A 144,179-nucleotide genomic window follows, 5' to 3' on the forward strand; every position below is an offset into this window, starting at 1 on the left:
TAATGTTGTTCATAAATTAAGGGCAGAACTCTTTTGTGCAAGAGAGAACAATTTCATAAGTGGTGCTGGAGAAAGCAGATTGCAGGGAGTGGGAGGCGAGGAAACGCAGAGTCAGCATAACTGCCTGGAACTGAAGAAATGAAAGGAAACTCCATAGCATCTAGAGGAAGTCGTGGTTAAGGGAGGATTTTGAGAAGGTGAGGCAGAGCCCTGACCTGCGTACATTTATTCCCAGAACCCACTCGCTTCTCTCATACATTTATTTATTATTCCCAGAACCCACTCGCTTTCCTTCCTTCCTTCCTTCCTTCCTTCCTTCCTTCCTTCCTTCCTTCCTTCCTTTTTCTTTCTTTCTTTCTTTCTTTCTTTCTTTCTTTCTTTCTTTCTTTCTTTCTTTCTTTCTCTTTCCTTCTTTCTTTCTAGTTTATGTTGAGAGAGAGAGTGAGAACACGAGCAGGGGAGGGGTAGAGAAAGAGGGAGAGAGGGAGAGAATCCCAAGCAGTCTCTGAGCTGTCAGCATGGAGCCCCACATGGGGCTTGAACCCACAAACCGCGAGATCATGACATGAGCTGAAATCAAGTTGGATGCCCAACCGACTGAGCCACCCAGGTGCCCCATCGCCGTTTCCCTTTCTTGACAAATCTCCTTATCGAGACAGCACTCCTCAGGTGGTCTGCCACAGATTTTGCACTTTCTGGGAGACTGTCAAATTTTGGTCAAAGTGTCAATCCGTATTTTTGCTATAACTGCATATATCATGGGAAGGTCTATCAGGTAGGAGTGGCGGTGACATTTCCCCCCTAAACAAATCCCAGTCGTGTTACCTCTGAATTTTTTATATTGACTGCAACAGCATTGCAAATACTAGCCTTGAATCAAGAGAATGGTTTCTGTTTGTGTCACTTATGAGCTTTATTTTAACATTGGGCAAATCCTGAAACTAAAAGAAACTATGGTTTCAGTTACAGGGAAACGAGTGAGTACAAGTGAAAATGTCTATCGTGAAAGGTAGTATGAGGTTTAAAAGCCACCATGTACATGAAGGTGCTTAGGAAACACCAAATCTAATAACGTTTACAGAACACTGATACATATTAAGTGATGTTAGTACATGTGCTCCATGGTAAAATTCAAGTGACCTCCAGGGGCAGTGATTGTATGTGGTCCACTGGGCATTACTGTTGCTAACCAGTATCTCCCCCTACCACACTATACAATAAGATTGCATGCATATGGCTTGTGTCTATTCATGTGTTTTGAAGTTTAAGTCATTGACTTGTCGATACGGGTCACAATTTATAGATCGATTAGACATTGAGTTCCAGGAACTGATTCAATGAGAGCTCGGGAGTGAATTTTACAGTGATTTTTCAGAAACAGTGAGGATTTTTTGTATCGCTGGCATGTGGTTTTTTATGAGCTAGACTTTTTTTATGTTTACCCTTAAGAAGGGGGTGTTAGTGAATGATGATGTGTAGATTGGTTGTGACCATTGAAGGGTTAATGCTCATGCGGTGCTTCATTTTCCAGGGAAAATGCTGTTTATTCCATTACAACACATGGTTCCAGTCACCACTATCCCCAGGAGTGGTAAAGTGGTAGCCCTTTCTGATGCTTTGGGGTGACAGAAAGCAGGGAACGCTGTTATGACTTAGTGATTTCGGCAAGGGATTTTTTGAAGTGCTCTGAAAGCAAATTTCCAGGCTCTTGTTAGAAAATTAAGAGAAAGCTATGGAAAAGGCTCATTCCACAGTGCACCAGGGTCTTTGGATAACAGCCTTGACTTTTCCAGTGCTTTCATGTAATAAAACTACCACTTACATAAGCACTAACTATATGGCAAACACCATTTGAAATGCTTCACGTATGTTAACCAACTTAATCTTTACAACAACCTTCTGACTTAGGACCTTTGCTTTGCCCTGTTTCAAATAATGTCACATACCAAATAGGGGACAGAGATGGGGCTTGAACCCAGTCAGTCTGGCTCTTGAGCCTGGACTTTTTATCATGATGCTGAGTTGTCTTTTAAATTTCATCTTCACAATGGCCCTTGAAATAGTCAAGATAGATTTTATTATTGTCATGTTTTTGGGTAAGAAACTCAAGTTTTGGTGATCGTAAGGGACTCAACTCAATTAAAATCAGTATTCCAGGGTCTGCACTGGACCCTGATTAATTCTTTTGGTTGTCAGGAGACAGAAGCAAGTCAAAGAGCTTTATGCACACAATTCTAGGCTATACTATTCAGTTATTACCTCTTGTTGTAATCTTCCTGTGTCAAACGTTTCTGAGTCCCAGTGCTGCTCAGTGCAAGGGTGGGGGGCTGGTGACTGGGGAGAGGAACATCAGTGGGATCTTGCTGAAGCCTATAGCTAAGGCCTTAGAGAGACTGGCCCTACAAGAGTAGGGAATATATAGCTGCTTTTAAAGGTTTTCTCTAGGGGCACCTGTGCAGCTCAGTTGGTTGAGTGTCTGCCTCTTGATTTCAGCCCACTTCATGATCCAGGATTGTGGGACTGAGCCCTGCATCAGGCTCTGCATTGACAGCACGGATCCTGATCGAGATTCTCTCTGTCTCTCTCTCTCTCTCTCTCTGTTCCCTCTCCCCCGCTTTCACACACACTCTCTCTCTAAAATGAAAAAAATAAAAATAAAGTTTTTTCTTGGGATCATAAATTGTGAGTCCATGTTGGTGTCTGACTGGAACCTACATTTTGTCTTTCTGAGGATATATGCATGCAAGCCAGATTTCTAAACAAAGAGGAAATTTTCAGATTTCCTCAGGAAATTTGCAGATGTCATTTGCTTTCCTCTCTCACTGCAGATGTGAGGTCTATCTTTTAGGAGGGGACACAGGGCCCTTAGCATTCCCTGATGTCAAGGTCAATGGCACCTTTCTAGCAAGTCCCTTTGTGCCTAGGAGAAGAGAAATCACGTGGTCTTATACCCCATTGTGGGTCTTTGGAGGATTTTCCATAACAGTCACAAGACTAGTAATTCATGGAGTCAGAACTGGTGCCCAGGGCTTTGGACCTCTCATCTGTTGTTGCTTCCAGGACCCCATAGTACCTCTGTTAAACCTTTTGAAATTTATTTATTTAAAAACTTGACTGTTTCACCTTTCACATTGACTTTTTAAAAAATTTTTAAAAATATTTATTTATTTTTGAGAGAGAGAGAAAGACAGAGCATGAGCAGGGGAGGGGCAGAGAGAGAGGGAGACACAGAATCCGAAGCAGGCTCCAAGGCTCTCAGCTGTCAGCACAGAGCCCGACGCGGGGCTCCAACTCACAAACCATGAGATCATGACCTGAGCCGAAGTCGGACGCTTAACTGACTGAGCCACACAGGTGCCTGGAGTTTTTTTTTTTTTTTTTTTTTTTTTAAGATTTATTTATTTTTGAGAGAGAGAGCGCAAGTGGGGAAAGGGCAGAGAGAGAGGGGGATAGAAAATCCTAAGCAGGCTCCAGGCTCTGCACTGACAGCAGCAAACCTGATGCGGGGCTTGAACTCATAAGCCATGAGATCATGACCTGAGCCGAAGCTGGCTGCTCAACTGACTGAGCCAGCCAGGTGCCCCTTACTTTTTTTTTGTTTTTTTTTTTTGTTTAAGTGGAATGACATTTTTTAAACTGACGTGCAGTACAATATTATATTAGTTTCAGGTGCACAACATAGTGATACGACATTCTATATACATTGCAAAGTGATCACCACAATAAATCTAATGATGAGAGAGAAAACTCTCTCAAAGCCTGAGATACAGGGGAAGGCATTTTAGATTTCTTTCTAAGTCAGCATGACTATACATTAACTTTGTTCAAACCAAAAGCCTCATTCCTAGCCCACCGAGCATACATTGTGCACTTGCTTTGTGAATTAGTAGCCTGAAGGAAAACCATCTTGTCCTTAAGACATCCATCATGCTCCTACTTTCTTGCGTTCTTTGACATTAAAACTTGTGCTTCCTGCTTATGTGCTAATCTATAATCTTTTGAGCTTTTACAAGGTTTAAGAAAGTATATAACCCTGTAAAAGCTGTTCATTCTCCGGAGCACATTTTACCCTGTGAAGTGTGTTTCCCGGGGCAGTGGTCCTAACTTGGGTTTGAATAAAACTCTCCTTCTTACTTTTAGAGATTCTAAAAGGACACAAGCCATCATCTGTCACCATATAAAGTTGTTAAATGCAATTAACCATGCTGTACATTGTATCCATGTGTTTTGTTTATTTTATAGCTGGAAGTTTATACCTTTTCATCCCCTTCCCCTAAGTCGCCCATCTTCCTACGTCTGTTTCCTCTGGCAAGCATCAGATCGTTCTTTGTATTTATTTGTTTTGTTTTGTTTGTTCATTTGTTTTGTTTTTGAGATACTATATGTAAAGTGAAATCATACAGTATTTGTCTTTCCCCACCTGACCTATTTCACCTAACATAATACCCTCTAGGTCCATCCATGTGGTTGCAAATGGCAAGATTTCATTTTTCTTTATGGCCGAGGAATATTCCATCGTATATATACCACCTTGAGAGAAATTGAAGCATAGCTGACACACAATATTATATTAGTTTCAGGTGCAGAACGTGGTGATTCAGGCATACAACATAGGGATCCAAACAACTCTATACATGATGCTGTGCTCACCTCAAGTGTAGCTACCCTCTGTCCCCATACAATGCTATTACAGTGCCATTGACTGTATTCCCTATGCTTTACCTTTTATCCCTATGACTTGTTCATTCCATAATCTCCCTACTCCCCCTCACTCATTTTGTCCATCTCCCCATCCCCTGAGAATAATTTTAGTTTAATTGCCGACAGTTCCTCTGTGCAATAGAGTCACCTCAGCTGTTTTGTCACCCTATAGCTTCTTGGTGTGTGGATTTGCTACTCTCAATAATTCCTCCCTCCCTCCCCCCACCAAGTTTCCTTGTAAAATAAAACCTATCTCATGAGGTTACTGTGAAGACTAATGAGTTATTACCTACAAAGCATAGTAAATGCTCAGTAAATACGAGCTCTTATTGTTGTTGGGATGGGGAAGAGAACGGGTATCTTTTGAGTATCTGCTGGTATGGACTGGGCTGGGGGGCAATCAGCATTTGTTACACCACTGACTAGTCAGGACAGTCTTTTGAATTTGATACAACTGATGTCTTTTAATTGGAACTGAGGAATCTGAAGCTTTGTCAGGTGATAGATATTTACAGACGTCATGAAGGAAATCAAAATTTGTTACCCCAAAATATCCTTTTGGGCATAAGGATTATTTTAGGATGATTATTTTTGAGAAACAGAAGACACAAGAGAAGCTCTGAAAGCTAAGTAGCTTAGCTCTGAAAGCTAAGTAGAAAGGAGGGGCAGAGAGAGATAGAGAGAGGGAAACCTAGAATCTGAGAAGCAGGCTCCAGGCTCTGAGCTGTCAGCACAGAGCCTGATGTGGGGCTCAGACCCACAAACCGTGAGATCATGATGTGAGCCGAAGTCAGACACTTAACCAAATGAGTCACCCAGGCGCCCAGAAGGTAAGGATTTAAATCTGCCCAACAACAACCTTACCCTTGTTTGCTGTGTTTTTCTTGGTAACTTCTCATAAGTGTCTTCCCAGTTTGTGTTTAGCTACAAATGGTATTTAAGGTGGTGGCTTGGGCCATTTCAGTTACTCAGTTTTCCTGTGTCTCTCTCATGCAGACAGGAGGTATATATGTTATTATATTTCTGTTTGTATTTCTCCTGTTAATCTGGCTTTAATTACAGAGGGGTCTCAGCCAAGAACCTAGAAGGGTAGAAGGGAAATTATTTTCCCCACCGACACAGTGTGCCTTGCCTGCTAGGGTTGTGATTTCCACTGCTCCCTGCCTTCCCTAGACGTACAAAGTTGGAAGGTGGGAACGAGAAGGGTTTTAGTAGGTATCCAGATTATGATCCAGTTTTCCAAGACTTAACTTAAAAAAACTAGTTCAAGAGTTTGAAGGCAGATATTAATTCTGAAGGCATGGAAGGCAGTATACACATTGATAGGCTATGCAATAAGAAAGACATTGTGGGATTTGGAAATGGTTTTTAAAGGCCCATTTCAGATGGAAAGTGTTTTGAATTATGACGTGTTGAGGTTTGACAACTGAGAAAAGCTGCTATTTGGGGGTGTGACGGAGGTAAAGATGGTGTGAAACAAAGCAGGAGAGCGGATGGTCTGAGGGGAGGTGGCTATAAAATCCCCTCACTTGGACTTCACTCTAGATTTTCATTTCCACACCTTCTCTCATTTCAGGGCTGCCATCATTCTTGGCTGTGAGAGCCCTGTTCTTTGTTGTGGGTCTGCAGTAACACGTGCATGTGAACTTGGTTTGCGGGAGCAGCTCTGAGCAGTGTCCTGAGAAAGTGCTGGATCCACAGAGAAGAACAGACTAGGTTCCACCTCGTCTGGCTTCTGCCAAAGCCAGCTTCTGCAGGGTCCATTTGTCCAGTGACCAGTGTCCTTCAACCCTCTTGCCTACTCTCTCCAAATTAAAAAAAAATTTGTTAAATGTTTATTAACTTTTGAGAGAGAGAGAGAGAGAGAGAGAGGCAGAGCATGAACAGAGAGAGAGGGAGACACAGAATCCAAAGCAAGCTGCAGGCTCTAAGCTGTCAGCACAGAGCCTGATGCGGGGCTCGAACTCACAAACTTCGAGATCGTGACCTGAGTCTTAAGTGACTGAGTCACCCAAGTGCCCCTCTCCAACTTTTATTTAAAAAAATGTCATCCCCTTCCATTCACATTTTTGTCCTTCACTGTGTCATTTGGGGAAAAGTTGCAGATACTGTGACAGCTTAGACTAATATTTGGGCAGGGGTGTCCTGAGAACAGGGACATCCTACGACTCAAACAAAATATTGTCAGCATACCGGGTTTTGTTGTTGTAGTTATTAACATTTTTGCCTCCTTTTGAGAACTTATTATTTTTTGGTCCTTTCAGGATTTAAAAATCAGTAAAAATAAAACAAATGACGGTAACTAAATAGTTTAAATTATAACCAAATCTGAAGTGTTCCAAAGTAAACAAAAGAGAGCACAACATGCCTAATAAACAACAAAACAATCCCTTCATTTATGAAATGCTGTGACTTGGTGCTGAGAGAGATGATCTGGAAATTCAGATGGCTTTGGTGTGGTTAGAGCTCAGGTGCATTTGCTGTCAGAGGAAGGGTGAGCCCAGGGGGCTGTGGGTGGGGGGGTCAAGGGGACCCTTGGATGTCCTGCCAGGCAGTTCAGATTTTATCCCCAAGGCAATGGTGAAAGGAACGTTTTAAACAGGTCATGACATGTTTAGATACAAACTTTGGGAAGACGGTTTCCTATCTCGGACGGACGGGTTGACAGGCTGTGGGAAGGGGCAGGAGGGATGGGCAGGCAAGAGGTTTCAGAAATAGCAGCAGGGAAGAGAACAGGGCCCTGGACCAGGCGCAGGGACTGGCTAGGAAGGACGTTACTGTTGTGAATCAGAGGAAACCAACCATCTGCTTCATGCCCTCTGACCTTCTGGAAAATTACTGAATTGTGTCAAAATTGCAAAAATAAACCCTGGAGTTCTTAACAGTGCCTTTCCTGCATCATGGGGAGAACTGTTAATGTTGCTTCTTGGAGTGTACTTTATTTTCACATAGACACATTCCTAAGGATAAAAAGCTCCTGCCGTGATCCAGGAATGTGGAATTCTTCATTTGGTTTGACTTCACTGTATTATTTAAATCTAATTTTTAGGGGGAAGGGGGTTTGGGGACTGGCTGAGTTCAGAAGTAGGAATATTACCTATCTGTGTACAATTAGCAAATAAATTATGGTGAGATTAGATACTGACTTTTGCAAACCACATATGACAAAAGGTACCTTTGTGGAGGTCAGCACACCTTCAGATTTGTTCCAAAAACTCTTGAGTTTTGATTGAATTAGCAAATATGAAAATGCTTCAAAGACCAACGGCATCCTTAAAGATAACATGTATGATTTTGAACCTGAAAATGTGTTATAGGTAGACAGGCAAAGATCCTCCTTCTTTAATTAATGCCGCTGTAAATTAGCAATTACCTCCATTATTATTGTATTGGTTGTGCATAGAAAATGTGGGGGGGCGCCTGGGTGGCGCAGTCGGTTAAGCGTCCGACTTCAGCCAGGTCACGATCTCGCGGTCCGTGAGTTCGAGCCCCGTGTCAGGCTCTGGGCTGATGGCTCGGAGCCTGGAGCCTGTTTCCGATTCTGTGTCTCCCTCTCTCTCTGCCCCTCCCCCGTTCATGCTCTGTCTCTCTCTGTCCCAAAAATAAATAAAAAACGTTGAAAAAAAAATTTAAAAAAAAAAAAAAAAAGAAAATGTGGGAAATATGTTTGCTCATTACACGTGCACAGATTCTGTGTTCTGGAGTCTGTACTGTGTGAGGCCCATACTGTAGACAGTGGCAAAGTCAGGGTCCTGACGGGGTGACCTTGACACTTGGGAGAGGCGTGTAGCTGAGAGAAGAAAGCTGGAATGGAAGACTGGGGTAAGAGCTGTCACCGGTGCAGGGATTCCTGAGGTCACAGAGTCCACTGCTCTCCACGGCGGGGAGTGGGATGTAACACAGTAGAAGGGAAGTGGGAGAAACAGGGCAGTCAAGAAAACAAATGTGCTTATTTCTACCATCATGGATGGTAGACCCAGCTGGGGAAGGGGGTGCCGAGAAATTAAAGCAGATTAGACATTTATGGAAATTTCCAAAATCAAAGCAGGCACTTTTTTTTTTTTGCTCAAGCATATAGGCATCATACATTTGTTCATATTCCATTTCACAGTAATCCCTTGTATTAGTTTCCTAGAACTGCTGTAACTAATTACCACAGATGCGGCAGCTTAACACAACAGAAGTTAATTCTCTCGCAATTCTGGAAGCTGTTAAGTCCAAAATCAATGCATTGGCTCTGCTCCCTCTGAAGGGTCTGAGGAAGAATCCCTCCTTGTCTCTTCCTACCTTTTGGGAGTTCCCAGCCGTCTTTGGTATTCCTTGGCTTTTAGACACATCGCTTTAATCTCTGCTCTGGCATCATATGGCCTCTCCTGCCTGCCTATCTCTGTATGTCCTCTCCTCTTCTTATAAAGACACCACTGGATTTAGGATTTTTACCCAAATCCAGGATGATCTCATCCAGAGATCCTTTCATTACATCTGCAAAGATCCCGTTTCCAAATAAAGTCACATTCATGGAGATAAGGGTGAGCACTTGGACATATCTTTTTGGGTCCCCTATTTAACCCACTAAGGTGCGAAGAGTGAGAATAACTGGCCTTTCTAGAACATGAATCTAATCCTATCTCTTGTGTTTGTGCTCCACCCCATGGCCTCTGCCCTCTCTCTACTCCCACTTCCCAGCGTTTCTGCTGATACAGCTTGTGATCCAGCCACCCCTGACCTCACCCTGTCCTGGGAGAGAGGCCTGTCCCTTTGCATATATGTGCCTGTTGCCCATTCCACTGCTGCTGCCAAGGCTCTCCATTCATCTCTAGGACCAGTTCAACTGTCCCCTCCTGCAGGAAGCTGTGCTCTGTCGATGCCATTGTCATCATCTGTGTGCTAGTCACCCCGTAGGATGTGTCATCATCACATCTACAGCGTGCTATTGCAACGGTCTATTAATGGTCCATCTCACCCACTGGACACTGGGCCACCAGAGGGCCTGACTCCCTTTCCCTCACCTCATCATCCCGGGCCAAACGCCTGACTGAGGATGATGGCTCAGTGAGCAATAAATGAATAAAGAGTGAATACTCACTGTCTAAACAGCGGCCTTTACAATCCCAACTTTACAATATACTACATGAGAATGTCCCAGTCTAAACCACTCTGGGAGAGACCTCTACTCTCCTGGCATTGTGTTTTTGATGTTAATTTTTCTGTAGCTAGCATCTAGAGCTCTGTTGTCCCTTTCAGGAGCCATGAGTCATGTGCGGCTATTGAGTCCTTGAAATGTGGTCTGAAATAAAGCTAGTGCTCTCAGTGTAAAATACACTGTGTTTGTTTGAAGACTAGTACTACAGAGAGAATATATAACATCTTACAAATACTGTTTATATTGGGTTCACATTCAGATGATAATATTTTGGTACATTGGGTTAAATAAAATGTATTATTAAAATTAATTTCATCTGTTTTTTTGCATTTTTAAAATATGGCTGCTAGAAAATTTATTATTTTTTAATGTTTTTATTTATTTTTGATAGAGAGAGAGACAGTGTGAGTGGGGGAGGGGCGGAGAGAGAGACACAGAATCTGAAGCAAGCTGCAGGCTCTGAGCTGTCAGCACAGAGCCCAACGGAGGGCTCAAACTTGTGAACTTTGAGATCATGATCTGAGCCGAAGTCAGACGCTCAATGGACTGAGCCACCCAGGGGTCCCAAGAAAATTTAAAATTACATATGTATCTTGGTTTCTATTCTGTTGAACATCACCGGTATTCAGCCTGCTCTGGTAAGAGCAAAGATTTAAATTGTTACAGTAACATTTTTTTTAACTTGATATAAATGTTTTTGTACATTATAAAGCAGTTTGAAAGTATAACGATTGAAAATAGGAATCTTCAGAGGTGCCTGGGTGGCTCAGTTGATTGAATGTCTGACTCTTGATTTTAGCTCAGGTCATAATCCCAGGGTTGTGAGATCAAGCAGGGATGGAGCCTGTTTGGGATTCTCTCTCTCTCTCTCTCTCTCTCTCTCTCTCTCTCTCTCTCCCCCCCCCCCCCTCTGTCCTTTCCCCCTGCTTGTGCTCTCTCTTTTTCTCTCTAAAATAAAAAAAAAAAAAGAAACCTTTAGTGGTGTCATCTCTGTGATAAGTAGATAACACATTTTGGGGATGTTTTCTTCTGTTTTCCTTCTGTATATAAAATAAAACTGAAACCCTACTATATACCTTCTTGAGCACCAAGCTTTGTTCACTTATAATTATGTGTAAGTATTTTACCATGTTGTTAAATATTGTTAGAAAAAAATGATTTTGATGGGCGCAGAGTATTCTGGTATGGGTTCAGGATGCCACACATCTCCCCTCTTCTCTGAGTTTCTGACTGGTGAAATATACACATAGGGATCAATAGCCAATCATGAATGAAGAACCGTTTTATTAAAGGATTCCCATGGAAGCTCCCAAGCACCCATCTGAGTGTGAATCTTGAGACCTGTATGGTGTGTGTGTGTGTGTGTGTGTGTGTGTGTGTGTGTGTGTGTGTGAGAGAGAGAGAGAGAGAGAGAGAGAGAGAGAGAGAAAGAAAGCCAAATGACCTTCCCCAAACTTCCACATATGAGAGGATGAAGTACCTTTCCCTGTGGTCTACAATGCAGTAGAGAAGCATAATATTCTACTCCCAACAATCCCACATAATATTAGTTCAAGCTGAACTGTGCAAATTGTCTGAAGTCAATTTGAAATTTTTTTAATGTTTGTTATATTTGAGAGAGAGATAGAGAGGGTGACAGAGTGCGATCAGGGGAGGGACAGAGAGAGAGGGAGACACAGAATGTGAAGCAGGTTCCAGGCTCTGAGCTGTCAGCACAGAGCCTGACATGAGACTCGAACTCATGAGCCGGGAGATCATGACCTGAGCCTAAGTCAGACGTTTAACCAACTGAGCCACCCAGGCGCCCCATGTCCAAAGTCGGTTTGGCTGATCAGAGTTATGTTGTTTTGGTGGATATTGGTTGCCTCTAAGGATCATAGGTAAGTAAGGGTCATGGTCCCCTCCCCCATGACCTTGCTACCTACCAGGGGATAGGTTACCATGAAGTTTCTATGAATTCTGCCTGTGCAAACATTTATCAGAAGCAGTCAGAGGTCTGATCTTGTACTCTTGGTGAAGCTCTGGCTCTCTACTCTTTGATACTCTTTTTTTTTTTTTTAATTTTTTTTTTAAACGTTTATTTATTTTTGAGACAGAGAGAGACAGAGCATGAACGGGGGAGGGTCAGAGAGAGAGGGAGACACAGAATCGGAAACAGGCTCCAGGCTCTGAGCTGTCAGCACAGAGCCCGACGCGGGGCTCGAACTCACGGACCGCGAGATCATGACCTGAGCCGAAGTCGGACGCTTAACCGACTGAGCCACCTAGGCGCCCCTCTTTGATACTCTTAAAAGCACCTTGCAAGAAGGGTTTACAACAGGCAGTATTGGGTTTACTGCAGGCAGATGGAGCAGGATTCTAACTAAAGGTAGAATTAGCCAGCTTTCCGATTGGTTCAGGGAACAGAACTCTCTGTCAAGTCGTGCAAAATAGTATTGCCAAGAGACCAAGCCACAATATCCCGCTGAAGTAGACTGTTGGGCTCCTCACAGTTTTATTCTCCATTAATGCCGTAGTAGAGATACCTATGTGGTATTTTAGCCAATCTGCATGTTTGAACACTGTTTATTTCAACAGTGAGAAATTATTTCTGAGATATTCCTTATGTTAAATGGATGACCTCGGTATTTTAGATGAAGAATTTGGTATTCGAAGTGATTGTCATGGAGTTTCTGGAGTTGGGACTTCTAATTAGGATCTTTCAAATGTTAATTAACACTCCTGGGGTGCGTATTTCTGATAAGGGTTCTTCAGATGTTAACTAACCTACCCTGTGGGGTAGATTGAAACTAATTTAGACACATACACACACACACACACACACACACTCACATGCCCCCATTACACTTCCTATACTGTTGCACTTTAAAGTAAATTATAGACATTATAACATGAAAAGTCTGAAAATTTTGGAGGATTGTACAATCCTGAACACACTTTTTAAAGGCTTTAAAATTGAAAAATTGGTCTAGAAACATCATAAGGACAGGTTTATTAACGAGTTTCTTGGTTCCAAACTGGATTTGTTGTCAAAATAAAATAAGTTGAGCTGGAATAGGTTGATGTATGAACTATTTTTTCTAGTATTTCTTTCCCTAGCTCATTTTAGTTTTAGTTTTGTTTTGTTTTAAGTGTCAGATATTTGTGTGTGTGTGTGCGCGTGGGGAGGGGGGCTAAGTTACTCAAAAAATTACACTAAAAGCACAAAACACAACAGAAACATCCCACAAAGAAAAGATGAATTAATAGTGGTAGGAATATGAAAAATAAAGCCTGTAGGTTCTCTTTCCAGATGAATTCACTTTGCTGTTTATAGCTGCCATTGTTCAGACTCTATGTGTCTTTTTGAAGACACACAAGGAGAGCTCACTGCTGTGTGTTTCTGCTAACACAGCTCGATCCAGGATTCCCGGGGTTAGAGTGGGCATATTCTTTTATGAACTGAGTAATTAGCCCATCTGGTTATATCCTCAGAAAGGTGCTGGGACTGGAGAATTAACCTCAATACTTACTTCACACGGCTGTTACAGGAGGTAAGAGATAATGTTATGAGAGTGCTTTGTAAACTCTAAAGGGGTATTTATTTACCATTATTATGATGGCAATAACTTCACAAACCCTTTCTCTACACAATCTGGCGTCTGGTGAGCATTTTATTAACAGGTGATATGTATCTGTAGATCATATATTTAAGATTTGTGTTTCAATCAATAAATAAGGTTTATGTTTCAATCGGTCAATCAAGCAATCACTTAATCAATAAGTATTGAACACCCATTAGCAGCTGTGGACTCGGTACAAGCACCAGCTATGGCTTTTGCCCTCTTGCCCTCCAAACCATTCGTATGATTGGGAACAAGGCACGTGCTGACACATTTAGAGAACAAGGCAGCATATGCTTAGGCGTCAATTTGCTACTTGGTTTAAGAAAGGAGAGAAAGTAAATTCTGGAGGCCAGACTAGTGGGCGACATATTGCAAGGGGTTCATTTTCATTTTAAATATTTTTAGGAAAGCTGGAAGATGCTCTATTCTATTTTGCCTTCCTGTTCCTTGGGAGTTGGAAGTGGACATCTGGGATATATTTGGGGCTAGTTCCATTTTCATTTTCTTGGATTTTCTCTGAAACTTTTCCATGGGCCTGAGAGCCATGGGGGGGGGGGGGGAGGTGTGTGTTGTGTCCTTGATTTATGTCTGCTCTCTTGCTTCCTCCAGCAAGCCCCTCGGCTCATCTGACTCCCTGCTCAAACAGCGATTCCTCAGAACTGAACGTCCTGCCTTAATCTGTTACAATCAGCTTCAAACCATTTTCCTCTCTTGTTTGGTGCTTGATGAGTTTTGTGGAGACGGAGTGACAGCTTTTGTTGAAATCCTGTTGAAATCCCTATTTATGTCCAGAAAAAAGTGCTCTGTGACTTGCAGAAAGGTTGGAAAATGTTCTGAATGGATGTTCACAGGGCATCATGGATGATCTGGGAAGGGGGATGGGTGTGAGTATGAGTGTGTGTGTGTGTGTGTGTGTGAGTGTGTGTGTTACAATGTGGTGTTGGGAAAGCAGAAGTGAGTGTGAAGTTCTGTCTACTCTTCGGGTTCTCATTGTATCCTGTCTCAGCTTTCTTAAATCTGGTGTACATATGATGTGCTCCCAGGACCTCAGACTCTGAGGTATTTACTGATGAAACTCAATAAAGATAAACCATTATGGCCACTAGTGATTTTAAAGCTTTTGCTATTCTTTTTTAAACATTTTTAAAAATGTTTATTTATTTTTGAGAGAGAGAAAGAGAGAGAGAACGGGGGAGGGACAGAGAGAGAGGGAGACACCGAATCCCTAGCACGCTCCAAGCTCTGGGCTGTCAGCACAGAGCCCAATGCAGCACTCAAACCATGAGATCATGACCTGAGCCAAAGTCAGATGCTTAACTGACTGAGCCACCCAGGTGCCCCATAAAGCTTTTGTTATTCTTTTGTTATTCAACAACGACACACATGAGAAGTTAGCAGCACGCTACCTACAGCCTATCGGTAGGAGTCTCCTTTTTGGCAGGGACATTGAAATAGAAAAAGTCCCTTCACATCCCTCTTCTGGTCTCTCTCCTCTAACCCACACTGCTTGCCAGGGGAGGGAGGGAATATTACTGGGAAGTGGGAGGCAGCTGGCATTGCCTAGTGTGCACGCGTCTGCCTTTCGAAGTATCCTGTAGCTAGCTCTCTTTCTGGGAGTTCTTGGCCAATGCTAACATTCACTGGTAATACACGAGCCCTGGAGATGCTGGGCTTTTCCAGACGTCTTGACATGAACGTGCATCCTTGATATTGCCCCAGGCCTTTGCCATTGCCATCACAGTTCTGAAGAATAACCATCTCAGGTAGCTGCCCACACACTCCTAGCATGGCTTTATCAGACCTGATAATCTTCTCGTTCATATGCTTATTTATTATCTGTCCATCTCCTGGAGTGTAGGGACCTTGTTTCTTGTATTCTGCTCTAATAGGGCCTGGCACAGAGCGGACACTCAATAAATACCAGTGGAATCAATTCCAAATTTACATGGATCCTGCCTTTCAACCAGGAGGAAGGAATAAAGCATTCCAAGAGGAACAGGGAATGTGGGTTTCACTGGGTTGCTCTAGTTAATGGTAAGGAATTGAGAACATGCACTAGCATGTTGACAAATGTGACTCTGAGGGGCCCCTTGAAGGGTTAACCGTTGGCTGGGTCATGAATGTGGATCCCAGATGGACAAGCAGAAGACAGGGCAGAGGTGAGGCGGGTGGAGAGGAAGACACCAAAATAGAGGAGCAAGGTGGGGACAGAGCGGAAGTAAGGAGGGTGAGCCTCAGAAAATGCAGCAGCGTTTTAGGCTACAGGCTCAATATCTTGAAAGAATATATTTTATTTTCAGATTAAACATTAATGCAACATCACTGTAAAACTAAAGCAAAATGTAAGTAGAAAAGAAATCAACATTAATCTTACCACTTAGTCATCGTCATAACCACTGTGAACATTCTGGTGGGTGAACATTTCTTTCTATCTTTTTTCTTCATATACTCACACTTCTCTTATTTTGATTTTAAATATTTGGTCACATAATGTGCACCTGTTTTGCACTCTGCTTTTTTTTCACTTAATGCCATTTAAAATGCTTTTTTTTTCCTCATTTGGTGTCATTAAAAATGCTTTGAAAACATCAGTTTTCTATGGTTACATGGTCATCCAATCTTCTGGTTACATCATAAACCCTACTGTTGCATAAGTTGCTTCTGTTTTGTTTTTTGTTTTTTGTAGTTGAACATAAGCTAGTGACAATTATCTTTACGTACACATTGCTGCCTGAACTGTTTCATGATTTCCTTCAGGTGGACTGCTAGAAGGAGAATTCCTGGACCGAAGAGTAGAAATCTTTCCCAGACCTTGAAGCATGTGGCCACATGGCTTCCGTGAAGAGCTGGAACAGTGTACATAGAGCATTTTAAAGCCGAGACCCTTCCTGGAGCAGAGCAGGATTTACCAGCTCTAGAGAGAATCACTTCTGATAAGATTTGGATCAGACTTTCATGTTCTGTAAATCAGACTGATTTTAGGCTTCTCCCACACTCTGTGTGACTTCACCTCTATTCTTCTGCAGTAATTTTAGGAGCAGCACTGGGGGAGATTCCAGACCGTCTCCATGGTGCTCAGAGCAGATAGAAAAGGGGATTCTGTCTACACGTGGGACAGAGACGCCAAGAGGTGGGCAGTGTCCTTCTGGGGGGTCCAGCTTCCTGATGGCAGGAGGAGGCCAAGTGAGACACCTCAAGGGAAAGGTGTCATGGTGGAAGAGTAGAAATTTGCCCTGGAGCGAACCCTTAGAAATTCTAGTTTTTGTTTTAAGGAGAATGGGATTTCCTGGTGTTCGTTACAACAGTACCCATGTTCTCTTTGATTTACTTTCTCATAGACATTTTTGTCTGTTTTATGTATCGGGGGTTCATTTTGTTTGAAAGTGGGCTCTTCTAAGAGCTCTTTCCAATATCAACATTTTCTGATTCTACAGGCAGACATTATTACCCCATTTAATGGACGGGTGAATTGAAACATGTATAAAGTGATGCAGGGAGTTGCTTTTGCGATGTGGTGGCTAACTGATCTTGGGCAAGTCAGTTAGTCTCCCTGAGCTTTGGTTTTCTCGTTTCTAAAATGGGAATGATAATGCCCACTCGACAGTGTTTATGCAAGTGAGAGCCAAACTCAAGGCCCAGCCTTTGGGAATAAGCATCTAACCTGCATCTGCCAAATGCTGACATCCTTCTTTTCTCCCATGCTGGCCCCACCACGATTCACTTTAACGCATCCTCTTCGGTGGAGGCATAGAAGAGGAAAGAAGAAGTGTGTACTTTAAGGGAACCTTCGGATCTGTTAGAACATGCAGCCTCATTATAGTGATTCTTCTGTAAGAACAATGTTTCTTTTATGGTTTGGGGAAAGATTTTCTTCTTCCATCATGGAACTAAAATCTGGTTGTGTAGAATCTCTTGGAGCCATTGCTTGTACTGCTGCTTTGCTTGACCCTAACATGCTGTGTGATTTTGGGGTTCCATCTTCACCTCTCTGGATCTGGGATTTCTGTAAAATGAGATGGTCAGGCGAGGTGACATTAATGGTCCTTCCAGCTCTGCAGTTTAAAAAATTTTTTAAATGTTTACTTACTTTTGAGAGAGAGACAGACAGAGCATGAACAGGGTGGCGGGGAGGGCAGAAAGAGAGAGAGAGGGAGACGCAGAATTCGAAGCAGGCTCCAGGCTCCGAGCTGTCAGCACAGAGCCCAAGGCTCGAACCCACGAACTGTGAGATCGTGATCTGAGCTAAAGTCAGACGTTTAACCGACTGAACCACCCAGGCGCCCCATTTAAACAAATTTTTTTTTTCAATCCAGCTCTGCAGTTTTTAAACGCTACAAAGATTTGGGAATAAAAAAACCTTGAAGTATGTTTCTTTTCTGTAGGGAAAAGGATCCAACAAAACCCCCCAAAACTGCCATTTTAAATTGGCCACTTGGGGTCGCCAGCGATCCAAAAGACTGGCTAGGGAAGGAAGGCCCAAACTGTGTGGAGCTTCAGCTAACGGATTCTGGGGGTGGTTTACAAAATTTTCTTTTTGTCTCTCCCTTTAGCTCCAAAATTCACCTGAAGACTTGATTGCATCATTAATATTGAGTGGACCGCAAGCGCGTGCCAGAGACAGTGTTCCCAGCTGGGCCACAGCATCCCGCCCCAAAGGAAAAGACAAAGAAAAAGAAGAAACAGTAATTCTGGAGCTCTGCTGCCTCTGCATTTGGACTCTAATTCAAGCTGCTACATATCGTGGCTTTGCAATTCCCGGACTTGAAAAGTTAGTTCCACAAAGTGAAACTGCATGGCATAAAACATGCCTTAGGTGATGGAATAAACCTTTGGCTCAAAAATTCTGGGGCACAGAAATATTCTCACTGAAGAGCTTATGAGTGTCTCTGTTGGCAGTTCTCTTGGTGGGCTTTGCTGATGGTCGAGGTGGGGGAAGAGCAGGCTTGGAGGTCCCTGTAGAAATCAGGGAGGGACCACTGAGCAAGAAATAAATGAAATAAAACAAGAATCTAAACAGCTCAGTGTTTGCCCACACCCGGAACAGGGTCCTGGCAGCAGGCTCAGCACAGGCCAGACCCCTCTGTGGAAAGTTGGCTGAACCTTGCCCTCTGGGAGCAAGGAAAAGCGTCTCTCCTGCCAGGAATGCTGTATAAACATCCTTTTCCTACAGGATCCTGTGGCTTGGGGGTCCAGCGGAACGCCGGGAAAGTATCCTAATGGAGACAGATTTCGAACTCCTGCTGTCTTTTTTCAGATCATAAATTACTGTTAATTCTGTTTATACTCTCCCCCTCTCTTCTCTTAATAGTTTTAGAAAAGTAATTGACGACAAAGTGGAGCCCGCAAAGGGTTTAAGGGAGCCTTGCTCCCCTGGCTGAGAAGCCGCCAAGTATTTCCTCATCCTGCACTTTGCTGCAACAAAAGTTAAATATTTATGGACCACAGGTGCCCTTCCTTGCCTCCTGCATACCCTCTAGTGGCTTAGCTGTTCAGGAGCAGGGCGAGGGCTTTCGGTGCTACTTCACAGGGAAGGGTAAGGTTTGCTTGCTTGCTTTCCTCTTCCAAATCCAGGAGGGGTGTGTAAGCCCTGTGTGGGCTTTGGGGGTTGGGGAGGAAGTCGCTCAGAAGAAGACCCCGGGATCTGGTAGTTTCTCCTTGCTCAGGCATCATCTTGCTTCATAGTGCACAGTCCCTGGGGGCATTTGCTGCAGTCAGTTCCAGCGTAGGTGCCCCAGCTCAGAATTGGTGGGGTTTGGGTTTAAATCCTACTGAGCTGTTGACTTAATCTCTTAGAGTCTCAGTGTCCCCATTTGTATTTCCCAAGAGGGTGGTGAGGAAAGTTAGATAATGTGTGAAAAGTGACTGCGACCTGGTAAGACCCAGTCCGTGCCGGTTCTTTCTTCCCTCTTGACTCTGCTGTCCAAGATGGTAGCCATCAGCTGCGTGTGGCTCTCGAGTGTTTGAAATATGGTTACTTGCAAATGGTAAGTGCTGTAAACGTAAAATACACATCAGATTTCCAAGACTTTTTCTAAGAAAAAATAATTAAAAATATCTTGTTAATAATTTCTTATACGGATTACATGTTGAAATAATACATTAAATAAATGCTAACTAAATACTCTGTAAAGTTAATTTCACCTGCTTCTTTTTATTTTTAAAAGATGTGGCTGTTAGAAAATTAAAAGTTACACATGTGGCTTGTATTCGTGGCTCATATTATATTTCCATCAGACTGCCCTGACCTCGTTCCTAATCCCCCCATCTCTCTGTTCATATTCTTTCCTTTGTTCAAGGCCTTGCTCAAGCTTTATTGTTCTCATGAGGTTCGTTGTCTTTTTGGTTCGTCTCTTCCTTCTCTGAAATCTCCTGGAGGTTTTGTCATTGGAGAAAGTCATGTAACCTAGATTTGTAGGGTGACTTGAGCAGGAAAAGCATGTGAAGTGTTTAGCCCAGTGCCTGGCACATTGTAAACACGTGGATACTATGATTGATATTTTTCTTGTTAGTATCACTGGTGTCTGGCCCCCTAGTTCAGCACTGGTTATATGTTATCTTGGATGCTTCTTAATTATTTTCTTATGTGTTTAGTCTTGTGTGTTTATATCCTCTAAGATATAGTGTCTTAGAGGATAGAGACCACATCTTCTATTTCTCCTGGGTCTGTCCGTAACCTATAGGACAGTGCTGGACACAATGTCCTCCTCATGACCATTCAGGGACAGAGGCAGAGCCTGCTGACCGACTGACCTGGCATCTTCTTTCTTTTATTCTTTCTGGAATGTCTTCTCTACCTCTCCTTCAATGAGCTCTTTTTTTTTTTTTAATTTAATGTTTATTTGTTTTTGAGTGAGAGAGAGAGAGCAGGGGAGGGGCGAAGAGAGGGAGACAGAGGATCTGAAGTGGGCTCTGCATTGACAGCAGGGAGCCTGATGCCAGGCTTGAACACATGAACAATGAGGTCATGACCTGAACTGAACTTGGACACTTAACTGACTGAGCTACCCAGGTGCCCCTTCATTGAGCTAACTTACATCCTGAAAAGTGATAATAATGGTCAACACATGTGCTCATCCTGTTCTAAATAGTTGACATATACTAACTGATTTAACTCTCACAACTATCTTGTAAGGTATTGTCATTACTCTCATTTTACAGATGAGGAAACTGAGGGCACAGAGAGATTAAGTAACTCATCCAAGTCACATAGTTAATAAGTGGTGGGGGTGGGATTCAAACCCAGGCAGTTTGGTCCCAGAAATCTTGATGCTCTGAATCATCAGGGTCAATGTCACCTTCATCAGAAGCCCTTCCAAAGCCCTTTTCTGCAGTCTTCTATGTATTATCCCTTTACCTCCTCCATTATACAGTGGCCCCAGGTAAATATCTTTGTCATTGCCCTTGTAACCATGATTGGAATCCCTGGCTTACTTGTTGGTTCTCCTCACTGGCCTGAAATCTCCCTGAGGGTCTCGGTGTCTGATGCCTAGCAAGCCCTCCATGAGTGTCCCAAGGAAGAATGAATGGGGCTTCAGGTTGCAGGTGACAGATTTCTCCAAGGATCCAAAGAGGTGGGACTAAAAGAAGATTTTCCTTTTCTATGCTATCATCCTGTTAATTATGTCATACCATTTATAACAATCTATAACCGTCTTGTTGGCTTTTCTTTACCTGATTAAAAAAACCCTTTCCTCTTCCCAAGAATGAAGGTGAGGAGCTTTTGTGTCTTATTCTCTGTTCTACTCCACTGCCTGCCATTGAATGTATATTCACTAAATATTTGTTGAGTGAATGAATGAATGAATGTATGTATTGAGTGCCTACTAAGTGTTCCAGGCACTGTATATATGTCATGGTTCTTACCTTCACAGGGTTTCTAAGTTTATGGTGTGATGGTGGTGATAGGGAACACAGGGCAAGGACAATGGCAATATAGAGGTAGGGAAAGGATAGGATGTTTGGAGAAGAAAAGGAAAGAGACTCAGTGTGTGGGATGGGGGGGGAGTCCAGAACGGGTTTTTGCAGGAAGAAACTCAAAGCACAAAGCTGAAGGAGAGTCAAGAGAGGAGTGATGGGGGAGATGGAGGGGACTCTAGGCAGAGGGAAAGAGGTGTGGAACAGGCAAGGTGATCTGGTGATTTGTGAGCCCACTGGGTGCAGAGTGGAAGGAAGATCTCTGAGAAATGTGCCAGGACACTTGTTGTCTGAGCTCTGCCATTGCTGTACCTTCTCTTCACAAATTCCCGTCTCCGGCCTCCAGCTACTCTTGTCCTCCTTTTCTTCCTTGTTTCTTTCTGGCTCAAATAGTACATAAAGTCCTTTCATCTACCAGCATTTTGTCCCTTGGTAGGGAGACTGCCACACTCCCAGCGAATTATGTGATCATAGCTCTTTATGTTTATCTCATGATCTGTGCCTTTGTATCTATTTCTGGAGGAGTCGTCATCTTGGACCCTCATGGTAACTGTCTGAGTTCTCTCGGTTCTCAGTCTAGACCAAAACCTATCAATTATCAGTCCCTTACCTTCATCTTACCATGTGTATTTCCTCTTCTTTGCTCATCCCTACACAGGTGCTTGATCTGCCAATGAATTTCCATCTCTCTCTCTATGTCATTCATTTAAGAACCCCCCCCCCCCCAGGCCAAAAGTATCCCATCTGATGAATACTTAAAGGGCAGTAGGATGTAATATTTATACTCAGATCTGTACTGAGAGGCCAAGGGTATTTGGTCTTAGATTTTATACTTTGTGTTTCCTTTGTTGTTGGGACCATCTATTCTGTCTTTGGACAGCTTGAATTATTTGGAAATTTCTTCTCAGGGAGTTTTGATGTGCCTACGCACGGAGTCCATCCATTGGTTCTGGCTCTACAGTTAGGTTCCATGGGGGCCGAATAGCAGAGTAGCTAAGGGCGTCTGAACCTTGGCTGTGCTGCGCACATTGCTGGCTTCGGGACCCTGTGCAGGTTACCTCACTGTCTGGGCCTGTGTTTCTCCTCTGCAAAATGGGGCTAATGATAGTGTGAGAACTTCCTAAATGTTAGCTGTTATTATATTTTTACTCTTTGTGGTTAGAGTGAGCAAGAGAAGAGTGGGCTTCCAGTGGCCCCATGAAGTGTAATTTGAACTCACACTTTATGAAATGCCACTTTTGACTCATCTCTCAGAAAAAGGAAAGATACGCTTTTAAGTCAAATGCACACTCCTCCAACTTATTTCTCTAAAGAGATTTGATAGTGTCATTCTGACAGTAAAACTTTAATTTATGTGGCATAGTTTCTTTAAGAAGTTACAACTTTCCTCACACTGTTGAAAGTTCTAAGAAATAAGTGGTAATAGTTGTATTTTTTGCAGAGAGGAAGGGATACCAGCCTAGAGCATTATGCCCTGGGCATATCCAGATATAGTCCAGGCTTCCATCTGGATAATGGCCCTGACTGGGAACTGGCCCCTCACCTGTGAGCCATCACTGACACCCAACTGTGAGACCAATGCCACATCCACCCGTATCAAAGTGGTATTCTTTGGGAAGAACAAAGTGGAGAGGCAGAGGGAGTGGGATCTTTGCCACCAGGAGAATTTGGGGGGGTTGTAATACCCAAGTCACACAACTCTTCCCCTCCCCCAAGTACCGTCATTGGGATCCCTTGGAAAGACAGTGGTCAAGCTGGGCTGGGGCACTCAGAAATAGGGAGGTTCTCCTGGAGGGGAAGCCTAGGGGCACCCTGGAGCCTAAGAGACAGGGTCCCACAGCTCCCTAGACTCCTCAACATATGAACTGGGGCGCAGCATAAACATTTTATTGAGATCTGAACCCAGTGCTTTTGTGCCTAACCATTTTGGAACTCAAAGGGGAAACAAATAAAAAGAAGGAAATGAGCGAGAAAAAGGATGGAATTTGCCTCTGTTCCCCAGCAGGACAGACATCTCAAAGCACCCAAATTGAAACAAATGAGTTAATTACATGTCCTTTAAACTATGTTTATTTACACTTGCTGCCTTCCGAATTTGGGCATTGCAGTCTCCTAAGACTCCTTTGTTCTGGAAGGAATCTGAATTCAAGAGGACAGCTGATTTGTGGGGTTTTAGCCAGAGGAAGTTAGGCTGGGCAAGCAAACCTGGGTGCTGCTGCACTATTTGTTAAAAAATTATATTCTGATTCCTGTTTCTATTTGGCTGTTGGGCAAAACAAATGCATAATTAAGAACTTCACCTTTGACTGTTTAGCTCTCCTTAATTTTTTCTTTTAACACCAATAGGAAATTTCCATTTTCATATAGTAGCATCAAGATACCCTGCTCTATTGAATCAACCAGTAGGTTTTGAAAATAAGCATAACAAGCCATATAAAAAATAAGAAAATCCACTTTTAGGGTTTTAGATTCATGCCGTTTAATTGTTCGTCTATTTCCATGATAAGGTGAGACTGGTCCTGTGTCACCGGAGGGACTGTATCCTGCTGTTTTTTCCCATCCTCATTTACAATGATTATGTTATCAGGCTAGCCAGGCAAAAGGGTGGAGCGACTATAATTTCAAAGCAGGATTAGGTTGAAATAACGAGGTCACCAAGTTGTGGTTACCAAGGCAACGTCACATCTAAGAATATGGGATGCTTCTAGGAGATGAGGCAAAGCCTGGAGCCTTTTTTCCCCCCTCTGCACAAAAATCGCTCACTTCCTAGATAAAAAATCCTTATTAATTGCTTTTAAACACATTTATTCTTTATTTTTAGGAATCAGTTTTTAAAAAAATAAGCTTGATTTCAAAGTTTGTATTTTTTATTTTTACTTAAGTGATAATGAATCTCACAATAGTCGATTGGACCATTGTTTTCCCCTCCCTTTGGGAACTCGTATTTACTTTCTTCTTTCAGTTTTTTTCCTTTCTCTGCATGACCCCTGCCCCCCCCCCACCCCCGCCTCCCTCTTTCCCTTTCTCTTTTAATATTGCAGGGAAAAGACATGGAACAAAATGAAAAAATTGAAAGTTACGTGTTCTGGTCAGATTTTGAGATTACAAAATTGTAATAGGTGCTGAAAACTGTAACCTACAGCCAGAATATTCATGCCTCCCTCCCTCAGAAAAATGCTGAGCTCAAGTGAGAAAACCTTGGTCTTCATTGTCTCCTAAAATTTCAATCCACCTTTAAAATTGTGGACTATGGAGGTAAAGCAACTAAGAGGGAGAAGATCCAGCAGTCAGTGCTTCTGATCAATATCAGCTATCAGTCCGAACAATTCCCACCAATTAACCTCTTTTTCCTCCGAATTCATTTCTGTCCTCTGAGTTTTTAGATAATGGCTTCAAGTTTCTTCATCTTATAAAAAGTAGGCTTATTTTAATATGGGTTCGTGTTTGTGAAGCATGGATTTTACTTAGGTCTTTTCTTAAAAGAACATTTCTGACCCAGCGTGAATCACGGGACACCGTGCCGTGTGATTGGAACCATCAGATTCCTTCGCGTTACAACACGACTGCTCTTCAGGACATGTTGGCTGTTCACCTTTTGCCCTGGCTTTGCATAAGGAATATGAAGTGTGCTTGCAAACAGAACCTTGTTAGTGGGCAATAGTTTCTTCCTCCTGGAAACCCACGTCAAAGGATTCTCATTCTCATCATTTTGTTTTCAGTTTTGAGCCTGGGGTGATGGAAAGCTTCTGGATTCCAGAGTCTGCAGGATATGGGTTTGAAGATCTGCTGCGTGATCGTGGACAGGTAAAGTCGCCGCTCTGAATTTCTTCACATGGCTCTATGAGGACTGAATGAGATATCATGGAAACAGCACTTAGCTCAATGTCTGACATTCAAAATAAACCTCACATTTCCAAAATAATAAAGCTGCATATGAAATTAATCTGTCTTCCCAGTCTTGCCCCCTCCCTGTCCCCTAATACCTTCAGGATAGTTTTCCTAAAATTCAAATCAGATTATATCATTTCCTTGCTGCACTGGGTTGGATAGTGTCCTCCCCAAATTCATGTCCACATGGAGTCTGTGAACGTGGCCTTATTTGGAAATAGAGTCTTGGCAGTTGTGATCAAGTTAAGATAAAGTCAATCTGGATCAAGGTGGACCCTAAATTTAATATGAACAGTGTCCTTATCAGAAGAGTGACATTGGGACACAGGGACACAGGGATACAGACACACAGAGACACAAAGAGGAGAATGCCATGGGACGACAGAAGCAGAGATTGGAGTGATGCGTCTATAAGCTGATAAACACCAAAGGCTGCTAGCAACCACCTGACATTAGGAAGAGGTCTGGAAGGGTCCTTCTTTGGAGCATGCAGAGGGAGCATGGCCCTGTGGACACCCGGGGTTCAGACTTTTGGCCTCCAGTACTATGAGAGAGTACATTTCCAGAACTATGAGAGAATTGTTTTCTTAAGCCACTTGACTTGTGGTAATTGGTTACAGCAGCCCTGGGAAACTAACACACCCGCTTCAAACCTTGTGGTGGTTCTCATCATCTGAGTGAGGTCCGAGGTCCCACGACCTGCTCCCTGATGGTCTCTGCAGCCTTACTGCTCCTGTCCTTTCTTCTGATGTCTCATCTGCTCTAGATGTCTTTCAGTCTCTCAATGCAGCGCTCTCCTGTGCCCCAGAGCCATGTCCTCCTAGAGACCATCCGCCCATCTCTTTTTAGAACAGCCTTTCTCTCCCCGGTCACCTAGTTAACTCCCACATATCTTAAAGGTATCGCCGTAAACATCCTTCCTTAGGGGTCTTTCCAGATGCCTAGACTGGTGCAAGCCCTTTCAAGTGCTCCCCCAGCACTCATCCTCATTTCTCCAGTTATTTTGATGGCAGACCATAAGCTCAGTGAGGTCAGGACCTGTCTCTGTTCTTGCTCACCGCTGGGTTTCTGCATCCTGGGATGGGGCCTGGGAGAGCACAGGCCCAATCAGCACAGATGGAATGATTCAGTGAATGAATGACTGAGTACATGATTGTTTGGCATGCGGTTAAAATCTTGGTAAGATCTGGTGAGAGGTAGGAATGCTGCTGATCAGAGATAAATTAGCAGCTAATCTACAATTTGGATTGATTACCATTGATCCAAATTTATAGGATTTTGATTGTTTTCATGAAATATAGGCCCAAAGTTCCTCCTCCCCTCCATCTGATTGTCTACTTTTAACTAAAAACTAATACATGTTCATGGTAAAAAATGGTAAAACATTTCAATGAGACATAAGCTTTTCTTCCATCTCAAAACCACATCCTACCTGCTTTCCCTAGAAACAGCAATTATTAAGAGTTTCTTATTATTATGAATAATCCAGTAGAAATAATCCAAACATATAAAACACACAGTATGCACAATGTTCTGCTGTTTATTCACTTAAAATATGTCTTAAAATGAATTTTGTACTGGCACATATAGTTATATCTCATTCTTTTTTTTATTGGTTGCAATTTATTTAACTGTCCTCCTAATGTTGAAGATTTACATGGTTTCCTGATTTTTGATATTACAGATTATACAATAAACCTTCTTGTACATGAATCTTGGTGAGGTTATAACGGTAGGATATATTTCTAAAGGTGGCATTGTTGTGCCCTAAGCCAACCACAAATACATTAGGCCAAGGAATCAATTGGAGAAAGAGAATAATTTTGATTTAAAAAACCCTTTAAAGTTTTGATAAGATATAGATAGAAGACGAAATGGCTATTGAGAAGGTTATTCCAGGTTAATTTTTTTTTTCTTAAAGATGCATTTTCTTTTTCTAATTTAGGTCAACAGAGTCCAAAAAAAAATGACTCCTTGAACAATTCTGAAATTATTGTTCTGATTTTTTTTTTTTTGTGTTGTCAGCCATATGGCTAATTACCATATAGGCTATATTTTTAATAACATATAGTAAAAAGGAAAATCAAAGTAGGTTGAAAAAAGGAGTATGGGCTAAAAATAATTGTACATTTTAAAAAACTAAACACAAACAAAATCTTACTTGAATGTCAGAAAGATTTAGGTAATCATTGTGAATTTATTATGCTAGTTACGAGTAGGTATGTTAAGATCCTTTAAAAAACAAGTTTTTAACAGAATTGGAAATTTCACACAACCAAGATTCTTGTAAAATACACAACATGATTTTGAAGACTTGAGATATTTATAAGTCAGGGAATGGGGGGACTTATGATCTAAAAAATCAAGACATATTGCAGTCTTCTTAGAAATACAGGGGGAAAAAGTCCATATAAAAATAGCTAGTTTTAAGCACCAGAAGTGCTAGGAATTTAATTCCACAGTCATTTATTAAGGACTTATGGTGTGTGTAGTTTCAAAGAATAGAAGGGAGATGACTTTTACCCAGAAGGAACTGGAATTTGTAATCCAAGACAACCATTTCTAAGAATGCTGCTGCTTCATTCTTTAGAATTTTCTACTGAAAAAAAGTGGGAACATAAATTGCTAGAAATAATTTCACCTTAAATGTGTGTTTAACCTTTTATCCAGTCATTCCGGTTTTGGAAATGTATTCTAAAAGAGACAATCATCTCTATCTCTATCTATCTATCAACTATCTATCTATCTATCTATCTATCTATCTATCTATCTATCTATCTATCAATCATCTATCGAGAGAATGCCAAAGGTTTGTTTTCAGAGGTTTTTTTTTTTTTTTTCAACCCAGATGTGAGCAGCCTTCTTGACCTTGCCCTTTGGAGAGCAGGGTGAAATTGGGAGATGTTCCGACTGTCTGCCTCCTGCTTCCTGCTTCTTTCACACAGCTTCTTTTATTACATGTCAATCCAGACATGAAATCCAAGCCCTTTGTTAGTTCTGGGGAAAAATCCTCAACAAAAACATTGTTTAAAAGTTAAGATTCATGGGGACAGGTAGACTGCAAACTATGTTCTGTTCTCTAGGGTTTGTTTGGCCACCTTATGATCAGGGACCCTCTCATGGCCTGTCCCCAGTCAGTACCCACCATTAAATCATGGCTCTCCTCTTTTCTCACTTTTACTTTTTCCCTCTAGAACAACAAGAAAATTCATCTCCCTGTTTTAGAAGAGCAGTTAATTCCCCTTCTTTGAAGTTTTGGGGACCAGTTGCCATATACTTCCTAAAATATCAATCTACCCCAAACTTTAAAAAAATTATTTATTTTTTGGGGGATATAATTGGCACCCAATATTATGTTACTTTTAGGCATACAACATAATGATTCAATATTTTGTGAAATGATCACCATAGTAAGTCTAGTTAACATCCATCACCATACACAGTTACATACCCCCAAACTCTTAATCAAGGATTTTCCCTGAAGAAAGCTTCCCCCTAAGAGAAATTTCAGATGTTTGAATAATATTTTATTTCATTTTTACACCTTCCTCTCTATCTTTACTGTAATAGTAAACATTTGAAAACAATCTGAATGAAAAAAATAAGAGAATGGCTGGATGAATTATAATCATGACCTATACTGACTTTTATACTGTCCTAAAATTATGTTTACAAAGGTATTGCTGATTCATTCATTTATTCATTCATTCATTCACTAAGTATTTACTGAGGACCTGTTATGACTTGGGAGCTGTACTAGGCATTGGGGATATAGTGAGGTAAACAGAGGACACAAAATCTCTGTTACAATCTAACAGGAGGGACAGATATGAAACAAATATTTTCACATTCACTAATGAAGTACATTTGTGGCAAGTGCTATAAAACAGCGGCACTGGGTCCTGGGAAATTGCAAAAGGGGAACCAGAACTGATTTGGAAGAGGTAAATTTTGGAGGTCATATGTGAAGACCTGTTAACTAGGCAGGTGGAGAGGGAGTGATGGTGGGAGAGTTCCAAGCAGAGGGAACAACATGTGTAAAGGTCCTGGAGTGGAAGGAAACAGGCTGAGTTTGAAGAACAGGAAGGGTTAATGAGGCTGAAGTATAGAGAACAAAGCCAGGATGATGTGAAATGCACCTGGAATGAATGCTGGGGTCAGAACATGTAGAACCTTAGGGGCTGTGTTAACAAATTTGGAATTTCGCCTTAAAAATAAGGGGAAGCCATTGAACACTTCAAGCAGCAGGATGACATGAGATTTGGGTTTTTAAAGATACTGACTGCAGTGTAGAATGGATTGTTAGAGGCCAGGAGTAAATAAAAAGGGACCCATTAAGGAGTTATTGAAGGTGTTCTGCTAGGAGATGATGGTGGTTTAAGCCAAAGGGGATTTTCCCTCTTAGGATACTTTTGGCAATGCATGGGGACATTTTCGTCTGAAATTAACTATGGTGGTTTTCTTTCGATTAACGTTAGCATGGTATATCTTTCTGTACCCCTTTGCTTTTAACCTGTCTATGTCTTTATACTTAAAGTGGATTTCTTATAAACAACAGGTAGCTGGGTTTTTTAATCCACTCGTGTAATCTCTGCCGTTCAATCGGTGTATTTAGACCATTCATATTTAAAGTGAATATCGATATAGATGGGTTGATATCCACCATGTTTGACACTGGTTTTTCTTTGTTACACTTGTTCTAGAAATAGAAGTTCCAAGAGCACATAGTTTATGTTTTTCACTCTCTCTGCAGACTTGTCAAACTTCCTAAACATTTCAGGAATTAAGTAAGTTGTAAGGACCCACTACTGACAATGTTTACTAACCAGACTGATATTTCCCACTCTCTATTGGGCATCGGTGTTTGACTTACCTTTGGCATCTCAAACTCAGTCTGTGCAAACCTGATTCCTCTTGATTAATGATGTCAATTTCCATCCAACCATTCAAGATTAAAATCTTGACATCATCCATTTCTCCTCTCCTTCTTTATTTCTCCTATTTAATTGGACAATGTGTCCTACAATTCTAAATCAGAAATGTCTTTCTGATTTGCTTCTGTTTCTTCCTGCTGTTAATACTTCAAACAGTATTGCTTCAAGTAGGAGCATCATCTCCTACTTAGAAAATTACAAAAGCTTCAATAAGTGTTTTCCCTTTCTTGCATCCTCTACATAGCCCCCAGCAATGCAATCTCATTTTATTACTCCCCTTATTTAAAATTTCCATTGGCTTTCCACTTCATCCCCAGGATAGCTCCGTACTCTTTACCATGGTAAATAAGATTTTGGGAACCTGTCTTCTACTTTTCTGGTTTCATCTTCTATTTGTGCTCCCATACTGCTTGCTGTTCAGAGATACGGAGTGCACATTCTGCACTTGAATGTCTCAGTGCCTTTGTGATGCTGTTTCTTTATGCTAGAATGCTCTTTCCTTGCTTCTCCAATGACCAGTTCCTGCTTGTCATTTACAACCCAAGTTGAATGACACCTTTTCATGAAGACTTCCATGACTTCTGTATAGAGGTTTGGATCCCTTTTTCATGTCACATAGCACTTTCCATTTATCTGAGAGGAACACTCAGTATACCTAATTACTTGCTTCCAGATCTTCCTTCCCCATTAAGCTGTGTGCTGTCTTCTTATTCTTTTAGGGAGGCACTTATTCTAGTGCCTTTATATAGATCTTACATACAATTCTTTATTGTCCTTATTGGTGAGGGGTGAATACATTCTTTTGGTTTGATATTATTGGTGAGAAGAAAGAAAGATGCTCACTCTTGTGGATTTCTCTTAAGGCTTTCTAGTTGCTGGGCATATTTCAGAGCCATGGACAAAGACAGTTCAGTTCTTCAATGCTTTCCTCTGCTCTCAGAAGCAGAATCAGACTTGTGTCCCCTACCAACAAGCACAAGACTGAGAAAGGCTTGACTAGAGTGTTCCAGATAGCTACACCCCCAGAATGACAGAAGCTTCAGGCGGCAGTCAGAAATCTTTGATGTGCAGTTTCCATGCACCTGTTGTAACTTTCTTTGGTACAAGAAGTAAGGTGGTCACAAAGGAAATTATATATTCTGGGCTTCTTCCTTCCTCCATAGTTTTTTAATTCCTTCTAAAATTAGGGTTTCCTGCAGTTATTTGATCATCCACCCCTTAGTAAAAAAGTCTATTTTACATATTAATATATCTCAACGTTTGACAAGTGTTGACTATGCATGGCTTGGATAATTCAGACGTGGAATGATATCTCAATTGAAAAATAAACACACACACACACACACACACACAGGCTAGAAGATTATTTCACTTAGATGAGCCTAGTTTAGAATTTCTTGGGCTATTAAGTGAGAACAGTTCATCACCTAGACTAATGGCTGAACTTCTGTGTTGGTTCATGATGATTTTCCTTTCAAATCAGTTTACACATGAATATAACACAGACAATCCAATTTGATCTTGTATCCAAATTCCATTGCTCAAATCAGAAGTGTAGTCATGGCCCAAGACTCCAGCCTACCTCCCCAGTTGGGGATTTACTAGGAAATGTTGGTGTTGCCTCTTCTGTATACATTACTGTCTGTTGCTTCTCTAATCAAATTGATTTTTCCTCAGGATGAATCTTTCCCTGGTACTTACTCAGGATCTTGTTGATGGAACATGGAGGAAAAATACATTATGCATTTCACGTGGAAAAAAGCTCTAACCAGGTGAAGTTTCATTAAAAAATATACAACTGTTTTTGATAGAATTTTAAGATAGAAAAGGTGTTGTCCTTTGCGATTGAGCCTCCAAAAGCATTCAGTCGGCTCTGGTGGTTATCTCTCCTAAAGGCAGCCGAGTCCTCTGTCCTTCTTCCCCTCTTCCATTTCCTCCTCGCTTGTCCAGATTTTCCAGGGTCTGTGTCTCAGCTCAGCTCCAGAAGCAAGGTGGATCGAGTGGAGGATATAAACCTAGGGACAAACACACTCAGCAAAGTGTCAGCAAGAAATACAGTATCAATAGCTGTTAAAAATATACCAGTAATATGCTATATAAATATATATTCTTTATAGTTATGTCTATAGTAGGAAAACAAAGTCTTATTTAGTAAGAAGATATTTTATCAGTTTCTCTAGACCTAATTTAAAAAAAAAACAACCAGCAGTGTAGCTGAGGGAAATGTAAAATTTTTACATTAATGGCTAGTCTCTGGGTACTTTAAATAATTCCAAAGATAAGTGTAGACCCTTTCTTTATGAACTTTTGTGACATGACATTATTATGTTACTGCAGAATAGATTAAAAACAGCACCTAATTTCTGTTCAGCCACAATTAGAGGTGAGGTTCCAACCTGGTTCATTAATCTTTCAGATAAGAAATAAACTTGTTTTTCCTAAACTGTTAGGAGATTGATACTCTCGCTTCGGTGGCGTTTTGTTTACTTGGCATGTAAACTGTCTGGGCTTGTGGGCACTGTACTTGATTTGTCACCTCAGGATAAGATAATTTGGGATCTTTCACATTTCCAAATCATGTCGTGCCTAAGCAGTTGAACCAGCTGACAAATGAGATGTGCCTGCAGTGCGGCTCCGGGGGTCGGGGGTGGGGGCGCTGGGCGGGGGGCTGACGAGTGTGAGCGGCATGTTGGTTTATTAACAGACACATTTGATTCCAGAGGTTAATGTTTTTGTGCACAAGACAGATTACACAGTGCACGATCTGCATCCCAAAGAGAGATACAGAGCTGCAGCCCATGGGTTGGGCCACCATCCCTTTGGTCCCTGAGCTGTTGTAGCTGCAAGGTTCCTTCGTGAGAAGTGGCCTGGTCATGGTTCTCAGAAGGCCAGGCTCCCGGTTTCCTGCAGTTGATTCTTTCTAACTGTTGTGATTTTTTCCCATTTCTCTGTTGTTTATGCAAGTTCAACTTTTTTTTTTTTTTTCTCTGCTAGGAATTTGGGAGCACTGGTGGCCTGTGCTACCTGTTGCGTGTTCACTAACCCAGCACTAAGTCATGTCATTGTGTCAGTTAATGAGCAATTGTACGTCAGACAATAATAGTAAGAATAACTGCCATTCATTGAGTGATCGTCTTGTGCCAGGCACTGTTCCAAAGCTTCTCATGAATTAACTTATATCATCCTCACCTCAGGGTGAGGAGAGGACTGGTACTCTTGCCATTTTATAGAGGAGGAAATGGAAGCCCAGAGTCACTTGCCCAAGGTCATTACTAGAGAGGGAACCTCAACAGGTGTCCTTTCAACTCAAACAAAGGCAGCTGCAGAGCGGCATGGGGTGTTGGCATCACTTTGAGTTGTGGTGATGTGGCGCTCACCCAGGTAGGGATAACCTCATTCAGGGATCACTTGGATTTCTTTGTTTGTCTTACTGGCCCCTAGAGTCTGGCATTCAACATGATCACCTGTTGAGAGAGCCTCATTTGACCGTACAAGAAATGGTTCCCCGACCCAGAGCAGAAAGGAGTGTGCTCTGAATCGAGGTTTTCACACCAGTGGTTGAGTTCTTCATCTCTTTCTCTGCAATGGCTCCAAACATCCTTACTTGCTGAATTCTATAGCTCTGGGTTCCTCTGATAGCTACTACGTAGGTCCGTGTGGTGAGACAGCAATGAGATCCCTTCCCTGCCCCTTCCCCTCCTGCCCTTCTCCTCTTCCCCTTTCTTCTCCTTCAGGATGCTTTCTGTTAAAGGACAAGTCACTTCTGAATTAGGTTCTTGGACCGAATTTCCACATGTGTACATGTGTAGGGGGTCTTTCCATACAACACCAGCACTTCTTGGATGCCAGCTGGTGTCCTACAATGCAACTCAATTATCTACCCAGAGACAGCATCAGATTCCACAGGTTAAGGGTTCAGTCCTACAAGACTGCCCCCAGCCCCCTGCCAACTTCAGATGCCAATTGCAAGCCCAGGTTCTTACCTGTGCTTCTGACCGACTGCTACAATTTGGAGTTTCCTATGACCTCCTTTTTTGGACTTCAGACACTAGTTGCAAGCCCAAGTTGTTACCTGTACTTCTGCCGACTGGCTATAAATCAGGTTCCTATGACCCACTCCTCAGGTTCAGTTAATTTGCCAGAGTGGCTCACAGAACTCAAAGAAACATTTTACTTACTAAATCACTGGTTTATTATAGAAGGATGTAATGCAGGAATAGCTAGATGGAAAGGATGCATAAGGCAGGGTACGGGGCAAGGAGTTCCCATGACCTCTCTGAGTATGCCACTCTTTGCACATCTCCATGTGTTCACCAACCTGGAAGTTCTCTGAATCTGTCCTCTTGGGTTTTTATGGAGGCTCTACTACATACTCATGGGTGATTAAATCAATGGCCATTGGCGATTGATTCAAAGTCTGGGTCTTCTCCAACAGAGGTGAGGTGTGAGGGATGGGGAGGTGGGACTGAAAGTTAACCCTCTAGTCACATGGTTGGCTCCCTTGGCAACCAGGGTGGGGTCCAAAAGTCATCTTATTAACACAACAAGAGACACCTTTATCACTCTCCACACTGAGGAAATTCCAAGGGTTTTGGAACTGTGAGTCTATGAAACTGTAGACAAAGACTAAATATATATGACAAATGTGTTTTGGTCATCTGAATGACCACATGTATATTTTTCTTTTAAATCACAATGTCGCAACCTCTGAGCAGTGTCTTATGGATTTTGCCCTTCACTTGGTCCATGCTTTTTGCTGTGAAGCCAGGAGTCCACCAATGCTTTTTCTGAGGGAAGATGGCTGCCAACTTGATTACAATCTGAGAAAGATTGCCACCTGCCCCCAAGTTGCTGAATCTATGATATTCTCTGTTATAAAGAAACATCTCCCTGTCCTTATTTGTTTCTTTTCCTCCCTCAAGTTATCTTCAGCAACCCTAAAGTTTTGCTATTAACCATTTTCTGTCTGCACTGTGTGGGTGACTCCATAGGAGAGCAAAGCTACTACAATTTCTCGATTCTGAAGTGCATGTCCCCCCCCCCCCCATTTTAATATCTCTGAAATTGAGTGGTATCTTCCAATCAATGGCACACAAGCTTTAAATGGTAGCATTTTCCCCCTTAGAGATACATAAACTAGTATTGTATAATTGATGGACACTTAGATTCAATGAAATGCAATATTATGTATTAGGAGACCAGGGGAAAAATCTCTTTTCTAATAAGTATTTGTCAAATACCTGCTAGATGCCAGGCTTTTGCCAAATGTTGGGGATACATACATGAAGAAGGCATAGCTCCTATGCCAAAGGAGAGCATAACCTCCAATTTGATGAAAGTTTAAGAAGTGAGGGCTGGGATGCATTCATACAACCAAAAGGGTTTGTGAAGTCTAAAACAATTGATCGGTATAAGGTATTATTATGATTTCCTGAGTTTTATAATATTAAAAATGTCTTCAGAATTACAGTCAGGACTATCACTCTTGAAGGCTGTCAGTGCGCTTCCTTGAAGGAACATTTTTCTGACAGGAATCTGACAGAAGTCAATGTGTCCTCAGAGCTTTTAGTCTTAGAGTTTCTCTCAGCCTAACGAGGAATCCTTTATCTTAATTAGGTTTAAATATATCTTCTTTTGACCCTAATCAACCTCTAGTGGAGAGCTGTGAATTTCTTAGACTATTTTTTGGTCCTCTTTTGATTGGTTTTTCTTAGCAACTTCTTTCAAAAATGCATAAGTGGTAGGGTAGAGGAGAGAGAGAAAAACAAACTTGCATGGAATGTGCTTTGCATTAGCCATTCTCCTCAGTGTCCTAAATTCTTGCTACTCTCAAGTGTGGTCCAGGGACCAGCGGCTTCAGCATTGCCTGGGAGCTTTGTCGAAATGCTGCATCTCAGGCCCTGCCCTGGACTTACCGAGTCAGAAGCTGCATTGGAACAAGAATCCCAAGGAAATTCACATACACATTTAAGTTTGAAAATCACAACCCTACATCATTATTATGTTTAATTTGAAGAGCTACCTGATGATGGAGATTTTGCTATTCCAGTTTTGGGCTGAGGAAACAGATGCTTGGAAAGGTTAAGTGACTTATTTAACATACAAGGTTGAAAAGTAGAGGAGGCAGGATTCATATTCTAGTTTTTTTCGGACCCACATTATGTCTTTCTACACTGATTCTTCTGTGTCCCCTAGTGTCGATGAACAGCAAATGATATATTATTATCTTTACCTTTTTATAAGTTTTGTACACCCCCAGACATAACAAAGAACTTATTAAACTCAAATGGTAAAGATAAGCATTTATATCCTGATGATTGCCTTCAAGCACCATATCTCATGTGCTCAAAGGTCCAGAGGGCTCAGGATTATTCCAGAAACTGGACCGGGATGAAGCATGTCAGTTAGGTGGACAAGACCTAATTATGACCGTGATTGTCAAAACAGCTCTGTTTAGAGCTTTGAACTTCATGTTCTGTCCTTCCAATTGTGGGAGGTGATAAGGAGGATGGAAAGGCCTGAATGGGAAGGGGGAGGAGGCCAGGAAGAGAGACATTCCCATGCTGGCTGGCCAGCTGGTGAGTGCACTGGAGAGAATTGTGATGGAGAGAAGGGAAAATTTAGTATTATGACAATATTATTTATTATTAATCTAAAGTCTTAATTCTAATTTCACCTATTGTCCCCCAAATTATTCATGTGGAATTTTTAAAGATTCCAATCAAGATCTATACAATTCATGCATTACATTAGGTTTCTGTGACTCTTTATCTGCATTCATGTGCAACATTTCCTCAGCCTTTTTCTGCTTCTCTGGGCATTGATATGTTTGAAGAGCACAGGTTCCTTATTTGGTGGAACACACATCAATTTTGGTTTGTCTGATGTTACCTCATGATTTGATTTAGGATATGCATTTTTGGCAGGAACGCCATAGCAGTGATTCTGGGTCCTTCTCAATGCAGCAGTTTCTTTTCAAATACTGACCTTCATGAAGAGGAGTGAGGCCTCCTTAGAGAAAGTCTGATTCTAAGGAAGACTCAGATGATCCTGGAGCATGTTGTTGCCCAGAAAACAAGGAAATGCTTACAAGGTTTCAGGATCCAGCTCTGAAAGCTACCTCTGGTCAAACATGGGACAAGGTGATCATTAAAAGTCAAGGATAGTGATCAACTGGTCATCTGTTGAATGACATCAATATCAATTATCAATGGGAGAACACTTACAGTAAAATCCCCATAAATATATAGAGAAAGGAACAAGGAAGAAATTACATATCCCAACTTTTAGATATAGAAGAAGGAAATAAATGCCAACTAATAAAAATGTAGAAGTTAGAAAACCACCATTTTGCAACCATGAGTATGATCACTGTTTCAGACAAGGCTCATCCACATGGATGCGAAATCATCCACATGGATGATAAAAAGTTTAATGAGGAACAGGTATTTACATAATCTCAAAGTATCTCCCCACATTGTTTATTGTAACCAAATATGTTTTTTATTAAAAATGACTTTAAGACTAAAATGTGCTAGCTAAAAATGAATATTTCAAGACTGCCATGCCAGACTCAGACTCATCAAATCAGAATGTCTGCTGGGATTAGATCCTGAGAATCAGTTTTTTTTTTTTTTTTTTTTTTTTTTTTTTTTAAGTGGGCTTCACACACAACACAGAGCCCAGCCTGGGGCCTGAACTCAGGACCCTGAGATCAGGACCTGCGCTGAGATCAAGAGTTGGACATGTAACTAACTGAACCACCCAGGCACCCTAGAGAACCAGCTTTTTAATAAGCCCATTTAAATGTTGTCACCACTGACTAAGGACTTCCAATCTCTGCGTTGATGGAAATTCTACTCTTTTCCTCTTACTCCATCCTGGTGGCTTGAAGGGTGATGACAGGTAGCAGAATCACCCATTTCATTTCCTTTTGATTCTGATTTTGATCTGATCATTTCAGACCAGAGTGAAACGTTCTTTATTGACTCGGAGCCCTTGTGTCCACCGCAAAGCATCGTCTTCCTTTTTTTGCCAATCCAGCAACAAAGAATTCACATTACTAAACATACAGTGCTCTTTTTTGTTATCCATGTGGTTTTAATTAAGTTTTAACTAATTTCCTTTATCTTGTCATAATTATTATGATCTTCCAAGTCATGTCACATTAATATGTGAAAACGGCTCCCTGGCATGTCTGGCCAAGGAACAAAGCCATTATGACCTGTCTTACTAAATTAAAGTGGGGAGACCAATCAACTTGCATTTTGTTGCTTTGCTTTCTTTGATAATTTATGTTAAAGGTAAGCGAAGGTTCAAAGGAGACAACACATTGCAGCCTATCGTCCCCATCACATATACAGCAAATAAAAGTATTGCAGACTTTAAAAATGTACATACATCACCAGAGAAATGAAAAACAAGACAGCATATATCAAGGAAGCTACTGGTAGTGATCAAATTGATCTGTTGCAACCCAAACTTTCAGGTTTATAGAAGTCTCTGTAATGACCATATTTTCGCTAATATAAAGTTGGCAACATATCATTAGACAATGGATTTTATTTTTCTGATTCATGAATTTGTTTAAAAGGAAGGTTTGCAAAGGTAAATGCATGCAATCCCATTTATCCGAATGCTATTTATTGAAAAGAATGAAATGGAAACTCATCTGGGAAAATCTGGGAATAGAGTCACTGCAGGTGGAAACTACATTTTGGGTAAAACAAGACAAGGTAGGTTGGAGAGGATAGTACCTGTTCCCGCTGCTGGTGCAAACAGATGCTGACTACTCTGGGTGTGTTTAATGCAAGCACTTTTGAAGGCTCTTGCTGTGCAAACTCTCAAGTTACTGCACAGGACAGGACTGCTAAGCCTCATTAAATCTTTTTGCTGATAGATATTTTGGCACTTACTCACCAAGTGGCCTGTGTGTGTGCAGTTTAAGAGATCCTTATTTTTTTAAATACAATTCTCATTGATTAATCTTTATATAGCTATCATTTCTTGAGCACCTGCCATAGGCCATGTACCATGCTGAGTCCTATTCCCCACACTAATTTAATTCAAATAGCAGGCCTGGAAGGTAAGCATTACTGTCCCTATACACGTCTAAGGCGCTGAGCTCCCCAAGGTTAAGTAACTTGCTCAGCTTGTCAGTTAATAGAACCAGATTTGAACCCAGGAATCTGACTTCCAAACCCATAGTGTCTGGCTGGCCCTCTCTAGTGCACTTATGAGATGCTTGCAGGAATGATGAGTTCTGGTCATGCTCTCAACCTATCTGTTCTGGGTTCCTGCTAGTTTGCCTTTTTGCTCTGTGAGCAGGACTTTATTTTCTGGTCCCTGGACTAGGTCAGCCATGGTTCTTCCCTGTTATGTTCCCATGGCCCATTTATTTTCTTTATCATAACAAAGAAACATCACAGCTTTTTCTACTACACATTTAATGTTTCTATTCGCCACTAGATTGTAAGCTCCACGAGGGCAGGAACCGAGTCTCTGTTGGTCACAACTATATCTAGCATATCTCATGGCACATGATGGGTGCCCAGAGAATATTGAAAATACAAGTGAGTGAGTGTTGTACTAAAATCATCACAGCAGAGTCTTTTCTCCTTCAGACCTGAGATTGCTCCCTTATATTCGTTACACCTTTTCCTTCTCTTTTACCTTTTTGTCTCATCAGAATATGTAGCAAGTGGAGCAGCCAAGGCCCAGATGTGGGTCTTTCTTATTTCCTTCACCTTATACCACATTTAAAAGTGGAAAGGAGGCTTCTGGCTGCGGGTCCTATCAAACCACCAGCCGATTCTTCTTTTGTTTCTTATTTGCTATCCCTAACACTAATTTTTAACTGGCTGAAGCATCAGAGCCAGAAAGCGCCACCCTTGAATGTCTTGCTTGCTCAGCTGAAAGCAGCAGCTGTTCCAATAAGCAATTTGAGGTTCGGCACCTGAGATTGGCTCCCTCTTTTAAGCAAGACTGCAAGCTCAACAGAATGTAGGAAAGCATGAAAAAGTTTCCTAGCCTGTTTCTCTTAATGTAGCAAGGAAAGCAGCACAGGTTGAGGAAGGATATTTGCATTCTGGACAAGGAGAACTGGCTCCAACATGTACAATTTCAGCTGAACTTCTTTTGATGGGGTCCTGGGAATCACGAATGATTTGTTCATCAAGGGTTATGAAGAAATGACTGTCTGAAAGATGGTTTTGTTATTATCCCTATTGTGTGTCCTAAGTGGTGTACTGGTAAACGTGGCTTTCCCTTCAGCAAAGCCCTGACGTGTGGTGTTTGCAATTTCTATAGTGTAAATAGTCCCTTTGTGGCTATTTCTTTTTTTTTTTTTTAAGTGAAATATGGTTATTTATTTATTTATTTATTTATTTATTTCAATATATGAAATTTATTGTCAAATTGGTTTCCATACAACACCCAGTGCTCATCCCAAAAGGTTCCCTCCTCAATACCCATCACCCACCCTCCCCTCCCTCCCACCCCCCATCAACCCTCAGTTTGTTCTCAGTTTTTAACAGTCTCCTATGCTTTGGCTCTCTCCTTTGTGGCTATTTCAAACTAGTAACATGATGTCATTAAATGTATAATAGAGAGGTACTGTACATGACCTGTTCGCATATAGTGCTCTAAGTAGATCTAGCACACCCCTGTCTGTCTTAATCCCATTAGCTCCTACTTGGAAACAGAATGGTGGTTTAGGGCCTGAGCCCACCATGGGAGACAATGATGGGTGGTGAGGCAAAGGGCCAAGCTGGTGCTTGAAGCTGACAGACAAGGCCCATGAGCTAGAGAGGACACAGGCAAACATCCCATCTGGTGGGCAGGGGTGAAGGTGTAGAGAGAGTCAAGGTGAGGGTATCGAACCCAAAAGTTTAGCACCAGAGGCTGATAGATTGAGAGTGGAAGCATCGATGACATCAATGACATCTGGTTGACCTTGATTATGTTGCTGAAAGTCTCCACGCTTCAGTTTCTTTAGCTATAAAATAGGGATATATAATAATAGTTCTCATCTTAAAGAGTTTTTGCTGGATGACGGATTATTATAATAGATGTAAAGTGCTTAGCATGGTGCCTGGTGCAGAACAAGGGCTCAATTCATAGTCGCTACTACAGGTAGGTGGGCATGCATATGAGCAGGTGGGGCTTCCAGAGAAATGGAACATGAGGAGGAACCTTTAAGGAACCTTAAACACGAGGAGGTGTTTGCTGCTTATCTTCATGGGCTGGCGGTAGGTCTGCGTGGGTTAGCTGTCCTATAGGGTCAGGCCGGAGGTGGGTTGCTCAGCCTAACTGTTGGTGAGACAAAGAATCAAAACCCTCTTGAAAATTTTTTTTTACTGTTTATTTTTGAGAGCGAGAGAGACAGAACACAAGTGGGGGAAGGGCAGAGAGAAAGGGAGACACAGAATTTGAAGAAAGCTCGAGGCTCTGAGCTGTCAGCACAAAGCCCAATGCAGAGACTGAGCTCACAAACTGTGAGATCATGACCTGAGCTGAAGTTGGATAGAGTTGGAGCCAAAGTCTGACTGAGCCATCCACACTCCCCAAAAGCCTCTTTGATAATTGGTGGTGTGTGTGTGTGTGTGTGTGTGTGTGTGTGTGTTTTAATTAATTTATTTTTTTGTGCCTGTTTTCTAAACCGTTGAAAGAAAAATCTCATTCTTCTCTTTGTGGCAGGTTGTACAAAAAATCCTTACATTGAATTTTGGCTCACAAAGAACCCAAGAGTGCATTCTCACATTGGAATCCTGTCAAAGAAGAGATCGGGAGCTCTATGTATAGAGAGGCAGAAGAGGTGAGAGAATTATTGTTCCTGGAACACATGCTTCCCAGTGGGTAAGAAGGAAATATGTGGACATAAATGGATGGAACGTGTTACATAGCCCTCACCGCACATGCCAGTTCCTTATGAGAATGCTGTCCTCTCTGTTCTGCTGTTGTTGCTGTTTTTGTTGCTAAATTCCAGTAGATTGCCACATGAAGTACCCATGGCCGTCAGTCTTTCTGATTTTCCAAAGTCTGTAAACTTGAGAAAGTCAACCACTGGGAATGTATTGTGCCTTTTCTAAGAAGTGCATCATGCCCTTCTAACAGGACTGGACTTTGACTTCTGCTCTCATTCTTTCTCCAAACAGCAGCACAAGTGATCTTAACATGTACATTGGAACGCTTTGGGAGTTGAACCAAACTCTATGGTGGACTACCTCGAACAGTCTGATTCCAACATCAACTTCAGGCTCCGCCCTGCTTCTGCTGTCTTAGTTCAGCTGCTTCCTCTTTTCTGCCTTTTGCACATGACCTTCCCTTGGCCTGGGTTGATCTCTCCCCCTCTTTCCAGAGATGGCTCCTTCTCTCACTACCCGTTGCTTCCTCAGCCTTCCCAGGTGGCAATTTCTAAAGCAGATTTCATCCCTGTTTGTCTCTCTCTCAGTTTCTTTTTTTGCTTCTCTAACTGGCATTGGAACAAGCTATATTTGGTAAGATAAGATGAGGAAATAACTTTATTTTTCACCTACCACAGCTTCAAACCTGCTTGGGAAGGATTTGCCAAGGATGATATTACAAGCAAATCCCATGGCTTTTATGGTGAATTTTGAGTATTAAGATCATCTTGTTTTTAGATATGAAATAGTCCAGTCCAATTTAATGTCAAAACTTCAGTTCCTTGTCCAGTTTAAGGTGTCTTCCATTCTTTGAGGCTGAAGTTTGACTTAAGGCCCTGTTGACCAGTGTCCCAGTGTACAGAGGCCAGAAGAAAAAGTGGTCAGGGTCTTAATCTTCCATTTTTCACCTTTTTCTACTCCACACTGGACTCCCACTACCATTTTCAGAGTCAGACCGAGAGAGGAATGACAGGCACAAGAAGATCTTTTTAGGTAGCTGGTACCATTTGTAGTTCTTCCTTGATGGTCAAGGGTCTGATGTCAAGGTGGATAAGCAGCTGTTGTTTCTTTCTTGGGACAAGACTCCACTGGTGACCTCCCTCCTGCCATTCTTACCCCAGAGGATGTTCTCCCGTTCCCCTCTCAGGAATTCCCATCCCTTCAGTCCCTTCTCAGCGATTTACCTCACACCACCTCTGTCTGCTGGGGTGGGCACTCCTCTGGGCCGTCCTCTCGAGACAACTTGGACCAGAAGGCTTTCCATGGTGTCCACTCTGCCCACCAGAAGCATTAGGCACCTTGCCCTGTGGCACTCCAGAAGTCCAGGCCACCCCCAAGGCAGCCAGCCTCTCTTTTGCACTTTTTCCCTGGGCACTGGGATACTTGAGAGCTCCCCCCACACTCTGTTATCATGCTCTGTTCTGGTGCCACGGCAGCTCTGGGGACCAGAGAGCTCCCTCACTACCTACCTGCAGCTCTATTCCTTAATCTCTAGGTTCCCCTCATACACCCAGTTTGGGGAAAACAAGTGGACTGTGGGTCACAGGACCAAAGACTGGTTTTAGCTTCCTCTTAGAAAATCCTGAATGGCTGGTCTATACCTTTATACCATTCATTAGAATTTGCTGGGGGAGTGGAGTGGGTTTTCTTTATCATCCATTGTTCACAGTTTGGCACTTTGGCCGAAATCCTGAGAAAACACCAAAAATTCTATCTGATATTTTATTATATTCTATGTAATTATTTTATTTATTTATTTTTGTCAGGGGCTCAGCCTAAGGAGGGAGTGCTAAACTGCCACATATAGGAACAGCTGATTAAAGCATCAAAGAACCAAAATGAAAGCAACAGTGAAGCCTTAGAGATGACATCTGCAAGAGGCTAAGCCAGAGCAGGCGCTGCCCCCCCTTAATCCACTCCCCCCATGGAATGGCGTCCTGGTGGAGGGTCGGCTGAATCGGCACTGATGGGGAAGTGGTCTGGTCCTGGAGGGAGCCCTTAACAAAAGGTTCTTGCAGTTTTATGAATGCTGGTGGAAGAAGAGGGATGCTGAGGGGGAGGGGGAGGAGTAGAAAACTCCTGGGTACTGTGTCAGAGTAGAAAAACTTGTCTTCAGGCTTTTCCCTTTTCTACCCCCCCATGAGGAAGGCGTGGCAGAAGTACCTGAAGACCTTGGATAAAGAGACCTAGGAATGAAGATGCATAGCTAGGAAAGCAAATATACAGAGTATGGCCAGAGCAGCCAGAGTCCTTGACTATGTCTCCTTTCAGAGGCTGCCCGGTGGTGTTGGCTGTACCCAGGCAGGTGTGAGGAGGACAGCTTTCCTCCATGAGGCCTGCCAGGTAGGGCTGTTGTAATTGCCTGTGGTTGGTTCTGAAAAATCACAGACACTTTTTTAGCCAGGAGCCAGACTCCTCAATTTTATTTATATAGTTATTATCTTTTTTCTCTAGAACGATGCTGGTTTCCCTAGTGCAAAACACAGTGCCTGGCACACGGTAGGTATTGATAAGTGCCGGATGAGTAAGTGGAGGAATGAAGGGTCTGTGGCCTACAGAGAGAAGACCCCTGGTGTCCTTCTGGGAGTGACACCTGTCAAAGTCACAGTGCCTCACCGGGCAGCCCATTCTTAACCTCCAAGAGTCATTGATTATTATTAGAGGAAAGGAAGATGGCAGTGATGGGGGTCCGGGGGGGGGGGGGCTTCAAAGGTGGGACATGGCTTGAGTTACTGGGTCTGTTATGGATGGGATTTGGAGAGGGGGAACTCGGAAAACGCCATTTGGCTCATAAACTTGACGTCAGACTCGCCCACACTTACTAGAGCCATCTGTCTCGATATCTCCCACTTCCCCAGCGGAACACTTAGAGCATGCAAATATCTGCTGGCAGCACACTGCTCCCCACCAGCACCAAACAGGGAGGGAAGCGGGAGGGTGGTATTTCGGGACCCAAATCCTGAATCTCATTTAGTCCACTCCTTTTTCTGGCGTGGACATTTCATTTCCTTGGGCTGTAGATCAGTGCTTGTATATTTTTTTCCCCCTCTAAATCATTTTTACTCTCTTTCATCCTCTGTCACTGCTTCATGCTTCTACTGGATTTTAAGCTTGTGTTTATTGAATGGGGATGAGCATATATTTGGGTTTGTACAAACGCACAAAGAAAGGAGATTTGCAAATGTGTGACAGTCATCATTGTGTTCTAGGAAACTTTGATTCACACAACCTATGAACTCTAGCCCTCCTGTCCTTGACTGTGGGGGTGGCTAGTGCTCCTTGTTTCTTAAGCATTTAGCCATGTGAAAAGAAATCAAGTAAAGCCACAGAATTATAGAATCCTGGCTGCAAAGAACCTTTAAAGTCTACCACATGTTAAAGGCAAAATTTATCTCTTGGGTAGAAAGGATGATGCCTTTGTAGGCCTTTCAGTTGAAGAAGGCAAGCCCCCTCCTACCCCCACCCCACCCCATCCCCACCCTAGGCAGGCACTGGATGACTAAGGATGAGGTCAGTAGACCTGGGAACATACTTGTATAGTAAACTAAGACAGCATTTTGATTATCCAATTGCAGACAAGACAAGAAGTTGTCAGGGACCCAAGAACCTCGTGCGGGGGCGGGGAGAAGCCTGAGTGACTCTGTAGACTGCCGAACCACAGGGAGGAGCCCCAAAGTCAGGAGGCATTCTCTGTGGCAGGGAAAGGAAAATATATTTCTAGGGTTTAGTGCCTGATTTATAATTTGAAGTTGTTTTCTGCTCTATAAAATGCAGAGCAGAGTTCTGTGAGCCACAGTGTCCAGGGGGTGCAGGCGACAATTCAGGCTTTAGGGTGAAGAGACTCAGAGGCAGATGCAAATGGAGAAGAAAACCACAGTGATGCTTCATCTTTAGGAGGAAGGTGGCATTCAAAGGAGTAAGACGAACCTGATTTTGAGTTCACCTTACCTGTGAAGTCCATCTTCAAAACACCCATACACTTGATGAGATGCTTTCTTGATTGTCATCCAAATCATTGATACAGAGCAGCAACAGGCCTGAAGAGGCTGGTGTTGCCTGGGGTTACGACATCAGAGGCAGCCTTGGGAGACCTCCAGCCATGTGCCAATCAGAACTCTTAGGGTCTTGGAAATCATCTAGCTACAAACTGCCCGAGCTGTGCCTTCACCAGGCCACACTTGTCCAGTTTCCCCAGAGGGACATTTTGATGTCTTTTTTCAGATGTATCTGGAAGCCAGAAAGTCCAGGTCTGATGAGTTTCCTCTACTTTCTCAATTAGGAACCTCATTTGAAATGAAATAGATCAATCAGATATGACCGATTTCTCATCAACATGTTACGTCCCTTTGGCTGTATTTGGTGTTCTAAATGATCACAAACCTGATATCTAATAGACTTCTCATCTGTCAGGGCTGGAAGTGAGTGCAATGATGGATTGTCTAATCCCACAGTCTCATTTTGTAGAATGCCCTGAACTTCGACTTGGCTAAGGTCACACAGCTGGTAAAAAGGAGGGGATTGAACTGAGTTTGTAATAAACATGTTGTTCCCCAGTTTTCTACTACCTGCTTTTTTGAGGGAGAAGATATGCATGTACTTTGCAGCTCAACTGAAATCTTTTTATTTTAGCTTTTGAAATGTGCATGTGCTGTTAAACCAATTGGAGAGTAAATTTGTCTAAGGACAGGTATTTCTACTGTTCGTACCAGAGGCTGGGGGTGCTGCTGACCATCCCAGAATGCACAGGGCTGGGCCCCAAAGCAAAGAATTATACAGCCCCAAACTCCTCGAAGAACAGGTCTCTTATCATTTGTATCATGTTCCTTCTTTGTGAGCCTGTACTAAAGAACTTTGAAGAGAACATTCAGTTCTATGTATCTATATTCAACTGAAATTATTTAAGATTTTGCTTCCAACTGATTATAATTCTTCAGATCTACAGTGATGAAATAAGTCATTTTAGACACGCTGTTCAGGCTGAGAACTAGAAAAGCAAACAAATACTTGTAAAAAGGTCCTGGAGGAGCTCTCAGGGAGAGAGAAAGTGTGGGTCCAGGGTTTGTGAGAGGAGGGCCAGGAGAGGTAAGAGACCTGTTGAGAGCAGCTTTCTTCCTCATCCCAGAGAGGCAACAAACAGGCAGAGAAGTGAGTGGACTTTGACAGTCTCAGGGGCTGGGACTTTTGGTGGGGATCCTGTAGGGTTACATCCTAGGACAATGGCTCTCAATGGGGGCACTTTTGCTCCTTCAGGGGGCATTAGACTATGTTTGGAGACGTTTTTGGTTGTCACGACTGAAAGAATGCTACTTGCTTCTAGTGGGTAGAATCCCACAACAAAGAAAGATCTGGTCTAAAATAGTGCTGAGGTGGGGAAGCCCCAGGAAGAAGCCCTTGCTAGAAGTAAAGAAGAACTAGAAACAAACCAGTCCTCATAAAGACTGAAGACTGAGCACAGCTGGACCTCTGAGAATCTCTGGTTGGATTTCACCTAGGTTCCTGATGGAAGCCAATATGAATCCTCCCTGGAGGAGGACAACACTACCCAGAGCTTCAAATACACACCAATAACTGAACATAAGGTGTGTGTGGGGGGTTGGGGGGGACAGGAGCCAAGGTAAAAGGGGTTTACGTTCCTGGTATTGTCCACTGGTGACATGTTCATTTAGTTAGACTTCAACAAGTTAGGGATGTGTGCGGTAGTCTTTAGAGTAACCCCTGAAAGAACGGTGCTATGTATGCTAGAAATTTTATGTGTATGATATAGATTATAAATTATGTATACAAATTAGATATATTTAAAAGATACATTATAAATCATGTATGTAAAAATACATTTAAAAAATAAGGAAATTGAGTACTTACAATATCCAAAAAAGAGGCAGGAATTCAAAAGAAATAGAAAAAAATAACAATAGGTAGGATCAAGCCCAACTGTATCAGTAGTATATTAAGTAATATCTACTATTCCCAGTAGAATGTAAAGATAATCAAACGGAGTGAAGGAAATAAAAGACTGTGATGTTTTTCAAGCTTCCTGACTCTGAACAGCAAATTGTCATGGAAGAATAATATTTATAATGGCTAACATCATATGGAGTAATTTCTGTTTAAACGCTTTACATGTCATCTAACCCTTGGGGTTGGTTCTATTATTTTCATCTTTTTATAGTAGAGGAAACCGTGGCACATTTGCTCAGTGTCACATGGCCAGTATGTGGCAGAATGAGGATTTAAATCAGGCTCTCTGGACTCATGTTCTTATCAACGCTGCTAAATCAATTGAGATGTTAGTCAGGATTATCCTGTATTTTATGGCATTTCTGGGAGAGTTTCAACTGATGGTATTTTGTCCCATAAGTAATTAAATGGTATTTTTCATAACATATTCCCTTATTATTTTGTTCAGATAATATGACACCTCTCACCATCTCTATTTTTTTTTAAACACAGTAATATTGCATGTATTTTTCTCACAAGTCTACAGGCCACCTGGGTCATCCTGCTGCTATGGGAGGGACCTAGTTGATCTTGGCTGGACTCACTCCTTGGATCTGCAGTCACAGGAAGTTTAGCCAGGGGTTGTTTGGTCTAGCATGGCGTCAGGATATGTCTTGTCTGATTCATGTAGTTCTCCAATCGAACAGACAGTCCTAGATGTGTTCTTGTAGAGCAGACTGGGATTCAAGAGAGTTGAGTAGAAGCACCCAAGGCCTTGGGGCCCAGGCTCAGAATGGGCACATATGAATTTCTTTTTTTAAATGTGTATTTATTTATTTTGAGAGACAGAGCATGAGTGGGTGGAGGGACAGAGAGAGAGAGAGAGAGAGAGAGAGAGAAACCCAAGCAGGCTCCACATTGTCAGCATAGAGCCTGACACGGGGTTCAGACTCACCAACATGAGGTCATGACCTGAGCCAAAATCAGGAGTTGGACACTTAACTGACTGAGCCACCCAGGTGTCCCCATCTTCATTTCTGCTGCATTTTATTGGCCAAAGCAAGTCTCAAGGCCAGCCTAATTCAAGCATGGAGAAATAGACTCTCTCTCCTTAGAGGAGGTGCTAAAATGTCACATTGCCAGCGGCATGCTTACATGGAGGTGTGAAAAATCAGGGCCTTTAGGACAACCAATTTACTGTATCAGCATCCTGGCATAAGAGACTGGTTCTGTGACTAAATTAAAGGAACTTGGTGAACAAGGATGTGGTATCCTGGGAGGACAGCAATGCTCGCTAAGTGATAGCAGGGAAGTTGGCAGATTTTTCCTTGTATCCTGGTTCCTATGCTCTTTTTGGCCACATTTTCACAGGGGGTTCTTTGGTTGCAAACAGCAGAAATGGATTCTTCTTGCTTGAAGCAAAAAGTAAATTTTCTGAAAGGGCACGGGGTCATGCCCTTCTAGTCCTAGCATTGACTAGAAGTTTGGAGAAGGGGGTTGAGGTATAGAAGTGGCAAGAACAACAGAAAAAGTCTTATTTGGAAATTGCACTGTGATGCGTGAGTTTCAACCTTTTTCATTTTTTTCCCCCCACTTTAGTCAAGGTTGAAATTTCAGCAAGGCAGCATCTGATTGGCCTAACTTGGGTCAGATTCCCTCCTCATGGTTAGGGGCACACAGGACATTCCAAGTGACATTCCCACCAGGTATAGTCAATGGAAAAGTAATACCCAAAAGATACGGGCACAGTTATCAAAGGAAGGCAAAACAGATGTTCGGCAGCCAAAAATAGCATCCATCTACCATATCCTTTTAAAAAGAATTGCAAGTAGCTGTACTCTGATAGTTTTTCAGGAAAGAAATTTAAAAATGGGAGAGTACGTATGTAGGGACAAAAGGACTGGAAGAATTATAAAAAGATATAAATAATTTTCTGTGAGTTGTGGGACTAGGGTTAGTTCCTCTTTTCTTTTGTTTTTTGTTCCAGTACAGTGTGTATTTATTACTTAATTTTTTTAAGGTTTCTCTATTTATTTTGAGAGAGGAAAGCACATGGGAGGGGCAGAGAGAGAGGGAGAGAGAGGGAAAATCCCAGGCAGACTCCACACTGTCATAGTGTGGAGCCTGACGTGGGGCTTAAACTCACAAAGTGTGAAATCGTGACCTGAGCTGAAATCAAAAGTCAGTCGCTTAACTGACTGAGCCACCCAGGCACCCCTGATTACTTTTTAAATAAAAAAGAAACTTTATTTTTGAAGATAAATGGAATGAAGAAGGGGAGTCCCTTTTGACGGTCTGAGGACACAATCACTAGCTACTCTATATTAATAATAGGACCATACGTTTCACTTAAAAGGCAACAACCAACTTATATTAAACTCTAAACAGAAACAAAAAGACAAAAACGAAACAAAACAAAACACCCAAAAAGCTCAACACCAAAAGAGCACCCAATTTGGAAAAGACTTTGCGTGTGGGTCGGATACAGAAGGAAGAGATTTCCCTCCATTTTCTGCCTGAGCAGTCCTTTTGCACTTTGATATTTGTTTTGCCAATAAGGTGTTTCATTATTCCTCCTACCCAAAAGCCCGTGCTGTTATGAGATGCTGTTGAAGCCTCTGGTTTGCCCAGACGGGTCTCAGTGAATGGGACCTCTGGGGAGACAGGATCCTTTCTCAGGGTTGGAAAAGAGAACAAAAAAATACAGCCTTTGCCCCGCAGGGATGTTAGAACACACTCTTTCCTAGTCAGAGGGGCACTCACCTCGGTGCTGTGTTGGGGAGAATCATCATCTAATTCCAAGCCTAAGGCTGGGTCATCAGACACACTGTCTTCTCCCGGCCCGTCTTCCAGCTTCTTGCACCAGTTTTCGTGATCCAATTTCTCTGCTCCCTCAGACAGGCTGAGAAGGAAGTTATGAGCCCTCTCCATCATTTGCCACTCTCCTAGGCCCTTCTTCCTTGGCGGTTTTCCCATTTGGGGTCTTTTTTCTCTTCTTCTCACTGTTTCTCCTCCTCTCCCCACAACCTCTGTATCTCTGGGGGGGAGTCCTGTCTGTGCCTCTGGGCCTTTCTCTTTCTATTTAGTTCTCAGAGCCCATTCTGGGATTCTATTTTAGTCCATCCATCCATCCAGCTGATCAGGGTTGAAACCAGAAGTGCAATCAGTCCAAGCCGCTGGAGGCACTGGCTGCGGTTCTGCCCCATGTTGCCTTGTTTGTGGGCTATTTTCTGTTTCCCGTCATGCTCTAGGAGAACTGCTTGTCAGAGCGGGGTTGTGCTTTTTTCTCCTCCTGCCAGTGGGCCCTGCCTCTGAAACCCAGATTAGAAAAGATGGGACATTAAAAAAAAAAAAAAAAAAAGGATTCTGCCCGATCTTGGCATTTCCTTTTTCAATAGCAGATTTCTTGTGCTTTGATAATTCCAGAGTGAGAACACAAATTGGTAAGTGGGCTGTGGGGGGAGGGTTCTAGTCAGAGATAAAGTTCTCCTTTGGGCCTCTTCCTGTGCTCTGAATCCCGTTCCTGGCTTTTTTCACTTAGTACTTATATGGTACATGTATACACCACCTTCTACCTCCAGCCAGGGGGGTCCTGGAGGCCAGGGACTCTGTCTCCCAGGCTTTTGTGCCCAGGAGGTGATCAGCCCCAATATGGATTAAAGAAATTTTTCTCCTCCTGGAGATTTGTCTTCAAGCCCAGCCACCCATCGAATATGTCGTGATATCCTGGGTGGTTGCAACTGAGTCCAGCTGAGAAGACAATGATGGGGGGGGGGGGCAGGGAGGCAAGAAGAGGTACAGGCTAGAAGGAGGAGAGCAATGCAGGGCCCCAGAGGTCAGGGCCTGAGTTAACGCTGCTGAAGCAGAAAGAGTACAAGAGCCCATTGGTCTTCTCATCTCAGAGGACCTGATCCATTCCTTCAAATCTCACCACATTCGGGGATAATGAAAAGGAAATAATACTGTTAATAGTAGTTCATAATTGATGCTAATACCACCATGCAGGGCCTGTTCTAAAGGCTTTACATTTACTTCTTTTTGTCCTCATCACAATCCTAAAATGTGTGTTCTGTTCTTGCCATCTCCACTGTACACGAGGCAACAGAGGCCGAGAAGTTTGCCCGCGGTCACATGGTTGGTGCACGTAGGATGGAAATCGTGAGTCCGGGCAGGTGCTCCAGAGCTCAGTCTTGGTAACCATCAAACCTCTAGTGATTCCCAAGTGTTTATCTCCAGGACCGGCTTGTCTCCTGAGGGTCCACTGACTGCAGCCTTCCTGGGATGACTGCAGACCTGGACACTTGGTCCTACCTTTGTGCTCCCCATGGTCATCTAGAACCGCCCAGGGAGGAAACTGAAGAAGGGTCTGGTGAGCCCGCAGGAGGGAAAGAAGGAATGGGGAGGCCCCACACATGAGCCTATTTCTTCTCCTTCCCACCTCCCCCAACAGCACTTCATTCCAAACAACCTGGGACCCAAGGACCCTATGAATTTCCTTGTGCTTCTGTCTCCTGTGCTCTCACTTCCTCTGTTACCATGACTTGCTCCTCAATCTCAATTAGGCTCCACACTCAGCATGGAGCCCAACGCGGGGCTTGAACTCACCACCCTGAGATCATGACCTCAGCCGAAATCAAGAGTCGGATGCTCAACTGACTGAGCCACCCAGGCACCCTGCTCCTCTGTCTTCTTAATGCTGTTCACATCCTCCTCCAGCAGGGACAATCACTGCCCAAATTTCTGGTCCCTTCCTCACTTTCTGGGCCCACTGAGGCAGTGTCCTTTGGGTGTCTCCATCAACTAGAGCAGTATCTAACCCACGCTGGATAAAACACAGACTGCTGGGCCCCTGCCCAGATTCTGACTCACTGGGCCTGGAGCAGGGCCTGGGAACGTGCCTAATGCCACGTCACAGTGCCTGCGTCATTTACCTCACTTCATCTCATCACATGGGCATTTGTTATCTCAAATCATCAGCATCAGCATCATCGGAATGGTGAGTGAGGTACAATGTGGTATTTTGAGGGAGACAGAGACCTCATTCATCTAAGTTATGTTACAGTATATTGTTATAATTGTTCTATTTATTATTGGTTATTGTTATTCATCTCTTACTGTTCCTTATTATAAATTAAGCATTACCATAGGTGTGTATGCATAGGAAAAAACATAGTATGCATAGAATTTGGTACTATTCACGATTTCAAGCATCCCTGGGGATCCTGGAACGTGTCCCCTTCAGAGTAGCGGGGGACAGCTGTATGTGGTAGCATTGTTATTGTAGGGTCGGCACTGATGTCTGCAGGGGTCCTCTTGCCCCTCTTGGGGGCAAGGTCTGACTTTTCTTTAGGTTACAGCCTCGAGAGCCTGTGCAGGGCCTGGCTGCTGCGAGTCCCTCCCACAAACAGAGCTTGCTCCTTGGTCTCACCCTCCCTCTTGCCCAGGCTGGGCCAGCCTCTCTCTTTCCCTCTGGATCTAGCTTCTTTAGAAGTGCATGGGGCCATCTGAGACATGAAACACCAGTGTCGTACTGGGCAGCTTCTTTCATGGACTCCCACTAACAATGCTGTTGATCCAACAGTAATCTTGGCTAGACAGGATCTGTGTCTCTCGTCCCTGCAGCTTGTGTCCCGGTGCCTTCTAGGGGGACACTTCCTGCTAGTTGCCCAAGTAATTATTACTGTCACTGTCTGTGTGCTTTTTTTCCTGCCAAACCAGTAGGAGAAAGGAGTGCAGAACTGTGAGAAAGAACTCACGGTGCATTCAAAGAAACTGCAGTTGCAGAATTGTTTCCTGACTTGCTCTTATCTGAATATTCAGGTAAATATTCCACACTTTCGAATGGAATTCAAATTTCCGAAGAAGCCTGCATGTGGTCACTGATTAAATCCCCCACCCCCACTGTAAGCCAGTGGACAAGTCCTTGGGTGTCCCCTGAGGCTCCTGCTCCCTCTTCCATGGAATAAGAACTTTAGAGTACATGAACTCTGAGGATTTGTCCTTAGAAGTCCTGAATCCTGTCATTATGGGAATTTTGGCTGTTCCTAATTAACCTTGACCTTGTTCTCTCTGTAGCCTCAGGCTAAGCCTGCCTGCAAGAGAGCTGAAAAAACCTCAGGATACATTACTGCTGGGTAAGAGGGAGAGGAGTCAGCTCTTAGGAAAATCAATTTGGATTCAGCAAATATTTGTTGAGCTTCCTACTCTTATGCCATTTCCTGTGCTAGGTTTACCTGCAGATACACAGAGTCTTCAGGAAGGCCTGTCTTGCATCAAGATGGCCCTGTAAATAAGTAAATAAGTAAAGCGACCAGATAGACAACTAGACTCCATTTGTCCACGTGACCATCTGTAACCAGTTGCTTTCTTTGCTGTATTTAAATTGAATTTGCATGTTTGATTTAGTTTCTTGAGCCTTTGGTTTCCTCGCAATTTAAACATTTGCTTTTAGATTGAAGACATTTCACAAGATGGTCTCTTATTTAAGTATCTTGATATGACCTAGGGAAGAGGCCCAAATAACAGAAAATCCAGACTCTACCCGCAGAGCCTCAGCTCAAGTCCATTGTAAAGCCAGTTGTATGCAGGACTTTCTGCAGCACAGTAGGGCTCCCTGGGGAAGAAAGGAGATCCTGTAGTCTTTGGTGGATCATTGCTGGGCAGAAGGTCAATGCTCTGTAAAGTCTGTTGAATTTAGGGTCTTTCTTTTCCACCCAGAGCATCTCTTGGAGAATATAACACTGAGGGGTGAGGTGTTCCCCCACATCACTTCTCAGAGCACCAGGTTCCTCCCTCCCTCCCTCCCCATCCTATACAGCAGCCTTGCTGTCCTTCCCACTGTGGGTTTGGTGGGGCAACTGCCCTGGTTATCGGCCCTCTGTTTTGTGTGCCAAGCACCTGTTCAATGTCTCTAGCTTTTAAAACATAGACAATTAGGGCTTGAGGAAAGATCATAAACTTGGAACTCTTGATTGCGACTTTTGGATTCTGATGGTAGTCAACCATAGGAATTTAGGAGTGAATTGTTTAGTAGAATTTAACCTTGACAGCGGATAGCTGTTTGGGCTGTTATTTAATGTTATTAATATGGCCCCAATTCAACAGAGGAGCCTCTTTTCCCAACCTTATCTTATTATCACTCTCAATGTCCTCTAGGGAGGGTAAACGGAAAAGTGGGTTTATAATGAACATGATGTTTTATATTACAGTTCATGGTACATAGTAGGCACTTAACAAATGTTAGTTCTCTTGTCTAGCTAAAATGGCATTATCCTGAAATACGGTCTTTCTATAGAGTTTCTGAAACTGAGGTTCCAACCTTTGTTCATGAGTGTGGATGAAAAAGAACAGCACTATTATTTTCACTTATTGCTAACTGAAATTCGGGATGTCTTTTGGTGATGAATGTGAATAACAAACCATAGTAGTATCAGCTTTCATATTCTACTACAGTTGTGGAAGATATGATGAAATATCATTTGTGCTTATTTATTATTATTATACTATTTATTATGACTTATTTATTATTAGGCCCACCACTTACTATTTCAGGCATCAATAAGGAAGCACACATATCACTTAGTCTCGAATTTGTGTGCTTTAACATTTTGTTAGTTTTATTTCAATATAATTTGTTTCTTTTGTAAGCATATGCATTTATTTTGTATACTCAGAACTTTATTCTGAGAAGGGCTCCATAGGACTCACCAGATGGCCTTAATCTTGGCACAAAGATCAAGGACTTGTTTTCTTATGATATTCTCCTGGTCTTTATATGGCTTATATGTTTCTTGTTCCATCCCTTCCTCTTTAATGTTGCTTAGGATACTTACATACCTCCTTCTTTTTCCTGATTACCCCCACCTTCTCTTTCTTGGTAGAAATAATACATGCACTTTAAAGTTTCAGGGAATAGAGAAAAATGACCATTACCTAACTATATTCACTGTCAACATCTTGGTAAATTCTGAGAAATATTTATTTTTTTAACGTATTTGTAATTAAATGGTTAATCCCAATTTTGCAATATGCTTCATCTATTTTTTAAAAAAAACTAGTGAAATATCCTGTGTCATTTTAGTTTGTGCTTGCCCCCTACACCCCCGCCCTGTTAACAAGGTTAAGGATTATACTGTTGCTTATTTTTTCTGAGTTATAGATGACTCTTCTTTGCTTTTTGAAAGTAGGTAGGTATGCTGTCCTCGGAATGTATTTGGCCTCCTTTGGATCAATCTATTCTTGGTTTATATGTATTTTTGGATCTTGCATATTTAACACCACTTTTAGTAATGTCTTCATCATTCTAATAAGATAGACTTTGGGAGAATTATAGTGGGAAATTTAAATCCCTAACAGTTTAATTGGTGGAGTCAATAGTTTTTTAAATATGCCATCTGATGCCTTCTCTCAGATAACCAGGCTCCAGGGTTCTGATATTGTGGGAATTTATATCAGCCATTGGGGGGATATGAGGCATCTCCCTCCTGAAGCTGCACTATACAGAGCTTAGGGATAGAGGTGGAAGACAGCATTTGAGGGAGATGGCAAATCAAAACCAGATAAACTGCTGGCATGAAAGGCCAGTCTCCAAGAAGCTAGGCCAAGAGGGGGTAGGGGTGGAAAATTCACATACTTTTGAACCCAAAGACTTTCGCTTAAATCCATTCACTCACATAGTGACCCTGAGAGAGCCAAAGATTATGAGCTCAATTTTTCCATCTGTAAAAATAGAGCAATGTTAACACCCATATTTCAGAGCTGGTTGTGTGGATCAAATGGAATAGTATACACACTAGTAATGTGTTGGTGTTATTTTATGACTATTCCTGGTTGATATACCAAAAAAATGTGACGGTATTTGGATGAGATATTACAGACTATTCAAATAACTCCCCTTTCCATGAAGACTTTCAAATCCCCCCAGTGGTTAGTTGTTCCTTGTCTTTGTCCTCAAACTACTTTGTTCATGTCACTGTAGTAGTACTTGCCACTGTATTGTCATATCTGATCCGTGTCTTTCTCTCCCTCCACCAGACTCTGAGGACAGACATCTGTGTCATTTATTATTCTGACCTTAGCACCTAGCACAGTACCTGGCACATAAAGGTCCTCAATAAGTCCATGAGTATGGCACCTGGTGACTCAGTCAGTTGAGCATCTGACTCTTGATTTCAGCTCAGGTCATGATCCCAGAGTCATGGGTTTGAGCCCCACATCGGACCCCACACTGAGTGTGGAATCTGCTTAAGATTCTCTCTCTCTCTCCTTCTGCTCCTCTCCCCTGCTCTCACCCTCTCTCTCTCTCTCTCTCTCTCTCTTTAAAAAAAAATAAGCCAATGAGTGAAGAGACATCAGTGTATAAACTGGCAGAAGAAAGAAGTTGTACACAGATGCCTATCCAGGAAAGTGGAGGACACTTAGGGAGACCAATTGCATAACAGGGCTGCACAAAGAGAGACTGGTTAGTGTTGGAGGAAGAGTTCAGGGAAGACTTCTTGGGGAAGGCAGGTTTTGGGCTAAAACATGAATGTCATTTGCATATCAACTGTGCTATAACAGATAGATATATAGATATAATTTGTATATATTTTCATAAGAGCCTCAAAATGCATCTAAATTCAATGTGCATGAAATTCAACATGTGTGCCTTTGCCTGGTTAAGTGAGTCCCAAGGGAGCACTGTTAGGATTACTATATGGTATTAAGAGAAAACACACATTCTGGAAGTTCCTTGTTGCTTTACACATCCAATGATTTGAAAACCCAGCTCTACACATTTGAAAACCCATCTCTACAAAGAAACAAGCCTGAAATCTGTTAATTGGGATAATGGCTAACCTGCTGTAACAAAGATACCCTCAATACCATGACTTAAGGAAGAGGAGTTTATTGTACTCTCATGAAACATCCCTGAGGTGAATAAAAGGGTTGATGTGCTGCTCTACTTCATGTGGCCATTCATGGACCCAGTTTCCTTTCTTTCATGTTATTGGTGTGCATTCCTTAAGGCTTTGTCCTCATTTGCATGGTCCCTCTGTGATGCTGTTCATGGTAAAGGAATTAGAAACTCTCTAGGACCAGTGACTTGGCGATGGTGCAGAAGGTCCACATGTCACTGCCATTCACATCCCATTGGTCTAAACTTAGTCGTGCACTTAGCATGCATAGCTAGCTGTAAGGAGGTCTGGGAAATGTGGGCATAACCTAGAAATGCCCATGCTTAAATTTTATTCCTATGGAAGAAGGAATACATGGATTCTGGTGGATAGCCACTAGTGTTTGCCAAAGGAGGACTACAAACAAAATGATCAGCCCTTTATGAGCATATACAGGGAATTTGGGCAAACATTTAGATCAGTCTTTTATTGCAGGCCTAAGCAATACAAATATTCTAAACCACCCAGAATCCACAAGGGGGTAGGTGTTCTGATGGCTTCTCTAGTCCAATTCTAGATGGGGGATTTAGTTGGAGTCTCTTAGGACACACCCAGAACTTCTTCCTTTCCCTCTCTTCCCACACGAGCCTTTGCCCATTTTCATCCATTACTCTTTTCTTAAATCTGCCTGCTTCCAGTGTCTTACCTTAAACTTGTGTCATTCCCTGCTCCACGTGGTCCCACTGCTGGGAAGGGGCATGGGGCAGACAGAGGATTTCACATGTTGCCATTAAAAGGAAGGGAAAAGGTAGAGAAGTCCTCACCAAGGTCTGGCTTCAAGACCTTAAAGACATTTAACCTCTTACACTTTAAGGGTCGACTTCTGGTAGGTGATACTCTCAAAGAGTCTGTGAGTTTTTCTCCTCTCTGAGTTCAAGGCACAGTCCTTTCTTGTAGGCAGTAGCAGAGAGCAGGTGATGGAAAGAGGAGAGAAATGCCCACTCTACCACAATGGAAAGAGCTGATGAATGAATGAGTGAGTGAGTGGATGAATAAATGGGATTCCTGCCTTGCCTCTGATTCCTCATTGTGTAGGGATATAGCAGGATGCAAGTGAGAGGTTGTCCCCTCTCCCCTGGGGGTTCAGTCTGGAGGTGAAGAGAGCCCTGAATGAGTCATTCGGAGTGTCCTGAATTTTACAAGGGGATTTGACACCCATAATTGGGTGACCTTGGTTGGCATATAAGGTAAGGACAGACTCATCCTCAAGGCGAGATTCAGACTAGGATTTAAATGGCCTGAAAGAGTTAACCAGATGAGGAATGAGTGAGTGAGTGAGCGTGGTGGAGGATGGGCAGGAAAGAAGAACATTCCAGGAACAGAGAAAAATATCATGAGAACCCTGAGGCAAGGGTGAGTGTGGCCCCTTAATGGAACCAAGAGACGTTCACTCTGGCTGGAGAGCAGGAAATGATGGGGTGAGGGCACCCTGGCTGTGTAATTCTCTCCAAGGAGTTTGAACTGATTCTGAGGGCAAGAGGAAACGACTGGAGAATTTTAAGTAGGCAAGTGATATGAATAGATTTGCACTTTAAAAGAAATCCATCTGGAATCCGAGTGGAGAATAAATTGGTGGAGGGAAGGGAGAAGGGCAAAGCAGAAGGCCATTGCCACGAACTCAGAATGAGAGGGTGACCAGGAAAGATGGTGGAGAGATTGGAGGGAGGGAGGTTCAAGAGTCTTTGGGTTCTAGCCAGAGGATGCATTGGAAACCAGGGAGAGGACAGAGGATTTGCCCCGGGGAATCTCGTTCATGGGCAGGGGAGCCCTAAGACCCTAAGCTTTAACTGCACTGTCCCTGTCAACCAGTTGCTGGTGAGAACAAGTCTTCTGACCAAGTGGCAATGGGTGGTTATTGATGAGGAAACCGAGGCTGTGAACGGCTACCTAATTAGCCTAACGTCAAATAGGCAGAAGTGGTTGATCGGGACTCAAACTCACACAGGTGGACTCACAAAGCCCACGTCCTTCTCCATTGTAGCTGCGTCTGGGGAGAAACCCCAGTGCTGCTCTGCCTCTGAGTCTGCTTTCTCTGCACACATCCTCTCTTGCACCATGAATATTAACTCCTGCCATGTGTTATACTCAACAACATTGTGGCTCCTTCTCTCTGAGTTATAGAGCACAGTACTCTCTTACAGCTTTAGTCTCCTAAGGTAGCAGAAAAAGAGTGATGGAAAGAGGAGAGATGTGACCACTTCACCAAAATTGAAACTGTGGCCATCCTGGGGTTTGGGAGTGGAGAAAGAAATTAGAAATAGAGGGAATGTAACAAAAGAGCTAAGAGTGGGAGAAATCTCACCCTGAGTCTAGAGAACCACGACCTTTCTCATTTCCTAATCTTCCCCATGATCCAACCACATGGCAGCATAGAAAGTGCAGGGCTTTGGATTCAGGCAGTCTGGGACATGAGTCTAGTTTTACTTATTAGTGGCTCTGAGGTTTTCAGCCATTTGTATCAACTTACTGAGCCTCAATTTCTTTATCTGGACAATGGGGATAATAACATTCATATTAAGGGTTCTGAGGTAGATTGAAAAAGAACATGCATGGAGAATGGCTGATCGAGGCATCTGGTGCATGGTCAGTACTGAAAACACTAAGTTCCCTCATTCCTGGGTGACCGTTTAACTTATCATCCAATGGGGACCCTTGTGAGGAAAAAAGGAGATGCTATAATAATTTCACTAGGACAATAGACAAAAACTGGAACTGTCCCAGCAAACTGGGAAATATGGGCAGCCTGTTCACATCCAACTCTGTCACCAGGAGCCATAAAATCACTGCTATACCAATTCTTCCTGGGTCCAGATTTCTGCTCTGGGGTTGCTGGAACTCTTCATTCCTTCAGATCATTCATTCATACATTCAGCAAAATAATGCTGAGTGAAAAGGAGGCAGTAGCCAACAAGATCCACTGCACGATACATCTCTTGCAGGAGCTCAGAGTTTCGTGGAGGAGCCAGGCAGTGACACCACACTATGATCATTGCAAGCTTATGTGTGATGGCAGTGTGTCTGGAGGTGGGGCATGGATGCATGGAATTCAGTCTTGGAAGAGTCCCTTGAGACTTAGTGCATTTCTTTCATTTTACAATTAAAGATACCAAGGCCCAGAGAGGTAAACTGACTTGATTAAAATCACCCAGCTAATTAGTATCCACATGGCTGACTAGAGCCCACAAGGTTTATTTTAATGCATGACACCCAGGATATTGGTGACACAACAGCTCTGGCCTGCCAGACATCCTCTCTGGGCTCTGCCCAGCATCTGTCTATCTTATCCCCCATTGGGCTCATCTCTGAACCATCTCTTCTCTGCTCACTCCCTCTCTTCCTTTTCTCTCTTCTATGTATTCAGTTAGATATTGTGGGAGATGCAGACATGAACGAATGAGGTTGTAACCCTTTGGGAGATGAATGAATGAAAAGTAAATGAAAAAAATTGTTCATTGGAGATAAAAGTGATGTGCACTGGTAATTTAAGATGATTAATTCTGGTGGTGGGATTGGAGAAAGCTTCTTTTGAAAGGTGGCATTGACACTGAGTTGGACATTTATTAGGAACTTTTTCCATAGGTAGAGAGATGGGAAAGGCAGACTGAGACCAATGTGATCAGGAGCATGAAAATGGAAACACATTTCCTATTTATGTGATTGTTGATAGGGGCCCAGGAAGACATTAGGTTTGAGGAACAATGAGGTAAATAGGTCATAAGGAGTCTGAAATGCCTTTTGAAGTTTTTTTTTGAAATGACAATAACAAGTAACACCACCACCACCACCACCAATAATAATTCAGTGACTGTCAAAGGCAGCCATGCTCGTGACTGTATTTAGATGTATACCTCATGGCAAATACTTGCGTTGGACGTTGTAGCCCCATTGTACAGATGAGGAAATATAAGCTCACAGAAGCTCCCTGTTCGTCTGAGTTCATGACAAGCAGATGAGCTATTTGAATGCAGGCCCCGTTGGAATAGGCAGAGGCCTCAGAGAAATGTGGAGTGAGGTGTGGGGATGGGCTTTGCCACCAAAGTGACCTGGGTTTGAATCTTGCTGATGCCACTTCCCAACCATGTGGCCTTGGCTGTGTCACCTTACCTCTCTCAGCCTCACCTTTCCCATCTCGTAGGCAGGCATAATTATAGTGTGCATTCCAGGAGTGATACTAAAAGTATATAGGAACTGGTTGGCATGAATGGCGCTGACCCATCAGGATGGATACAATTCATATATGAGCACCAGCTCCGCCCACTTCATCAGGCTGTTGTGAAAATTAAGTGATTTTAAATAATTGGGAACAGTACTTAGCACATTGTGAGCACTCAAATCTTGGCAAGTTAGAGAGCTTAGGGTAGAAAGAGCCGAGTTTGGAAAGGAGAGGTCAGATGGGGAGACACTGTGGAGTGGATTCTGAAGGACCCGCACTGGGACATATCTCTATACAGGAACAAGAGGTTAGGAGTTAGGCTTTAACAAAGCCAAGTTTGAATTTCTGCTTCTTGCTTGGTAACTAATTTGTGATATGACTCTAGGCATATCACTTAACTGCTTTGAGCTGAAGAGTCCTCACACGCAAACAAGATGAAAACAACCTTCCTTATAGAGTGATTGCAAAGACCACATGTTATGGACTGAGTATATGTGTCTGCTCCAAATTCACATGTTAAAATCCTAACTGGATGGGATAGTATTAAGAAGCGGGGTCTTTGGGAGGTGCTAGATCTGTGAGTGGTGTCCTCATGGATGAGAATTTGGTCTCTTTCTCTCTGCTCTTTGCTCTGTGAGGCTACCCCAGAACATGACTATCTGCAAACCAGGGAGAGGGCTGTCATCAGACACGGGACCTGCCAGCACCCTGATCTTGGACTTACCAATCTCCACAACTGTGAGAAATAAACGTTGTTGTTTAAGCCAGCCACTCTGTGGTAATTTGTTACAGCAGCCTGAGCTAAGATACCATGTTAATGAAACCTGGAAGGGGCTGACTTCATGGCTTCACACATAGTCACAGAAGGTGACTTCTCTCACTATGCAGTAGCCCATCACTCATTGGCAAGGGGGATGTTCACTTTCTCTTCCCTGCCATGGGAGGAAATATTTCCCAAATGGTGGTTGAATATATCTTGATGTATCATAGTAACGTAGGTCATTGTGATATTACATTTTTTTTCTTGTTTTACTGGGTTCAAGATGTTGAATGTTCGGTTCAGTTGGCATTTTCCATATGTTATTATAAATTGACACAGATGAGAAGTTTAGGTGGAGGCAATGCATGGGGTGGCTACTGATTTGTTTGTGACTTAAAATTGCACCAAGAAGTAGAAAGAACAAAGGCCAATTGGCAGAATGAAGCTTGAGCTTCTTCTTTTTTCCCAGAGCTGCTGGTTGCCTAGCAAGGTGTGGGTGGGATGCGTGGATGCTGGGCTCCCAGGATAGTTAAAAGTCAAGGAGACAGATTCTAGTGGGGGAGGTAAGGGGATGTGGGCAGCTTGATCTTGGCTGAGCGGAGGCTTTGAAATGATAGAGATTTCAGTTTGAATCCAGGCTCTGAAACATGGATGCCCTTGGGCAGGTGGCTTTGTATGTGTCAGTAACTAAGCATAAACATAGCACAGGGTGGGAGGGAAAGAATGAGGCAGTGTGGGATAAAACATGCTGCCTCAACATGCAGAAGTCATGTCTGCATCCCAACGTCATGTTTCAACATCCCGGAGGAAAGAGTCCTTTGTGCCTTCTAAGAAGATGTTTGAATTGGCTTAATCAGCTAGGGTTTGAAACTGAGTCTTTCAGTTTGCAAAGCCCAAGTTCTGGGTTTCATTTTCTGAACTATTTTGTGCTTTATCATTTTGGCATGTTTATTCATGAGTTCCCTTTCTAGGGATGCCTTCATCTTTGCAAGTCTAAATCTTACCAATATTTCAAAACCAGCTCAAATGTTACCTTCTCAAAAAAAAAAAAAAACTCATCTTTTTCTCTCTTTAAGTACTTGTATATTTTTACATTTTGTTAGATTACATGAATTAGCTCCCCTGATACACTATAAACTCTCAGATAAGCTCAGCTCTGGATCTTACATAGCACCTAGGACAGTGTAATGTCCATGATAGGTGTTTTATGCTTGTTTGTTGTATTGCTGAATATTTCCAGAGAGACAGGCTATTTGTTGAAAGGACTCAGGAAGCAAAGAAATGCAGGACATAGGAAGGCAGTGGAATTCTGGAAAAGTAGGTTTTATGATGCTTCCCATCCAAATATTTGCCCATTAAGGCTTCTTAGATTTCTCATTTTCGTAATGTTTGAAGGGGAGATCATGCTTCTGCACAATGATTCTATTTGTCTTAATATTTGTTTTTCTCACTGCCAAGGCAAAGTAGATCTCCATTAGATGTATTTCCTCATAACAAGCTCCTACACTGTTATTGGCTTCTTATTGTGGTGATCAGAAATTCTCTATACTTGAATAATTTGAAATGAAACAAGAAGGAAAGGAGAATAGGACCAGTGTTAGAGATATTTGCCATGAATTTCTGAAACTTTTTTTCTTGATTTGTTAGAGTGATTAAAATTCTTAGCTAAAACAAAGGCCAGAATTAAGAATTAAAGAAAACAGATTTGGATCGAAACCAACCTTATGAGATGGATATTGAAAGTAAAACTACAACCAAAAGAAAAGATATGTTGTATATTGTAGATGATGAAAATATTCAAGATGCATTGCTGGAGGCAGCCATTAACTCATGAGTTTAATGAAAACACTTTTGGTTTTGCAAATAGTCTTCTGGTTTGTACACACATACGCATTGCTAAAAAACATGTATGTGTTAACCTTAAATGTGTGAAAGATACAGACATTCGTGTCGTGGTGAGAGCCCCATTCCAGAGAGCTTGAAATATCATAAAACCCCTAATTACATCTTTAGTTTTAGTCATAATCTTCAACAATACATTATTGATGATATTTTGTACGTTAATCTTTCACTTCTTTCCCTTCACAATTAATCACATGTCTGGTTGGCCCATGATACGTTCATTAAACATTGAATTGAAATGAAGCTCGGCTGCTCTGGGTGATCTTAAAGATTTCCATCTTAATTTTGATTGTAATATGTTTATGAGGCTTATGTTTTCTCTCACTTGTGTCAAGACCGTTTTCCAATTTCCCATTTTTATTAAGAAAAGGACAAAATGTAATAACACAGTGGTTTGGTGGAAAAACACAAGCAAACAAACAATGGAATTCTCTTCAAATAAAGTCTTCCCAGGATCCCAGTCTGTAAAACATACAGAAATGGAGTGATCTCGATTGGAAAGGGGAGAGGAACACAGGATCTCAGAGGCCCCCCTGAGGGCTCTCCAGAACCCGTTTGAAGATCTTTGCAATATTGCACTTATATTTATGCATTAAACACTACTGTACAGCCCAAGGTGGTGACATTGTTAGAATGGACCTTGGCAAGTGCTAGTATTAAATAGTTCAAAGTGTTCATTTGTCAGCTCATGGAGGAAAGTCTTTCCTGGGTAGATCAAAGGCAGTTATGGTGTTGGTGTGTGCTCTATGAACAGGAAGGTTGTCTGAAAATACAACTTTTAGAAGTGGACGACTGTCTGCATTTCACTTGTCTAGAACCACCTGTCTAGCTGTAGTCCTGGACAGCTCTGCCCTCTTCTCTCCTCTGATGGGTGAGCCCTTGCCCTGACCTCCATCCTTGTACTCACCTGTCCTTCAACCCAAGACCATGTCCCTCTGCTCTGTACTCTCTGGGCACCCATGCTGCTTCACAGGTATAGAATGAGGAGGCTGACTTTTCAAGGCTTTGAAGTTCTTAAGGCCTGTGCAGTATGTGGCCAGTTTGACCTTCGACACCAACCCTACACAATTTTTTGTGTTGGAATTGCTGTGATGTCAGGTGTTTCCTTAAGTCTTCACTCTGCTCATTTGGAAAATTAGTTCTTTGTTCACGTGTGTTAGCTTTTTATTCAACACACATTTGCTAGTGCCCGATATAGGTAAAGCACTGTGCTAAACGTTGCGGGTCCCCTTCCTCTTTCAAAAGCCTATGCAGACAGCACCTCCTCTGTGAACTTTTCCCATCTTCAGTCTGTAAAATTAGTGTTCCTGGCTCTGGATGGTGCTTTGTATATAACTACATGCAGGCATTTATTACAAGCTACAATTTAGCCATTCCCAGGACTGTGTTTTCCACTTGTATATGACCTTCTTGAGGATAGGGGCTTGCCTTAATCATTTTTGTTTCACTCATCATGGTGTGATTTATACATATCAGGCCATCTACATATTGAAGGAAGGAGGGAAGCCTACATGCAGTGGACATGCCCAAAGGGGGCCCCCAATGAATACACCTTTGTATATCCCCTCCCCTGGAGTGTGGGTGGCACCTGTGACTTCTTCAGACAACAGAATATGGTAAGGCTGGTATATGCAGAATATGGTAATCATTTCCACCATTGTGTTAAGTTATATAAAAGTCTGAGCAGATTGGAGTGAGAGATACTTTGTCTGGTTTTGAAGAAGCGATCTGCAGTTTGTGGGAGGGCCTATAGAGGACCCATGTGGCAAGGAACTGAGGGTGGCTGAGGACCAGTCCCGGCCCCTGGATGACAGAAAGCAAGAAAACATGGACCTGAATCATACACCTGCAAGGAAATGAATTTTTGTGAAAACTTGAGTAGGTTTGCAAGGAGATTCTTCCCCAGTCAAGCCTCCAGATACAAATAGAGCTGAGCTGATGGCTTTATTGTAGCCTTCTGAAAGCCTGAGTGGAGGTCCAAGATAAACTGTGCCCAGACTCCTGACCCATGGAAACTGTGAGATGGTAGATGTATGTTATTTCAAGCCTAGGATTTGTAACAATCTGTTACGCAGTAGTAGAAGATTTATACTGTGGGAGAGGATATTGAGCAGGACTTCATCCTGTGGCTGTAGAAGAACTACCTCAAGTCCAGAGTAGAGGGCAAAGAGGCAGCGGTTCCATCAACCTAAAAAGAGCTGCTAGCACTCCTCACAGGGGACAAGACAGACCTCACCAAAACCCCTCCCTGGTTCCTCACCCAGACTATAAAGGAGAGGATGGGGAGGTAGAAGGGAGAGAGCCCATGAGTTGTGCTGATGGAGAGTGTTCAGGTGAGAAGTGACTATCCCCACCTTCCCCCTCAAAGTCAAATGATAGGAATCACCAGAGTCCCTTGTAGGATTGGGGCTAGCCATAAGAAGTGGTAATGGTCATCTTGGTCCTTAGTTAGATCTGTTCTTTGGTAGTGGGTCTGCCTCTTGAGTAGAAGAAAAAGGAATGGGAATGAGTTGGCAAGGCTTAGGAAAGGCTGACAACCAGGCAATCAGCACTCTCATCATTGGCATGCCCCATGTTGTAGTTTTCCTGGAGACTGAGAAGATGCTGCACAGCAAGCTGGGATGGATCAACTCAGGCTGTTTACTGATAGGGAGACTGCAACACCAGTAGGAGCTGAGTGGGGGGCCAGAGAGGCAATCCATGTTTCCCATGGAAGAGATCTGTGCTTCACAGAAGGGGAGACTTCACAGGGCCCTGGAGGGAGCCACTTAGGAGAGTCAGCACATAAACACCCTCCACATAAAGGGTGGTTTTCTGGTTAAAAGCAGCAAATCAAATGAGAGGATTCAACCATGTTAGTTGAGTAAGGAAACCTTTACCCCTTTCCTGTTCCTCCCATGTCTTCTCTAGTCCCAACTATTGAAGAGCTAAGGGTCTGTCTTGAGGGAGAAGAGGGAGGAAGTGAAAAATTAGATCAAACACCCTCTCCCTCAATTTCTTTCAAACCGTGTGTCCATCCCATAGGACGGAGGAGGGTAGTTTTGCATTCGAGGTGAAATTGAAATTTTAAAGTAGAAAGGACTTTTAATTACTGAAAGTAACCACGAAGTGATGTATTCTACCCAATCATCATCAAGGGATGGAAGACAGGGCTTCAACAGAGTATGGCTGAAAGCAGTGATTGGAAAAGAGAATGATCATTTCATGTATGTGACCCCAATGAGTTAAGACTCCCTAATACACTTAGGCTTTGCCTTCAGTGAGCTCACAGGTGAGTAGGGGAGATTTAATAAAGTTAGAAATAATTTAACACGTACTAGAGAGGATGAGAATGAATGTACCATATCAAGTGTTCTGGGAATTCAGAGGATAGATGGAATTTTCTGATTGGGAGACCAAAGGAGGTATCACATGTTGTCCATAAATTTTCTTTTAACATCATCTCAATAATTATGATATATGTTTGAAAGCAAAAAGTTCTCCATGGCTAACATCCCCATATCATAAAAGATGTTGGACTCTCTTTGTTTCATTTATTTTATATATTGATGGATTTTTTACAGGATTGGACTCTGCACAATTGGCTGAGTATCAAGCTAAAAAACCCTGAGCTATGTTCTACCTTTTCTTCCACTGCTAAGAAATGGCCAATTAAAGTAACAGCTTAAACTGTCTTTTCTTCCTCCTTGTCCTCTCAAATGTAACCTTAGTGAGGATAGAAAAAGCAGAAATGAAGTATGTTCTTGATATTATGGTAATTCAAAATGATAATGAACTCCATCCCTTTCTGATAGCTGTGTTTTAATGCTGAGTCCTGGAAAATAAGGAAATAGGAGTCAAAGCATCATATAAAGTTGAGTTGGCAAGGATATTAGAGTTTATTTCACATGACCTAACTGAGAGAGTGACAGTGAGAATTGAGAGGAGGGATGGATTTTCAAGTTCTTCAGGGCTTGGAGAAATGTAGGAGAAATATGTTGCACTCTGTTTTGAGTTCCTGTGAAGGTTTGTTGAAATCAGGAAAGACGGGTTCTATGAGCTCAGTGACCGTCTCCCAAGGTCATGGTTATCAAAGTGCTTTAGTTTTGGTGGGTTTTTCTGATTGTCAAGTTGAATACCAAACTACCACAAAGGGTACAAAGGCAGAACAGGTACGTACATGGGTACATTCATGCATGCGCTCATTCAATAATATTCTTTGTGTGCCACTATGTGTCAGGCATTTTTCTGGTGCCAGGAATAGCCTTGTGAGGCAATGGTCAACACCTTTGTCCTCCTGAAGCTTACATTTGCATGGGTGTATCAGATAATAAATGAATAAGTGGACAAGAGAAATATGAGATTGAACTCAGTTCCATATAGAAATGAAAGCTTCCTTGTGCTAAAGAGTGAGTGCCTGGGGCTATGTAACATTGGATGTTGTAGTCACTACTGAATGTCCTTTACTTATTTATTTATTTATTTATTTATCTATCTTTTTAAATTAATTAATTAATTAATTTTTAAATCTAGATCCAAGTTAGTACATAGTGCAACAATGATTTCAGGAGTAGATTCCAGTGATTCATCCCCTCTGATTGTCTTTTAATAGCCATTCCTGCTCCAACCCTAGCCTTCCTCCTTGTTCTTGCTGGCACAACTTTGATTTTCTCTGGGTGCTTACCCTCTGGTCATCATAAGAATATGACCTTGCCCCAGAGCCTTCCCAATGTCCGTCATGGTTGTCTCTTCCTTCTTGCCAGTGATTAGTTTGAGTAAAACTAAGTCCTGGCCAGTATGGTCAGAGAGTTGGCAGTTGGGAGGCCTCCAATATAGATTTTTCTTGCTCATCAGAACTGCATAGAGAAAAATGTCTATCTTCTTCAGTGAACACAATTGTGTCCTCATGATGTATAGAACTTGTGACCCCAAAGGGAGCGTTTTTGGCATCTTGAAGTCTCAGAGTGGAAAGTTGGAAAGGACCTAGGTCTTTGATGAAGTCCCAATGCCAATGACTTATCCAACCACAGAACTATCCTTCCCTTGTGCTATATGTTGTGTGAAGCTTTGTTTTCACTATTTCTGGCTGGGTCTTCTTTGTTACTTCTTGCTGAAAATATCTTAAATGATACATGTAGGTCAAGGAAGGACTTGTTGAGAAGGTGAATTTCAATCTGATATATGACTTCATGAAGGAATGAAGTTTTGTGAAGTCCTTGGGGTAGGGGAGGGGGGAAGAGAGCATCCTAGGCAGTGGGAACAGCAAATGCAGAGTCCTAGAGTTGGAAGCAGGCATGATGGGTTCGAAACAATGAGAGCTGACCACTAAGGCGGTATGTTGAGTGATGGGAACATACGTGGAAATAAGGTCAGAGAGGTAGGACATCGCCCACCCACACAAGGAGCTTGGTCTTCCCCCTCTCCCCCCAAACTTTTCTTATTGTAGTAAAATAGAGGAGCATTAATCTACATGCAGTGGAAGCCACTGGAAGGGCAGTTCCATTTCTTTCATTTCTCTATCCTCTGCACCCAGCACGTAGTTGAACTAAATTCTAGCTTACAGGTTTTTAGTTTGATCAAAATAATTCCAATAACAGAAAGATCACTTGAAAGTGAATATTTTTCTCTAATGCTCCAGTGTAAAGAGATAAGACCTTTTCCTTGACAACAGGCAAAGGGGTTTCTCACAATTCTTTGATCAGACACAACTTCAGAAACTAAGTTTACAGGTAAAGAAAGTCAGGAGCACGTGCAAAACTGCAGATATGATGACTGCTAATTAGCTGCATCAAATGACTCTTGGCATTCCTAATTTTCACCTTTTTGTAACAATTCAATTCATTCCAAGGTTTTACCAGAGTAGACAGGCATGAAATGAATTCTCCACGGTAGGTTACCAATGGCAGAGAAATTGCGAGCTCTGAAATGGCTGGAAGAAATCATATGAGCTCTGGCTCTTGCTTTTCCCTAAACTCTGTGGATTCTGTCAACATTAATTCTGTGAAATATGTAGGCTGCACTATTTGGGAGAAATGAACAGTTTTTATTTTCTCTAAGCCTTATCTGTATTCCATCTTTTCCCCAAGCACCCCTGTCTTGGGGAGGGTATTCACTAGTGGGCACGTAGAGTAGTGGATGAGAACTAGGAATCAGGATGGCTGGGTGCTAGTTGGGTCTGGATGTGGGGAAAAGATAACGAGACAGGGGTTTCAGCTGACAGTGTGCTCTCTGGAAATCAGTAGTGTGATGGGGCTGCCATCATCTGACCTGCTGAGTTTTTCCCCTGCTCTCATTCTCTGATACTTCCCCATATGCCAGCCGCATGTTACTGTTTGCACTCCATTAAAAGGTCATACTATTTCCTCCCATTGGGTCTTAAAATTTTTTTTAATTATTTATTTTTGAGAGAGAGAGAAGAGAAAAAGAGAGAGAGAGAGAGAATCAGAGAGAGAGGGGGACAGAGAATTCCAAGCAGGCTCCACGCTGACAGCAGAGAGCCCCATGTGGAGCTCCAACTCAGGAACTGTGAGAGCACGACCTGAGCCAAAGTTGGTTGCTTAACTGACTGAGCCACCCAGTTTATCATGTTTATCTCCCTCCTCCTCCCATTGGGTCTTTTAAAATGCACCATTCCTTCTACCTGGAACATCCTTACTTCGATTCTCTGTCCTTTAAAATGCCAAGCTTTCTCTGTCAAGCTTCCTGTGTTGGGCATAAACCTTCTGTGCCTTCTCAGATTCTCTCGAGCACCTCCTTCTTTCCCATGTGGTTGCACACTTTCTGGATAATGTCATCCCCTCCTTTGCTGGCATCCTTATGAGATCCCTGAGCTGGTTGGAGTCTGAACTGAAGCCCCGGACTTGCATCACCTTTATGCATCACATGCTAAGCCCCTCCCCTTTCAAGCTTCTGAGGCTGAGGCTGAAAAGTCCTACTGTTTGGATATGGGATCTGGTTTCTTGATTGGATGCTGAGGGGCTGGAAGATGCACTTGAGGTATAGAGGAATCAACTCACTGTGGGGTGACCCTGCACTAGTGGAAGCCAGCAGATTAGAGAGAGGAGCAAGGTCAATAAATTTCAACCCCTTTTGCCCTTTTTTGGGTTGCCCAGAGATGTAGTTTGTCTTCGCGAACTTTCCAGAGAAATCTTGCAAGGTGAGTAAACCTGCCTCTTGAGTTGCCAGCTATGTGCTGCACTGTACTGTGATGTTCAGTATCTTTCTTTATTTCACACCCCCTTTCTCCCCTAACCCTTAATACCCTGGGCTTGCACCTCCTGAGTGGCAAGACTTTAATTCTTTTGGGACATCCTTCTTCTTCTTCTTTTTTTTTTTTAGAAAGAATCTTAAGGATTTTTTTTCATGTTTATTTATTTGAGAGAGAGAGAAAGAGAGAGAGAGAGAAGGGAAGGGGCAGAGAGAGGACGATGAGGATCCAAAGCAGGTTCCGTGCTGACAGCAGTGAGCTCATTACAGGGCTTGAACTCACGAGTTGTGAGATCAGTACCTGAGCCGAAGTTGGTCGCTCAACCGACTGAACCACACAGGTGCCCCTTGTCTTAGGATCTTCTTGACCTCTTCCCACATGGCTTTGTTCCTTTACTGTGGGACAGAGAAGCTCTCTTAACCCATATCTTCTTAACCTACTCTTGGATTGCCCAATGCTTTCCATTTCTTCTGCAAACCACGCTCTGAATGCTCATTGCCAGTAGACCTCTTGCTGGAGTCTAGATGCACTAATTCTCCCACCTGAGTTGTATGCTTATCAAGAGTCAGTTGGGAGCACTGGGTGGCTCAGTTGGTTACGTGTCCAACTCTTAGTTTTGGCTCAGGTCATGATCTCATGACTCCTGAGTTTGAACCCTGCATTGAGCTCTGCGCTGACAGCGGGGAGCCTGCTTGGGATTCTCTGTCACCCTCTCCTTCTACCCCTCCCCCACCTCACACCCTCTGTCTCAAAAATGAATAAGTAAACATTGAAAAAAGGAGTCAGTTATACTTTCTCTAATTTTGTGTACACGATGTCCACTTATTATTATCATTGAATGATGTAATTAAATGTTACATAAGCCAATACATTATGGGTGTGAAAATAATAAAAAGGGTTGTTTCTATGAAAATCCAGTTGAATAATTTAGATTTTAGGGAATGCTGCTTAAGAAGGAACTAGAATCAAATGACATGTGGTAAGATAATTGTAAAAGTTTAGGGGAACTCTGTAGCATCTAGAAGGACTCTAATCATATGGCTTTCCAAGTATGTTTAAATTCTTATTCTACTTTAAAGACATATCCTAAAACTAATTATCAGAGCTGATATATTATTGGTGTTTTCTCATGCAAGAAAAAATACACAGAATGCCGATTTGTGGACCAATAGTTACAGAAAAGGCCTTGGCCCTGCACCAAAAGATTGGCCTCTCTGAAAGCTTTACAGCAGTTGATGGATGACTTCTACGTAGAAAAAAGCCGTGCTACCCAGGCATTGGGCCCTGGAGTGCACAAATTACCTGTGGATCAATCTGCTGCTTGAAAATTTACAGAGGAGTTGAAGTCACTTATCAATAGGGAAAATTTTCTTAGGGAAAAACTCTCCAATAGAGTTGAAACAGTTCTAAATTATAAGGTGTTTTCCAGAAACCATGGTAGAAAAGGTGAAGCGAGTGCCAGTATGTATGAAGTCCCAGCAAAGATTCTCAGCAGCTGCCCATGGCAATGCTTCTGGAATTCCAAATTCTGACTTTTTATTAGTGGCAAAAGTAAAAGTATCCAAGATTTAAGAGATATAAATTGTTTTTTTCGAGATAGGAACTCTTCACAAAAATCAGTGTTGACAGACCCTGAATTATTCTATAAATTGATATTTTTTGCCCCATGAATTTATTCATTCTGTGAGGAAACACTTGAAGAAAATAGACATCTGGGGGTGCCTGGGTGGCGTCCGACGTCAGCTCAGGTCATAATCTCACGGTTCGTGAGTTCGTGCCCTGTACCAGGCTGTCAGTATAAGGCCCACTTCGGATTCTGTGTCTCCCTCTGTCTATGCCCCTCCCCTGCTTGTGCTCTCTCTCTCTCTCTCTTTCAAAAATAAATAAACATTAAAAAGAGTTAAAAAAAAAAAGACAATAGACATCTGGAAACCTAATTCTTTATCAATGTTTTTCAAATTGTGGGTCTTGATTCTAGTGGGGGAGGATCATAAAATTTACTGGGAGAAAGATTTTAAAAAATGAAATAGAATAAAGCAGAATGGGAAATATCAGTGTGCATTGTGTGCTGTGAAGGCATTTCATGAGAATTGTTCTTATATGTATGTATGTGTGAGTGTGGCATGTATGTTATACGTGATAGGAAATTTCTAACTGTTGTAAAATTTCTCTTGCCTTGTATTACTGGCAAAAACTTTGAAAGCCCGTGTTATAGAATGTTTTAGTTATGAATAAAGAAAGTGATTTAAATAAGCGCCAGGTTTTTATAACAGAATGCATTTCTTTGTTCCAAGGTAGGGATCAAGGGCTATGAAATGTTTTTAAAAATAATATTGGAGTTTCATTTTAGGAGAAACAAAAGACAAGAATAGAGATTACATACAATCATTAAAAATTGTTAACGTTAAAGGAGATTTTTTTCTTTTTTTCCCCAAAGTAGCAGTTAGTGGGGAGTGAAACTCCCAGTTCGACATTTACTAAATCTCAGAGAAGGGAAAAATGTTGCCTGAGGTTGACAGTATTGGAAAAACTCTGAACTACAAGACAATAATTAAGAACATGGTTTAGTAACCTATCCCAGACAAATTGGCGGTTCCAATGATTTACAGACAGATGATATATAACAATGAACTAATGATTCCTATTTATTGCAGTATAAACTTAGCATCAGGGAAGAAGTCCTTCAGGCTATGACAGAAACAGACAAGTCAAAAAACGAAGAATACAGGGAAAAGGACGTGTGATATCAAATCTAGAGGCCAAATCTCATCATTCAGAAGCCAAAGCGGCCCTGGGTGGAGTTTGTTATATTGAATTGCTAGTCAACTATGTTATGACATACAAAAAATGTACATGCTTCAAAAATATGCTCCAAAACCTGTGTTTCTTTTTCTAATCAACTTTCAAACATTGATTTTATTAAATGAATTAATATTATGTATATTAAGTGAAAGTAAAAATATGTACAGTTTACATGTATCATTTTGATGATTCTCCATTTTAATTGACTTTCCATTGATATGATCAATACAAGGTTTTCCATTGGCCTTGTTGATCTTTCTGCCTTTCATGCTAGGGCCTGATGTCACTGAAATGGGCAGATTCTGGATTCAGACCTCCTGGTGGGACCCTACCTCCCCAAACCACCCACTGATGAGACCTTGGACACATAACTCAGTCTCTCTGAGCCCGAGTTCTCCTTTTGGAAGGATGGGGCTGGGATATCATTCAACTTCATTGGATTAAAGCCCAGGTAATGTATGTATGTAAAGCTCTAAGCATAGGGTCAGGTACACAGTAGATACTCAATCAATGATAGTTTTCCCCACTATGATGTCTTAAATTTACCATAAATGTAATCAGTATTATCTTTTATAATTTCAAAACATTTTTTCCAGCATAAGTTTTAGAGTGCCTGGCATGGGCTAAACATCATTCTCATTGCTCCCAGAATCTCAGGATTTTTCTCAGAATAGTAACAGTCAAAAATGATAACATTAGCTTATGTTTTCATGGCATTTTATAACTTTTAAATTCCACATGAGTGACACAATAGGCCTGATTTTCCAGGTTTCATAGTTCAGGATGACAAGACTCAGAGAGGTTAATTTACTCACCCAAGGTCACCCAGCTCGTGGATGGGGAGAGAGGACTGACCCCAGATCCCCTGACACCAAGGCTGGTTCCTTCCAACCAATGTTGTCCTGTGTATAGTCCCGTGTGTGAGCCAACGATGTGCCGCATGGAAAAAGCAGCCTTCCCTGAGAACCTGGAAACTGGTCCAACTTGGAGAAATCTCATTATCACTTTTTGAAGCTTTACCCTGACGGCATGTTAAGTTGTATAATTTTTCTGGATTTGGATCTCGGTTGGGACGCTGGTGATTGGCACGTACTGTGTCTCATTCGGGAAAAATTTCCCTCAACCTATATTAAAAGACTGGAAAAGAAAAACAAAACAAAACCCCTTTGAATAAAAGGCATTTAGGGACTGTACTGCTATTTGACCTACAAAGAGAATGACAATGATTCAGTAAGTTTATTATCTAATTTTTTGTTTTTAAGACCTAAGGATTTATGCCATCTGGACCCCTTGATTGGTCTCTGTTCAGTTTCTCCATGAAGCCCCTTACTCCTTTTAGCCATAGCGGAAATAAAGCCCACAGCTGGGCTTCTCTTATTGTCCACATATACAACAGTTGCTGACTTTTTTTATTATTATTATTATTTCGGTTTATTATTTCGGATTTCGGTTGCTTGGAAATTTGTGACGTTAGTGATGTTTGCTACTTTTTATCTTGATATATATTTTTTAATCCCATCTAAATTTTCTACATTGTTGGCTGGGGTCAAATCATCCTGCATTTTTGCTGCTTTGTTTGCTTTCCCAGGCCTTCCTAGATTTGGAAAGCTTAATTTATTCTTTTCTCTGTTTTTATTATGCTCACTTTCACCCTTAAAAGAATCAAATCTCATCCAGAAACAACTTGCTGGCTCCCTCCTAGAATTTATATGGTTTTAGGAGAGGAGCAAACTGATTTAATAAAACGGAAGTTCTTTTATGAAAGTGTTTTTGCCATTGTCTGTGTTCATTTCTGTTCTGGTGTTTTCACCCCGTCACACTACAGCATGAACCCAGCTAGACCCGGGCTTGAGTCCCCAGCTCCTTTTCCATTCTTGTGTGTTTTTAGGGGCCTGGAAGGAATGTTTCTAGGAAGGAATCTCCCATGTCCTCTCCATTGTTTAGGGTGGCCTGCTCTCTTCACTCATGTTCTAGAATGATCCCTTGCATATGGCCATTTAGGGAGTGGTGAGGGAAAGTCAGGGTCAAGATAAACACAAGGAGGAAGGAGTAGGAGCATTTAGGAAAGACTGTTTCCCTCAACAGCACACAATCAGGTTAAACACAGAGGCAAGTGGGGAGGATTTGGGTGCGCCTCAAGTCCACAAGAGAGGTGGTGAGAGCTTAAAGTTAAAAGCCTTGGTTTTCCAGAATAAAGACTCCCCCAGATCTTAAGGACCCAAACCATTTGGGGTCCACCTATCTTCACTTGTAACTTAGAATTAACATTTGTCTTGAAAATGCACAACGCAGCCTTTTCTGGAGGATGAGATGTTTAGGAATTTTTCTGCAGTGGTAGACATTAGTGACTCTTTTTGTATATATAGAGCCTTTGAACACCCTTCATCTATTTGGAAGATTCCACTCTGTACAGTTTATTCCTCCTAAGGTAGAAACCAGAAGTCTCTTCCCCAGACTCCCTTATAGCTTTGGTACATTCACGTTAGCAAAAATCTCTCTGCAGGGGTGCCTGGATGGCTCTGTCAGTTAAGTTTCTGACTCTTGGTTTTGGCTCAGATCATGATTTCATGGTTCGTGAGTTCAAGCCCCACATCGGGGCAGAGCCTGCTTGGGGTTCTCCCTCTCCTTCTTTCTCTGTCCCTCCCCTGCTTGCTCTCTCTGTCTCTCAAAATAAATAAATAAACTTCAAAAAAAAAATTAATAAAATCTATCTGCAGACGGCCTGTCAATTAGAAGCCAGTGATACCCAAAATGTGGGGTCCCAAAGAATCCGTGCTGAGGATGGCACAGATGTATCCAGGATCCAGGGACCGCAGGGGCTGCAGGGGCAGAGTTCCTGGTGGTGTTAGAGGCTGGGGGCCAGTATTGCAAATTATAGTGCTCTTTCTGCGGGTTTCCAGCTGCAGTGGGGTTGCAAAGTGATTTGAGTTTATTCCTGGGGGTGTCACCTTTACTTGGTTTCCACAGTGATAAGAACAGAGCTGCTCATGGAAACTCCTAGAATCAGGAGCTAGTTGTCCCATGAATTTAAGTCCTGAGCTGATCAGACAAGATTCTGCCAGATGTAAGTCCCCAGTTCTATGGTAACACAAAGGAGGGGCATTCTAGCAGCCAAAGGGGTAAAGACAAAAGGGCAGGGAAAGAGGCTTCTAGGTGGAGGCGGTGGGGGTGGGGGGGGGGGGCGGGCAGCAACAAGAGTGAAGAGTAAGCTCCAAACCATCTGGCCAGGAGAAAGGTGAGAACCAGGAATGCAAGCTGGTGGCCTAGAGGGCTTCGCATGGGCTTCGGGCTGTTCTCTTGCGGTCTGTTTTGGTGTTGCATAATTACTGACATGGAAAGTTGTTTACAGTATGTTCTTAAATGATAAAAGCAGGTTACAGAGCAGTAAATGCAATATGAAATGGTTTTTGTGTAGTATAGATGTACATACACATGCATGCATAAATGTGTGTATTATGTGTATGTATGGATAGTTATGGTATATACACACATAAAAATACTTAATATTAGGTTGTTATATCACAAGCGACATTTAAAAAGAATCTTTTTAATTACCTAGAGTTGATGATTTGCCTTAAATGAATCTAGATTATTTGTGTAATAAAAATAAAAGTTAAAAGAGAGAAAAATATCATGTTCCTAAGTTGTCCTCAAACACATGACACTTTATTTCACTGAGGTCTGTTGTTGGATATTGGGTGGTGTTCAGGTTTCCCTATTATAAAAAATGCTGGCTTTAATCAAGTGGCATTTTGTTGGTTTATTCTCTCTCTTTTTTTTTTTTTGGAGGTATCTTTGAGGGGCCCCTGGATGTCTCAGTCACTTAAGTGTCCGGCTTTGGCTCAGGTCATGATCTCACGGTTCGTGGGTTTGAGCCCTGAATTGGGCTCTGTGCTGACAGCTCAGCGCCTGGAGCCTGCTTCAGATTCTGGGTCTCCCTCTCTCTCTCTGCCTCTCCCCACTCACACTCTGTCTCTCACTCTCTCTCTCAAAAATAAATAAACAACAAAATAAAAGAAAGGTATCTTTGATTACTTAAGTGACTTGGTTTGGCTGTTCTATATCTTTTTCAATATATTTTGAAGGAAGGAATTTTTTTTTTTTTTTTTTTTTTTTACATTCCCTCTCTCCTGCTTCTTTATAAAATGTCCTTGAATTTCCAGAATAGATGAAGCTCCAAGGTAAACTAGAACTCTAATTTTCTGGACATTCATGAAACGAGATAATACATGCCAAATTGCAAACGGAGCATAAGTGTTGCAAGGTGCTCTCTCCATCCTTAAGAAAAGAGAACACTTAACACAGAAACTAAAGATGAAATACCCAAACTGAAAAGGCTCTTTAAAATAGCAGACATTCTACATTTTCTCACTTGATCATCAAAACAAAACCAAACTAAACCAGAAAGAATATTTCTTTACTACACGTTCGTTTTGCCAACACATTCCTTTATATTAAAAATGAAAAGACCTTAAAATACCCTAACAGATAGCAAAGCCTTGGAGAGCAAGTTTACATGCAGGGCTGGAGATATTCATTAAAATTGTAATTAGACTCACAATTAAATTCATTCACAGTAGAAACTTTGCTTGTAAGTGTTGCTACAGGAAGAAACCTCCGTCTGAAAATTAGTTCAGCAGTCTGAGCGATTTTAATTATGCAGAGTTGATTATCGCTAGAGAAGGAAACCTTTATTGCAGCCACAGAATGAAGACCTTCCCCCCCCCCACTTTTTTTTTTTTTTTGGTTTCCTGAGCTAATATGAGGTCCATATTTTGATATCCAAATGTTTCTCTAGGCAAAGAAAATGTGAGAAAATTTCCACAGCAGGACAGGAGAAATTCCAACATGGTCCCCGGCTAAATAAGATACGCAACCCTACACCCTGCATCTTTTTTTCATTATACGCCTCGATCCTCGTCATTTGGTGAAGGGAAAGGCAAGGAGACAGAAATAGCATTTATTTGACATTTACTATGTGCCATCCTCTGTGACCGGCAGTTTCTTTTCCCAGGTCCCCCCTTTGGGTCATTGTTCCATTTCACAGATGGAGAAACTGGTGAAGGGGAGGTGAAGTGAGTGTCCTAGAAGGGGAGCTGCATTTCAGCATTTCTCTTCCTCATCCGGTGCCCGCTCTCACACCCTGTGTTACCCTTCCCGCAGTCACACGCTATCTTAGCAAGTGCTTGCACGCCAGCCCTGCTTTGAGCCGTGAGTCCGGGTGAGGCTGAGGGCAGCACTTCTACAGGCCCAGCCCCACTCCTCACTGTGGCCCAAACCTCAGAGGCTGCAGGACTGTGCTGGGTAGAGTGGAAATGGGGTGGAGGAGGCAGCGGGAAGATTGCCCACGTGATTTGGGAAAGTCACTTTGTCTGTCTGGAGTTCCATTTGTCCTCTGTAAAATGCTTGCTTGGTATGGGAGGCCCTCAGGGCAGTGAGATTCCAGGATTCCCTGATGTAGGAGTGTTGGCAACACTGACTCCATCTTTGGCCTTCCATATTGTTCGTGCCAGAGCAGTGACCTCCCTTGGGGCTACACGTTCCAGACCCCTTGGAGGTAAATGTGTGCCTTGACCGGAATGCAGGGAGGCTTGTTCTCATCTTTCCTACAGTTATTCAGATATCTAGTAGAGATGACATAGTTTCTGCCCCTCCCCCGCTCTGGCACACGGATGGCACCATGAAGTCTGTTACATATTAAACTCTTTGACCTCACTACAGTGACTTCTGCACCTCCCCTTGTTCTACAAAATCTGTGGACTAAGTTCCTGACTTTGTGGAGAATAGCTGGATTGTCACCTGCCCCACCCCCTCGGTCCGTAAGTTAACTTGAAAAACTTTTTGAATGTTTTATTTATTTTTAAGAGAAAGGGTGCAAGTGGGGTGCAAGTGGGGGAGGAAGAGAGTAGAGAGAGAGGGATGGAAGATCTGAAGTGGGCTCTGTGCCGACAGCAGCAAGCCGGACGCGGGGCTCAAATTCACAAACCTTGAGATCGTGACCTGAGCCGAAGTCGGACACTCAACCGACTGAGCCACCCAGGCGCCCCAGTAAGTTATCTTAAGTAAAACTCTGTAAATGGAATGGAGTTGCCTGCTTCGTTTTCAGGTCTCAAAGTGACTTCTCAGTTTGGAAGATACTTTATGGTCCCTCCTCCACCTTCTAATATGTGTCCATTGAACTTTCAAAGCAACCGCAGGCAGAATCTTGCTGAAACTCGAGTGCCTCTCCTCCAGAGCCCAAAGCCCTGCGGAGTGCTCCTATTTCTAAAAATAGGCTGGCTCAGTCTGTAGAGCATGCAGTTCCTGATCTCAGGGTCCTGAGTTCAAGCCTCACTTTGGGCATAGAGCTTACTTAAAAAAAATATTTATGAAAGTGTGAAGCAGTAGAGAGGAGGAAGTTTAATGAACCCTCATATACCCATTATGTGGATTTAACAACTGTTTACATTTCCCACATATACCCACCACATTGGTTGTAAGTATAACGTTGTGCTGAAATCTAAAGGAAATTACAGACACAGTATCATTTCAACCACAAATACTTCAGCATACATCTCTAAAAAGCAAAGGTCATTTTTCTACATAATAGTCACAGAATTTTCACACCTAATATAATTAATAATAATTTCTTCAGATCATCAAATAGCCAGTTCACTCTCAGATTTCTCTAATTGCCCCCAGATATTACAGCTGGTTTGTTTCAAGGAGGATCCCATCAATGCCCCTACATTACATTGTTTCTTGTGTTTCTTAAGTCGTTTTTAATCTCGTATAGTCTCCCTCTATTTTTTTTTCCCCAGGACATTGACTTGTGGAGGAGTTTCAGGAAACTGGGGCTCATTGTCCGCTTGAAAGTTTCTCTTTCTAAATTGTCTGATTGCTTCCTCATGGTGTTAGCTTTCTTGTTCTGCTCTAAGTCCTGCCTAAGCTGAAAATTAGAACTAAACACTGAGTGGATCCAAGATCAACATTTTGTCGAGAACATGTCATGGACGATGCTGTGTCCTGCATATTTAATCACTTCAGGAGACAAGTGAGGCAGTGGTAGCTTGGCCCCACCTCTGGAAAGTTACATTCCCTTTGTCACCAGCTTGTAGCCTGTGAGTGATACTTTGCCATCAGGTCAATATCGAATTCCCCATCAATCTTTCGGCTACACGTCTTAGCATCATTGATAATCCTTGCCCTTATCAGCTGACCAATGGTGATTATCCAATTCTGTATTTCCTTTTGATTTATTAGCTGACATTGTTCCATGCAAAAGTGTTTTCTGGAAACTCATCTTGACAAAAGCATGGTCTAGAACCCCAAGGCTGGGCTCCTTGGCTTCTTGCATTAAGTCTTAAACTGGGTTTTAACTTAATTGGCCTTAATTTGGATTTGAGAAGAATGTTTCTCAGGATTGCTGGATTCAGGATCCCTGTTTCCATAAGCTTGGCTTCCAAGGAAACAAAGGCAAGCCTGGCTCATATAATTGGAAGAATTTCCTTTTTCTCTTGAAAACCAAAGAAACACTAGGAAACAGGCAATGCAGTGCCTGCAGAATATTTTGAAAGTATACATTGTCAACGAAGCTCACATAGAATTGTAAAAAATTGTCTTCCCCAGAACAACTTTCTTCTTCAAGTTGAACTGTTAACTTCTGACATACCACATGCAGATGTGTTAGCCATATTCTTAGGAGACACAGACTAAATCAGCTTGTCTCTGCCATCTTTGATGTTAGCTGGAGGCTGTCTTCTTGTCTTTTCCTTGTGAGTTATAGGCGTCTTGCCTCACTCTGCCCCAAAGCTCCAAAAGATGTGAAAATTTATAGGCAACCAGGGCTTGAGTCTGTGGCCCATGATGATATGAATTCCAACCTTTTGGAGCTTCCATGAAACAACCAGTGGGAAAGACAAAAACTTCTGTAAAGAGGTGCATATGTAGGACATCAATTCAGTGGATGCCTCCGCTTGATTGATGATGTGCAAGCAAGAAATCAGTGAGAACATGTATTCCTGAATTATCTGGGCTTCAGACCTCCAAATCTTGAATGGAGAGCCTAGATTGAACTCTGAGATATACTCTGAAGGTCAGAAGGAAAATAGAACTTTGATACAACCAAAGAATCTTTGAAGGGGTGCCACATAAACTGTTCAGTGCATTCTCTGAGATGGTGTGGCTTGAAGTTAGGCAGATCTGAGGTTCCAATTTCCAATCTTTACCAGCTGGGTCAATTTATTAGCCTTTAAAAGGTGAGTTGCTTCATTTGTCTGTAGCTGGAGCCCCATGTGAGCAAAAGTTGGAACTCAGAGATGTCTTTGTGTATCTGATGAAATCATGGGCCTGTCGTGCTAGGAATCACTTGGCATGAGGCATTTTGGCCCAAGGAAAATGAGAGCAGAGGGTTTTACAGATGCTTGAGTATGGAGAAGGGAAAGTGAGGTTTATAAGGAGTCTGGGTCAGATGAGTCTTTAAGCTTAGCCTCAAGGCTGTGTCTAATCTCAAGGTGGCAGTGGTCACAAATTGAAGGGGTTGCTTGCACTGTGGCTCTGAAGGTTAATTTTGGTGCCCAGGAGTCAAAGTGAGTCACACGGGGTGGACCTCCGTGGTCCTTACCCACACTCTGCATGGAGCTCAGCATGCTCACAATATAGTGAGGACAACAGAAAACAAGTCCTTTTCTTTTCTTTTCTTTTCTTTTCTTTTCTTTTCTTTTCTTTTCTTCTTTTCCTTTCCCTTTCTTTTCCTTTCCTTTCTTTTCTTTTCTTTCTTTCTTTTTTTTTTTTTTTTTTTTTTTTTTTGCAATTTAAGGTCTGATGACTTTGGGAGCCTCATAGGGTGAGATGCTTGTTAGGATTACCAGTTTTCTTGTGGAGAGAGCCAGTAGACGGGAACTGAGGTGAGTTCCCAACTTCAAGGGTTTTCATGGGCAACAGGCCTCATGGAGTAAGTGCCCAGAGCTTGAGAAGGGTGGCTGTGAGTCAGGTGAAGCACTCCTGCATCTTAGAGATCCTGTAGAAAGGATGCGGGGAGCCTGCAAGATTTATATTTGAAGTGTTAATGTTGGTTTGAACCTACTGCATTTACAGACTTGTGTGATAATCTTGCTAGGGCTAGATTTAGAGGAGTTAGCCCTACTGCAAAGAATTGCCTTCGGGCTGAAATAAAGAAAGTGTGTAACACAATACTTGGCACAAAGCAGCAGTTTCAGAACTGTTAGCTCCCTCATGTTTTATTTTTATCCCCATCTCCATGGAGATACATAAGGTCTTCTTTTGAGGTCTAACTTCTGGGTAAGTATTGTCATTGTTATGTTCATTGGTTTATTTATTTTGCTGAGTTTTCTATACAAGAACACATTTTCTCATTGCCCTTTTGATTCCTTTCCACTGTTCTTAGAAACAATGGCAATAACAACCAAACATGGGTGGCCTTCCATTAAAATCCCACAACTGTAAATGGAACTGGTAAAAAAAGAAAAAAAAAAGGATAGGTCCAAATTAAAGCGATAAATGTATTCCCGTATTCTTGTTAATGCACAGATATCCAACCTGCATAACTTTTTCTTCTAGTCATGCAAGAGGCAAAGATAATTTAGAAACACTCATGCTCTCTTTGTCACGCTATTGACAAAAAGGCTCAGAGAAAACATAATACACCCTTGTTGAAAATAAACATGAAAAAGCCCTTAAGACATGCAAAGGAAGGTCTATAATTTAGAGCAAATTTTTTAGCCTGAATAAATCACATCTGTTATTTCCTTAGTGCCAAAGAAAGGCTAGGCTGTTCCTGGAACAGGGCGACTCCTTCTACATATGTTTCCCAAAGGGCCTTGATGATGTCAGGAAGTAGTACCCTCTGTGATATGGTCAGGCAGAAACTGGCCAGTAATATTAATTATGGAAAAGGATCATTTCTTATGGATCCGGGTCCAGTCATTTGGCTTGAATGATACAACTGAATCTCCTGAAAACACATTACAAATATAGTTTCAGAATTTTAGTAAGTTCTCTCTTATTTAGAATCTCTCATGTCTTCTTCCCATCCCCTGCTGTCCTTTAGAGGCAGATTCCATCACCTCCCACCATCTCCAGTGGACTTTACCACCCATTTTCCATGATGCTTCTGCACTCTGTATTTACTTCTGTTGGGGCATCTGTCAGGCATGTTACAGATGCACCCCAACTTACCGTGATTCGACTCGTAATTTTTAAAAATATTTTTTTGTTTTCAGGCAGGTGCAAGCAGGGGAGGGGCAGACAGAGGGGGACAGAGGATCCAAAGTGGGCTCTGCGCTGACAGGCTGTCAGCAGCAAGCCCCACGTGGGGCTTGAACTCATGAACTGAGAGATCAGGACCTGAGCCAAAGTCAGACGCTCAGATGACTGAGCCACCCAGGTGCCCCTTGACTTATAATTTTTCGACTTTATCATGGTGTGAAAGCTACGCCCAGTGGAAACCATACTTCAGATTTTGAATCTGATCTTTTCCTGGGCTAGTGACATGCAGTGCATGCTCTCTTGTGATGCTGGGCAGAGGCAGCCACACGATCACGAGGGTCAGCTGGATCCTACACTGACAACCATTCTGTGCCCATGCAACCATTCTGTTTTTCACTTTCATACAGTATTCAATAAATGATATGAACTGTTCAACACGGTGTTATCAAATAGGCTTTGTGTTAGATGATTTTGCCTAACTATGGGCTAATGTAAGTGCTCTGAGCATGTTTGAGGTAGGCTAGGCTAAGCTATGATGTTCAGTAGGTTAGATGTAGTAAACGCATTGTCGACTTATGATATTTTCAACTTACAGTAGGTTTATCAGGATATAACCCCATCATAAGTCAAAGAAGAGCTGCATGGATTTTTGTTTTTATGACTGTGTCTCTCACTAAAGAGTTACTTCCTTGAGGGACATCTGGGTGGCTCAGTTGGTTAGGAGTCCGACTCAGGCTCAGATCACGATCTCGTGGTTTGTGGGTTCAAGCCCCATGTCAGACTCTGTGCTGACAGCTCAGAGCCTGGAGCCTTGTTTCAGATTCTGTGTCTCCCTCTCCCTGCCCCTCCCTCACTTGCACTCTGTCTCTCTCTCCCTCTAAAAAATAAAGAAACATTAAAAAAAGAGTTATTTCCTTGAGGAGAGGGCCTCATTTTTCTATTATTTTGCCCCCAGAAATGAACTCAGTTCCTACCTGCAGCGTAATGTTCAATGAATATTTGCTGGAGGGGTTCATAGAGTCTTGGGTTTGGAAGGAAACCTTTTGGTCATTTTAGGAAACAGAATAGTGGAGCAGATAACATCCGAGCCATGCCCTCCCCTCATTTAGCAGAGGGAGGCGTGGGACTGGATCAGGATCGCACAGTGGGCTAGAGGCAAGCGGAAGCCAGAATTCAGAAGTCCCGTATCAGTTCACGGACATAACGTTCTGTGGAACATTTGGATGTTATCAGTTACTTTGAGAAAACAAATGGGCTGTATATTCCAGTTAGTTGGCCAGCTTTATTCATTGTAAAACTTCCTTGTGATGTTTCTAGACTGAGCTATGGTTTATAGCGCTTCATAAACATATTTCCTCATGAACCCTTTCCTCATGTACCGTCTCACTGAACTGATGTTCCCCAAAATGCACTTTGGAAAACACAGTTGTGGTAGGCAGAATAATGCCCCCTCCCAAATGTTCAAGTTATAGAACCTATATATATGTTAGGTTACAAGGTTATAGAACCTGTAGGCACGTTACGTTACAAAACAAAGGGGAATTTAAGGTAGTGGATGGAATTAAATTTACAAATCAGCTGATCTTCAGCCAGGGAGATTATCCTGGGCTATTGGGGTGGATCCAACATAATCAGATCCTTAAAAGTGGAAGAGGGAGACAGAAGAGGAGGTCAGAGTAATGCATTGTGGGAAGTAGTCACTGAGCAATTGCTGGCTTTGAAGTTTCAGGAAGGGACCAGGAGCCAAGGAATGCAGGTGGCCTTTAGAAGCTGGAAAGCATGGAATGGATTATCCCTTAGAATCTTGAGAATGAAAATGTAGTGCTGCTGCGTAGTGGCTATCATCATTGTAGCCAAGTCTATAGCCGAACTATGCCAGACTTCTGACCTCCAGAACTATTAGGTAATAAATTTGTGTTCTTTCAAGCCACTAAGAGTGTGGTAATCTGTTATAGCAGCAATAGAAATTTAATGCAATTTTGCTGATGTCGTAAACTGCATGTTTAACATGCTCCCAGATAAGCTTGGAAATTGTTTATATTCATGAATATATTGTTTGTATTGATGTCTCTATGGTGAGTTGGAATGATTCGCCTAATTGGCTGCAAACTGATCCCAAAAAACCATATTTTATTCAATTTTTATAACTTTTGCTAAATTCAATTTTTTTGGAAGAAAGGAACTAGGTCCAGCTACACTCTAAGGGAGGAAATGACCAACCACCTGAGTACCAAGAGACAGGGATCATTGGGAGTCATTCTAGAAGCTGCCTACTGTAGACAGAAAGGGATTAGTGGATTTGTTTTTCAAGTTTATATTTCTATTCTTACCAGTGAGTTTGAAAGTTTCTTAAAGTTCTACTACAGCTGAGGTGACCATGTAAGTTATTATCCAAGCCAGAAATCTTTTGAGATAATGGAATGCACAGTGCTGTAAACAACCACACTGGGATAGTCAGTATAGACTGTCCCCAGAACTGCAGATGTACGGTCCCCCCAGTTGAAGGTCACATTTCTGGGCCTCTTTCTTAGCCATTAGCATAATACCAACACATAACAAATATTTAGCACATTCCTGCTTATGGAATGGCAAAATGATTCGAAGATACACAAGGGCACTAGGGCCACTAAATGTACGGTTCTTACGTGCCAGTCTTATTAGGGAGGCTAAGAAACCCTCCTACCCTATTTAATCTAACTTTATTTTTTATCTTTTATTTTTTAATGTTATTTATTTATTTATATATTTATTTTAATGTGTATTTATTTATTTATTTATTTGAGAGAGAGAGAGAGAGACAGAGTGTGAGCAGGGGAGGGGCAGAGAGAGGGAGACGCAGAGAATTCAAAGCAGCTCCGGGCTCAGAGCTGTCAGCTCAGAGCCCAAAGTGGGGCTCGAACCCACAAACCATGAGATCATGACCTGAGCCGAAGTTGGACGTTCAACTGACTGAGCCACCCAGGGGCCCTTAATCCTACTTTTTAGTTAAAAAATAAATCTATGACAACAGAGATTACACTCTAGGAATAAATACCGAGAGAAGGGTGAGTGTTGGATTACAGAGGTATTGGCTTTAGCATTTGCTCTCATGAATACAAGGACATACAGTGTATGGTGAGGACCAGCTGGGTCTTTAGCATCATAGACTTGGGAGTTAGGAAAAAAAAAAAAAGGAAAACATTGTTTTTTTTGTCTTGTGATGAGAGCTTCTAGGATTTCCTCTCTTAGCAACCTTCACGAAATATGCCATACGACAGGGTTAACTATAGTCGTCATGCTGGACATTACATTTCCAGTGCTTACTTACCTTGTAACTGAAGTTTGTGTCTTTTGATCACCTTCATTTAATTCTCCCAGCCCTATCTGTTCTAGAATATATTTAAGATATGTATGTTGCTACACAATCTGAGGTTTACCAGAGTCCTTAACAAAATCTATTAGAATTCCTAAACTTACAGTAATTTATCATTTTAACTGTCAGAGATAGTAGAAACTGAAAGCCATAACCAATTGAAGACAATGCTGATACGCCACGGATGAAAACAGTTGGTCCTTTCAAATTACAGGAATTTCAATTATTTACATAAGTTCTTTCAGAGAACTTTCTTTCTCTGAAAGAACTTATAAGTTTTGTACCCAGATGGCATGAGAGAGTAATAAATTCAAGTTTTCGGTACAAAAATGTTGCCATTTCTGGTTTATAAAAAACAAGTTTTTGTAATCCTTAAATAACTCATAGTTACTAATAATTAATTCTTAATTATACATGAACATGGAGTTTTAAACAATTTTGCCTCTTAGAGAAGAAATCTGAATTTCAAATAAACATGGAATAATTTTTTAGTGTCAGTATGTCCCATGCAATATTTGGGACACACTTAAACTAAAAACTATTCTGTATTTATCTGAAATTTAATTTTAACTGGAAGATCTCTTGGTTAATTTTATTCCTAGGAATTTTATTCTTTTTGATGCTATTATAAATGGAATTGTTTTCTTAATTTCCTTTCCAGATTATCCATTGTTAGTAGATAGAAACATAACTGATTTTTGTATGTTTACTTTGCATCCAGCAATTTTTTTGTGGAACCTTTGGGGTTTTCTAATTATAAGATCATGTCATCTGAAAACAGAGGCTATTTTCCTTCTTCCTTTCCAGTTTGCATATCTTTTATTCCTTTTTTTTTGCTTAACGGTGTTGGCTGAGACTTCCCGTAGTATGTTGAATAGCAGGGACAAAATATTCTTCTGTATCTTACTCCTGATCTCGGAGGAAAAGATTTTACGACTGAGTGTGATGTTAGCTATGGGTTTTCATACATGGCTTTTATAATTTTGAAGTAGTTTCTTTCTGTGCCTAGTTTACTGAGTGTTTTTTTTCTTTTTTATCATGAAAAGGTGTTGAATTTTGTCAAATGCTTTTTCCTCCCCCCTTTTCTGTTAATGTGGTGTATTACATTTATTAGTTTTAATACATTGAACCATTCTTGCATTCCAGGAATAAGTCCCATTTGGTTATGGTCTATAGTCTTTTAAATGTCTGTTAACTTCTATTTGCTAGTATTTTGTTGAGGAATTTTGCATTAATATTCATCAGGGATATTGCTTTATAGTTTTTTTTTTCTTTCTGGGAGTATCTTTGGCTCTGGTACAGGGTAATGCTGGCCTTATAAGAGAGTTTGGAAGCATTCCTTCCTCTTTAATTTTTTGGGAGAGTTTGAAGAGGATTGGTGTTAATTTTTCTTTAGATGTTTGGCTAGAATTCGTCAGTGAAGCCATCTGGTCCTGAGCTTTTCTTTGTTGGAAGGTATTTGGTTACTAGTTCAATTTCCTTACTCATTATAAGTCTGTTCAGATTTTCTATTTCTTCATGATTTAGTCTGGTAAGTTGTGTGTTTCTAGGACATTGTCCATTTCATCTAGGTTATCAAAACTGTTGGTATACAATTGTTCATGGTATTCTCTGATAATTTTTTATTTCTATAAAATTGGTTGAAAGGTCCTGTCCTTCATTTCTGATTTGAGTCTTCTATTTTTCTTAAACTAGCTAAAGTTTTGTAATTTTGTTAATCATTTTGAAGAATCCACTATTCATTCTGTTGTCTTTTCCTTTTGTTTTTCTATTCTTTTTTTCCACTGATTTCTGCTCTAACCCTTATTATTTTCTTCCTTCTGCTAGTTTTGGGTTTAGTTCTTCTTTTCCTAGTTCTGAGATCATTCCTCTATTTTAATGCACACACATATACAGCTATAAATTTCCCTCTTAGCACTGCTTTGGGTGTCATGTATTTTTATTTGCTAAATATGGCAACTCTACCTATAAAGAACTGCGGCTTCTGTCTTATGTGTACTCCCTCTTATACCCGCTTCCTCACTCTGGTAAAACCAGCTGCCTGGCTGTGAGCTGCACTCTAGAAGTCACACAAGGACTAAGGGAGGTCCCAGTGCAACAACTAATGAGAAACCAACTCTTGTCAACAACTACCTGAATGAGCTTAAAAACTGATCAGGGTGCATATGTCCCTTCAAAACAGCACACTTGTGTCCCTTGGATAAATGCCTAGTAGTGCAATTGCTGGGTCATAGGGTAGTTCGATTTTTGGTTTTTTGAGGAACCTCCAAACTGTTTTCCAGAGTGGCTGCACCAGCTTGCATTCCCACCAACAATGCAAAAGAGATCCTCTTTCTCTGCATCCTCACCAACATCTGTTGTTGCCTGAGTTGTTAATGTTAGCCATTCTGACAGGTGTAAGGTGGTATCTCATTGTGGTTTTGATTTGTATTTCCCTGATGATGAGTGATGTTGAGCATTTTTTTCATGTGTCAGTTGGCCATTTGGATGTTTTCATTGGAGAAGTGTCTATTCATGTCTTTTGCCCATTTCTTCACCCAATGTTTATAGCCAAAGTATGGAAAGAGCCCAAATGTCCATCGATGGATGAATGGATAAAGAAGATGTGGTATATATATACACAATGGAGTATTACTTGGCAATCAAAAAGAATGAAATCTTGCCATTTGCAACTACATGGATGGAACTGGAGGGTATTAAGCTAAGCGAAATTAGTCAGTCAGAGAAAGACAAATATCATATGACTTCACTCATATGAGGACTTTAAGAGACAAAACAGATGAACATAAGGGAAGGGAAGCAAAAATAATATAAAAACAGGGAGGGGGACAAAACGTAACAGACCCTTAAATATGGAGAACAAATAGAGGGTTCCTGGAGGGGGTGTGGGAGGGGGGATGGGCTAAATGGGTAAAAGGCATTAAGGAATCTACTCCTGAAATCATTGCTGTAATATACACTAACTAATTTGGGTGTAAATTAAAAAAAAAAAAAACAAAGACGGATCGGCCTCTCAGTTGAGTTTTGAGATTACTTCAAACCTGGCCCACACCTTGACTACAGCCTCGTAAGAGATCCGAGCCAGAGGAACTTGCTGAGCCAAGGCTGAGTCCTGACCCGCAGAAATTATGCGATAGTAAATGTTTGTTGCATTAAGCCACTAAATTTTAAGATAATTTGTTATGTGGCAGTAGGTAACTAACTGACACAGTGTCTTAACATTTTCTTAAGGTTTACCAAGATAGTCTACATGACTTTACTTTCCTATATATATTTTTACAACCTTGAGAAATGTACCTTGCACATACATCTGGTAGGTGGGCTACTCAGGGACACAATTAGAGAATCTGGCATAAAAATAGGTCATTTAAATGACAGTCTAGATACAATAAAAATGCCTTGTGAGGAGGCATTTTATTGGTAATAAAACAAATAAAGCTATGCGTTTTGTTGGAACTGCTGGAGAGGGTACTCCTGAGAGATTCAGTAAGCAGAAAATAAAAGTAAAACAGACAGTATTTATGGTGTCTGTTTAGTTTGCTCTTTTCATTTTAGTGAACATAATACAAAGCTTATGTAACATAATTTTTAAATCCTGTGTATATTGATTAAACTAATTATGGTGCATTCATCAATGGAAGACTCTAGTCCTTCAAGATAAGGGTCCAGAGATATATCAATAGGATGGAGATTTGTTCACAGTAAAACATCAGGTAAAAAGGTGGGTTGCTTGCAAATGTTTGCTATTATAAACAATACTGTGGGGGTGCCTGGGTGGTTCAGCTGGTTAAGTGTCCGACTTCAGCTCAGGTCATGATCTCATGGCTCGTGGGTTTGAGCCCCTCACCAGGCTCTGTGCTAACAGCTCAGAGCCTGGAGCCTGCTTCGGATTCTGTGTCTCCCTATCTCTTTGTCCCTCCCCCACTGATGCTCTGTCCCTCTCTCTCACTTGAAAATAAATAAATAAACATTTAAAAAATTAATAAACAATACTGTGATGAACATCTCTGTAGGAAAATCTCTGCACACATCCACGATTTTATTAGTCTTGGTTCTCTAGAGAAACAGAACCAACAGGAAATACACATATATTTATTGTAAGCAATTCTCTCATGTGGTTATGGGGGCTGGGAAGTCCAAGATCTGCAGGTAGTAAACTGAGGACTAGGAGACTGATACAGTTCCAGTCTAGGTCCAAAGGCCTGAGAACCAGGACAGCCAAAGGTGTTCTAGAGTCGGAGTCTGAAGGCAGGTGGAGACTGATGTCCCAGCTCAGAGACAGACAGAGAGAAAGAATTCTTTTTTTTTTTTTTTTTTTAATTTTTAACATTTATTTGAGAGAGAGAGAGAGAGACCTAGCATGAGTGGGGGAGGGACAGAGAGAGGGAGACAGAGGATCTGAAGCAGGCCTTGTGTTGTGAGTGGAGAGCCCGATGTGGGGCTCAAACCCCCGAACCATGAGATCATGACTTGAGCTGAAATCAAGAGTTGGACGTTTAACCAACTGAGCCGCCCAAAGAATGAATTCTTTCTTATTCCGCCTTTTATTCTATTCAGGTCTTCAACTGACTGAATAAGGCTCACCCAACTGGGGAGAACAACCTACTCTACTTAGTCTAAGAATTCAAAAGTTAATCTCATCCAGAAGCACCCTCACAGACACACTCCGAAATAAAGTTTCAACTAATATCTGGGCACCCTGTGGTTCAGTCAGGTTGACACCCCCAAATGTAGCCATCACAGTGGTTATTTACCTAGAATGAATCGTTAGGAGTAAAATTGCTAGATTCAGTGTATGCCACTTTTTAAGGCTTGTGTTTTGGTTCAATCCGTTTCTGATCATTCCAGGTGACCATGCTAACGGGTTTTATCCTTGTCTCCAGTGTCTACTTGAACGTTTGCACATTGCTAATGTGGGCCACATAGGAGGGACTCATCAAGCCTCTTGCCTCCAACCTCCCTACTCACTTCTCTCATGGAGTGGTTTACCGGCTAAGTCTCCATCATTCTACTGCTCTGTTAAATCTATTTCTAGGTGCTAGGTGGTCTTTTTTTTTTTTTTTTAAGATATTATGTTACTGACAGGTTCTGCATGAAATATATGTTTACCAGATACTCTTCTTTGGCTAAAAATCTGCCAATTTTTCCTTGTGCGTGTGTAAAAACAGAACGTAACTGTTTATCTTCAGAGGGAAACTAACCTGACTTTATCTGTAACTTAATTACCATGACGTCCCACGTGTGGTCTGCAGAGCTGCATAAATTAATAACGCTGTAATTGTGGAGTTCACATACCAGGAATCCTTACTGCCCTCTCTAGAGAGCCAGGCTAGCAAACAGGCTTTGCATTCACATGTATTCTCTGAGCGGACTTTTTTTTTTTTCCCCTCCCTGAACATTTCCACCCCTTCCCTGCCCCCCCCCCCCCTTTTTTTTATGTCCCTTTTACTCTCCTTGGAAGCAGTCTGTGGCATGCTTATAGCCACTGCCTCTCCTCTGGGTGGCTATTGAAATATCCCCCTAATATTTCTCCATTATAATGCGAGCCGTCAATAGCACAATGCCTTGTTGGCCTGCCTTTCCAGGACAAAGTACGGAGCGATTCCATTACTCTGGCATCCATCAGGACAATAAGCCACAAATCTTTTTCAGTGCAGCTCCAGACGTGGCTGCCTTTGGGCTGGAAGGCAGGGAGAGGCAGGAATGTTTCCCCAGCGTGGAGAGAAATCAAACGCGTGTATTCTGGTTTCTTCTGCATGTGCTCTTTGGAATGAGTCACCGCGTACTTTTAACGAGATTGGAAGGAGGGAAAAGTTTTCTTTGGTGAAATGATTCAGTCAGAGAGATTGCAGGAGTCCACTGGGGACAAGATTCCAATATGTGCTTAATTTTCTTTGGAGGATTTGCTAATGATTGGTGGGAGCCCCAGTTCCTATTTATTACTTACTTTTCTTAATAATGAAAAAGAGACCATATGCTGGGTGTGCAGCTTGCTGATAAACTCACTTAGAGCAATGACTGGCAAGTGTGTGTATTTTGTATGCTGTGCTATTAAGGGGGGAAATCCTAAACTCTATTAAGAAATTTGCCGCCTTTGAAGCTGGTACCACTTGGCCTTCAAGGTTTATGCTAATATCAGCTAAACATGTGAGGCGTTAAGTGTTTTATTTTTTAGAAGAATTTTGAACATTTCTTACCTCACTAGGAACATCAGAATAAATTCCAGATGGATTAAAGAGTTAAATATTTAAAAACCTTAACTGTTAGAAAATCTGGAAGAAAATAGATGTGAATATTTATCAAGCCTCCTGAGGGGGAGAGTTCTCTAAGCTTAGAATTGATGGAATAAATCACTAAGGATGTGATTGATAGATGTGACTACATAAAAATTTAAAACTTTTATACATCAAAAAAAAAATCACCAAGATTAAAAAGCAATCAACAAAACTAGAGATGATGCTGTAGGAAGTTTGACAAAGGGTAACTTCTTGTAATAAATGTAAAACTCATATGAATTCAATAACACAAATACCAGGACCCCAGGAAATACACGGAGAAAGGATATAAATAGGCAAAACACAAATATCAAGTATGTTGGTAAATGACGGCACACATTTTTTTTTTAAAACTTCCCTGAGTAACCAAATAAATGCAAATGAAAACAATAGTGAGGGCTTATTTTCCCCTTTCAAAAATTCCCCATCCAAACAGCTGGTGTTTAAAACAAAATAATGGTCCCTAATGTTGATAAGGTGTAGTAAAATAATCACTTTCATTCATTGATTAAGAGAAAGTTAACAGATAACATCCAGCTTTAAAAAAAATCCCTTAAAATAAAAATTTATATTGCAAATAATTGGTGGGCTGACTTTACGTGATGAGACTTCAGAGTGGTTTAAAAAATGTCTGTTTTTCAATTTTTTTCCTACTTTAAATTTTTTAAAATATTTATTTATTTTTTGAGAGAGAGAGAGAGAGTGTGGGAGCGAGCATGAGTGGGGGAAGGGCAGAGACAGAGGGAGACACAGAATCCGAAGCAGGCTCCAGGCTCTGAGCTGTCAGCACAGAGCCCCATGTGGGGCTCAAACCCATGAACTGTGAGATCATGACCTGAGCTGAAGTCAGACACTTAACTGAGCCACCCAGGTGCCCCTACATTTTATAGAACATCGTCATATATTGCTTTTACTCTAAAGGAAGTCATAGTCTCATCAACTTCAGCTCTGTGATGCCATGGAACCCTCAACCAGCTTTTTTTTTTTTTTTTTTTTTTTTTTTGTGAATGCCAGTTCTAATGCAGTTATATCATTTTTTCTTTCTTAGAATCAAAGCTCTAGATCCTTCTATGCATTGTACTATAACCCTCCTTTCTTGCCATCACTATGGACAATCTTTGCTGACAATTAATAGTCACACCCAAGAAAGAAAGAACACAAAGAGCCTTATGTTAGTTTAGATCAACTTATGCTGCCAAATATATAGGAGGAAACTGGGTTTTAGAGATGATTGAATTTTGAAATCAAGGGTAAGAAATTGTGTGTAAGAAGGGTAGTCAGTTTTTTTGTTTCGTTTTGTTTTAATAGTGAAGGCAATAGGTAGTCATTGAGAGATTCTGTTCGAGGAAGTGATACCATCTTACCGGGTGGTAGAAAAAAATTTGTGCCACCTTTGTAGAGGGTGAATTAGGGGAAGGAGCCAAAAGCTTCTTTGATTTTCCCTGAACCCTCCTTCTGACCCTATTGCTGTCTTTGAACCTCCTTTTGACAGTTTTTACTCTTTTTATCACCATCTGGAGCTCTCCTTCCTGATCTGTACTTTGCTCTCTTTGTAGGCACACTGGTCCTCCTTCCCAGGGGAGTGAGTTTCCATTCACCTTAAGTCCCATTTGCCCCAGAGACTTCCCCTGCGTGCATTGAGAAGCCCCTGCCTTTCTTCCTCAGTGTCCACACTTCTGGTTCATACTGCCGGCCATCTGCCTGTGGCATTCAGAGCTTTAGTTTTCTCTAAGAGAGAGAAGAGGTCGTCTGCAGGTGAGGAAATGATGGCCCAGAGAGGGGTGTGAAAGAGCAAGTTGGCATCCAAGATGGTTCTAGAACCCAGCTGCTATGGATTGAATTCTTGTGTTCCTCCACAATCCACACATTGAAGCCTAGTCCCCAGTGTGACATTATTTGGAAGCAGGGCCTTTGGGAACTAATTAGGTCATGCGGGTGGAGCCCTCATGAAAGAGATTAGCGCCCTTAAAAGAAAAGTCAGAAGAGACATGGTTACTCTCTATGCCTTGTGAGGAAGATGGCTATTTGCAAACCAGGAGGAGTTCTTACCAAAACCTGCCCATGCTGGCACACTGATCTCAGACTTCCAGCTTCTAGAACTGTTATAAATCCATGTCTGTTTAAGTCCTGTGGTCTGCAGTATTTATTGTAGCAGCCTGAACTGACCAAAACACCAGGTCTCCTGGACCCTCCTTTGGAATCCTTTCCCCTGCCCTGCTGTTGGTGGGCTATGGCATTCTAAGAGTTTGGTGTGTATCTTGGCTGTCTTTTCTTTTTGAGGGACAATTTGAAGGCAGAATTTGGTGGTTTCTTTTTTATATTATTCTTTCCAATGCTTGACAAGATGCCGAAGAAATGATGATTTAGATTCTAGGTTAGCCTTTTATACTGGATCAGTATTTAAGAGCTAGAGTCACTATTTCATTCTTAACCAAGGATGTTTTTGATAGACAATAGTATGGTTATTGTTGTTTTGGGTTAATTATTTTACAACTTCCAATTGCATTTTACCAGCCAAAGAGAAGATGGCTGGCATAATAGGAACTGACCGTCGAGGAAATGCAACCTAGCTCTTTATTATTTTTCAAACTATGATCCTGAATCTTCCTTTCCTTTAACCATGCGAAGAAGACAGTAGGAAGAAAGCTTGTCTGATGCTTACGAAACAGCATATTACCTAAAGAGCATTATTTAAATAAGATATTCCCTTTTGCCAAGCGTTTTAATAAACATTCAGCGACTTGATGGAGATGTTAAAAAGAGGAAAGAGAAAAATGCCAATCTATAAACAGATTTCAAACACCCTAAGCAGTATACTTCTTTCCCCCCCCACCCCCAACTATTTTATTCTCTTTTACCCCCTCAATTTTCCCTGGGCATTGAAAAAGGAATTACTCCCACAATACTTTGCAAGGGATACACATGAGCTATTCTGAAGTATATTTCAGGTGGTCTATAAATAGCCCACTGGAGCAGCATGGTGCTGCTGCTGGGAGACAGGTCAGGAAGGCAAAATCCAGAAATTAACAAAGCCTGTCAGAATGTTTCAAGGGGAGAAGTTTGATCCATTTAGGCCTTGTGGTCTTTCATGTTGGACCTGACTGTTGGGGTTTGCTGGTGTGGCTGTTGGGGCTCGCTGGATGCCTGACTTATGATCACAGATGGTTTCTCTGGATGTGGAAGACTGGATCTTAGTGCTGCCACATGACCTTGGGCATGTAAGCCACAGTTTCTTCACGTGGCAAACGTACACACTTGCATCAAAAGATTGTTCCAAAGTCTAAACCAGATGAAATGGAACTATATAGTGATACACCCAGCACATAGAAAGAAATTCTCAACAGATCTTGGCCTAATGAGGCCTCATACCTAGTGGGAAAGCGTGGTCTTTGGACTCAAGAGTCTTGGATGCAAATCCTGCTCCCTCTCATTTACTCAAGGGGTAAACCAGAGTAAGTTACTTAATATTTTTCTGGACTCAGTTTCCTCATCTATAAAATAATGATAGCAAGTTGATGACATAATGATGCTAAGGGTTCAACTTTATTTATTAAAGAAATGTTAAGTTCATAGTGTCAACTAAGTACTGTTCTGGGCTCTGGGGATAAAATAGTTTGTTAAACTTATTCCTTGACCTTAAGGTGCTCAGATACTCACTCTGGGGGCAGATAATTGCAATATACATATTGCACCAACTATAATTATATTATTATAATAATAATTATATTATATAATATATAAATAAATTTATATTTATTTTTATATTATAAATATAATTATAATTATATAATTATATAAATTATATAATTATATAAATATATATATAAATATATATAAATATAAATAAATTATATTATATATAAATATAAATATATTATAAAATAAATTTATATTTATATTTATATATATTATATTTATAAATAAATAAAATATAATAATTATATTATTATTATTATATATTATATATTATATATATATATATATTATATATAATTATATTAGAGTGTGATAAGCACCCTGTTGGGTAAGGACACGATTCAAATGGGAACACCTATTGAGGAAACTAATCTAGAGTTTGGGAGTTATAGAGAGCTTTTTAAAGAAGTGGTGTCTCGGGGCGCCTGGGTGGCTTAGTCGGTTGGGCGTCCAACTTCAGCTCAGGTCACGATCTCACGGTCCATGAGTTAGAGCCCCGCGTCGGGCTCTGGGCTGATGGCTCAGAGCCTGGAGCCTGTTTCCGATTCTGTGTCTCCCTCTCTCTCTGCCCCTCCCCCGTTCATGCTCTGTCTCTCTCTGTCTCAAAAATAAATAAACATTAAAAAATAATAATAAAAAAATAATAAAAAATAAATAAAAAATAAAAGAAGTGGTGTCTCAGAAACTTCACTGAAAAAAAGAGTGAGCTGGTTGACATGTGCCTAGAAAGAGCTGATTATGCATAATCATTATCTAAAATATTTTATATTTCTCACTTCATCCTCACGGCGATCCTAAGAAGAAGGTCCTACTATTACCCCAATTTTACAGAGGAGGAAACTAAGGACTAGAAAGCCATGTACAGATTTACTCTAGAAGGCACTTTTTGGAGTCTTTGTAGAGTTCACCACATTCTCTTTCCTCTAGAAATGCCCTCTCTTCACTCCCTGTGCACACAGAGGTGTCTCTAGCAATGCGTCTCCACCATATATACCCATTCTGATCCACAGTCTATTAGACCAAAGATGAATCTGACCAAAGGTTGGCCACATACATTACCTTACGATTCTATGATGCCAATACTATTATTATGCTTAATAAGATAAGTGAGGCAATATACATATTAGCTTGAAACATAACCTCAAAAAAATAATGTATTTAAAATATGTGCAATAGCTGGCACATAATAGATAAAATGAAAGCCAGTTCTTTTTTGCTCATATCCTTTGCTCAGTAGAGTCACAAATGACATGCTGACCTCAGTCTAACACCGATATGCTCAACACGCTAGGGTCATGTTTTTCCTCACTCATGCTCCCCATTCAGATTTAAGCTCTTTACGTTCCAAAATATCTCCCCCCAAAGCAATTCCTCCTTTATTCAATAAGCCACTCACATGGAACTAGTTGATTAAATAATAGCTTCTAGAATTTTCCATGGATGGCAATGGAAGTTCCAGATGACCATCTCTTGTCTATTTCTGTGTACAGTTAGAGAAGAGTGAGAAGGAAAATTTATTTTACCACGAAAATAATAACTTGGTAATGCAAATTCAAAAAGGCCCTAAATTATACTTGAACTAAATTAATCTATATGAATTAGACAGATATTTAAATTGTTTCCTTTGTATGAATTTCATCATAGTCACCCTAAACATCCTGCTGTGTGGGGTGTCAAGTGGTTCATGAATAAAGCCGAAATGCCAAAATTAATAGCACAGCTGTGTGTAGAGCAGAATCTGAGCTTTAACTTCTTTATGATTTTCCTTCTTGCAGATGAATATTGTCACACATATTTTACATTTGAGCAAAGGATTTGAGGAAGATGAACCTTCAGATATACAGCAAGTGGTGCAGTAGGTGCCAAGGTAAGATTAGCATAGGTGGGAGAACGTTATCAGCTTCCAGATCGAATGGAGACCATCTTTCCTTCACAGCCCGCTCAGCCCCACTGCTCTGAGCATGCTCTGTTGTATCCTGTTATTGGCAAAGCTGCATGTGAACTTCAAGCTCCAACAGGCAGCCATGGAGCTAGAGACCGCATGGCTCCATGCAGTGTCTAGATTCTTTGACAGTACAAAGACATCTGGGTTAGTCCACACGAGGGTATCAAAACCCCGCCCCAAATGAAGGCCTCAGTGGGCCCGATACAGTGAAAGTCCCTGAGTGGACTTTCAATCCCTGGGGAGCTGTGTACAAAGCCCATAGTATCATTTCTTCCAGGCCTATGTCCTTGTAGCTTCCTCAGAACAATAATACAATGTCTTTCCCCTACGGGGTGCGGGAGCTGGCATAAGGCTTCTATCACTTTGGTTTTTAAGATTAAAGCTCTCTACAGCACCCACATATCCAGATTAATAGAACAGCCAATACCTCCTCCTTTACTACCCTGAATTATCCAAGAATTTTAGGGTTTACATAGTTCAAAAGATCCCATCCTGCCCCAAAATGGTTCTTGAAGGGGAAACTTGGCAATCTCATAAACCCATCCTCAGCCCCTGTTTTCTCTTCTCATTGCTTTTGTAGCTGTCATGTAGCCTTGATCTTGAAAACAGAAGACTATGCCCTGTTATGTGCCCTCTAGGGGTCATACTTTTCTTCCTGAATCTCCTGTGCCGCTCTGGGCACCAGGCCATTTCATCCGGTGATAGGGCATCTCCAGGAGGAAAGGGGAATCTCTCCCCAAAATGCTGTCTCTGGGCTCCCGTCCCAGCAGTGTAACAGAATGTGGACAAGATGCTCCAGCAGTGAGTGGGAAAGGACCTTTCAGCCACCTCAGAGTTGCATCAGCCAAGGATTCTCTGAGTCAGCACTGGCCTGGACTCTGACATTATAACTCTCGATTGTCTCCAATCTGACACCAGCCCATCCCCAGGATGGCTGTGTAAGACACTGGTTCTGGAGCCTGTGACCTCAGGGGCCCTGACACTATTCCCCTTCTACCTTCACACAGGTACCTTCACATTGCTTCTGCCTTGGAAGCAATGCCTTGAAGTCCTTCCTCCTTTCTTTCCAAGCCTCCATCCATTTCCTGTCACAGAAGGAATGACAACTGCTTTCAAGAGGCCAACACTGTTCAGTCACATGCCAATAGCAATGGAAAGAATGATCCCGAACATAGTGGTCCATGCATACAGTAGGTTTTCTTAGTGTAATTTTATAGATGAGGACACTGAGGCTTAGAGAGGCTAAGTGACTCGCTCAAGGACACACAGCTGAGCCAGAGATAGATCCCAGGTCTGTCTGATTCCCAACTAATGAATCTATAGGTATGAGCATTATTTTGGGAATCATCAGCTGGAACAGAAAGGACGGGAAGGAATGCATTTGGGTGCACAGGTTGTGATACTAGTGACTCCATCAGGGACGACCCAGAACCCAGGCAAAAATCCATCCAGAACAATTTATGGAACTGCATTTTCTAGGAACCCTCTGTCTGTCTAGGTCCTTCTATTTACTTCCTCCCTTGGTTCCCTTCCTGTCACGCATAAGGCCAAGATATCAGGTCCCTGTGATACATTAGGTGGGGTCTCTGTCCTTGTAGATGCTGCCACTGATTGGACCCTGAGGGGCAGAAATGGGAACTTCCTGGGGTCCAGAGCTTAGTAGGTACCAGCCCGTTATAGTCTCTTAATTACTGTTTTTTACATGGATGTTCACTAGACATGTTCAACATGACACCTGCTATTCACCACTACCTTTGAAGGCTATCAGTCCCACCCACAACAGGTCACTCTGACATAGTTCCTTAAATAAAGAGTTGCTACTTACTAGATTGGTAGTAAATATTTGACTTGAAGGCAGCCAATTCGTCGGCTGGCCACTGAGCCATAATGAAGATTGGCCTGAAAAGTAAGGGCAATGGTAATCAGCTAGAATAGCCAGATTTTCTCCTTTTGGAATGTCACTCAGAAAATACAGAAAGCGAGCCAGTTTGTCAGAGAACAAGAAGACATAAATAGAAGGAGAGAACAAACGGAAAAATCCCAGCATTGGTGATGCCTTGAACTGAAGACAACAAACTGGCTTCTTTTGTGATCCAGTCTCTTTTGTTGACTGTGCATCCTGACAATAAATGTTTATTTTTTGAGACAGCTTAACAGAGTCTCTGTTTCTAACAAACCCCAAAGAACTCTTTCTGAGGTGGGTAAGAGACAGTTCTGTTTTGGGGGTGCTGGCTTCTCACTAACACATAATTTACTGCTCCTACCTTGGCCTCGCCTGACTCTGTGCTTGGTTCTGGGTCAGGTTGGTGTATTTTCTTTCCAGATCCCCTTGTGCTGTTCTTGGCCTCTTCCCATAGGGCAGGTAGCTGCATGGCCTCCTTCAGCATGGAGGCCTGCCAGGTCCTAATGTGGGGGCACCACGCTCCAGGGATGGATGCTGCATCACTGGACAGTGGAGAATGTTAATAAGAGCCACTTCCTACTACCTGCTCCGTCATGGTTTTCTCTTTACAACGCTTCCTCTGACAGCCTGAGTTCGTTTCTTCCTCTGGGGCTGCTGCTCCGGAAGCCACCTATCTGTCTCAGGTCTGGGGCCCTCTTGTGTATTTGGGTTTCTCTCTGGGTCTCACCTGGCTTCCAGTTTCCTGTGTCATCCTTTGGTCCATCCAAGATCTCCCTGGGGAGACCAGCCACATCAGCAAAAAGAAAATGAAGTGAGCAGGGAGACTGACCCCCTAAAACTGCATGATGAAGGGATTTGCAGGCCTTGTGCATTTCGGAAGATTCTATTCCTAGAGACTGGCGTAACTCTCTGATTAATTTAAAACCAAAGTAGGGGGTGAAGACTATTTTCTAGAGCATTCTGTTCTTCATGGATGAGGAAACTGAGGATCATAAAAGCCAAACCCCTTGCCTAAAGTCACACAGGAGGGTAGTTTCAGATCCTCTAAAGAACCCTGAAATCCTGACCCCTGCTGCATTGCCTCTCTATCACAGACCTTTCCTGAAGTGTTTTATTGAAGGTGTAAGTAAGCCACAAAAAGAATCAGTTTAGTGAGGTTGTTAAGGAGGGAGGAAGGGGAGGTGTGTTTGTACAAACTGTGTGCCACATGTGTTATTGATACTTCCTCATGTAATCACCCCATGATATGCTTATTATTGTGCCCACTTAATAAAAAATAAAACTGAGGCTCAGGGAGGTTGGGTAATGACAACGATCACGGCTATCACTTACTGAGCACCTGCTATATGCTAGTTCCCAGTGACGTGCAGATACTACTCAACCCTGCTCACAACAGCCCTTTCAGGTAAATACTATCACTAAGTGAATTCCCTAAGGACACACAGCTTGGGTTTGAATCAGGTCCTATCACCCTGACAGCTGCCTTTGAGCTGAAGCAGATGTTCTTAGAGAAAATCAAACTTTTATGTAAAAATGTGTGGGAAACTTTACTGAACTAACATCAAGTATGCAAACATGTTAACTGCATTTGTATCTTAGGAAAACAAACAAAAATCTCTGATAGGTGGATTGGCAAGGTTTATTTCATGTTTGTTTCCCTGGTCCAGTTAGCTGGTAGGGTTTAGCAAGTGTTATTGAACGGATAAATGAATGAATATCAGGTATTTCTATTGCACTGTCATGAACTGAGTTTGTGACTTTGAGCAATGACTGGGTTTCTCTGAGCCTTTACTTCCTACTTGCAAAATGCAGGGGAGAAAAAGAAAGAGGCATGAAGTCCTAACCAGTCAGCTTAACTTCTGTGCTGCATTTTTGGGAGGGCCTTGAACCACCACCTTGGGGCTTTCAGAGTGCCGGGGGAAGAGTGCAAGGTCTGAGCCCACTCTTTCAGAGTAATATTCCCTTTTACACCAGGTCTTGTCAGGAATCACTCCTTAGGAGTCAAGCTAGTCTTAACTAGGTGGGACCATGATCTTTATTCCCTGGTAATTGGCCTACAAATATGTTATGGCACATTGCAAAACGAACTTTGTAGTTGGAGTTAAAGTTGCTAATCAGCTGATCCTAAAATTGAAATATTGTTCTGGATTATTCAAGTGGCCCAGATATAGTCCCATGGGTCTTTATAGTCAGAGGAATAAAATGAAACAGTTAGTTAGAACTTGTAAAAGATAAGGAGGCAGAAGAGATAGAAAGGATACACCTTGATGAGGACCACACCCACTGTTGCTGGCTTTCAAGATGGAAGAAGGGGCCATGGGCCAAGGTATACAGGCAGTCTCTAGAAGTTGTGAGCAGCTCCTGGAAGGTAGCCAGCAGGGAAATGGAAAGCTCAGGTCTACAACTGCACAGAACTAAATTCTGCCAATAACTGAATATCCTAAGATACAGATTCTCCCTTGGCCTCCAGAAGGGAATACAGGTCAGCAAGAAGACCAAATGGGACATCCCTCACAGCTATCTTACCCTTAACAAGAGCAATTTGGCCTCCACCTATGGACAAAAGTGCCTTTGTGGGAGGTTTGGGATTCAGGTAAGAGACGGTGAAACTCTGGTGCAGTCCAAGACCGAGAAGAGCCACTTTGGGAAGGCAGGCCTGCACCCAGGTGGCTAACTCACTGATTATGGTCTGGGCTGCAGATCCAGAAATAGCTTCATACCCCTGAGGACTCAGCTAAAACCCTATTTGGCTTTGGTTCTGTCATTAGCAGCATTTGTCAAGGGAAAAGTCATGCCATGCATTGGGTGATAGACATATAGACCTCAGTCTCAGCTGTGGACTCTCAAGTGACCCATAAACCAGTTGTAGCCCCTCTTGGTCACAGTCTGGGAATCCCTGAAGGTATGCCTGCTAAACTTGGTCAGGATATGGATTCTGAAAGGGTCCTATAACTGAACTCCCACCCATCCCAGTCACAGTTCATGAATAGTCCTGCTGGCACAGAGACCCTGCAGGTGACACTCCTATCTGCACCCCCAGAGATGCTGAAGAGGCCCTCTACTTGACTCCAATCTCCTTACAGCTGCAGGATATGAGCAGGACTAGCACTAGTCCTGAAGGCCCTGAAAAGACCCTAAACTTGACTCTAGCCCTTTTTGCCACGGTCAGGGACAAGTCCAGTCCACTCAGGGGACCTGGCAAGAGACATGGCCATCCATTCTGCCAGATGAGATGAAAGCAGTAATCAAAACGCTTCCAACAAAGAAAAGCCCAGGACCAGATGGTTTCATGGGTGAATTCCACCAACCATTTAAAGAAGAATTAATGCCAACCCTTCTTAAACTCTTCCAAAAAATTGAAGAAACACTTCCAAATTCATTTTACAAGGCCAGTTCACCCTAATACGAGGTCAGATAAGGACACGACAAGAAAAGGAAACTACAGGCCAATGTTCCTGATGAATACAGAGGCCAAAATTCTCAGCACGATACCAGAAAACTGAATTCAATAACGCATTAAAAGGACCATACACCACAACAGTGGGATTTATCCCTTGTATCATATGCAGGGATGGTCCGACATATGCAAATCAATAGACGTGATACGCACATTAATAGGATGAAGGGTAAAAATTGTAAGATCCTCTCAATAAATGCAGACAAAGCATTTGACAAAATTCAACACCACTTTATGATAATTCAGTAAATTGGGTATAAAGTAACATACCTCAACATAATAAAGCCTATGAACAACCCACAGCTAACATCATTCCCAATGGTAGAAAACTGGAAGCTTTTCATTTAGAATCAGGAATAAGACAGGGGTGATCACTCTCACCATTCTTGTTCAACAGAAGACTGGAAATCCAAGCTAGAGCCAATTCAATGGCAAAAACCAAATAATCTGAAGTAAAACAAACAATCCAATTTATGGACAGAGGATCTAAATAGACATTTTTGCAAAGAAGAACTACAAATGAGTAACAGGTACATGGAAAGGTGCTCATCATCACTAATCGTTAGGGAATGCAAATGAAAAATATGTCCTCACACCTGTTAGAATAAGCATTATAAAAAAGACAAGATATAGTAAGTGCTGGTGAGGATATGGAACAAAGAGAATCCTTGTGTGTTCTTGGTGGGAATGTATATTGTTATAACCACTGTGGAAAACAGTATGGAGATTTCTCAAGAAATTAAAAATAGAGCTACTGTATGATCCAGCAATCCCACCCCTGGGTATATATTCAAAAGAAATGAAATCACCATCTCAAAGAGATATCTGTACTCCAATGCTTATTTCAGCATGATTCACAATAGTCAGTACATGGAAACAACCTAAGTATCCATCAACAGATGAACACACACACACACACACACACACACACACACACAAGGGAATATTACACATGTGTGGATCTTGGTGGCATTGTGCTAAGTGATGTAAGTCAGAAAGGAAAAGACAATGACTCCATGATCGCACTTACATGTAGAACCTTAAAAAAAAAGAAGCTAAATCCATATAAACAGCAAATAGAGTGGTGGTTTGCCATGGACTGTGGGGTAGGGGAAATGGGAAGATGTTGATGGACTGGGGGGTAGGGGAAATGGGAAGATGTTGGTCAAAGGCCACAAACGTCTAGTTATAAGATGAATAAGTTTTGGGGATCTAATATACATAGTGATGACTAAAATTAACACCACCGTACTGTATACTTGAAAGTTGCTAGGAGAGTAAACCATATATTTCTCACTACAGGAAAGTTGTAATTATGTGAAGTGATGGATGTGTTAACTAACCTTTTTGTGGTAATCATTTTCACAGTATATACGTGTATCACATCATCACATTGTGCACCTTAAACTTACACAGTGTTATATGTCAATTATATCTCCATAAAGCTAGAAAAAACGAGAAAGGAAGCGGCCCTACCGACACCTGGATTTCAGCCCTTATGAAACTCAGAGCAGAGGCACCAGCCAAGCCCACTGGGTTCCTGACCCATACGACCATGAGATAATAAATCCGTGTGGTTTTAAGCCGCTTAATTTGTGGCGATTTGCTATGGAAACAATAGAATACTAATGACGAGGCTAACCATGAAAACAGGAACCACTCTGAGTATTTGCAACAAGATAAACTGTAGGCATATACTTGGTTACCCTTATGGCGGAAGAGCCAAAAAGCAGAAGAGGAAACGAGGAAAATTTAGACACTGGGAATAGCAGGAATAAAGGGAGGCTAGATGACTAGAACGTTGGGCAGGATAAGCAGGTGGGATCTGGACCGGAGTGCAGATGCTGCTGTTGCCACGGAAACGATGTTTGGTAAAGAAAGAGAGAAGTGCGTTCCCATTGGCCAATCCAGCCGGAATCCAGCTGCGGGGGTGGGCGGAGCTGGAGCTCAGGTAATAGGTCTAATATTGACAGAACAGGTTTCTGAAGGTGAGATGGGACATAGCTTTGATCTTTATCATGGATTGGGTTTTGTTTTTTTTGTTTTTTTTTGGTATATTTTGAGGCCATACTATTAGGTCATAGTAGTTTATAGTTATATTTTTGAAGTAAACTAAAACATTGCTGTGATGTAGTGCTTTTCTTTAACTGTAATGTTTTTGGCTTTAAAGTATGTTTTCTCCCTGATGTCATGAAAGCGATTTTTTTTTGTTGTTTAATATATTCTGGGTGTATAGTGTTTTTTCCCTTTTACTTTGAACCTGTGTTCTTCTATTTAAGATGTGCTCATACACAGCATTCAGCGGGGTTTTTTTTGTTTTGTTTTGTTTTATTTTTATGCTTACCTAATGGTCTTTATCTTTTTTTTTTTAAAGGTTTGTTTTACTTATTTTTATTTTTGAGAGAGAGAGAGGGAGGGAGAGAGAGAGTATGAGCAGGAGAGGGGGCAGAGGGAGGCAAAATCTTAAGCAGGCTCCACACTCAGTGTAAAGCCTGATGAGGGGATTGATCCCATGACTTTGGGATCATGACCTGAGCTAAAATCAAGAGTTGGCCGCTCAACCGAGTCAACCAGTGCCCCCTAATGGTCTTTATATTTTAATGAGTGAGTATAGTCACTTATATTCGTTGTGCTTGCTGATTATTTGGCTTAATTTCTACATCTTATTTGGTATTTTTTATCAGTTCTACTATTTTTATGTTTTATTTTTCTTTCCTGACTTCTGGTTTGAATGTCCTTCTGTTGTTTCATTTATTCTTAATTGTTACCCACGCTATTTTAACATGCTTATCTAGCTTAAAGTCTCATAGTAATCAAACTTGCTCTGTACATTATAAGGATCCTAGAAATACCTTAATTCAGGTAACCTACTTCCAACCTTACTTGTTATTATTTTCTAGTATTTTTATCTCTCTCACTTTGTCTTCTTGTAATCTATTTTAAATATTTGATACATATAAAATAATATATGCAAACTATAAAGCAGAATAATATAATGGAGACTACAACCCCATCACCAAATGTTTGGCTTAAACATTAACCATAACTCAGTTTCAGCTTCTCCTTTATTTCATCCCCCTTCATTCCCTCCTCAGAGGGAACCACTGTTCTGATTTTGCATTTATTATGTAACTGTGTTTTAAAAAATCTGTTTAGTTGCAATAACAAGAGAAAACATTTAAAATAAGCTAAATTTGTTAAACACATTTGTGGAACAAATTTGGGGTGTCTAATATGTACATTTTCTAGGTTGTGCCCGTAAAAGGAAAGTATCTTGTTCTTCCCACTCCCTTCTCCATGATTCCATTGGATGAAATGTGGTCATGGTGACAAGCCATCTTGGATCAGGTGAATAAAGGTCTTTCTAACTTGATGCTTATTTATAAGAGGAAAATAAGCTTCTAATTTTAAGGCACTGCCATTTTAGTTTCTGTCATGGTATCCAAACCTATATCCTAACTCAGAAATCAAAAGATAACGTCTGAAGTTGAACCGAGAATGAGTGCTATAAGGATGTTATTTAGAAATATTGAATCATATGCCAGAAGAAATAGCTAAAAGACTTGAAAAATGTTGCCACTGGGAGTCTTGATTTTCTAGAGAGGAATGGAGTAGGCAACCACTATTTGTCCTTTTAAATTGTGTACATGCATTATTTCCATTAAAATTACTTTAAAATAAGTCTTTCTAAAAAAATAAATAAATAAAATAAAATAAGTCTTTCTCACACCAAATTTGTAATTTGTGGTTGCTGTCACTTTGAATGAAATATGTTTTTGCACAGGAGATTGAGATTTAAGGTATTAGACAAAACACTTAGTTATCACGCATCTTATTTGAAACTGTACCACTGCCGACAAAAGCTTGATCAACGACATCACTCTCATATTTGAAATCCCACAGTATAAATATATTATAAGACTAAAGGATTGTTTCAAAACAGCCAAACTATTACATGACAGTCAAGAAATTTGAAAAGAAAAAAGAAATGATTCGAGGAGACCATGGGTCACCATTTCAGGGGTAACTGAAACAATGACTGCTGAGGACCCTGTAAAGCTGCAAACCTACTTTCCTGAAGTATGACCATGATTTAAGAAAAATATATGTGGTCTGCTTGTGACGTGGACTGAAGGTGCTGTCCTGGTCTCAGCAATGGTGTAAGAATGTGAACAAGACAGTTTGCTGATGGTACCGTTTGGAGATCCAGGGGTAGGGCCGTGCCTCATCATGTTTTGGTCTCACTTGAAAACATTACTAAGGGATCCATAGTTCTTTTATGAGCTTGTAGATAGACAAGACATTTAGGAATTCAAAAATTATCCCGTCCCTGTGGACAAACGAATTGGTGTTTGCCTCAGAGAAAGGAAAGCTGAGATCTTGCCGTAGTAGATATGGAGGTCACTTACTGCAATAGTCTCACTTTTTGTGAGGAAAATGAGACCCAGTGAGCTTTGTTAATGGTCCATACACATTCTGGGTTAAGGGCACTTCTCTCAGATGAAGGGAGTGAAACACAGAAGCCACAGAGTGAGGGTCAAGTAGAGAGAGTGAGAAGACCATACTGTCTCCCAACCTTGGCATAGGTCCCTGGTTCATGGGGCAGGACTGACCTTAAGCCGGTTAGGAAGAAGAGGTGGGGGTGGGGGAAAGAAGATTTAAATTGGGTGAGAAATTGAAGTTGTGACTTAAAAAACACTGAACTTGAAAGTGAGTTACAGAGAGCTCAGTGTGATTGCTCTTGTATTTGAAAAAGGTGCAAAAAATGGTCACGGTGCTTGAAATGTGCTCTGAGGAAGGGCAAAGAAAGGAGGCGTAAGCAGGAGTGGTTGATTTCAGTGATGGAGCAAAAATGAAACAATGGTCTCATTGTATCTGACTTAGCCCTGTTCAGCAAGTTATATTTGTCTACACCCCATCTCATCTGTAGGCCTCTTGAAGAACACTGGGTGGTCTATCCTGGCTTTTATGGAACAAAGAAGAACAAGAGGAGGAGAGAGTAGTAGAGACAGTTGAGTTGAATTTGCTGTTGTCGAGTTGGAGGGACTTCAGAAATGCCCCTGTGCAAATGATGAGTAGAGGGTATCCTCTTTTTTTTTTTTTTCATAAGACTGTAGCTTAGGAGAAAGATCTGGAATAGAGATGGAATTTGGGAGACATTAGATTTTAGATGGTGGTTGAAATAATGGAAGGTAATGCCATTATCTACTGAGAGGTGAAAGAGAAGAGTCTGAAGGTAAGGCGTAGGGGACCCAGACATTTGAAGGTATAGCTGAGGAACAGGAGTCTACAAAGGGAAATGTAAGGAAAACCAGAAAGACAAACATCATGGAGGATGTGGCAAGAGTTTTAAGAGTGAGTTGTTAAGGAGTCAACAGTCAAATGAAGCAAAGAAGTCAAAATGGAAGGCTACTTTTGTCCTTTGGCTTTAGTAAAATGAAAGTCATTTGTGATCTTGGTAAGAGAATTTGGGAGAAATGATGAGGGTAGAACACGATACTGGAGAGAGAGAGAGAGAGAGAGAGAGAGAGAGAGAGAGAGAGAGAGTGTGATAAGAGACTGAGCATGTTTAAAGCTACTGGGAAGGGACCTTAGGCAGGAAGAATTTGCATAGAAAGTAAGCGAGGTTGTAGGTGATGGTATAAAATCCTTGGAAAGGCAGAATGAGATAGGGTTAAAAGTCCAAGGGGGAGGAATTGATTTTAATAATGTGAGGAATGACTCTTCTTCAGATAGGAAATTGGGAAAGAGTGGGTATGGGGATGTCAGTTGAGTAGCTACTGAAAAAGCTGATACACTTTGGCCTCATTAGCAGAGGTATGGCATCAAAATCAAAGGAGGTGACAACCTCCCTGAACTGTGGTCTGGGCAGACATTCCAGGCAATGCTGTGTGCATTTCTTGGGAGGCACAGCTTAAGTGGGAGATTGAGCACCTGTAGAGTGTGCTTATAAGAGTTAAGCCCTAATGAATGTCTGAAAATGATTGAAGAACAGGGAAATATTAGCCCAAAGACATGAAGATTTGCCAGAGAAATAATCGCAGTCTTCAAATATCTGGAAGAGAGACCAGGGTTATTCTGTTTGGTATTAGAGGGCCGATGTAGGCAATGAAGGGAATTATAGGAGACAAACTTTTTTGGTGATATATTGTGTCTTGAATTTAAGTGTAGACTGACTTTTTGGTAAGGGATATAGGAAAAGTAGTTCACAGGGAAATATCCACTTAGCCAAGGTTTCACAGAGAGCTTAGGACTACATAAATGTTTCATTCCAAAAGTATTGAGTTTTTATACTGTGCCAGATACTATGCTGGCTCTGGCCACACAATCTGAATCACACAATTAGCCTGGAATGAAGTGTGGGAAACAGACATATAAAAAGATACTTATAATACAACCAGCTGCACTTGGCATAGGACACACCATTCTAGAAGACGCTCGTAGCTATTAATACAGTATTAATGTGTTCCATCTATTTATTCATATATTTCATTGCAAACACAATTAAGAATCTTATTCTTCTCAGATGCAACATTTTGTGAGTCCAGTGACCGAACTCCTTAAAGAAAACACACAGTTGTCCGTAACTAACATTAGGTTTTCAAAGGTAGAAGCAAAATTATGTCAAGAGTTCCTGTTCTCCTGTGAGAGGATCAGAAAGATCACAGGTGCACTGATTTCAAAATAATCCACTGAGTTAAAAAAGAGATAGAGTAATTGGAGCCTAGAAACGTACAAACGTTGTCTAAATATCCCTAACTACCTGTCACTTGTCTGTGTCAATATTTATAAGTTAATATAGTTTTCGCATGATACCTGCATGTCCATTGGTTCAATGATCGGGAGAAACCAGGTCCAGCGGAATCTGGGAAACCCATGCAAGGGTTTTAGGTAATGTGCCTGAGTTTAGTGCAGAGACAACAGATATGTGGAAACACGAGATCTGAGATTAGAGGATCCTAACCCAAGACTGGGTGTGGGGTGTGGAAGGAAGGGGAGTAGTCATGGGAGGTAACAATGGCATAGAATGGAACCAGCCAGATGGATGGGAAGAAGAATCCAGCCTAGGCGGACCGCAAAACTAAAGTCCTGCTGAGTGAACCAGCATGAGGTGTGTGCACATATGTGCATGCCTGACTGTTAGTGGTACAGCAAAGAGGTCAGGTGGGTGCCAGTGATGGGATAGAGAAGAAGGCCTTTGAGCAGGGCTGAAAAATCGGAGAGGAGTGTGGAGCCATCCAAGTGACCACACTGGAATCCCCGAGACCAGCAGATCCTACAGCTGGTGTCCAGAAAGAGGTGATACGTGTCTGGACCCTGCGGTGGCTCAGAGTCAGGGAAGGAGATGCCCTGAGACATCCCTAAGACTTGATTTTGAAAATGATGTAGGATTTTGTCATCTGAAGTAGAGGAGAGGGCCTTGATCAGAGATTGGGGAAATAAATACAGATGCCTATGCCTTATGTGACCAAGTATGTACCTTCAGGAAACCCATCGGTTTTTAGGCATCAGTTTCTACATCTGCAAAATGGAGCTGAAGGAGATAACGGCAAAGGTATCTTCAGGCACAACAGCTTATGATCCTTTTGTTTTTAGCCCAGGATGAGCAGAGCATGATGATACTGTCATTCATACATTCGAGAAATGTTTGCAACTGAAGAGGAGGAAGACATTGTTTCCTTCCTTCACAGGGAAGGATTAGGTCCTGGTCCCCAGAGCAAGTGTATTCTCCTCCCTGCTCAAGAGGTTTTCACCTTCATTGTTATTCTCTTGGGAACCAGGCCCATTAAGCATGATTAAAAACGGGTCTCATCTAGAGTCAAAGCTGTGCTCTGAGATGAAAATCCTGGGTGCCGTGAACTAAATTTCCTGTAAGAATAAAAGAACCCGCCGAATACTGGCCTTGCTCTAGCTAGTTGTCTATGCTCAAAGCGTAGTATTAAGACTCATCATTTATCTTCATTGTGGGAATTTGTCCTTATGAAAGAATTTTTTTTGGATGTGCATTTTACCACTCTTAGAAAGCTGGTAGTTTTGACAAATCCACAAAATATGTTTCTAATTCCATTCTGTTCCTATTGCGTCCCGGTAATTCTCACATTATTTCTGGAAGATTAGCAGACATGCAGTGGTAGTGACATAATTAGTATTCGGAGGAGATAATAATGTCAAGGGATTTTGTTGTTCTTGGAAACTACATGGAAATAGAAGGAGAGCAAAAGTTGGATTTGTGATAATTTTTTGGCATATATTGGTGTTTGTTCGGGAAAATTTTAATGCCGTAAATGAAATTGTTTAATGAAAACATGTTGAATAAGACACTTAGAAGAAAGTAGATTTTGTATTCTTTGTTTTACCCACAGTTTCCTCTCTGTAAGGAAAAAGGATTTCTCTTTCTGCAGAATTCCCTTTCTGATATGAAATGGTTAATCCTGAGAAGTGTTTCAGGCAATAAAACACTGACTGGAATCTTTCCGACAATACTTTCCTTCTTGATCTTTTTTTATGACTAATTGAAATGAAAGCCCAGGGAAGCTTAATGTTAAGGAAACACTGTGTGTTCTGTGATGTGATTCTGCAAAGGGGGTGTCTGTGTGGTGGGGAGCTCTCTGCTCTGGAATTTTAAGTTAGAGACCTAACTGAAGAATCAATATTTCAATTAGATGCTGTAGTGGGTTTGGGATTACTGCTACTGTAGCTGGAAGATTGCTGGGTCTTTTCTTGGGAGGGGTCATTACTGTGAGCTGTTTTTTATTTTCTTTTTAATCCTAGCTCTCAGAGTTTGTCTGCTTGGTCTGCACTTGAACCACCGGGGTTACCAACTAGAAAAGAACAAAAAATGTAAATTATTCGTACTTCCCTAAAGGCTACTAATGGCATGCTCTTCAGTAGCCATCCGAGATGAAACAACCAGTATTTCTTATTTTGTAGACTCCTAGGAGCAGTGACCCTTTGAATCGACAGGACCAGTTTTCAAATCGTGCTTCAGTGATCAATCACCTGGAGGCATAGTCAGTAAAGAGGTCCTGGGGACACAATGTGCATGGGCCTCCTGTCCCCCACCCTGGATTTAGTCAGCTAACGTTGTTCTACTTTGATCTATTTTATATACCAGCATGATTCATTTCATGGTGCTTTGCTTTATTGTGCTTTGCAGATACTGCATTTTTGCAAATTAAAGTTGAATGGCAACCCTGCATCAAACAAGTCTACTGGCACCATTTATTCCAAAATCATTTGCTCCCATCATGTCTTTGGGCCATATTTTGGTAATTCTTGCATATTTCAAAGTCTCCCATTATTATTATATTTGAATTGCTGCAATCTCATGATAAAGTTTTTTTTTTTAAATATTTTTTTTTTCAACGTTTTTTATTTATTTTTGGGACAGAGAGAGACAGAGCATGAACGGGGGAGGGGCAGAGAAAGAGGGAGACAGAATCGGAAACAGGCTCCAGGCTCCGAGCCATCAGCCCAGAGCCCGACGCGGGGCTCGAACTCACGGACCGCGAGATCGTGACCTGGCTGAAGTCGGACGCTTAACCGACTGCGCCACCCAGGCGCCCCTCATGATAAAGTTTTAATGGATGAGGAGTTGCTTCTTATGGTCGAACAAAGGAGGTGGTCTCTTGATATGGAATATATTCCTGGCAAAGATGCTGTGGAGATCGATGAGATGACACCAAAGAATGTAGATGATCACATCAACTTAGTTGATAAAGCAACAGAAGGGTTTTGAAGAACTGACTCCGATTTTGAAAGAAGTTCTACTGTGGGTAAAATTCTATCAGACAGCATCCCATGCTACAGAGAAATTGTTCATGAAATGAAGAGTCCATTGGTGTGGCAGCCTTCACTGTTGTCTATTTTAAGAATAGACACAGCTGCCCCCAACCGTCAGCAGCCACCATCCTGATCAGTCAGTAGCCATCCACATTGAGGCAAGACCCCCTGCAGCAAAAAGATTATGAGTCCCTGAAAGCTTAAATGATGTCTAGCATCTTTTAGTAATAACGTGTTTTTATTTTTTCATTTTTTAAAGCGTATTTATTTTGAGAGAGAGAGAGAGAGGCACGTGTGAGTGGGCAGAGAGAGAGGGAGAGGGAGAATCCCAAGCAGACTCTGCCCTGACAGCACAGAGCCCCATGCGAGGCTTGATCCCACAACCGTGAGATCATGACCTGAGCCAAAATCAAGAGTGGGTTGCTCAACTGACCAAGCCACCCAGGAGCCCCAGCAAAAAAGTATTATTAATTTAAGGAATGCACATTGGTTTTTTTAGACACAATGCTGTTGCACACTTAACAGACTACTGTGTAGTATAAAACACAAATTTTATATGTACTGGGAAAACAAAAAATTCATTTGGCTTGCTTTATTGTGGTGGTCTGGAACCAAACCTGCAGTATCTTCAAGGTAATACCTATATTGAGTTTCATGTGAAATTTGATCTGAAAAATGGTTTTGTTATTTACAAACCATGAGTGAAAGTGACTGATCATAGGTCAAACATCCTGGACTTCCTCGCAGTCATCTGTTTTCCACTGAATCATTTCTAGGGCAGAGCAGTCATGACTTCGTCATTTTACATAAAATTATCACCAGCACCAGTATGGATTGAAAATATTTGGGCCACGATATTCCCACCTGCTTTTGAAATCTTTCTTCATCAGGATGACATTTTGTCACCAAATGCTGTTTCACAGTATGGCCAAGAATAGTTATCGTAATCCTGGGAATAAATGGAATACCTTTCCCTCTTCCTTCTGGTTTTTCCAAAAGAGGCACGGCAGCTCTATGAAGTGATTATTTCTCCAGTCCTTTTTGTCTGTGTTTCTGTCAACACTTGCAACATCTTTATTTAAAATCATGTCATATAATATAGAATACGATCTGGAAGAGACAGCAGAAATATTTAGTCTTATCCAACAGTCTTATATTCCCAAACTATCTCCTCCACACCTACTGGTATTGCACCAGCATAATGAAAGCCAAGAGTGATGGCTAAGTTAGAGAAAATTACGTGTTATCTGTTTTTCCTACTAACTTTTTGAGAACAGGGATTACATTTTATTCAACTATCCTCAGGCCCAAGAGCACTGCCTAGCACCCAATGGATACTTAACAAATGCATTTTGTTAATCTGGAATCAGAACACCTGTGTTTGAGTTCCTTCCAAGTCATTTACTGGCTGACCTTCAGCAAAACATTTCACTCCTCTGAGCTTCCACTTCTTCAAATGTAATTTGTGGGAATTAGAACATTATCTCAGGTTGTTGAAAGAATTGAATGAAAGACTATGAAACACTATCAAAAGCCCGAGTGAAGAAATAAACAGATTATTTGAAGGATTTACAGTCTAAGCATTTATCAAGACACTTAAAACTTTGTCTTAGGATCAAATTAAATCCTAAGACTGATCACATACTATCTTATTTGGCACCTCATAGAATCTCCATCAAATTACTTTTAATTATAGTTTTTCAATTATTTCAATGTGTATGAACTATACGAAACAGTTACAAGGATCTTACAGTTCTATTCCCTATAAAATGTTGACAAGGAAGACATTTTACCACAGTGCTCAGAACTCCCTATATACTCATTTAACATTTAGTACCATGAAGAGATTTAATTCTTTTAAAGGACTGGTATATTTTGATATTAGAGAATAATGTAACTGACTATGTTACCATTTTTCCTTTGGCTGTTGGGAAGCTCAGAGCAAAATTTGAGGCTAAATTAGAGGCAATTAAATTACCAAAAACAGCAGCAAGAGTAACTGATCTCGTCATTCTTTTTGGTTTGTATTACATAGTCTTGATTTGTTTTTTAACCTATACATATATCTATCCAGCAGCCGATTCACATTCATGTTTTAAATTTTAAAATTGTTTTATTGACTGTGTTTCTCAAGTTACTTATGGAATAATTAACTACACAGGTAAATAAAATACCTGCATATAAAAGAATATTTTGTGAAATTTAAACATCTATTGTGTAAGTGGCTAGTACGTAGTTCATCTTTGGAAAACTTCAGAACAATATTGAAATGGACCCTAACAGATATTGTACTGTTAGAATCTGGGGTGAATTTTTCCTTAGCAATAAGATTTATTGAGTTGGATTAAGGAAAACAATTAGAGACATAATCATGGATTATTAAGGAAAACAATTAGAGACATAATCTCTGCCTGCCTGATGAATTTAAATCCACTATTGCATTCTTAGAGATTAGTTTCCCCAAATAAGGTGCTGAGTTTGGGAGCAGAGGCTGGAAGAACTTGTATTTCATTGGCTCAGAGTACCAGAGGTTCAGGTGTGGATAACTTCCTTGAAGTGAGCATTGTGGGAGGGAAGAGAGGTGATATTCAGTATCCATCCTTTCTTCCTCTTAAGGGATATTTCTCATTATGTATGTAGATTTGGTGGGATGCAGAACCCACTTAACACAATGTGAAGGAGGAAATCTGGGCGATTCTTATGATAGTCCCTAGCAGCCTGGGGCATGAGTATGTAACTGAAGTTGATCCAAAATAAGTGCAGTCTGGGACCTTAGTTTTATAATTTTGAGGGAAAAAAACCTCTCAGAGCTTTTCAGTATAGTGAAGTGTATAGAACTTTCAAAGCCACAAACAAAATCCAGCTGAAGATAAAGTCGATACAGAGAAGTGGGAAGTGTGGAGAGAAAGGCAGAAAATGAGTCTAGAGCTGTGATCCTACTACATCTGAAACCTGCTCATCTTTGAAATTTCCAATTATTGTTTAAATTAATTTAAGTTAGATTTTGTATTCCTTGCAACCAAAACACTCTAACTGGTATAACACTCACCCCCCCCCCCAAGTCTAATAATCTATGTATCTACGTTTATGAAGGTCTAATAGATGCTGGGAATAGCTCAGAAGCTGTATAATATTAACTGTGCTCCATCAGGAAATCCAAAAGCACCAATTCCAGAAAATCCATTATAAGGGGGGAAAAAGTGGAACGTGGAAACAACACAGGTCCTGTGAAAATTTATTGTAAACTAAATAGCACTCAAAACTCAGAGGAAATATGGTTGTTGGAAAACGACTTACACTGGATCCAAAAGAACATTTTAGGAATTTTTTTTTGTAACCTCAATAATGTCAGAAGAACATGGCCTCTATGGGAGAAGAAAAACTAATACATGAAAGCTAATTGAATAAGAAATAATGTGACAGTATAAATTCAAAAGTCAAAAGGATAAGATGTAAAGGCAACAAAATAAAGTGAGGAGGGATCTGGGTGAGGAAAAGGATGATTAAAAGGAAGTGATTATTGCAATCAGAGAATTAAAATCTGTATTTGAGGAAGTAAAGAGTAAATTTGACCTTAGAAAATCAAATTACATGAAAATTAAACTTCAGAAGCATTCTGAGAGAGACAGAGGTTATATATAAACAGACGAAAATCATCACCTCTAATTAGTTAGGTGATAGGTGATTTCTCTTCCCTTTGTTTATTAGTTTTTAAGAACATTTCTTCTATAATCAGTATGTATCAATTTTTAAAGAACAAGGTTTGTTTTCAAATTGTGTTTTTAATTTGTATTCCACTCCTGGATATCTACCCAACCTGAAATTCCTCAGGATACAAAAAAAAAAAAAAAAAAATCATAATCCTAATTTTCATAGGAAAGAACAATAAAAAGATCCATACATTGTGGTGATACAGATGTTGGAATTATCTAATAGCATTTTAACACAGTTATTGTAAAAATGTTTCAAGAATGAATGCAACACCACTAAAATGAATAGAATAGCAGTCTTGGCAAAGTATAAGGTAAAAAGAAGAACAAATGAAAATTTAGAATGGGGAGGTACAAAAAAAATTAACTGGATGGATTCATAGCAGAATATGACAGAAGAGAAAGTCAATGAACTTGAAGATAGCTCAATAGAAAACATCCAATATGAACAGTATAGGCAGACTATACCAAGAAGTCTAACATTTGTGTTTCTAAGAGTTCAAGAAGAGAAAGTGCAGTGCTCATAAAATACTTGAAGAAATGTGACTGAAAATGTGGCAGAGTTGATAAAAGAAACAAAGTATAGTGAATCCTGAACAGTATAAACCCAAAGAAATTGATGCCCAGATACATTATAATAAATTGATGAAAACTAAAAACAGAAAAAAATTTGAGAGCAGTTGGAGAAAATTGACACATTACTTAGAAGGGACCAATGATTCAAAACTATGGTTTTCTCACTGAAAACCATAAAGTTGAGAAGGAAGTGACACAACACTTTTATTTTTATTTTTTATTTATTTATTTATTTATTTATTTATTTATTTATTTTTAACGTTTTATTTATTTTTGAGACAGAGAGAGACAGAGCATGAACGGGGGAGGGGCAGAGAGAGAGGGAGACACAGAATTGGAAGCAGGCTCCAGGCTCTGAGCCATCAGCCCAGAGCCTGACGTGGGGCTCGAACTCACGGACCGCGAGATGGTGACCTGAGCCGAAGTCGGCCGCCTAACCGACTGAGCCACCCAGGCGCCCCGACACAACACTTTTAAACTGCTGAAGAAAAAAAAAAAAGAAATTCTATATTCAGTGAAAACATCCTTCAGCGATTAAAATGAAATAAAGACATGCTTGGATAAAGGATATCTGAGAGAAGTCATTCCCAGTGGACCTGCTCTAAAAGAATTGCTAAAGGGAATTTCTATAGACAGAAAGATAAATGATAGCAGAAGGAAATTTGGAACTTCAAGAATAAAGGAGGTACAACAGAAATGGGAATTATCTGGGTAAATATAATAGACTATCCTTCTCCTGTTGGGTTATTTGAAATGTTTGTTGGTTAAAGTAAAAATTATAACTGTCTGATGGGATATTCAATGAAAGGACATGTAAAAATAAGTCAACAGCATTATAAAAAGGAGAGGGTGAAGGCATTTATAGAGTAATGAAGTTTCTACATTCTACATGAAATGATAAAATATTGATTTTAAGTGAAGTGTTCAAAGTTAAGTATGGATATTGTAATCCTTAGAGAAACCATTAAAAATATACAAAGAGGTATATGAAAACACATTAGATAAATTAAAATAGAGTACTAAAAATGCTTATGTAATATAAAAGAAGGTAGGAACTGGGAAATAGAGAAAAAGAAAAATTGAGGAAAGAAACAGAAAACAAATACTAAAATGGACATATTAAATCCAAACATATAAATACTTATTACAATTGTGAATGGTCTAAACACGCCAACTGAAAGGCAGAGATTGTCAGAATGGATTCAAAAGCAATATTTAACTGTATGAGGTCTATAAGAAACTCACTTTAACATACTTATATAGGTTTGCTGAAGAGTATAACGATGGAAATATATATACCATGGAAAACACTAATCAAAAGAAAACTAGAGAGGCTGTATTGATATCAGACAAAGTAGACTTCAGAGCAAAGAAAATTGCTGGGGATGAAAAAGGGCTATATATTGATAAAAGTGTCAGTTTCCAAGAAGATATAAAAATTCTAAATATGTGTGACTAAAGAATAGAGCTTTACAATATTGCAAAGCAACAACCATCACAACTGAAAGGGGAAATAGATACTTCTATAATTATAATTATAGACTTAAAAACCCCTTTGTCTGTGCCTGATAAAGTAAGTAGAGAGAAAAACTTTCAAGTATAAAGGACTAAACACTATCAGCAACCAATTAGATCTAATGGATGTTTATGAAACACTTCACTGAACAACAGCAGCGCACACCCTTCTTTCCAATTTCACATGGAATATTCCTCAAGATAGATCATAAGAGGCAAAAGAATTTAAATCATATATAGTACATTCTTGGACTTTGACATAATTAAAATAGAAATGAATAACCCAGAGGTAATGGGAAAAAAATCCAAACACCATGGGCCAAAGAGGAAGTTTTTAAGAAAATTATAAAATATATTGAACTAAATGAAAATGAAAACACAACATATCAAAATTTCTGGGAGGCAGATAAGCAGTGCTGAGAGGGAAATTTATAGCATTCAATGCTTTTGTTAAAAAGTCTTAAGTTTTTAATCTAAGTTAATAAGTTTCCACCTTAAGAAACTAGAAAAAAGAGGAGCAGAATTAATACAAACAAAGCAGAAGGAAGGAAATTATAAGGATAAGAGCAGAGATCAGTGAAATCCAAAAGATGAAGACAAAAAAAAGGGAGTAAAAATCATAGAGAAAATTGATTATGCCAGAAATGACTCTTTAAAACCATCAGTAAAGTTGAGATATCTCTAGCAAGTTTGACAGAAAAAAAGAGGAGGAGGGGGAAGAGAGACCCAAATTACCAATATTAAAAATGAAAGATAGGATATCATTACAGACTCTGTAGACATTAAAACCACAAACAACTCTATACATATACATTTGATAATTTAAATAAAATGGATCAATTCTTTGAAAACCACAAACTACTGAAATTCATCCTAATTGAAATAACTAATCTGAATAGCCTTGTAACTATTACAGAAATTGAATTCATAGTTAAACATCTTCTGAAATGAAATATCCAGGCGTGGATAGTTTTACTGGCCAATTCTACCAAACATTTACAGAACAAATAACACCAATTTTACATAATCTCTTCCAGAAAACAAAAGATGAGGGAATAATTTCCAACTTGTTTTACAAGGCCGCCATTACCCTAATATTAAAACCAGACAAATACAGTACAAGAAAAGAAAACTACAGACTAAGACCTTCAGCAAAAACCTTCAGCAAAAACCTTCAGCAAAAATATTAGACAATGGAATCCATGACCAAATAGAGTATATCCTGAGAATGTAAAGCTGTTTCAATATTCAAAATCAATCATTGCAGTTGTGATGATTAATTTCATGTGTCAATTTAACTGGGCCACAGTGTGCCCAGACATTTGGCTTAACATTATCTAAGTATTTCCGTGAAGGTGTTTTGGATAAGATTAACATTTGAATCATTAGAATAAGGAAGGAGATTACCATCCATTATGTAAGTGGGCCTCATCCAATAACTTGAAGACCTGAAAAAACAAACAGTTAACCCTTTCCTGGATGAGAGACTTCTTCTGCCTCATAGTCTTTGATCTGGAACTTCAGCTTTTCCTAGTTTTTCAGCAGCCTGCCAGCCTTCAGACTCAAACTGGGGCATTGGCTTTCAAATGATGGACTTGCCAGCTTCTCTAATCACATGAGCCAGTTACTTATAATAAATATATTTATTTATTATTTTTGGTTCTATTTCTCTGAAAACCCCTGACTAATGCAGTAGTGCATCATATTAACCCTCTATAGGAGGAAAAACATAATTTAACATCAATTGATACAGAAAAATCATTTGACAAAATTTAGAATTCACTCAAGACAAAATCTCTCAGTAAAGACAGAACTTCCTCAATAATAATAACTTCCTGATGACCAACTACAGAAAACCTACTGGTAACATTATTAGTGGTGAAACACTGAATGCTTCTTGCTAAACTGAGGAACAGGCACTAACCACTTGTGTTCAACATCAGATTGAAAATTGTATCCAGTGCAATAAGGCAAGAAAAAGACATAAAAACCATGTAAACTAGGAAAGAAGAAGTGAGACTATTCTTATTTGTAGATGACATGATTGCCTATGTTGAAAATCCTAAGGCATAAACAAAAACACTCTTTGGACTAATAAATGAGTTCAGCAAAGTTGCAAGATACAAGATCAACACAAAAGAAACCAGTTTCACATCTATACACTAACAATAAACCTATGGAAACCAAAAGACAATTGCAAAGACAATAAAAAATGAAATACTTAGTAATACACTTAACAAAACATGTACGGAATCTGTATGCTAAAAACTACAAAACACTAATGAAAGAAACAAAAACTATGTAAATAAATGGATATATCATGTTCCTGAATTGGAAGACTCAACAAAGATATCAGTTCTCCCCAAAGTGATCTATAAAATGAACGCAATCCCAATCAAAATCCAAGCAAAATATTCAATACACACACACACACACACACACACACACACACACACACAAACTGGTTTTAAAATTTATATGAAAACTTTCTATGAAAAAGCAAATGACTTATGATAGTCAAAACAACTTTGAAAAGAAAAAAAAAACAAAAAACAATGTTGTGGGAATCACACTACTTGATTTTAGGAATTACTATAAAGCTATATAGTAATTAGTCAATGGGAATCATAGGGTAGAGAGAAATGAACATCAGTAAGATGTTAGAAAATTCTGAAGGGGTAGGAAACCTAAGTTGACAATGCAATGAGCTGAAAGGAACCTCCCATTTAGATTTTTAATAATAAAATAATACATCTTTGTAGGAGATGGGCTCTGTAAGCCAGAAGACTTGGGGACACCCAGGGGCTCTATAAGTTACTATCATATTTCTTTCTTCATACTTAAAATATTATCTAAAACAAACATACATTTAATATTTTACACATCAGCTTAAAATGATTACTAAGCCCAATTGGTAACTTTTCTCCATCTATCCTAGTCTTACTGAAATAACAGAAGAAATGTAAAAATAGGGTGAATTTTAAGAGTACTGGAAAGCCAGGAGCAATGACTTCAGCAGACCAGCAACACAGAAATTTCTGGGAGATATACAGAAAAAGGACCAAATCTATGATGAAGCAGTTAACGGGCAATGGATGACACAATGCAGGTTATAAAAAGAAGACCTCTGAAAGAGTAAAGTTCCCTAAAAGAACCCTGGAAAAACCACAATATCTGCCAATGGCTGGAAGTGAGAAGAGGTCTTGAGAGAACTGGCAGGGTTACTAATTAAAATGCTGCCCCATAGCTGAGCCTGTCCAGTGCTTTCAGAGTGGTTAGCTTTAGAATTTGCCCTCAGCATAAATCTATGAGAACCATTCCTCATACAATGGTTGATTTGCCTGGGTTTGCTTAACTTGTGCCTTAGAGATGGAGAGAAGTGCAGGATCATACCCCATATGAAGTCCGCCGGCTGCCAGTGGCAGGGCCCCCACACCCCAAAGGCACACACACTCTTCATGTACTGCAAAATGAGGCCCCGGCCTCTTTCACGTGAACCCTTGCAATTACAATCCACTGTCAGTTGTGCTGAGAACAACCTCCCCTCCTACCAGGACCAATTTCTCCATTAGGTGCAATAGGCGTGTGCCTGGGCCCATGACGTTGTTAGGAGCCCAAGAAAATGTTCTAATTATTTTTTAAGACCAGAATTTATAAAAATGAGTATAATCCATCCTGGATTATGTTTATTTTAGAGCAATGAAGAAATAAACTATAATTTAAAATATTTTTTTACAGAGGAAGTGGCCCATGAAAGTTATAATGTTGCTGTGCTCAGTACTAATATTAATCATTATGTATCCTCTTTCGTAGCATAAACAGGAAGTCAAGAGTCACCAAATATTTGAAAAAATGCACAAATAAAATAGCAAACCAATCTGAAAAAATAGAGGGAAAATTCCAAGGAAATAGAGTGAATGGAGAAAAGGCATATAAAATTTTGAAAATTCTAATCACTATTTTCAAAGAGGGTTGAGAGCACTTCACAGATGAAAAAATAAAAAGAAGACTCTCTGGAAGCTAATTACTATTGAGCATTTCATTTTAAGCCTTTTCCATGTACTGCCTTTTTTATGCCTGACCTTATTTAATTCTCTAAAAATCCTATGGGCTAGGTACTATTAAGAGGTGTATTTTATCGAAAAGGAAACGAAGGCACAGAGAGGCTAAATAACTTGCCCTAGGTCACAGAGGCTATAAGTGGCAGAAGACTGAATTTGAAGTCGTTTTTTAGAATTTCAAAATAGGATTGCTGAAATAAAAGACTCCATAGACACACCTAATAATAAAATAATCACATATATGGCTGAGATCATGAAAGACTGAGTGAAGGGATTCTTCCAGAATGAATGGAAAAGGACAGTGGTATAAAAATTTTAAGATTGAAGTTAGGAAACAGAGGGAGTGGAGCCAACCAGCCAACAGTGATTCAACAGGAAAGAATAAGGAAGAAGACCAAGGCACTCACCAAACAGTTTCCCTGGGCCAGAGATAGACAGTTATTTGTGACAGAAAGAACTTCCTCTGAGAAAGTCATTTGTCATAGACATGGTGAAATTTTGGAGTACCAAACAGGAGGAAAAAGGGTTATGACCTTCTTGAAAGAAAAAAAAGGTTGCTGTATTAATTAGGGTTTTCCAGAGAGATAGAACTAACAGGATGTGTTTGTTTCTTTGTTTATTTGTTGGTTGGTTGGCTGGTTGGTTGGTTGGTCGGTTGGTTGTCAGTCAGTTGGTTGGTTGATTTTAAGGATTGGCAGGTCCAAAATCTGCAAGATAGGTGGGCAGGTTGGATACCCAGAGAAGCAGTCCGCTGACAGAACCACTACTTGGTTGAAACAAATGAACGATGACAAAAGAGACAACAAAAAACCAGACTCAATATAGAGAACAAACTGGTGATCGTCAGAGGAGAGGTGGGTGGCGGGGGGAGGGGAAAATAGGTGAAGGAGATCAAGAGTACATTTCTGTGGTGAGCACTGAGTAATGTATAGAATTGTTAAATCATTATAATGTATGCTTGAAACCAATATAACACTGTATATTAATTATATTTGAATAAAAAAATAAATAAGAATTAAAAAAAGGAATTCTTCCTTGTTTGCAGGAGGTCAGTCTTTGTTCTATTCAGGACTTCAACGGGTTGGATAAAGCCTATCACGTAAGGCAGGGTGATTCGCTTTACTAAAAGTCTGATATTAAATGTTAGTCTCATCCAAAAAAACCAGCCTCACAGAAACATCCAGAATAGTGTTTGACCAAATATCTGGGCATAGTAAGTTGACATGTAAAACTAACCATCATGGTTGCTTGCCAAGAAACTGGAATCCAACTGGAGTTAGACTTGTTATTAAAATATAATTAAATAAAAATAAATGTAGAAAACACACAAAAACCTTCTTGTGGGGAATTTCAAGCATGTGTATAACATTGGTGGAAGAGTGTTACTGCCCATCAAACACCCATCATCACCCAGTTTAAACAACTATTGCCAACTTATTCCATCTAGCTCCTCCTGACTTTCTTCTCACCAACTTATTTTGAAACAAATCTCAGGCATGGTATCATTTCAGCTATAAATGTTTCATCATATATCTTGGAAATATAAAGATTCACTTTAAAAGAAACACCCTTAACTTTAAAAATCAACAATTCCTTAATATCATTAAATATCCAATCAATGTTCAAATTTCCCTGATTGTCTCATAATGTATTTTATAGTTTATTTGTTTGAATAAGAATCAAATAAGGTCTGTATTCCGCAATTTGCTCAGTGTTTCTGAAGTCTTAATCTACCACTTCTTTCTTTCTCTTCTTTCATTCACTGCCATCTATTTGTAGAAGAAACTGCATTGTCTGTTTCATGGAGCTTCCCACTACCTGTGTTTTGCTGATTATTGTCCCATGGTACCGTTTACCTTGTTCCTTTGTTCCCTGTGTTTCCTGTAAATTGGTAGTTTGACTAATTTTAGAAGGTTGATTAAATTCAAGTATAAGTTTTTGGCAAGAATACTTCACGGACCTTTCTATCAGGAGGCACTAACGTCTGGTTCTCATTTTGTGATGTGAGGCAACCATTGATGGTCAACGTCAGGTCCATTATCGCCTCTTGTAAAACGGTGATCCTCCAACTCAGTCATTCTTTCCTCATCTACAAGCTGAAATATTTCTGTAATACAAGCTTTCCCTCATCAACCTTTGGGTTAGCCTGAGTACCAAAAAGACAAAATGAATGCTTTTTTCTTTTTTAATTACTAATTTTTAGAGTAAATGGTCTGTGCTCTAGCTACTTCCAATGATGATCAACCAAAATGTTTTTGCTTGTTTATTTTTATTTTGTTTTTAAGCATCATTGTGAACTGACAGATTCTAATATATCGATGTGTTACAATACAGTGCATTCTTGTTCAAATTATTCCATCCTTGGCCAGTAGGAGCCTCTTCAGGTCCTTTCAATATGATCCTAATAGTCTTTAATTTCCCCTTTGCTTTCTCATTTGACAAAATGTTTTGGGCTTGTCCTTTCTGTTTCTGTTTCAGCCCAGGAGTGAGCTATTTCTTCAGGCATCCTTGGTTGCTATGAGAGGGAATGGGTTTGAGATACCCCGATATGAACTGTTATTCCCCCCACCCTCCCGTGTTTTTAAAAGCTCTCTTGTGTCTGATATTTGCAACTTGCTTCTCCATTTTGTCATGTATCTTTTATATTGCATATGATGTTTCTATTCCATATGTATTTGTTTTCATGTAGACCTCTCATTTTAAAGATGCTGGCTCAAAATTGGATCACTGATGAAACATATACCACGTGAAAGTATTGATAGCCAAGACTGACTTACCTATCCAAAGCATCATTCAATTTTGAGGATTAAAATATTTTCTTTTAAAAAAACACTTTTTTAATGTTTATATTTTAAGAGAGAAACAGAGACAGAGCATGAGCGGGGGAGGGTCAGAGAGAGAAGGAGACTGAATTTGAATCAGTCTCCAGGCCAAGCTGTTAGCACAGTGCCTGACAAGGGGCTTGAAGTCATGAACCACGAGATCATGACCCGAGCCTAAGTTGGACACCTAACTGACTGAGCCATCCAGGCACCCAAAGGATTAAGATATTTTCTAAAATAAAAAAAAAATCCTAGTAAGTTCACCATCTCTGCATCTTTTTTTGAGGAAATACAACATAACAAATGCAAAAAATTGGAATGTATTATAGCAGACACATTAAGTTAACAGTCATTCTCCCCTTCTTTCTTGCTAAAAGGAACCCAGACTTTTTGTAAGTCCCAGACAGGCACACACAGAGGAGACTGGCTCCTCATCAGCCACAAGGGATGAATTGTGGTTGGCCTAAGCCAATCATCGTGGTCTCATGCTCCTTGCCCGTAATGGGAGAGGGGACTTGTGCTGGTGTGCTTCTGGAAAAAGTTTTCCTTGAGCCCTATTGGAGAAGACATCTTTTGTGTCCTAGATGCTGTTTATCTACAAGTGACACTGGAAAATGCTGTTGCCACTTGAAAACCCTAAAAGGCCTCATTAGTGTGCTGAGACTGGCAGAGCAGAAAGATGGGGGACATCTGGCACCTTGATGACATGGGAGAGCTGCTAAATTAGCCCACCCTGGCTATGTCCATGCTCCTGGTTGTGAGATACGAATGCCCCCACTCTGCAAACAACTGCTTGTGTGTGTGTGTGGGGGCGGGGAGGGGTCTGCTCCTTGTGGCTGAAATCATCTTGATTGGCGTGTAAACTCCATAGAAGGGAAGATGAATATAAGACCCACTGATGAGCAAAGGAACCAGCTGAGCTCATAATTATGCCTAAATAATTGTTATTAATGAGGCTGAAATTAAGTGGAAAAGATTCCCAGAACATAAGAAGCATAATGTAAAAAAAAAATCTGAAAGAAATATAATTCCAGGTGTTTTCAACAAAACCTGGGGGAAATGGTGGTGCAGAGGAGGCATAAATCTATGCTAAATAGTCTGCCCAGTGGGTAGGAAACAGGAGAGCTCTAGCCCAGCACTACTCAACCCTGGATGTACATTAAAGCTGCATCGTACATTTGGTGCTGACATTCAGGCCCCACCCTAGATGAAGGAAATCTGGCCTCCGTGCCTGGTTATCATGTGTTTTTAAATATACATCACCTTACATGCTTCTTAAAACAAGGGTAACAAATTTATATCAGGCCAATGCTAACAAAAGAGAGGCAGAGTAACAATGCCACTCAAAGTAGTTTCAAGATCAAGAGTATTAAATGCGATATAGAAAGATCTTTTATTTTGATGTAGCAGGTTAAGAACTACTCTACAGTTCACAGAGTGGAAACATTCTTATTAATCCAAATTACTTTAATCCCATCTGTCTGGTTGACAAGAAGACCGGTGAGCTCCCTTGGGGGGTTGGGAGAACGTTGGGAGACTGGACAGCCTATAGAGGTTGTCCATTCTGCTTTGACCCCCAAGCAAGAAGAGCCTGCTCTCCATACCTCTTCCCTGCAGTTATCACCCACTACCGTGCAATAAGTCCAGGGCCCTCACCATCCTAGCAACACTGCTAGACCACAACTGGAGCAAAGTCTCTTTCACATAGGCTGCTGATCTCTCTCACTGGCCCAGCTACCACACATAAGCCTAGTGGTCTTTGAAGGAAAGCATTCCTACCTACTCAGGGCTACACTTTATCCTTTCAGACATATACGTGTCTTTTTGGAAGTTTTATGCCCCAAATCTATCCATCTGCCTGATGTGAAACTCAAACGGCAATACTCTTTATAGCTTAGAATTCATCGTGGGGGTAACAGATTTTGCTACATAAACAAACACCCCAAATCTTACTGGCTTAAAACAACAACCATTAGTTATTGTTCCTAAATCAATGAGCAGGGTGGTTCCTCTGAATAGGTGGCTGCCTACTCATGCCTCCGTGGTCAGCTGGAAGACCGATGGGGTTTGTCTGGTCTAGGATGGCCTCTGTTGGAATAGCTTGTCTGTGTTCCCGGTAGCCCAGAAAGCTGTTTGAACTTGTTCATGTCATAGTGACAGGGTTCTAGGAGCAAGAGGGGAAGTGTGCAAGGGCTCTTGAGGTGTAGGTTTGGAATTGGCATGACATCACTGGGAGACATTCTGTTGGTGAAAGCAAGTCCTGAGGTCAGCCCAGATTCAGAGACTGAAGAAACAGACCCCTCCTTTTGGTGGAAAAATCTGCAAAGTCTCATTGCAAAGGTGCATGGGTGCAGAGAGGAGTGGTCAATTTCCATCTTTGGAAGCATCAAAACTTAATCCCTGTCCCTTTCTTGGGCCACGGGTCACCAAAATTAGTTGCAAGTCTGCAGATTACAGAATTCCAGGAGGCAGGATTCACACTGTAATTTTGTTCTACAAGGAACAAATCCCATCACTCTTTCTTAAGATGCCCTTCAGATACCAGATGAGATCTGTGCCCTCATCACACACACACACACACACACACACACACACACACACACCCTTTGTTTCCAAGGGCAGCTTAGTCTGCTATAAAATAGGTTCCTGGGAAATGAAAATAAAATCTGCTATTCTAAAATGCAGTCAACAGTCCTCATATATTACAGGTTTAAATGTACCAATTATCTTTAACTTCAGTTATTTTACAGGGTGGTATTAAACTTGCTTAGGCAACAGAAAACTTACCCTGTTGATCCTTTAAAATAAATATTTATAAGTTCCATTTTCAGAAGGAATTTTTGTAATGTCTATTGGTTTGTACTATCTACAGCTAAATACATTCTGTAGGTAGTTTAACATTAAAATTTCCAACAAATAGTCCCCAGGCTTAAATATACATTTCTGGTGAAGCTGTGACATCATTCATGTAAATGGAGAGTCTTGCCTTTGTTTCCTCATTTTTTTATTTTAGTGAAAAAGAGGACTTTCATTAGGGCAGAGCTTTCATTTTGAAAAGATTATTCCATTAAGGTTGTTGCATTGCTGGGAGAGTAGATGAGTATCTATTTCTGTACATTAAGATCCAAATTCCATGTCAGCCGCCTCCTTGAAACTAACGATGCTATTAATAGGTTCCTCCAGTGTTCTGTTCAGCGTGGAAAGTAGGAATAAGCCTGCGTCTTTAATTTACCCGGGAATGGAGCACCTTTATACAACTATTATTTTTGGAAGTAACCTTTACCTTTCTGAATGATCTATTTGTGCAATACAACGGATGTTACAGGTTTGAGTTACCAGAGGTTAGAAATCATTCATTTCTGTAATATCTCTGGCAGGCTGATTGCAAATGCATTTTTTTTCCTTTGGTTCTTTATTGGATTGAACTTGGGGGTTTGTTAATAATCTCTATTTTTAAACATACTGCATTTACATTGACCAAATCTCACTGCATATATTTATAGCAAAAACTTGTTAATTTGGCCATATTCATTAGGAATCTGTGATTACTTGGATAAGGCCTAGCTGAAGTTTATCCTTTACCGTATCTGAAAGATGGATTAATAACCCATAAAATGGTTTGAACCCAATTTCAAGGAGATTGTGCATCTTCTAAAGAGTGTAATCTGCTCGTAAATCCTTAGGAACACCTATTTGCCTCCAAACAACATAAGCAAAGGCCATCTTCACTGAAGCTGATATTTGAGTGTACTAATTATGAGACATTTTTGCCTATTTAATGAAGTAAAGCCTTGATATATTTGAAGGAGATAAACCCAGAGCTCTGTAGAAATATTGTGTCATTTAGATCACTGCTGAATGATATCGTATGCATGAGGGTCAATTCAGGAAAAAAAATAAAATATTTGCAAACTATGTTTAGTTACTTCTTTTTTATTCAAAATAGGATAAATCCAATGAGAAAAATTCATTGGTTTCAGCCACCAAGATATTAATATTAGGGGAGCATGAAAAATAACAGTATTTTATGGGTTTCTACCTTCTGTGCCATACGTTTTGAGACCTTGTAGAGTTTAATGAGATATGTTCCTGTGTAGTACTTCCTTTTGCACTCAAGTAATATCCTGAATTAGCTGCTCATGTTATAGATGATGTACTGAGAAGCTCTCACTTGCCAATTAACACAGAAGGATGGCCACAGTGCTGGTATGAAATTGACTCATTTCAAGCTGGGTGCACCGGTCACTGTGCTAGACAGAGATGCTTCAGATGCACACCATGGAGTCTCTAGTCCCCCACACCTTGATCCTAAGTGAGCCTGTCTCCAGTCCCTGTAAATCCTCATCTGTAAATTCTGCATGAAACCGAGAATGACCTTTAATTTTCAGAGCTTCACTTTTCTCATTCATAAAGGAGCCACTTAGGCTTGATCAGTGTTTCCAAAACATCATTTTTCCATGTACCATCTGTGCAATTTTGAGCTATGGCGATCATTCATCAGTATCGTTTGCCTGATATTTCTCTATAATTCAGCGGACTTTGCCTTCCTAAATTTGTTTATTTAAAAGGAAACTTTCTATCATGGCCTTAAAATGGAAAACCAGCATCACTCACCATACAGGAAACCAAAAAAAATGAATACCAAGAAACAAAACATTGACAATCAATCCTTGTACACTCTGCTGCCTGCTTAATGCTCTGCCGCTGAAGCCTTCTCTCTTCTGTTCAAAAGGGAGATTGGCAAGGGTTAGACAGTTGAGAAAGACAGCACCTCAGGGAGACTTTCTCCTTGACATGACCAAGTGATGAAAGAGAATCGAAAAGGGAGTACCTTTACCCCTTTGCGATCCAAAGTCACATAACTCTATGTGGCACCAAAACATCTTCTCTTCCAGCAGCGGGCTGGAGTCCTGTACTTTGAGAAACACTGGCAGGGGATGGGTCTCTCAATATGCTAAGAGTCTATCATTTATCTGATTTTAAAGATCCGAGCTGTAAGAATCTAGCAGGGCTCAATGACAATCACTGCCTGTCCTGTACAGCTGCTGGGTATGGGAATTCTTTTTCTACTTCAACCCCTCCCGCTCTTCAGGAAGCTCAGGTTATATTAGCCAAGCCTCCGTGGAAAAGAGAACAGCTGTTCAGCATCTTCTCCCAAACTCCATCTTGTGCTTGAAGACTTGTTAGTGAGTTACCGCTTGAACTTGACTTCTCTAAGCCAATTTATGTCAGGTCCTTAGATTTCTCCTCTTTTGTCTTCTCATTTCCTAATTATGTTTGTAGCTCTGCGATTTCCAACAAATTCTATGGCCATCTTTTGGCTTCATGAATTTTTCCTAGTCTCAGGCCAGGGTATAAGAACTTATCTGGACCTCTGATAGCTAACCCTTGCTTTATTTTGTAGCACATTTTCCAAGAGAAGCACTTAAGGGCTTATGGGATGACAGTCTCAGTTCCAGGATCAGAGTTTGTTCGGATGTCTCCTGTTTCCAGTTCTTTCCTCTAAATTTCTAGACCTGAGGTGCCAAACAGGCTGCCTGAATGCTGGAACTGGTACTGCATGGTCCCCACCAGGATTAATTCACTTAGGATATTGTAAGAAATACACATTTTCAGATTCCACAGAGACCTACAGACTGGAAAGTCCTGAGTGGGCCCCTAGAACCTGTTTTAACAAGATTTCTAGATGATGGTTAAGTCCAGTAAAATTCAAGATTTAGCTGGAGCCCTCATAATCTTGTTAGCATTTTTGCATAATCTTCTCACTTTAAAAATCAGATGATTTACTTACCAATACAACTTTCCAGATTCCTTTAAAAAGTATATTATCTGGAAATACTGGGCTCCACCTCCCTTCTGGAATTCAGCGTGTCAATGCCTCTACTGGTCCTGCCCTCTGATAGTCTACATGTGGAGGTTCAGTACGAACTACCTTTTTCCATCATGCATACACTCTTTTCCTGTAGGGGAGATGACTGTAAAATACTTCTTACACATATCAGAAGTAGTCAAACGGACATTAGACCCAGAGGACCATGAGACTCAGTAGAAGTGAAAAAGAGAAGATTGCTTAGTGGAAGCTGTCTGGCTTGCTTTAATTCTCTGGCCCTTTGAACAACTGAATATGTGGCTCCTACTCTAGATTCTAGATTTTAAGACTTATTTGCCTTTTCCAGCTATTGCGCCCTTCTTTTACCCTGCATGTTGTCTTTCTGACCTCTGATTCCTGTTCAGAGCCTCCTAATCTACACAAACCCTTGGTCCTGCTCTCCTTCAACCCACCCAGTCCCTTTGCTATCCAAGTGTAGCATGGAATCCAGGCTACAAATCACTCTCCAATTTATTAACAACCACTCGGCTTTTAGCATAGTATGTGGACTTGTCCAGCTTGTGCTGTACAACATTACATAGAAGAAAAGCCTGGATTTGGAGACGGGAGAACTGGTTTGATTTCGGGCTCTGGACTTACTGAGTTCTTATGAGAATTAAGTGAGAAATACATGGGAAGTTCCCATTATGGTTTCTGGCACATAGTAAACACCGAGTAGTGTTTATGAAGAAGAGTTTAGTACTTGTTTATTTGGTCATAATGAGAACTATGTATTTAGCACCTATGTCAGGTCAAGGCTGTGCTAAGCAGACATAGAGGGCAAAGATGGCACGAGAAAGTCAGATACATAAGTCCTGGCAATAAGGGGGTAGGCGCCAAGTACTCCGGGATCGTGTGAAGAGAAGGTTGTGAAAGACTTTCAGTAGGCTTTGTGTAGGAGATGTACACTACCTCCATAGTTAAAGTAGAGCAAAAATGTTCTAAAGAAAGAAGAGAATGGAGCACTTCCAAGGGCCTCCCTGTGTATAAATACTCAGTGATAAGAAAGAAAATGGTGTGTTCCAGGAACGTCCCAAAAGTGATGATGGCCATGTTCCTGGAGTATAGGGCATGTGGAGAGAAAGAGAATATGCGATCAGAGAGGTAGATTAGGGTGAAGACTGCAGGCAGTTTCCCAAACTAGAAGAGTTTAGGTTTCTATCTTGCAGTTGGATTTGTGTTTTGGAAAGTCCACTCTAGCACCTGAATCATCCAGAAATGCTTCAACTAAATTAGGCTTCATCGATTATGTGAGGGAAGATGTAGATACAAGAAAAGAATTCTAGAGAAATTTCCATCCAAAGTGGACAGAATTTTTTAAGGATTAAAGTGTCAGATTTGTTGGAAACTAAGAGAATTTATTCCTCATGCATTCCAGTGAGTTACGGTTTTGCTGCATCAGACCTTCAGCCAAGTCAATATGAAGTTTGTGATTGAAACTAAAAATTACCAAAGTGGTAAGAGTTGTTGTTGCCTTGGCAACATTGACCAAGATCCAGTGAAGCATTCTGGGTAACAGGCTAGGCTGTAGGTAAATTACTATTTGGTCGTCTTTGAGCCAGTAAGTTAACACCACAGAAAAGCCTAGCTTGGCATTTCCTGACTTGGAAGTGCTTTAATTTGCTCCTTTCGGCAAAATATACCCATGGGCTTTGCTCAGGGCTGGCCCTTTGAGAGGCAGATGTGTGATTCAATGGGCTTTGACAGGACTGCCTAGCCAAAAAATGTCTTGCCAGGCCCAACATTCCCACTCTGAATTTTTTTTTTCTCCTGGTTAACACATTATTTCCAGAAAGCTCTGTCAAAATGTAAATGCATTACTGGAGAAATATGACACACGAGGCACACAGCAGAGAAAAATGCAGGTGGTGTAGAAGAGAGAAACTAGACCAGCATGCAGGTGACCTGGGCTCTAGCCCTAAACTAACTCCAACGTAGCACTCTGACTTTGGGCAAGACAGTTACTATTATTATTATTACTACTACTACTACAATTATTTGAATCTTGCTTTCATTATATATATGAATGTAATAATATTTGTTTCCCTCCACTGGGCAGTTTCTACGGGTCAAATGATGTGGTGAAGGTGTTTTGTACACTATGAGGTGTTTTATAGAAGCAGAAAGGCTGCCATTTTAAGTGTTTCCAGGACTGAGACCTAAGGCAGTGATAATCTGAGTGGAGTGAGGAGGGAGGGTACAATGGCACATGGAAAGTAAGACTGTGGCAGAGGGGAGAAGAGGGAGGTGGGTGACAGCATGTTGTGATGGTGCCTTCCAAGCCTCATCTCCATGATCTCAGCCATCCACCTGACAGACTGTAACTGTTTTATGTTTTTGTTTAGTATAGACTGTGTCCCTCTGCCTGGATTTCCCTGCTTTGTTCCTCCACCTGAATAACTTCCTCTCTTCTTTTAAGGTGCTCCTGGACAGATTAGAAGCTCCAGCCCAGAAATACATGATACCTTATGGCGACTGCCTGTACATACATGACTTTTCCACACAGATGGTGGTATGGACAGAATTGTGTCCTCTTCAAAATTCATGTTGAAGTTCTAATACCCAGTGTGACTGTATTTGGAAAGAGGGCCTTAAAGAGGTAATTAAAGTAAAATGAGGTCATAAGGGACCCTAAGCCAATAGGACTTGTGTGCTTAGAAGAGGAAGAGACACCAGGAGCATGCACACACTGAGGAAAGGCCATGTGAGGATACAGCGAGGTGGTGGCCATCTGTAAACTGAGAAGCCTCGCCAGACATCAATCATGCCGGCACCTTAGTCTTGGATTTCTAGCCTCCAGGACTGTGAGAAAATAAATTTCTGTTGTTGAAGCCACCAGTCTGTGGTATTTTGTTATGGCAGCCCAACCAGACTAATACAGATGGTAAGCATCTTAAGGACAAAGACTGTATTTTATTCATTTTTGTACAACCAGGGACTGGCGAATAGTAAATGCTGAGTAGGTAATTCTTGAATGAATGAACAAATTAATTAATGGAGCACACCTGGGCCCAACTGAGAGATCAGACGAGGTCCGGGACTAAGACTAGCTGTTTACTCTGGGCCAGTGACCATGACCATGGACAGCTGGAGAATGGACAATGGATGAAACTTAAGTGTGGGCCATAAGGAGAGCCAGGGCAAGCTGATGGAGAATGAGGGAGAGCCACAGAAGGCCGCAGGCAGATGTTAGACTGGCCCTAGAATAGATGTCAAGGAAGTCCAGTATCGGAGGAGCCCGGGGTGTGGGGTGTGGGTAATACTTACATAAAAATCTCTAAGAGGACTGCCATCTGCTGCGTAAAGCCCGAGCTTTCAACATGGTCCACGAGGCACTTCGTGAAATAGCTGCCATGTCTGCACCCATAACAGCCTGTGGATAGCAGAGTAGGTATTCACTTAACGTTTGCCCCTCAGAGGTAAGGACTATGTCTCTACTTTTGCTGTCATGCAGCACCTAGAAGAAGACCTGCTATGTTGCAGGTGCTCAGTAAATGTTTGTCTGATGAATGGGATGGGATCTAAATAGACAGGCCACCGGCTTCTGTGACACTTGCCTGCAAAGAGTGTTTCTCAGTGACTGAGAGAAGGCTCAGAACAGGGCTCCTTAGTAGGGTCCTGTATAGTTTCTTATGGCTATTATACCAAATTACCAAAGATCTGGTGTTGTAAAACAACAGAATATTTTTCCTTAAATGAATCCTTCCTTTTCTCTTCTAGCTACCGGCAACTCCATCGTCTGCCTCTGACCACACATGGCCTTCTGCTCTGCGTGTTTTTCTTTTCTGCCTTCTCCCCTTCTCTCCTAAGGACACTTGTTATGGGACTTGGGTCCCTCCTCTGCAATCCAGGACGATCTCAGGCCAGAATCCTTAATTACCTTGCAGAGACCCTTTTCTCAAATAAAAGTCATGTTCACAGGTTCAGTGTGGACATACCTTTTGGGGGACCACTATCCAACCCCCACAGGCCTGAAAACAGAAGATTTCTCACCAGGGACTAAGCTAGAGGAGACATGGGTGGACCTTCGGTGTAACATGAAAGGTTAGACTCGTGGTTCAGTCACAGAGAGCGACAGGAAGCAAAGTAAGACCAACAGAACAGCCTGATTTGATGCCAAATTGTTGAGCCACTGACCCAGGGCTCCTTAAATTTGCTTCAGACGAGGACAGGAAGGTAGAACCTGGGGAAAAGACACGAGGACTAAGTAGCCCCGTTGTGGAGTTTGGAAGGCTACAAAGTGGAAGCAATTTTCCTTCCCATTACATTAAAACTGAGTTTAAAAAATACAGAGAGTGATATTACTTTGTTTTTAAGGGGGTGGAAGGAAATGCACTTTCACAAACTAAATACACAGCAGGGGAGCTGATGGAGTAAATCTCATCAGGTATGGGAGAAGACGTGATGCCCAACTCGAGCAATGAGACGGGGAAAAAAAGGGACAAACTTCTCCTTCCTCTAGCTTTTGTCCTGTTTAGGCCCTTAGTGGATTGGATGATGTCCACCCACATTAGGGAGCACCAGCTACTTTACTGAGTCACTGATTCCCATGGTTATCTCATCTGGAAACACCCTCACAAACACACCCAGAAATAATGTTTAATCTGGGCATCTCTTGGCCAGTCATTTTGATGTATCGCAGATGGAGAGGATGAATTTGGTACATTTTGAGCTCCATGTGTCAAAAGTTGTAAAGAAATGTGCAGTTTGTGAGTCAAGCCCCCCAGCTCGGAGCCCGCAGCCTGCTTCGGATTCTGTGTCTTCCCTTTCCTCTCTCTGCACCTCTCCCGCTTGCACTCTCTCTCTTTTTTTCTCTCAAAAATAGATAAACATCAAAAAATTAAAAAAAAAAAAAGAAATGTACAGACCCTTTGATCTAGCAGTTCCTTAACTAACGCGCAGATTTAGCCAGAAGCACTTACTTTGTGATTGGAAAAAAACCTGATATTTCCAATAATAGGTGATGATTTGAATACATAATGGTTATCCCTATGATAAAAAACCATGTTCCTACTAAAAAACGGTATTGTGGAAATGTACTCCTTGACCTGGAGTGATGATCATACCATGTTGGATGAAAAAAGCAGATTAAAAAGTGTGCGTCTACCATAATCCAGTTTTTGTTAAAGCGTTTCTACTTCGCAAAAAGACAGGGAGATAGGGACTCACATGTGAATAGTAATTATCTCCATTTGGGGCAATTATTAGTAATTTTTTTGGTCATTTAAATCTTGGCTTTTTTAATCATGAGCGTGTATTATATGATAAAAGGAAATTATCTTAAAATATGAAAAATGTGGTCTCCTAGAGTTAACTTTTTCTAGACTGTGCATATCAGCTATCACTACTATATTTATCTCGGCATATTGATCTCTGATCTAATTTGCATGGTAACGTCAAAAAACAGCATTTCTCCTTGCATTCCTACAAACAAGAGCAGATAAGCTGGCTTGAGGATTCTACAACTCATCCTCTTGCTCTATCAGAGCATTTGGCTGTGGAGTCTTCTGGATTGTCCACACTCTGTGGCAGTAAAAGCTGGAAGTGTAACTGCTTGTCACTTTTGATCTCTCATTTAAAATGACTGGGTGCTAGATTACATGAAAGGGAAGGTCCGAAAGTACTTTACAAATTATGTGCAGCTATTCAGGCAAGGGGTTTACCATCGACGGGCCCCAATGTGCAGGGAAGGCTGTGGTTCTGGGGACACAAAGTCCCTTTCTTGAAGCCCCCATTGTTTTGGGAGTGAGGAGGTAGCCTAAGAGGGGGAGGATTTGGGCCCCACCAGTTCAACCTGAGGGACTCCAACGATGCACATTGTGTCCTGTGTGTCACTGATACACAATGAGCACTCTGAGGATCCGGGTCAAACCGGAAACCTCTGATTTAGCTCAGTCTCCTCATTTTAGAGAGGCACAAACCAAGGCCCGGGGAGGGGAAGTGACTTTTTCAAGTCACTTAATGGCACAGCTGGGACTAAAAGAGTCTTTTGGTTTCTAATACTGTGTCATGCTGTCGCCGCACTTCACAGTCTCCTCATAATAAAGCAAACCCCTGAAACCTCTCATATAAAACAATGGCTGTTCCTGATCTGGTGAAAGATACCCAGTGGTAACGACGGCAGCTATGCTCACCCACTTTCCCCCTTGTCTTCCCGTGAATGGAGTTTGGCCAACAGCATTCCCAAGCTCTAGTCCTCTTCTGAGACCTCAGACCCATATGGCAAGTGTTCCCAGGCACAGAGCAATGGTCCCCTGGAGGGATGCAGTCATTGGTGCGGAGCACGGTTCTCCCACAGCATCCAGCTGCAGGATTAGGGCCGCAGCAGCACTTGCTTCTAATTTAGTAAAGGAGGAGGACTTTCTCGATAGTCAGTTTTGCAGCAAGGTGCTGTAAAGGAGCAGTTCTGCACGGTCCTTGTTCCCCAGTCTTACACTCTACCAGACACGTGAAGACAACTCATTTTATTACCATGCAGAATGGAACAAGCATTTAAGAGAGATTCAAGCAAAATTCTGTGGAAGCAATGAAGGCAGAGTAGGTCATTCTTTCACCACTAACAAATGTGTGCTGAGCATCTACCCGTGTGGGACACAGAGCTAAGTGCTTCACTTGGGAGGCGCCCTACGAAGAATTGTTCATTTGTGATGTGGTATCTATCTCTGATTGCTTAGAAGACTAGAGCGCTTTCTAATTACACGTGGACCTGTAAATATATTTATCTTTTTTTCTACATGCTAGTGGCAGTCTTGTAGAGAGCATATCACCAGGGCTTGTAAAACCATTTATTATTTTTATTTGAGTTTTCCCACTGAATATTGGCTCTTTTAGTGCAAGGGCCTATTTTATTAACTTTTTATTTCTTTCTCCTACCCAGCATGGGACTTTACACATGGTAGACACTCAGTAAATGCTAGTTAAATTAATCGAGGTAAAATGGATTGAATTGGCCGGGATCACCCAATGCACAAGGCTGGACTGAACAGACCAATCCTCTCCATTTCCATTGTACCCCACACTCAGCTTATTCCCTCCATCGCCCCTGGAGTTGGCTTTCAAACACACACAAAACTTGGTTGTCAGACATCTACTCCGACTATTCCAATGTCTTTCACTGTATTTAAAAAAAAATCCAAACTCTTAATGAGTTAGGAATGTTTATATCTAAATTTTGCCTAACAGTTCCACATATATGGCCAGACACATTCATGAAGGTATTACAGAAATTACAGATGATAATCTGCATGTAACTACATTTCGCTTTTTAGTTTGGTCTACACAGCCTTGTACAGGTTGATCTCCGACACTTCTTCAGCTTCATCTCAACCACTCTCTACTCTCTTACCACACTGCAACCGCCCTGCTCTTATATCTTAAGCACACCAAACCTAATTCCATTTCGTGGCCTTTTGCATTTGGTGTTTCCTCTGTCGGAAATAGTTCTCCCTACAATTCTCACATGAGAGACGATAATACAGGCACAGCTCAGAGATACTGTGGATTTGGCTCCCGACCACCGCAGTAAAGTGAACGCTGCAATTTGGCTGTGACAATTTCTTAGATTAAGACAACAATGAAGTTTGCTGCATCAACGGACTCTTCCTTTCATGAACAATATCTCTGTAGCACGCAGTGCTGTTGATAGCATTTTACCCACAGGAGAACGTCTTTTAAAATTGGAGTCAATCCTTTAAGACCCTGCTGCTGCTTTATCAACTAAGTTTCCGTGATAGTCTAAATCCTCTCTTGTCATTTCAACAATCTTCACATCCTCTTCACCAGGAGTAGCTTCCATCTCAAGAATCTACTTTCTTTGCTCATCCATAAGAAGCGACCCCTCATCCCTGAAAGTTTCATCGTTTGATAGCAGCCATGCAGTCCCATCTTCAGGCCTCTCTCCTGATTCTAGTTCTGCTATTTCCACCACATCTGACATTGCTGCTTCCACTGAAGTCTTGAGTCCCTCAAAGCCATCTATCGGGGCTGGAATCAACTTCCAAACTCCTGTTCATTTGATATTTTGATTTCTTCTCGTGAATGACAAATGTTCATAATGGCATCTAGAATAGTGAATCCTTTCTAGAAGTTTTCCAATTTACTTTGCCCAGATTCATCAGAGGAATCACTATCTAGGACATCTGGAGCCTTACGAAATGTATTTCTTCAGTAATAAGACTTGAACGTTGAAATTACTCTTTCATCCGTGAGCTGCAGAATGTTGTGTTAGCAGACACGAAAACAGTGTTAATCCTGTTGTACGTCTCCATCAGAGCTCTGGGGTGACCAATGTGCATTGTCAATGAGCAGGAATATTTTGAAAGGAATCTTTTTTTTTTTTTTTTCTGGAGTAGTAGGTCTCAACAGTGTGCTTAAAATTTCAGTAAACCATGTTGTAAACAGATGTGCTGTCATTCAGGCTTTGTTGTCCCATTCATTTAGCACAGGCAGAGTAGATGCAGCATAATTCTTAAGGGCCCTACAATTTTCAGAATGATAAATGAGCACTGGCTTCAACTTAGTCACCAGCTGCATTAGCCATTACAAGAGAGTAAGCCTGCCCTTTAAAGCTTTGAAGCCAGGCATTGACTTCTCTTCTCTAGCTATGGAGGTTCTAGATGGCATCTTCTTCCAATAGAAGGCTGTTTCATTGACGTTGAAAATCTGCTGTTTAACAAAAATCTGTTGTTTAGTGTGGCCACCTTCATGAATTAACTAGATCTCTGGGCAACTTGCTGCAGCTTCTACTTCAGCACTTGCTGCTTCAACTTGCATTTGATGTTATGGAGGTGGTTTCTTTCTTTAAACCTCATGAACCAATCTCTGCTGGCTTTCAACTTTTCTTCTGCAACTTCCTTGCCTCTTTCCGCCTTCACAGAACTGAAGTGAGTTAGGGCCTTGCTGGGGATTAGGCTTTGGCTTCACAGTAGCTGGTTTGATCTTCTGTCGAGACCACTAACCTTTCTCCATATCAGCAATATGTCTGCTTTGCTTTCTTATCATTTGTGTGCGCAGCAGAGCAGCACTTTTAATTTCCTTCGAGAACTTTTCCTTTGCATTGACAACTTGGCTAACTGGCCCAAAAGGGCTAGCGTTTGGCCTGCCTTGGCTTTTGATATGCCTTCCTCACTGAGCTTAATCATTTCTAGCTTTTGATTTAAACTGAGAGATGTGTGACTCTTCCCTATACTTGAACACTTCGAGGCCATCATAGGGTTATTAACTGGCTCACATTCAATATTGTTGTGTCTCAGGGAATAGGGAAGCCTGGGGGGAGGGAGAGAGATGGGGAGACAACCAGTCGGTGGGGCAGTCAGAACACACCCAGCATTTATTGATTAAGTTTGCCACCTTGTATGGGTGCTGTTGGGGGAAGCCAAAATAATTCCAACAGTAACGCCAAAGATCACTGGCCACAGATCACCATGACGCCCAGAACGACGAGGAAAATGTTTGAAATACTGTGAGAATTACCGAGATGTAACACAGAGACACAACATGAGAAAACGCTGCTGGAAAAACCCCACTGATAGACTTGGGGTTGCCGCAAACTTTCCACATGTAATAGCCTGGTGTCTGTGGAGCACAACAGAGTGAAGTGCAATCAGACTAGGTGTTGCCTGTAATTCAGGGCTACCACACGTGTCACTTCTTAGAGAAGAATTTCCCAACAAATTCATCCCCATTTCACACTGCTTTATTTTTACATACCACTCATCACTACTTACACACACCTTGTTCATTGAGTCGTTCCCTGGCATATTGTCTTGTTTCTGTGCGTGAGAACGTAATAACGATAGCGAACACCTATGTAGTTCCTACCGCATGCTGCACGCAATTCTGAGCGCTTTCCTCTATATTTATCCACGTAATCTTTCTAAGAGCCAAAGAAGAAGGAACTATTTTAACCTCATCTGAAAACTGAAGAGACTGAGGAACAGAGAGGTTAGGTAAAGTGCCCAATGTCTCACAGCTGGTGCATGAATATGTGAAGATTTAAACCCAGGTTGTTGGCTCCAGAGTCAGTCACCTTAACCACTGTCTTATGCTGCTTTATGTGTGGATGCAGATCTCATAGATGCTGTTCATTGCTGTATCCTTCATCCTAAAAATACTGTTTATGCCCCCAACGACCTAGAAAATAACTGAAAGAATACAGTATTAAATGCGTTACCTCTCTTTGTTTTACTGGTACTGCAGTAAATGGCACTACATTTCACTGGAATGAATCATGAGGAGGCAAAGTCAA

At 41.2% G+C, this 144,179-nt stretch overlaps 2 long non-coding RNA genes across 2 annotated transcripts; both read left to right on the forward strand.

The window, feature by feature from the left end:
• Window positions 1-25,083: 25,083 nt before the first annotated feature.
• LOC109269620 (uncharacterized) lies at window positions 25,084-41,994 on the forward strand. Its single transcript, XR_002081169.2, has 3 exons — window positions 25,084-25,167; window positions 31,863-31,957; window positions 41,883-41,994. It is a non-coding gene; the product is annotated as an uncharacterized LOC109269620 (long non-coding RNA).
• A 10,147-nt stretch (window positions 41,995-52,141) lies between these two features.
• LOC109269621 (uncharacterized) lies at window positions 52,142-114,080 on the forward strand. The gene is made up of 4 exons (XR_002081170.2): window positions 52,142-53,021; window positions 75,038-75,214; window positions 100,068-100,159; window positions 113,194-114,080. It is a non-coding gene; the product is annotated as an uncharacterized LOC109269621 (long non-coding RNA).
• The last annotated feature ends 30,099 nt before the right edge of the window (window positions 114,081-144,179 follow it).

The sequence above is a fragment of the Panthera pardus genome, unplaced genomic scaffold, assembly GCF_024362965.1.
Source record: "Panthera pardus isolate Hobbes unplaced genomic scaffold, ASM2436296v1 HiC_scaffold_13, whole genome shotgun sequence".
Taxonomy (NCBI): domain Eukaryota; kingdom Metazoa; phylum Chordata; class Mammalia; order Carnivora; family Felidae; genus Panthera; species Panthera pardus.